Below are 144,179 nucleotides of genomic sequence, written 5' to 3'. Positions count from 1 at the left end.
TTCCATTTCTTCACCTTTGTTTTATGGTTGTAAACAACTGATTTGTATCAAATAATTGTCCGGTTTGTCTAACCTCTCTGCTCTTTTGTAATCTGTGAGTGATGATGGGTGCCACTACCACTTCATCTGTTGAAACATTGATGGTTCTATCCTCCACCATTTACCTGGGGGTTGAATTCACTGAATAAGCATGCTTAGGGTTCAGCTCTTAGGTCTCTGTTTTCTCCTCATTTGGACACAGACTAAAATATTCACATGAAGTGTGTTGTGTTTAATTTAGTTCTGTGTTGGAAACCTGTCCTCTAATTTCTCAAAAGAGTTTTTTCCCAGAGAAAGAGGCATTCATTTTTTTTCTCTCTCATTCTCAGAGCACTTTCAAATGTTATCGTAATTTTGGAGAGGGTTTATTGTTGCAAGATGCTCATGGGTTCTGTATGTTTCTCCACCACTCTGTTGCCTTTAATTCCTGATCTGAAAAAAAAAACCACAGGAGAAGTTATTTCATGATGTCTTCCCTTGAGTTTTCATTTAACCAGGGGAAACCAGAGAGGCTGCCTAACAAATGCCTAATTTGCATTGCTGATTTTGTTTTAGGTTCTTCCTTTTAGAGTGCCACACTGATTTCTTTAAAAGAAAGAGAACTCGCTTAAAAAAATTAGCAATGGCTAGTTTCCAGGGAAACAGTAGGCAACCTTCTAGGAAAGCCTGGATGAGAATGTCATGGGGTTTTCAAGAAAGGTGAGAAGGCAGGGCACCAGGGAGATTGAAAGGAAAGACACTCACACTCACCCCTCAGTTACCCTGAAGGCAATCTAAATGCAAAAAATTCCTACATCCCACCCATGAGAATTTCTCCAAATTTCTCTCTCTCCCTTGATCATTTTTGAACACAATTTATTTTCTCATTAATCAATGGAGAATAGTCAGAGGAGATTCATATTAAGGTGTGCTTTGGTTTCCCCTGCTGATCAAGTTGTTTTCATCGAATGACGACATGCATACATTCACCAGTTAAGGACATACCCAGTCTACAACAGGGATGTGAAGTCCATGCCCCACCAGATCTTGCTGGACTACAGCTACAATCACTTCAGACCACTGGTCATGCTGGCTGTATCTGATGGGAGATGGAGCCAGATCCTTCTGTAGCTGTTTGGCTCTCCTTTGAAACTTCTCCTGTAGTTGTTTGACTGTTGCATTAAACTTATTTGGAGGACTCAAAATGAGGAGGAGAAGACTGTTCCACTCTTGTAGAACATACTTTCCTCTAAGAAAAAAGTTCCTTCCCCCCCCACCCCATCCTAAAACCTGTTGGGAGAATTTTCTATCCTTCCAGAGAATATTTCCCTTGTAACTTCACAAGCCAGAAATGTTAGGAAGAATTTTGGAGTGGTCATTTCCACACATCCCTAGTTGCTTTTATTTCATTGGAAAGATTTCACCCATGTTGTCTTGCATTTCTCCCCCTGCCTCTTCATGTATTTCTTAGGGAGATAAACTATATCAGGAGCTGGTGTTTTGGGTTTTTTGGGTCTATAGTTTTATTATTCCTTTTAAAAATAAACATTTAATATCAAATTTATTCATGTAAGTTTGCAGTTTATTCCCATAATGGCCTTTAATTCTCATTTCCTCCTCTGAAGTGACATAATGCAAGATTGGGTGGATTTTTAATTTTAGTTTAGATGTTCTTCTATTAAAGCTTCATATGCTATTTTCCTCCTGAAGGTTTCTGAGGACCTGTATATCACCCTGAGAAGTCATTGATTCAACAGATTTGTTTTGCTTAATAGAGTTCCACTACATTATACTCTGTAATTCTGCAGGAAGAGTGGAATATTTACCGCTGGCTTGTTCTTTTTGCATGCTGCAATATATATTTCTTATGCCCAAGAAGTAACTTTTTGTGACAGGTTTATTCTTTTAAAAGATATTTGTTTAGGAAGTGAGAGGAATTACATAGTGATCGAGATCTGTTTGATGGATGTAAAAGAATCCTTTCAGGCTCCAGTGGAAAATGTACATTTGCAAGTTTTGACAGAGTTAAATGATTTGTGGCATGCAGAGGGACTTCAAAATGCACTTGATCGCAACATTCAGTTGGTTTCTAATGACACGGATGGGGCGACTGGGATTGCATCTCCTTCCGACTTGCCTCCATGAGTTCAAGTGTATGATTTGAACACAGGCTACAAATCAACACCCAGGCATGTGTAAAACCAAGGCTTCTGAAACATACCTGCAGGAACGTACATGTGTTCATATGGTCCTTAGAAATATATACCTGTGGCAGCCAGCAGAGGCATACTCCCTGCACCGTGGCTATAGGAGAGGAGGGTGGTAGCAAGACCAGCAGGAAATGCTGGTTAGGATTTGAACTAAAATGAGCGTTGGAATCATGAATATCTCAATAGCACTCACAGCTGGATGCTTGTAGCATGGCAGTGTCTTCTTACTCAGCAGACCAGGGAGACAAAGGAGCAGAGAGTGGTGACTTCTGCCTCAGTGAGTTATGGAAGTAAAGGAGACCACTTAGGATGGTGGTGCTCACTTCATTAAAGCCAGGAGAGTGGTGTCAACAAAAATCCCCAGGAAGGGCAGATTCTGACAGAGGACAACCCAGTGGGGAGGCAGATAAAGAGAGGGAATAATAATAATAATAATAATAATAATAATAATAATAATAAATTTTATTTATATCCCGCCCTCCCCAGCCAAAGCCGGGCTCAGGGCGGCTAACAAAAATAAAACAGTACAAAAGTACAGTACAAACAACACTCTAAAATCATTCATTATAAAATTGATTCAAATCAGGCCACTGGCAACCATTGTGCCAGAGCTCCACGAAGATTGCCGAGGGAGGGAGTCAGGCTGTGCCCTGGCCAAAGGCCTGGTGGAACAGCTCTGTCTTGCAGGCCCTGCGGAAAGATGTCAAGTCCCGCAGGGCCCTAGTCTCTAGTGACAGAGCGTTCCACCAGATCGGAGCCACAGCCGAAAAAGCCCTGGCTCTAGTTGAGGCCAGCCTAACTTCTCTGTGGCCTGGGACCTTCAAGATGTTTTTATTTGAAGACCGTAAGTTTCTCTGTGGGGCATACCAGGAGAGGCGGTCCCATAGGTACGAGGGTCCTAGGCCGTATAGGGCTTTAAAGGTTAAAACCAGCACCTTAAACCTGATCCTGTACTCCACCGGGAGCCAGTGCAGCTGGTATAGCACCAGGTGAATGTGGTCTCGCAGCGAAGACCCCGTAAGGAGTCTCGCTGCAGCATTCTGCACCCGCTGGAGTTTCTGGGTCAGTCTCAAGGGCAGCCCCACGTAGAGCGAGTTACAATAATCCAGTCTGGAGGTGACCGTCGCATGGATCACAGTGGCTAGGTCAGGGCGAGAGAGGTAAGGAGCCAACTGCTTAGCTTGGCGGAGATGAAAAAATGCTGCCTTTGTTATAGCTGCAATCTGCGCCTCCATGGAAAGGGAGGTGTCGAAGATTACACCCAAACTCTTAACGGATGGTGCTGGCGCTAATTGTACCCCCGCAAGAGATGGTAGTTGCCCCCCCGATCCCATATCGTCCCGTCCCAGCCACAGGACCTCTGTCTTCGAAGGATTTAGCTTCAACCGGCTCCCACGTAACCATCCAGCCACAGCTTCCAAACATCTGGTCAGTGTGTCTGGGGCCGAGTCAGGATGGCCATCCATCAACAGATAGAGTTGGGTGTCATCAGCATACTGATGGCAACCCAGCCCAAAACTCCGGACAAGCTGGGTGAGGGGGCGCATAAAGATGTTGAAAAGCATCGGGGAGAGTATCGCACCCTGAGGTACTCCACACACCAAGGAGTGGCGCGATGACAATTCCCCCCCAAACGCCACCCTCTGTCCCCGATGAGAGAAATGAGCGCAGCCATTGAGGGACTGTGCCCTGAATCCCCACGTCGGCAAGGCGGTGGTCCAGGAGTTCGTGATCAACCATGTCAAAAGCTGCTGACAGATCTAGAAGAATCAGCAGCCCCAACCCGCCTCGATCCAGCTGTCTACGAAGATCATCTGTTAGGGCAACCAGAGCCGTCTCAGTCCCATGACCCGCGCAGAAGCCGGACTGGAATGGATCCAGAGCTGATGTTTCATCCAGAAACCTACCAAGCTGTTCGGCAACCGCTCTCTCAATCACCTTACCCAGGAACGGAAGATTCGAAATAAAAAGAGGGCAAAAAGGAAGTGGAATTTACACTACAAATAAAATGCCTGTCCAAGAATTCCTGTCATGAGAAGGGTTCCCAAGCTCCTGTGGTAAAGAATCCAACAGCTTTACTCTGCTAGACCAGATGGACCAAGGGTCTGATCCAGCATCATTTCTTATGTTCTTAATTACCATCCCCCCCACACCATCAATGCTTTTTAAGAGTGCATTCCTGTCAAAGAATTATACCCAGTAAAGCTTTCCCCATCACTGCAACTCCGCATTGAGGGGAAAAACAGCTGCTGCTGCATCCCTCCTGTGAGGCAGATCTTCAACGTCTGAGTCCTGAGTCAGGAGGGGGGACACCTCTTGCTGTTTGAAATAAATCCACATGAAGGCAGCTCCACCAGATGATTTGGCAGAGTGAAAATACCTGAAACAACGGAGGGAGCAGCTTCCTCTGAACAGCTTACCTCAGGAGCTTGCCGCTAGGCAGTTCTGTTTGAGGCCGCTGCTAGGCTGCAATTTGCACAGGGCCACCCAAAGACATTTTGTTGCCTCAAGCAAAAGATGAGATGTTGACTGTCCCCCATTCCCTGTACAGAAGACCACTTGCCTGGCACAGGAACACAAAAAGAGTCAGACCATTGTCCAAGAGTTCAGTAGGTAAAGGTAAAGGACCCATGGATGGTTAAGTCTAGTCAAAGGCGACTATGGGGTTGCGGCACTCATCTCGCTTTCAGGCCGAGGAAACCCATGTTTGTCCACAGACAGCTTTCCAGGTCATGTGGCCACATGACTAAACCTCTTCTGGCACAACGGAACACCGTGACGGAAACCAGAGTGCACAGAAACGCCGTTTACCTTACCGCTGCAGCGATGCCTATTTATCTACTTGCACTGGCGTGCTTTCAAACTTCTAGGTTGGCAGGAGTTGGGACAGAGCAATGGGAGCTCACCCTGTCACAGGGATTCGAACCACTGACCTTCTGATCGGCAAGCCCGAGAGGCTCAGTGGAATTAGGGAATATTGGTATTGGCTCTCCAGGTTTTCAGATAGCGGTCATTCCTAGCACTACCTGGAGATGCTGTGACTGAAACTGGGGCTTTCTGCAGGCAAAGAAGATGTTCTCCCACTTGAGCTACTGTCCTTCCCTTGCTCTTCAGCAACGGAACATTACACAATCTCCCACTGCGCCTGAGGGCTGCAGACTAGCTTCAGAGCCTCCGGGCAGAAATAATGACCAGGAGCAAAGCCACAACTGAGGCACTGGCTGACAAGGCTGGGAATGAGCAAGAGCTCAAGGGGGAAAGCCAGGAAGCACTCTCACCCTAACACATGGTAGGGCCAGCACTTTTTCATATGACTGACATTTTGCATATGCATGGGTTTGGGATGGATATAAAATTTGGTTTAATCCATGAACCCACACTGACATTTGTTATATTAAGAGGTGATACTTCTTCTTCTTCTTCTTCTTCTTCTTCTTCTTCTTCTTATTATTATTATTATTATTATTATTATTATTATTATTATTATATTTATTATAAAAGCCAGTACATTTTAAAGTCCCAGCACACACTGTGAAATTTCTATACAGACTCTACCTCTTCATTTAACTGTATGATAGACTTATTTTCTTCACATAAATTGCCTTCTGGAGTCAAGGAAACCATGCAAGCTGTGAGCAGCGTCTGAGAATATTGATTCCTATCGATGTTGATAGGATGTGATGCTTCTCTTTCTAAGCAAGTCACCGGAGTATTAGAACTACTCTTAAGTAGGCTCTGTGAGATATCCCTGGTGATGTATAGAACTGCTGGAGAGGAAGAATATTAGAAAAACACCAAGATATGAAAAATAGAAGTTTCATTTCTGATCAGGCAGGTTTTTCGGGGGTAGAAACTGATATGTACAGCTGGTTGGCATCAAGGAGACAAATCCTATCCCCATCCCTAATTTCCATGTATCCAAGGGTCCAATTTACACAGAGCAGGGATGGGGGAAGCTATTGCCCTCCAGACATCGTGCTACAGCTTCCATCATTCCTGACCACCAGCCATGCTGGATATACATTATGTAGGATCCTGTGCAAACAACTCAGTAAAAGCTCGGGGTGCCGCCACCTCTGCCAAATACTGAATACCTGAACAGGCTTTTGATCGAGTAAAACAGGTGTAGTTTTGATAGAATTCTGCCGGTTTATAAATGCATCAGAAAAAGGTGGTAAAATGCTGAGGTGGTAGAGTGGACTGTGACCACTTCAGTCTGCTGGTGGGATGTGGCATTTTTTAATGCTTAAAGTAAAAGTAAAGGGACTTCTGACCCTTAGGTCCAGTCGTGACCGACTCTGGGGTTGCGGCACTCATCTCGCTTTATTGGCCAAGGGAGCTGGCGTACAGCTTCCGGGTCATGTGGCCAGCATGACTAAGCCACTTCTGGTGAAACCAGAGCAGCGTACGGGAATTCCGTTTACCTTCCCGCCAGAGTGGTACCTATTTATCTACTTGCACTTTGATGTGCTTTCGAACTGCTAGGTTGGCAGGAGCTGGGACCGAAAAATGGGAGCTCACCCCGTCGCGAGGATTCGAACCACCGACCTTCTGATCGGCAAGCTCTAGGCTCTGTGGTTTAACCCACAGCACCACCCAGGTCCCAGTAATTTTTAATGCTTACCTTGGGGTAAATCACCACCCTATATCACCCACAGTTTGAAGTTGTACAGGTCATTCTCCCATTACAGAATTATACTATCATGGTCCTACACATTCTGCTGCACATGAAAGTCAAGACTTAGTGTTTTTAGAGGACTGGGTGGTCATTCTGCAACCAATGGATTTCCTTAGTGCTGCTCTTCTCAGGTCGAGTTATTGGAAACCATTTTGAGAGCTGCTGCTCTCATTAGGGATTTTGTAGCCACATACCTTCCTGAGAAATGAAGCATGTGCTATACATTTAGGAATGAAATATTTGAATTTCTTTGAGTAAGGCTTGTAAATTGTGCCATAAACCCTGACAGGTATATAAGTACAATAATTCATATGGAGGTTTAGATTGTTGAAAAATGTCTGGCTGTGGTGATTCAGAGACGAAATACATAAAACAGATTAATACAGAGAATGTAAGCGAGCTCAAGTTATGTGGTTTGATCAAACTACAAACACATACATATAAGCTTTTTGGAAGCAATCAGGGCAGAGAATGCAATTTTGAGAATCAGATATCAGGGCATCGATGGAAAAAAACCCAAGTTTGATTATCTATGGGAAGCCTGCAAGCAGGTGCCTCTAGAAAGGCCAATAGTTGTGTGGTATAGTGTGTATTAGAAGATCCAGACATCTTTGGCTAACTTGGTTCATCTTCTGCTAAAACATGAAATTTAATCCCTATGTCATTATATCCTTAGAGCACATGTATGCTTATTTGTTGCATTATCAATAAAGAGGGAATATATGTCAAGAGTGGAGAGCCTCTCCAGATGTTGTTGGACACCATCTCCCATCAGCCCCAGTCAACATGACCAATGTTAAGGGGTTCCATTAAACCCTGCATGTAAGTGGCCCCCTTGGCCCTTTCTATCGGCCCATATGCGACCAGCATGGGTGACCAGCCTGGTGAATATTTAACATTCCTACCTTCATGGCTGTGATTTGTGGGTTGGCCACTTAATTTTATTCAGGTTTTATTGTGATTTTGAGCTGTGTTTTCATCAATTGTTTGATTTTGTGCTTTTAATGTATTATATATTTGGTTTTAGCCGCCCTGAGCCCAGCCTTGGCTGGGGAGGGCGGGATATAAATCAAATTTATTATTATTATTATTATTATTATTATTATTATTATTATTATTATTGGAGATATAGTTCAAGAAGCTTTGGAGGGTCATAGGTGTTCCATCCTTGACATATGCACTATTAGGGTTTGGAGTTAATATTAATTATTTTCTCATTATTTGCATGTTTGGCAACATGACATTTTGAAACATGCATTTCCTCTGCCATTTTTCTTTGTCCTTTCCTATTTATACATCAGTGCATCAGGATTCTCTAATAAATGCTGCCTTTCGCCATTTTAGAAGTCTTCACATACGATTTCAAACAATCAGGTTAAAATTGATTTTTAGCTATCCCCCCCCCCCCTTGAGATTTACCTACTTTCAAAATGTGCTATGGGTCTTTCAGTTTTGAGAGGAATAATTTAAAAGTTCTATTGTATGTAAATGTTAAAAATAAGTTTTGCCCTGATATCTGTTGATTCAGTGTTTGAGAGCTGTGCATTTATTTTTGCACAGCATTATGTGACCCTTAACAAGTGAGTCTGCAGTTCTAGAGGAAGAATCCCCCAACCATTTTCTTTGGGGTTTTGATATTTAAGTCTTCCAGTTCAAGGTTACTGGAGAGAAAGGTAAAATATTTGTCTATGCTCTTTTTGTACAGTCGGTTCAGCTTAAGAATTTCAGTTGCCAAGTCAAATCTTCAGTGATCTCTGCATGAAAAATTCTTGCCTAGAGGTGTCTATGAGCTGTGCTGAGTTTTTTTCCTGCTAAACATGCAGGTTTCATTTTTCATTTTTTAAAAAAAGAATGCAACTTGGGAATACAACATTAAGGCACCAAATATTCTGCTCTTTTCTGATTCACTGCCAGGGTTTGGTAGTTGACTCATTGTTGGAAAATATAACAAATCTTGTGGCGAGAGAGAGAGTTGTAATGGCTAAAATGCTGCCAGAGAAATGGCAACATTCATCTCCATAGAACAGAGATATGACAATTATTCCTTCTTTTCTTCCCAACTGCACATGGCTGCCTGTAAAAAAACAACAACAAAATGTCCTAGCTTTGATCAGCATCAAGCATTTGTGGCCTCAGCTGGGTGAAAGAATAATAGCTTTACATCAGCCCTAACAACCTAGAGACCTTCAAACTCCAATAGATAAAGGTTACCAGGATACATTGGTCAAACCATGATAAGTCCAAGAGACCCAGTCCTCTTTACAGTCCACTTTCTCTGCTGCTCTATATGCTCAGGGCAGCTTTGGGGGGTGATGGAAGCCCTGCCACAAATCATTGTTTCTGTCACCAGGTCAATTTTGGAAAGAGGAGAGTAGCAGGGAAGTTTCTCTTGGCCACAATATGCTTCTGAGAACATCTCTAGGAATACAACGGGTTTAGGCTCAGAACACACATGCATTTAAATTATTTAATCCTTCACATCCAACAAACGTAATCCAAGTTTGGATTTGATATCCTGCTTTATCACTACCCTAAGGAGTCTCAAAGTGGCCAACATTCTCCTTTCCCTTACTCCCCCACAACAAACAGTCTATGAGGTGAGTGAGGCTGAGAGACGAGAGAAGTGTGACTGGCCCAAGGTCACCCAGCAGCTTCATTTGGAGGAGCGGGGAATCGAACCCGGTTCACCAGATTACGAGTCTACTGCTCTTAACCACTACACTACACTGGCTCACTAAATTAAATACTTCTACCCAAACCCATCCCAAATTGGATGGTGGGACTTTGTAAATCACTAGCCTCAAGATCCACCAACACCAGCCACAACATTTGAACCAACTTTGCAGAGCGGCAGGCAGCAGATGCAAGCTGTGTGGGCAGTGAGAACTTCAGAAACAGGAATGTCATAGAAGATACATATAATTAGAATCTTTGCCAGGAATGCTAGAAAGGCACTGCTGGTCTGTGTAGATGAATGACGGGAAAACTGTATGACTCTCTAGATGTTGTCAACTGCCAATATCCGTGACCACTGGTCATGCTGCCTGAGGCTGATGGGATAGGGAGACCAACAACATCTGAGGGGGTTACAAATTCTTCATGCCAGAGACAATACTGAGCTAGATGGACCAATGGTCAAATTTGGTACAAGGCAGCCTCCCATTTTTCTAACAGAGCTGTTGTATGGCAGTAATCAATAAATTCCTGACGTGTTTTCCCTCATATATTCAAACTCACCTTCAGTTCTTCAAGAGGATTGTTTGTGACAGTTTCTTTTGCTCAAACTTCCATACACAAGTAGCAAATATCCTAAACTGAAGCCTATGAAGTATGACTATACCAACTAATGATATCATCATTCCTTTACTAAACATTGTCAGGTGCAAACAGAAAAGGTCCTTATATTCAAGAATCTTCTCCCTTGCAAGGCCGGGTCTTTTAAGGGGAAAAAAATCTCAATTGAGTGAAGAATGAGTTTACATTATTTGCTATACAACTTGTCTGTTGACTCTATTGAATGATAATTACTTCTTTAACTCCCCAGCTGTTTTCTAGTTAATAGCTGCATGTGAAATTCAGGTGGTTCTCAATATGTTTGCTTGGCTGACTCCACTCCACCTGGCTAATGAAAGAGCTCTTGTGTAGGAGAGATAACTCAGCTAGAATATGAAAAAATTGATCATTTCAATAGCAATTAGATTTGCCACAGAGACTCCTACGACACAAATTCACAGTACAGTACTTCTTAGGCTGAAACGCTTTCAAAGGGGAAATAGTGAGTAATTGTGAATTTATGCTCCATTAATGCAATCAGAAATATTGTACCAAACCACAATCTCAAATATTCTGTACCGGGAGAGGGTGAAGAAGGTACAACATCTACAAACACTGAATGTTGGAGCTGGTGAAATTGAGATTTTCATCTGTATACCCCCCCCCTCCATCTTATTTTGTTCTTAAAGTTCATTTTACATAGCACAAGATCACACTATTATACTGTATTCAGAGATGAAGGTTGAATCAACAGATCTAAAATAAATCCAAAACTTCTAAATAAGTCAACTTTCCCCCTTGTTCTTAGCAGGAGATTTTAATTGTTGTGCAATAGATGAGTTTACCAGGCATAGGCAAGCTCAGCCCTCCAGATGTATTTGGACTACAAATCCCATCATCCCTGACCACTGGTCCTGTTAGCTAGGGATGATGGGAATTGTAGTCCCAAAAAATCTGGAGGGACGGAGTTTGCCTATGCCTGATCTGGACACACACACACACACCCTTTGTGGCAAATTAGATGAGAAATATTATGCATAGTTTAGCCTTCGAGGTGGCAGTGTTGAAGCCAAATCTGTGATTGGCGCAAAAAAGAAGTGTGTATACTTTAAACTAGGATACAGAACGGGGAGGTATGAGGAAGTCGGGAAAAATAGGTTGAGAAAATAAGACTGGAAATTATACTTGTTGTTTTTTGTTTGTTTTTTGTTTTTTGTCTTTTAGTGTAATTGTTTTGTAATTGTATGTTTATAATGGAAAATTTAATAAATATTATATTTAAAAAAGAAGAAGTGTGTATACAAACAAACGCCAAACCCCAAATTAAGCACTCTCTGCTGTCCATTTTCGTGCAATTTTCTGAAGATTGCAAGAGGTTGCCAGGAGGCTATAGCATTTTCATCCCAAGTGCACAGCTTCCCAAGAGTTGAGTCTCAGCAGTTTGTGAAACATCCACACGTGAGTGTGTAAGACCAAGATTGTCCTTTCTACCTCTGCATATTTCCCAGTAATTTATTAGTATACAAGGGGCAAGGGACGGCTGCAGACTCAGATGGATTTTGAAACATATTTTAGCAGGAGAGGGGCAAAATGCAAAGCAGGATGTGCTGGTGGAAGATAGTAAAATAAATTGAAGTCACTGAGGTACAAAACCTCAGTGAAGTATTTAATTTCACACTATAAAAGGCTGTGCTTAAGTGTTACCACTAAGCTAAATTAGCTGAAATGTACAATCTGCCTTTTTTGTGCTGATGAAACATTTAGCTTTCCTCTGACACTCTCATCAGTCTACATATAGAAGAGCAACTTGCCTCATTGTTGATCATAATAAAAGACCAATGTTGCTCCTTTACGATGGAAAATCACTTCCTTTATATAAGGAGTGTTTGCAATTAGGGAATGGAAGGTGTTTTTTATATTATCAAAAGAGCCAAGTTTCAACAAGCTGCACAAATAAGGAATGGTATTTGATGGTGTTCATTCCGGTAACGGAAGATCTCTGTCAGAAAAACTAAGAGTGAAGTGACTTTGGGTGATTCTCTCTGCCCTCCAGGCACCATCTGCTCCAAGGTTGTGAGGAGCTCTCCAGAGCAGATTTTGGTGGGGATCATTGGGCAGAGGAAATGCTGAGAACTGTCTAGCCGGTGTGGTGTAGTGGTTAGGAGCAATGGACTCGTAATCTGGTGAACCGGGTTCGTGTCTCCGCTCCTCCACATGCAGCTGCTGGGTGACCTTGGGCCAGTCACACTTCTTTGAAGTCTCTCAGCCCCACTCACCTCACAGAGTGTTTGTTGTGGGGGAGGAAGGGAAAGGAGAATGTTAGCCGCTTTGAGACTCCTTCGGGTAGTGATAAAGCGGGATATCAAATCCAAACTCTTCTTCTTCTTCTTCTTCTACCTGTTCTGCTTTCTATCAGTGGAAGTAACAGCATTGGGCACACAACACATTTCTCATGGAAGTGGTAAACGCACATAGGATTTTAGGTTGCAGACTGGCATGGCTGCATGGTCCACCAGTGGCAATAACACCATTGGATATTTCCCATTTCTCACTGAAGTTATCAAGCTGTATACCAATGTAGGCTTTAAGGTACAGTGGTACCTTGGGTTACAGACGCTTCAGGTTACAGATGCTTCAGGTTACAGACTCCACTAGCCCAGAAATAGAACCTCAGGTTAAGAACTTTGCTTCAGGATGAGAACAGAAATCATGCGGCGGCAGCGGGAGGCCCCATTAGCTAAAGTGGTACCTCAGGTTAAGAACAGTTTCAGGTTAAGAACGGACCTCCAGAATGAATTAAGTTTGTAACCCGAGGTACCACTGTATACATTCAAGCTATTTCATTTCGCCAGGAACTACCCGTCTTCTCTGAGATCTGTAACTGATAAAACAATTCTTGCTTATTTTAGCGCTTGCGGAAATTTTGGAAGATACCATTTTAAAAAGTTTATTAGTGTATTTTCATGTGCGCCAGAACACACTCATTCCTTTTCTTTATACTCCCCATGACTAGATAGCACATGCTGAAGAATGTTTTTGAATTTCGGCTCTTCTATAGCAAGTACAACCAGATTCATTGTGATAGTAAACATTCTAATGTTATATGAGTGGGGTCTCTTTTGCAGCGCCATTTATCTCCTTCTAAATGTGTGTGTATGGAGAGATATTCAGATGCTTTCATGGGGTGGGTGCATATAAAGACATTTCTTTTTACCTTTTTAAATATGAGGTGGCCAAGGAATTTTCTCCATTTGTTTGTTTTGGTTTTTTTTTATTTTTGTCACACTGCATTACTATTCCTGGGACAGAATGCCTCTGGCAACTCTGCTAATTCAGATTACTGAGCAGGTTGTTGCAGCATTAATGAATAAGTATATCGTAGGCAGAAGGACAACTTCAGCCATGTGTAATATGTGTGGCAGCGAGGCTCTGATAGTGATTGTTAGTGTGAAAAACAGGAGTGTAGAATGCTGGCAGGTGTTCACGATATAGAAGAGTCTCTCCACATCAAATAGTAGATGTCAGGAAGAATTGTTCTAGCGTAGATTTCTCCCTGATATGCTATTCTTCCAAGCACAAGGATTTCACTGGTGTGCATAAAATAGTGTGCCTTGGACAGCAAAATTGGTTCAGCCTCTCTGTATCCTTGTTTAAAGGACTTAACTCACCTTCATTGGCAGATATTTCTCCATACTTGACATGTGCTTGCTTCTGAATATTGAAACCACCCCTTTAGACAGTATATTCCCCCTTCATCTGTTAAAGGTCCATAACAAATTCCAGTTTCATATAACTTTTAATAGATGCTGCTGCTGGTGTGTGTATTTTTAAAGGAGAAGTTTATAGTTGGGTATTCACATGGTCAGTCTTTAAATTTCATGGAGAAAAACAAAATAATGTTTTTCTACTATGAAAAGCAAGCAATGTTATCTTGAATTTTTTGGTTTAATTCAAAAATATACTTTGTATGGTCTTTCTTTAAAGATTAACACACACAGAGAGACAAAAGGTTGGCTCTTGCCACGACAAGATCTGCATTGTTAAGTAGTGCAGCTGATTTCGATGCTCTGTAAGTATTAGTTCCTATTTGGATCATAGAAATATAGCCACGTTTTCATTTTACGGGAAACTTTATTTGACACAGACATCCGCCAGATAAAAGGAAAATCGAGAGTGCACATTTTAAATCTGTTTAAAATGATATGTCTTTCAAGGAGATCTAGGGAAACTGTCCTGCAATAGAATTTTTATAAAGATATTTTCACCAAAGTGATATGGAAGGCAAGCGGGAGTGGAAATTAGCATTTAGATTGAGACATATTGAGGAACAGGGAATATAGCAATCCTGGAGCACTCTTCTTTGTCATTGTGTAGATGCAGAGACTTCCCTGATGAAGGTATGATGGCTGCCTCTTTAGACATAAGCAAGACAAAGTAAGCAAAGTGAAACATTTTATAGGGTGTGCATCTCTTAGCAGGTGTCGGCAAGCCTCTTGAAGCTCTCCTTTAAAGAGGTATAAAGCGGGAATTGAACTTAATGTCGGCTAGATATATCTTATGAATCCAGGAAAAACACAAACAGGGGAAAGACTAATAATCAGTGCCAAGGAAATAGGAAAATGGGGGCTAGAGAACAATTTTTGTTACTTCTTAAGAAGAATTAACACAGGATCTTGTAGCAACTTAAATACCTACGATGTTTTGGAAGATGATAATCAGGACCTACGATGTTTTCGTTGTATACATTTTCATAGGAGAGATTTTATTTTGGCAGATATATGAAATGATAGCTAGTGGCAGACTTTGGGCTCTGAAATTTCAGCGGCAACCTGTGTGACGCTAAAATTTGATTCTTCCCCGCGTCTTGTGCTTCGTTCTACAGCATTGTTGTGGCAACCCCTGCAATGCGGTGGCCCACTGCAACCACACTGGTCATGCTACCTTAAAACCACCTTTGTGATCGCCTCAGTTGTCAGAATGTTGACATGTAATAGTGTTGAGCAACATGTGGCCTTTCAGATGTTGTTGGACTCCAATTCCAATCAAGCCCCGGCCAGCACAGCCAAGAGTTGAGGATGGTGGGAGTTTCAGTCAAGCAACATTTGGATGGCCACAGGTTCCCTACTCTTGAAATGTAGGTTAATTGGATGAGTGGCAGCTGGGAACAGTGGAGTCTGAAGGAAATGAAATACAAAAGTTAGCAGTAAGTGTGAGACATTTGAAAACTTATTTCTGGAATTCAGGCATATTTAGTCTCCAATAGTTTTATATATGATTAGCACAATCCAAAGCTTCAACCCTCTTGCCACTGTATTGGCAAGAACTCTTTTCCTTCATAACAAGAAGGTGGCTAAGATACCTGACCTTTGCATAAATCAATGAGATAATGCTTTGTACAAAGAAACTGTCTCCCCAAGGTTACATTTTGTAAAGTTTCCTCCATGAACAAGGCAACCCCCCCATTTTTAATAAAGTTTTTGATATCACACAGGTTGCGTAGTGCATTTTTTTCAAAGGCAGAGGGTAATTTTAGCAACTGTAAGATATCTTTCTTTTCTTTTACTTTCAGAAGAGTAGTTCATAACTGAGGTTTCATGCACATTAGTTGAGAAGAGCTATCTACATTTGCTCTGAAACCATCCAGATACTTGTATGCAGGTGTTATACTCCTCTTGTTTGTCAATTTGTTGGCACGCATAATGAAATTATATCAGACTGCAGTGGAAATGTCCGTGTGCTCCTCCCGCTCCCCACCCTTTTTCAATATCCTGAACTTCTCTGTCAGTGCAATTTGCCATAATTTGGCTCAAGGCATGTTTTTCCAAAACCATCATTATTCTGTGTACCACCTGCTAAACTTGAGAAACTCAAGAGTCCTTTTTGACTGGATGCTGCCTTTTCTCCATGCCGACCTCTCCCCCAGATCACAACATGAAATGCCTCATTTTGAAAATGTTTTTTGTCTTTGTTTGATCTGGTGAGGCTCTGCTGTAGCCTGCCAGGAGCTCATGCTGTTTGTCAGCAAAAGAAAGGTTGCACTCTCATCTATAAGTAAATGAAATGGTTTTTAGGCAATGTACCCAGTATGTTAGTAAGAAAATATAGGTTTACTAGGGGCTGTGTCCACCCCCTCACTAAAGCCACCCCTCCCTTTACACCTCACCAAAACCACACTCTTACTTTTCCCCTTGTTGTTTAGTCATCTTAGTCGGGTTCGATTCTCCGTGACCCCATGAACCAGAGCATGCCTTGGAAACTATCACTTTCTTCTCAAAGCTTCTCCTCTTTTATGTCCATGGAGTTTTCTTGGCAAAATAATGGCGTGGATTGCCAGTTCCTTCTCCAGGTGGATCACATTTAGTCTAAACTCTCAGCTATGACCTGTCCATCTTGGATGGCCCTGCAAGGCATAACTCATAGCTTCTCTGAGTTATTCAAGCCCCTTTGCCATGACAAGGCAGTGATCCATGAAGGGGACTTCTCCCCTTAGACCTCACCAAACCTCTGCTTGCTTATGTGCTTGGGCCACGCACTCACTCACTGATGTCAACTACCTGCCTGCCTCTGTCTCCAGTTCTTTCCTCTTCACTCTCTGACATTGCTGTCACACTGTAGTTTATAGCGCCACATGCTGGTGGCCACGTGAACTGTGGTATGACGACATCCTTAGGAAAATATGTATTAGGAGATAATCTGATTTCAGTGCCACTACTATTTCTGATGTTGCTTTTGAATCATTTGCGTGGCGATACCCGCCCCCTCCCACAGATGAAATAAATAAAGACACAGGAGACCAGAATTAAGGTTAATGGGCGAAAATGGCCACAACTTTATTGATTACAGGTAAGAGCGGTATTGGCTTAGGCATTGGCCCCCTAATAGAATAACCGGTCTGACCGGGGAGGGTTAATCACCAGCAGGGGGAGCCCCCCAGATGTACATCCGTAGGCGCTCCCCGAGGGGTTACCGCTCGGGAGCGCGCTTTAGGCCCTAGCCTCCGTAGGTTTCGGACGAGGCGACGCCCCCCGGAGTCCTTTAACGAACTACCCTCCAAGCAATGGGGGAGGTGATGGCGACCCTCCCCCCCAACCTCATTTGCATAACCATACCCTGGCCAATGCCTAACCGCCAAAACCAGAAAGTTGTGACGTTTGCTACGAGGTAGGCGAAAAAAACCAAGTGGCTCCAAAATACAGCCAATTAGCCAAATGGAAAAACTCCTACCAGGCCCCTTGCAGCGACCAGCCGAAGCCCATAGCAAAGTCCAGAAGCCTGCCTAAAGGGTGGGTGGGTGGGAAACCGCTGGAGCTGCCGAGGAGGAAAAGGGGCGAGCCCAGGCTGCCCTGACCTTAAGTGCCCTCCCGGTAGACCCGCCCCCGGCACCAGCCATTGGCTGGCGGTGCCAGAAATGAATATGCATGAGCCTGCTGAATCTCGTGGGGCTGGAATAGCCCCGCGATGATGTGGGTGGGGGCACGCGCCCGCAACCCCCCCCTCCGTAGTTCGGGAGGGGCTTAATCAATCTTAAATCAAAAACCTGGGTTTAAGTAACAAGCCTTTAATTGAATGATTTCACCCGTGCTTCCTGTTTTGCCTTATGCAACTGCTAGGGGGTCTGCCTCTCTCTCTTTTAAATTTCTGTTATCTGTATCTGCTCATGTATAAATTACATGAGAACTCTCAGTGGGCCAACCTCAAAAGGAAGGCAGAAGCTAAAGAGCCGGTATGTCACAGTGTAAAAAAGGAAAATGTTCTTGGTGGCTTGTCCTTCCATTTTATTGTTTAATCAAGTCCCATATAAAATCACTACATAACTTATTAAGCCATAGCCTCACATGTTCACTCTCTGCCTTTTTTCCATTTTTCAACTCTTTAAATCTTTCATTTGATGTAGTGTATTCCATCTTTGTAGGTTACTTTCCAGACAAAGTGTTTTGCTACAAATAGTATTAGCAGTAGTACTAGTACAGAATACTTCAAATATTGTGAGTTGTGGATACACAATAATTATAAATATGCCCAAACCTTTTGAATTACATTTGGAAATCTCAAACTAAAATGCAACCTGCCTGAAATTCTTTCACAGTATTACTTTTTCATTCTGGATACAAGATGCTCTGCATATTTTATATAGGAGCTATGAAATGCCATTCTAGGAGCATTATTTGGGGAAAGGCACAATATAAATGTAAATTGAGGTTATTCTGACTTTTCAGAAGTCTGTTAGGCCTTCATTAAAAGGTCTACTGTGGTAATCCTTCATAAATTGCTTGATTTTCTTTCCCGAATCCTTAGTTTCATTGATCTGAATCTTTGTCCTCTGTGTGGTTTAGTTAATAATAACCCTTCTAAACTGAGTTTTCAAAGGCTCAGTTATATTAGAAGGGCATATATTTTGACAGTTGATAGAGAAGCGGGAAAGCAAATCAGTTCATTTCCAATTTGTTGTAAAGACTTAGGCTGATTCTTCAAAAAGTCTGGTTTAGAGTAGAACACAGAATACAGGGATATGACATATTCAGAAATGTTTACGCTTTGCCACTCTATCTCCAGCCTGATACCAGTGGTAAAATGATGCACGCTAAGGGGCTGTACCTGCACAGGAGAGTCATGTGCATGTATTCTGGGATCTCCAAGTAGGACTGGAAATGACTCTCATCTGAAATCCTGGACAGTTGCTGCCAGTTATTACAGTATAAGCAATACTGAGCTAGATGAACCATTGGCCTCAGTATAAGGTAGCTTTCTGTGCCATTCTACCACCGTGATGGTTACTATGTTTATTTTATTTCCATATATATATATATATATTCCACCATTCACCATATAGGTTCCAAAGTGGCTTTCCACACTAAAATATACAAACAGTAAAACATAAATTAAAACTCCTGAAATAAAAGTACCTGTCTAACTTTTTAGAGAAGGGAGTTCCATAGAGTTGGGCCCCCAACACTGAAAGCTCTGCTCCTTGTCAACTTGAGTTGTGCTTCTGGGCCATAAGGAGCCACGAATAGTTCTCCCTCAGTGACCTCAGCATGACCTGCACAGGGTAAAGCAGTCCTTAGGGTGTTCCAGACTTTCCAAGTGTCCCTATCTTTCAGGGACGGTCCTGGATTTACAGAATCCACCCTGGTTTCTGATTTGATCCTGGAATGCCCTGCTTTTCCTTAGGACGTCCCTATTGTCAATGAATGGTATGGAGTTATGGGACCCCTGAGTCAAGGAGATAAGTAGCCATACAACCTTTAGAAGACATCTGAAGGCAGCCTTGTATAGGGAAGCTTTTCAATGTATTGCTAGTTTTCTGTTCTCAGTCTAGCCTCAGCATTCTGCACTAGCTGAAGCTTCCAGCCAAGGACAGGCCCACATAGTACACATTATAATAATCTTGTCATCAGATTACCATTGCATGAAATACAGTGCTCAGGTTATCTCTGTCCACAAATGGTCATAACTGATGTACTTGCCAAAGCCAACAAAAGGCAGTTTTAGCCACAGAGGCCACCTGAGCCTCAAGGGACAATGATGGTTCAAGGAATATACCCAAGTTATCTGTTTCTTCAGGAACACCACAACTCCATTCAGGGCAGGCAACTGACCTATCTCTTGGGTCAGAGAACCACCCACCCACAAGGCCTCTGCTTTCCCATGGTTCAGTGGTGGACTGGCCCTCATCCAGTCCACAACTGCATCCAGGCACTAATCCTGGTCTTTTACAGTCTCTCCTGAATCAGATGTAATGGAGAACTAGAGTCGGCTATCATCAGTATACTAATGACATCTTGCCCCCAATCTGCTCCAAACAGCTTCATGGTGGGGCAAAATAGTTCCCTGCAAGACCCCATTACATAATTGTCATGGTCCCAAGAAACAGTCTCCCAGTGCTACTCTGTGGACATGACTCTACAAATAGGAAAAGAATCACTGTAAAACAGTGCCCCCAATACCCATTCCATAGAGCTGGTTCAGCAGGATACATTGGTCAATGGTCTCAAAAGCTGCCAATAAATCAAGGAAGAGATGTAGGAAGATGCAGCACTTCCCATGTCTATTACCCCAATAAAGGTTATCCATCAGGGTGACCAAGTCTCATTTAGTCTCAAAGCCATGTCTGAAAGCAGACTGAAATGGATCTAGATAATCCATCTCTTCCAGAAACATCTTTATTACCTTACCCCCAAATGGTGTGTTAGCAACTAATCGTTGTAGGCCAGACATGTTCAACTGGTTGACCGTGGTCGACAGTTAGATTCCCAAGTGATCCTGGTTGATCGTGTGATCCTTATTGATCATGCGATTAAAAAAACGCAGGAATGAATGTCTCCGCCCCCTCTTTCTGTTCCTCCATTGTGTCAAGTGGGTGGTCATTTGGTGTTTGTTGTTGTCGCTTGGGGATACGATGATTGGCTTTAGCACTGTGTGCGTTTGTTAGCTGTGGATTTTTCAGTGAGCGATGTATGGCATTTCCCCTTAAAAAATGCTCAATAACCCAGTTCTAGCCTCCCCTAAAAAGCTCAGCAACTCTGGTTAGTCCACCCCTTCCACACACTCACCCCACACATGCTCCTTCTACCTCTAATGAGAATGGGTAGATCACTGCCAGTTTTTTATAGTGGGAGTAGATTGCAGTCTCTCCAGAGTTGGACGTGCCTGTTGTAGGCCATTGGGTTCATGGTTGGCTTTTGGGGGAGTGGACACAGTACCACCTCTTCTAGGACAGAAGGCACCACCCCATCCCACAACGAAGGGTCTACCATACCCTGAACCCAACTAGTCACACCAACCCACTGGTTTTCACCAGACATGATGGGCAGGGATCAAGGAGGCTTATGGTCAGACACAAAGCCACAGGTATCCTGTCCACATCATCAGGCCGCATAAACTGAAAATGATCCCGCAAGACAGAGGGAGTGCTTCAATTTTCTTCACATTGCCACTGCCTGACACACAGCGTGAGTCTGTCCCAGAGAAGCAAACTTCTTATTTCTTGCACATAAATTCATAATGTATAAAGGAGAACTCTTTTCTTATGGAAAGAAAGTATATCCACAGACGAATGGAAAGAGTAGCTGCTGAAGAGAAGCAATGCATTTTGGCTACAGCTTGACGTCTTTTCAAAGCTGGAACAGTGAGCTTAAAACGATCCCAAGATTGAGTTGAAATTTCAAGCAGTTCCTGAGATATTGGCATTTAAGGAGACATCAGCATTTTTTGAAGAAAGGGAAATTGAGTTACAGATGGCATACTTTGAAATGCGCTAAGCTGGGAGAGATGGAGATTACTGAGGACCCATGCAAGCAAATTGAAAACTATAAAATCTTTAAAGAGCCTAAGATCCCCTTTCACTCTGGAGAGAATGTGTGAGATTACTCTGAATGTGTCACAGAGTTTTGTGTATAATTCACACTGCATACATGACCACTTACTTTCAAGTGGGATTCATTCTGCACCTGCAAAATAAAATGAATGCCAAGGAGCCAGTTGAAGAGGTGGTGAACCTTCTTTATGTGCATGAGCCCATAAGACACTCTTTGTGCAAGCTGAAGGATTTAATTGACCATTTAAATGTTTCTTGAAAAGGAAAGGAAAAAAAAACAGAAAAGGTTAGCATTTGGTCAAATGTAAATTATTGCTGTTCCTTTATGAAAACACTTTGGAGATTTGGGTTTGTTTATATGACTCAGGAAACAATATATAATAGATAGCAAAATAACCAATATTCATCTTCTTATATGTATTTGAAGATTGGACTTCTCTGATGCATTATCTGGTTATTTGCCCTTGAAAAGCACATGGACATTTTATACTTTATATCTATTTATTATTTTATTTTATTAGAAGATTTATGACGTGTACAAATGAAATTGGACCTAAAGCACAGCTAAAATCCATGGCCCAATTAAAAACAAATATACAGAATACCATCACCATTAAATAAAAATTGCTCCTTGGGCTGTGAGCAGTGTAAGTGTGGGGTTTGGTGCCGGCCACAAAATTCACCATCCTGAAAATAGAAGCAGGTCTACAGCCCTTATGACTCATCATATAGGCTTGAAGGTATGTGGGTGATATCTTCAATTATAAGCCGATATCTCTAGCAGAATTCTTTAGGCATATATCTTATGGGAACTATTCAAGTGATATATATCCTGGATAATGTAGCTACCTCTTGATCATTGTAAAGCTCTGACTTTTCTTTTCTTTGGTGGATAAATTGAATTGTAAGCCTCTTCCTACAGACAAAAGCCTTGAAAGTATAAACCTATTAGCTATGATGAAAAGAAAATGTACAGCTTGATTTCCAGGCTAACAACAGAGAACTAAAAAGCCTTCTTATTCTTTAAAAAGAATCCCTTCACCCAGTAATTTTCCTTAAACTATTTAGCACAACATATTTCCTCATATTACCAATATAAATATCTTCATATGCCAATGTTTTCATCTTCGAGTTAGGCCCAATATCATCCAAAATGTGCATCTGGATACATTGCACTCAAAACACAGGATGAAAATATCAAATCACCTCGATTTCAATGCATTCTTCTCTTTGACCGCACTAATAATACATATAGAATCATTTTGTTCAGCAATATGACAGAGTTGTTCAGGTTCCACCACAGAGCAATCCATCAGTGGAATGAGACACGATGCTGCATTGGTTGGTTTGTATTGGTCTGTTGTGGAACTTCATAAGCCAATAAGAGGAATCATTGGAGGATGTCTGCTGCCAAAAATTTCCACACCGTGTATGAGATTTCTCCAAAACACCTTCTTTCATGTCAAGACAGTCATTAGTGATCTCCTAGGGTTCCCACAGAGTTCTTCAGAGAAGTAAGAACTGGAAATGCATGGGTTTTTTTGGTAATACGAGTGCATTTGCAAGTATATACAGACCAAAGAGAAGGAATAAAGCAGACACTACTAATATTTAAGGTAGCATTACTTCATTCTTTTTAATGTATGGTTGGAGCACGCCAAGCAAAGTCTGCTGCCCTCTAGCAGAAGTTCACGAGATCAGGCCTTTTATGTGGTGGCCCCCCATTTGTGGAATGCTCTCTCCAAGGAGACTCACTTGACACCTTTGTTACATATCTTTAGGTGCCAGGGGGAAACATTCCTCTTTTCCAGGGGTTTGGCAAATTAAGCAATCTGTGGCCTTTTAAACAGTGTGTGTGTGGGGGGGGGTATTGTTTTATGATAACACTCTTGGCCACCTCACAAACACCAGGTTAGTTGGACCCCACATCCACCAAAATTCTAAATAAATTCTAAAGCAAATGAGGCAGCAAAATGGAAACCTCTTTCACAATGAAAGAAAACCTCTGAGTACAGTGGTACCTCGGGTTAAGTACTTAACTAGTTCTGGAGGTCTGTTCTTAACCTGAAACTGTTCTTAACCTGAAGCACCACTTTAGCTAATGGGGCCTCCCGCTGCCACTGCACAATTTCTGTTCTCATCCTGAAGCAAAGTTCTTAACCCAAGGTACTATTTCTGGGTTAGCGGCATCTGTAACCTGAAGAGTCTGTAACCTGAAGCGTATGTAACCCGAGGTACCACTGTACAGATTTTGACACAAACCTCTCCAAAGCCATGGGACAGTGGGAAAGGGGCTGCCATCTCACTCTGGGAAACAATTCATTATTTGTTCTTGCTTAATTACATGTCCTTGAATGGTGTGACTAAGGCCTCATTCACAGGCACAAGCTTCAGCGCGCTAAACTGAAAGCAGTGGACCTTACTTCTGAGTAAACATGCTAAAGTTTGTGATGAGCAACCTCTTCTTTTGTATCTAAAACAGATGAAGTTAATGTAGCGCTCAAAAGTGAACAAGGGGTTTTATTACTTTTATTGACTTTCTGGAAGGCGTTACTTTATTTCAAAGAAATAACATGATATCCACTTGATCAAACTACAGGGAAATTCTTCTTGGCTATTTTTAATTGCAATGATCATTATAGCAATCTTAACAGGACACCTTCTACCTGTAAATCAGAATTTGAAAGTCAGTTTTTTTACTTAAGGGCACTTCAGAAACCCTAAACCTGAGAAGCGTTCTGCGAAATTAACTTTTGTCTGCTTGCATTGACACAGCTTCTATAAACGGGCTGAAGCCCACAGAAGACAATTAAGGCAAATCCTTTTCTTCAGAATAATCATGCTTCAGTTGTTTTTCTGCCCTGTTGAAAGTGAGTGAGATGGAAGCAAATGGATGTAAATCTGAACTCCAGTTTTCTTGCATTGGACTGCTCTTTTATTCTCTGTCTTGGACTGGGGTTATCTCAATTTCAAGCATTAGCAATAACAGAAGGCAGTATGGGGTGGTGGTGCTCACTCGACCTCTAGTCATCTGCAACACTTCTGCATTCAAGGACAGAGGTGGGAGGGGCAATGTCATGGTTACATCAGTGTGGTGCAAACCCTCTACATGTGTGGAGATTTCCTGCTTATGTATAAAGCCTGAGTAGCACTCAGCTGAGCTGACTGAAAAACATTGCATTTGAAGTAATGAGACTATCGTCTCTGTGGTCTTATCTTTGTGATAGTTCATGCACTCAACTATGACTCCATGTTGCATTCATCAAGCACTGGAAATGTATGTGTGCATGGAGGATCAGCCTGTTTTTCTGGTCTGCATCAAGTTCTCCATATGTTCAGTCCTAAATCCATTCCATCCTGATTTTTCATTAATCTGCTTTTTCTTTTCACACAATAAAAATAAAAGTACCTCCCCCCAAATTGTGTATAAATATGTATTGTTGACCATATTGCTATAAAATATGCATATCTAGATTCATTTTATCCTGAAATATTTATTTATTCATTCACTTGACAAAATTTAGATACTATTAATCAACAAAAAACCCCTCTAAGCTGTACACATAAAGTGATATAAAATATTCATCAAAAAACTGATAAAATCAAATTTAAGCCATGCATTTCAAAATGCACATATCAGTGAACAACCACATCACAAAATTCAGAGTGGTGTAGGATAGCTGTGCGCTGACCTGCACTTGAGTTCAGGAGGTGCCGACTGGGTCAGTTCATATTGGAATTTGCAAAGAATGACTTTTTTCCAAGCATCCCTACTGTGAAGCAGCTCTGAGAAATCAGGAGATGTGCATTCATATGTGAACCAGTCACTAGAAGTGACACAAAGTCATACCAATATACCTTCAAAGTAAGATACAGCCTGTAAAAACAAAACAAAAAAAAGATCAGTCACTTGTACACCCGGGATTCATCCTTTCATCCCTGAAGCATATTGTACAAAATACCAAGGAGAAAAAACAAATGTCTGCTACATACAATATATCCACGTTTTTGGTATACATGAGTTTATCCTTGAATTACTTGCACATTTTACTTATATTTATCATGCGCAAAAGCAATCCATTTAAGACAATTTCTCCCTGATAATGTGGTCAATGTGGGTTGACTTATCAGCCATGCAACCCTGGCCACATGCTTCTTTCAATAAATACTGAACTTTGTGTGAATCAGGTTGGCAGTGCACCATTTTGATCATGCCCATCTGCCTGAATCAAGCCAATGTGAGTAGCACATGTAGTTTAGATGGGCTCCTTTAAGCTTGAGCATGTGTCTATTTGGGGTAAGGAGTGATGTGGCTCTCAGCTGCAGCTTCTAAGAACATGCACAGTCTGTGGTGGATCAGAATCTTGGGCTCTTAATTTTTCATCTCATACACATTGCTCAGTACACTATAAACCATCAGTATTCCTTTCATGCTATTGGTTGCACAATATGGTCCTGAGCACACTAAAGAAAACATTGTTTTCTAACTACCTCAGGGAAGATGTGACCTTTATGGTTATTTTACAAGTTTGGTTTATTGATGTTTCCTTTTGCACATTGAAAAGTTTACTCACTTGTTGCAAGTCATTTCTTCCTTTATTTTTAAATCTACTATTATTAAGCAAGATGATCTAGCTGAATTGTTAAATATTAACAACTGAACATTGGATCTAAAGTTTGTGCCTAAAATTCTCCATCCAATTTGTAGGTGAAGATGGAATGGAGGAACACTTTACTGGACATTCTACTGGGGAGATGAAATGCACCATTGGTTTGAGGATAGCAGTTGTAATTCCCAGAAACTGGGATACATATTGTCTACAACACTGGAGTTGGTAGATAGTCTTCATGACTAGCAGGCATTGAGGGTGTTAGCCTCCAAGAATGTGTCGAATCCATTTTTAAAGTCATCCACGTTGATGGCCATTGCTACATATTATTTGCTCTGTCTGAAGAAGTTTTTTCTTTTGTATGCTTTGAATCTTCCAACATTCAGCTTCACACGTGTTTGAAAAGCAGGCACCTCAAAACCTTTCTCAGGAGAAAATGGATAAACAGAGATCTGACCATCTGTGGACATTCTTTTCAATGCCATAGACCAGGCATAGGCAAACTTGGCCCTCCAGATGTTTTGGGACTACAACTCCCATCATCCCTAGCTAACAGAACCAGTGGCCAGGGGTGATGGGAGTTGTAGTCACAAAACATCTGGAGGGCCGAGTTTGCCTATGCCTGCTATAGACACCCTCTCTCTATGGTGGATATACTAAGCTAGGGGCGGTGGACAAGGATGCTGGGAGGAATGGGGGTACTGTCCCTGTGGATCTAGCACCACTCTCTTCACTGATCATTTCCATTTTGGTTCCCGTTTAAATGGCAGCAAGTTGCTTTGGTTTCTTTTAAAAAGTAATCACTTGCATTAAATGAGTAAGCTCTGCAATGTGCAAAAGGAAAACATCAATAAACTATACTTGTAAAGTAGCCATAAAGGTCACACTTTCCCTGGGGAACTTAGAAAACAATGTTTCCTTTAGTAAGCTCAAGAGAGCCATGTCTACGTGCCTGTGGTGTGTGCGGTTGCTAACCAATAAAGTGAAAGGAAATGCTGACGGTTTCAAGTTTGTGGTCCTGAGCATTGGCCCATAAAGTATAATGAAAAACCAAGGGAACATGAGCACAGAATTATTCAGTGAATCATAGATGACAAGTAAAACAACTAAATTGCTTTTATGAGGAGGGGGGAGGCTGGCAAAATATATCCCAATGTTTCTCCCCCCCCCCCAATTAAAGGAAATCACTTTGGGGGTTTTTGTCTTGTCTTTCTACGTGAATATGTGCATGTGTGAATGATCACAAAATAGAATGTTGCAGAATATGGCATTGTTATATTTTGTAGTACTGAGCAATAAGAATTACACTTCAGAGAAATGTCCGTGAACTTGTTTCAAAACACTTTGCATGGACCACAGAAGAAGAAAAACGTTGCAGGCCTATGTAGATGGGTACCACTGGACCTTTCTCTTGTCTCCCCAAATGCTAGGGGCAGTAGGGGCTGGTCTATTGGGGTAAATGGGGCTCTGCTCAACCAACCTTAGTCTGCCATCAGTTAGAACCCACCTTCCTTACATCTGCCTGCCATTGGCTCTGGCTCCACCTATTGCTGGTCTCCCTGCCTTCTGCCTTACTGGTTGGGCAAGCCAACTCCTGCAAGACCATGTTCCCGCTCTCTATCCAATCCATTTGCACCAGACCTGGGAGGGTGAGGCACAGACTGGCCCCAGGTAAAATGGCTGCTTCTGCTGCTCAGGATGCTTAGAGACTATCAAGGTGAGGTACAGTTTTGGGGTATTTGAAAAGGTTATGGAGGTGGGCATTTAAAGATGAACATACCTAATTTGCATGTCCTGAAATGATACACATACTGAAATGTAGACATCCTTTTATATTCTCACATATCTGAATTTTACAATACAGTAATCCGGCCATGTAATATGTACAAAAATGCATATACAGTGCATTTGGGTTACAAACTTAATTTGCTCCGGAGGTCCGTTCTTAACCCAAAACTGTTCTTAACCTAAGCCGCGCTTTCGCTAATGGGGCCTCCCACTGCCACAGAGCTGCCGCACGATTTCTGTTCTCATCCTGGGCAAGGTTTTCAAGCCAATGTACTACTTCCAGGTTAGCGGAGTTTGTAACCCGAAGCGTTTGTAACCCGAGGTACCACTGTATTAGGGTATGCATTAGAATACATATATTAGTGAAATTAATAGACACAAATGAATTATATTAGGGAAATATACAACAACAACAACAACAACTTATTATTTTTATGATGTTAGCCGCTGTGAGCCCAGCCTCGGCCGGGAAGGGTGGGATACAAATAAAATTTGTTGTTGTTGTTGTTGTTGTTGTTGTTGTTGTTGTTGTTGTTGTTGTTACTATTTGCACCCTGCTCATCTGACTGGGTTATGTATGCATTAGGCAAAATTGTATGCAAAAGTATGCATATGAGAATTTCACACTAAAATACTGATCAATCTACATAAAATGAAAACTGTTGTGGCAATGTGGAGAACTGAATTTAAGACTGAAAAATAAGAAACTGACAAAATCTGAAATTGACTGTTTCACCCATCCCTATGCAGAAGTATTGGTCAAGATATACTGTTGTCTTTTTATGAATAATCAGTGGGTTGTTCAAATTTATTGCACATTTACAAATATGAAATAAGTTGATTACCTTGTTGTTTATATGACTATTCAAATTCTGTTGTGCCTTACAATTCTTAGTGAGTTATCTTATGAAAACCCTTTGATGCTGTGAGCTGCTTTGTTAACAGTTTACCATGGAAAAGTACCATACAGCAATGATTATCATGTATTTATTTCTCACTTATTACATTTATGTCCTGCCCTTCATCCCAAAGAAGTCCAGAGGGGATAGTGATAATACCGATGTGGCAGTGAGTCCTAGCAACTGCTCCTAACACCCCACAGATACAATAGTCAATTGGGGTGGGTCCCACTCTGCAAGGGAAGGGAAGCTTGCAATGCAGAGATGGTAAAGCCAGCCTTCAAAGGAGAAGAAATTACTAACAGGAGGAGAAGGAGAACACAAGCTTAGCCTAGTCTGAGATCTGGGCCAGACAAAGAGCAGCAAAGAAGGTGAGCCCCCTTAACTCCTAAAAGGGATTGATATTATTTAATCCCATTTCATAGGTAGGAGGTGAAGGCCAGGAAACCCTGGGGTTAAGCAGTTGCCCCTCTCCAGGAAAACAAAATAGCAGTCACTTACTCATTCCCTACACTTATCCAAACAGTCCCGGCAGTAAATCACCTTTCACTGCTAGGGGAACTGTCATCTTGCTCCGCAAAAACTCAAGGATCAAATGGAATTTCAGCAGTGTCCTGTCTACAGACCAAATCAGCAAGAGAAGTAGCCTCAGCAAAGATGCACAGCAGGAATCCAAAGGAAGAGGCCAAGACAAACTGAACACCTGCAGGACCTTGGAGAGCTCCTAGGGCTCTGTTGGAACAGCTATACAGTTTCCTCAGTTTCCTCATTTTCCCAACCTTAAATCCAGTTCTTTGCATTTCCACATCATCAGCATTTTATACTAATTTTTCCTAACACACACACATTTATGGGTGCAGTTTTCCTTAATATATGTATTTTCCTCAATACAATGCATCGTGTAGCTTATGTTCACTACTTATATATGCATATTTAGGCACGTTTTACCCTAATATGTGCATTTTTGTACACATTACTTTGCTGGAGAACTGCATTGCAGAATTAGGAGAAGTGCAAATTCCAAAGCATGTCTCTCTTTTGGCTTGCATGTTTCATAAAGTGCAAATGAGGTAGGTTCACCTTTAATTGCAAACTTAATCAAAAATTATTCCCCCACCCACCCACCTAGTTCAGACTATAGGCATATATAAGGACAGTGCCAGATCCACACTCTAAACTGGGTCATCGCTACAAGCCTTGGATAAATAACTAATATTTAGCGTGTCCCCACTGTATGGAATATGCCACAGACTTCTTTCATGTACGAAAGCCTGTTTCTGCATATGCAGCAGCTTTGATTGTGATCATTACGCTAATGCCATGCACAACATGCTCAGAAATTATTTTAAACCTCTACACCTTTGAAATAGCTGACAGATTCTGATAGGAGCAAATATAAATGATTAAGTCTTCAAGGCATTTTCCTCAATTTGTCATATCAGCAAGTGTCTTAAAGCTCTTCACATTTTCCAGACCACTGAGCAGCAATAATCCGTTTATTCCAAGTAGGCATATTCCATATGAAACAATCAGTGGTAACAACTACTGATATAGGCTGGAAATGATTGCAAAGAGGAGAAAATGGGACCTGCTTAATTCTCAGATTGAAATAAATGGGACATTGAAGTATTTCTGGTTGGCTGGATCATGCACAAGAATTTTCACATGAATGCAAGACTTTTTTTTTAAAAAAGGCAGCCTTGCCCAACCTGGTGCATTCAAGTTGATTTTGATTATAATTCCCATCTTCTCCAATCAGCATGGGCTGCGGTTTGAAACATCTGGTGGGCACTAGGTTGGGGAAGACAATGTAGGGGTATAGCTATAGGGTGATATTCATCTAAATCATGTTTGGAGGAGACCCATTAAAATGAGTGGCAGGATTCAATTAAACTGTCTCATCATCACAAGCAATACGGATAACGCAACATGACTTCACCCCTTTCCTCCCTCTGCACATGCCCTGTGCCCTCCTAAGTTTGCTTCATTGCAGCACGTTTGTATTCATGTATTTATGAATACATAAATACAATCCTCCAGGTGACAGGAGGATTTTAGCTTGAGTGATAAATAATGATGTCAGAAAATGTGTTGACAGTAAGCGCAAAGTCATGCTGCTTCCCCAGAACTAATTTCACTCATAGCTATCTTCATGTATGCATGCCCAAAGCCTGTTGTATTTATGTATTCACACATAAAACAAAGCCCAACCATTACATACATTAATAATCCATACATTCAGCTTATTTCCCCCCCAAAAATCCTCAAGAACATTCATCTGCTGTTTTGACCAATGTCCAGATTTTTGCAAGTGATTGTTCCTAATACAATGCCCTTTGTACGTTATTTTCACTATCTTCATTTTTCTGCATAATTTCCATTAATATATGTATTTATGTAAACATTGATTGGGGAACAGCATCACAAAATTTGGATAATTGTGATTTCTGAAGGATAGCTGTTTGTTGGTTCACACATTGTTTGGGGAATTGTGAATGCAATAGATTCCATTTTAAATGCAAATGGAATTGAATTTTTCCTCCATCCTTAGACTCAACAAATTTGGATTTCAAACTGTCTCTCTCCAAGCTCTGTTTTCTATGGCCAGATTCTCAACTCCAGTGTTCTGCCATACTTTCTTGCCATATCTACTTCTGGCTTTTGTAAAACACAACCTATTTATTTCCTTCTCAGTTCCTTGAAGGTCCAAGTCTGCTGCTTGTTTTATTTTATTAATTGTATCTTCTATAAAAATGCAGAGCAGGAAAGGAGACAGTGAGCACTCTTGACAGACTCCATGACTAATTTTAGCTCTTGGATCAATGCAATTTGCTCTAATTGTACTTTCCTGGGTTTTTTATGTTGTGAGTTCATTATCTGATTACTGTGACTTCAGCTATCGCTTTGGATTTTCCTTGAAACAATGCTGGATCACAGTTTGGAACAGGGGAAAGTGCTAAACTTTGAGCATCGCCAGGGCCAGACGTACGTTTCGCAAGGCATCTTCCATTGCAAGGAGCCCCTTCTCAACCCCCAGAGCCTCTTGGCCCTGCTTCTTCTCCTTTCTGTTGCTTCCTGTTCAGTTGTCCTCTCTGGGCATGGAAGCATTGGCAAGAGTGAGAAAATGGAGCAGAACATCTCATTGCTGTCTGGTGTCCCTCTAGACCAGCTTTTCCTAACCTTGGATCTCCAAAACAAAAAAAAATCCTTCCAGTAGCACCTTAAAGACCAACTAAGTTAGTTCTTGGTATGAGCTTTCGTGTGCATGCACACTTCTTCAGGTATCTGACTATGGCAGACCAACACGGCTACCTATCTGTAACTTGGATCTCCAGTTGTTGTTGGACTACATCTCCCATCATCCACAGCCAGCAGGCACAGCAGTCAGGGATGATGTGAGCTGTAGTATAACAACATCTGGGCTATTAAATGGGCAGCAGTGGTACTGACAAAAAGCATGGGACCCCACTGAAGGCATCTTGTCCAAGCCCCACAAACCCTTAAACCAGTAGTGTATGTGACCTCTGGCACCAATTTGAGATTTCTCCAGGGAATCTAATGTTGGGATAGCAGAATGACAGTCCTGCAAGCAGTAGTCTGCCTCTTTCATTATTCTATGCCTTTATTTGCACATAAATTAAATTCCTCACCAGCTAGGGAAGAAGAGAGCACTGAACAGCACAAACTATATATTTCTCTATCTAATGTAAGGGGCTATTGTGTGCTGGTAACTTATTTTGATTTTGCCTTCTCAGAGGCCTGGCCTGGCAGTGCTTGTTTAGTCCACATTGTTTTGGCTTGCAGATAGATTTGTGCAGAAAGGTGCACAATGGAGAACATTTTACAATCTTCTACATTTAAGTTTACTAGCACCTGTATGACACTTTAAATGAAAAGCCCAGTACTTAATTGAACTTTGAATGAGGACACCCTGCTCTATGATGACATCTATGAAGCCAGGATCACTCAAGGAAATATAAATGTATTTATTTATAACATTTTAACAGTCTTACTCACTTCATGTATGTGAGTGTGTGAGTGAGTGATGAAATCCTGTGATTATGGACTGAGAATTATGAAGATCTGAAAAAGAAGAGTTGCAGCAAAATATGTGCACTTTGAAATTTTTTTCAAAGATTTTCTCTCCTTTCTGAATTGGTATCCACTGCTTTTATGCTTTTACACTCCTTACGGTACAACCTCATTCATGCAGAAAATCCTTTCAGGGCATGAATATATATGCTGAGCTCTGTTTTACAGAAACCACCATGCTAATTTAGGAAACCTGCATAAAACCGTGTGTGTGTATGTGTGGTTTCTGTCTGTTTTCCTAATTAAATTCAGCTGACCCTAGGAATAAAAAGTCCCAATTGTATGTAAACACAGGCTTTGGGCATGCATACATGAAGATAGCTATGAGTGAAATTAGTTCTGGGGAAGCAGCGTGACTTTGCGGTTACTGTCAACACATTTACTGACATCATTATTTATCGCTCAAGCTAAAATCCTCCTGTCACCAGGCAGCACTTTATGGAGCTGAGGAGTCATCGCAGCATCTGCAGGCCTGGCATGATGGTCAAGATGGAAGGTGGAGCAGGGGGCTAGATCGGGAGAAGCCCTGGTGCTGTCATGTGATGGCAAATTGGCTGACTTAGGATCTGATGGATCCCAAGATGTGTGGGAATGTTCAGGGTGGCAAGAGAGGATATATTGTTTATTAACATCCTTCCTAACTTGCACTAGCAAGTTCCTTATGTAGCAGAGTTACGTTCCCCTTCTCAAGCACAGCAGAAAGCTGGCTGCAGGCTTGTTAGAACCTCTTACTATTATGCAATTCAATCTGCCTCAGACTGAATTGTACGTTCCTGGTAAGTTCCCTTGAATCCCTCTTAAAAGAATAAAGACACCACCATCCTATTTATAGTCAACAAAATGTAAGTTTACTCATGTTTAGGCAGTACATGGTATCAATCCTGAAGGCAGGCTTAAAGACTTAAAGTTACAAATAGCAACATGTGGTTTTACCCCATATGGGGGATAATTCCTGGGCAAGCCAATAGAGCAGTCCTAGCTGGAAGCAGACGAAAGGAGAAAGGGGGGGAGGGAGTGCTGTGTGACTCATCCTTTTGTTACCTGGACAGGTAAGGTCATGCCCACCTCTGGTCACATGCAAAAGGAAGGATGCTCCAGGCCAGGAGGAACAGGAAGTTTCAACTGGCTGGACCAAACATTCCCTTGCATGTCCACTCTAGCACTGCAAGGAATGTTGTACTTGACTGCTACCCGTGGATCACATCCCACAAGCTGGATCAGCCATGTCCCTTCCTTGCTCCCAGAAAGCTCCATTTGGAAGGTGGATGCCTCTGGCAGGGGTTCCATTGATGACACCATCCTGCACATCCAGGACATAAGAATTTATGAAGAGCTGCTGGATCAGGTCAATTGACCATTCTGTTCTCACAAGAGCACTCTCCTCTCAGCACTCTCCCTTCCTGTGTCATCCAGCAATTGGAATTCAGAAGCATTTCTGCCTTAGACAATGGAGGCAGAACATAGCTATGATGGCTACTAGCCACTGATAACGTTTACCTCCATAAATTAGTCTAATCCCCTTTCAAAGCCATCCACCCTGATGGCCATCACTGTCTTCATTGGGAGCAAACTCCATAGTTTTGCTTTCTCTTGTCTGTCTGAATCCTCTAATCCATGGGTAGGCAAACTAACGCCTGGGGGCTGGATCCGGCCCAATCACCTTCTAAATCTGGTCTGTGGACGGTCCGGGAATCAGTGTGTTCTTGCATTAGGAGTGAGAAGGAGGAGAAGAAGAAGCAGCGGAGGAGGAGGAATTTGGATTTGATATCCCGCTTTATCACTACCCTAAGGCATCTCAAAGTGGCTAGCAATCTCCTTTCCCTTCTTCCCCCACAGCAAACACTCTGTGAGGTGAGTGGGGCTGAGAGACAAGCCCAAGGTCAGCCAGCAACTGCATGTGGAGGAGCGGGGATGCGAACCTGGTTCACCAGATTACGAGTCTATCGCTCTTAACCACTACACCATACTGGCTCTCAGGAATGTGTCCTTTTATTTAAAATGCATCTCTGGGTTATTTGTGGGGCACAGTAATTCGTTCACCCCCCCCAAAAAAAATAGTCCAGCCCCCTACAAAGTCTGAGGGACAGTGGACCAGCCCCCTGCTGAAAAAGTTTGCTGACCCCTGCTCTAACCTTCAGTGTGTGGAAGAGGGAGCTCTACACCAGCATTTTAAAACATGTTTATGTAATCCAAGAACTAAAGCAGAACATTTAGGAAGTGTGAAAGCCAGTGGGTAATGATGTTCTGATCTTCACATCAGTCTAGGAGCTATAGATCAGGTCAATTGGTATTAGCTATTACAGAGAAATCCTAAACCCTTTGCTGGGTTGGAATATTCAGTGCTCTCTCTTGGTCACTTTGTGTGTAGAGAGTCAGATGCACACAGCAGAAAAAAATGTACTTGGTGACCATATTTGAATATCTGAAGTAATACCTTATTTTCTATTGCATTCACATTTTAATTAATTTTGCAGAACTTGTATTTCAGAACAAAACAGGGACAAAATTACAGAGCCCAGTGATTTTCAAGCAAAAAAATGCCTCACCAGCTGGTATTCAATGTTCACCCCATCAAGAGTGTCGAAGCAGTTCTTCGGGACACTGTTTCTATCATCATCCTGGAACAAATACAGGTAGATAACAACCAGCATTATCTGGAAGGTCAGGAACAGATGAAGTAAAAGATTGAGGCTGTCAGTAGTATAGATTATGCTCCAGAAAAGAACACAGTTGTGTAAAATATTATATTGATTTAAGGACATTATTGTCAAAGTCTTGTAGGTGAGATGAGATCCATTTACATGCTAATGACAGCATGTTGTCTTTTGTATTCAGGAGTGTGTAAATCATAGCCTCTAGAGATCTCCCATCCAGCAAAGTAGATAGTTATCATTCTGCAATGTTGTCCCATTATTATTTTTATCTATGAAAAAATACCAGTTTTGTGCACTAGCATCAAGGGCAAGAGTGGCAACTTTGTCCAGTCCTCTCCTCCATGACAGAGCAGGTTACACTTGCAATTCATGGTTCCAGTCAATTAAACATTATCTGTGACTAGGCCCCATTAAAAACAATAGGATTTAATATTAGTTTCAAGTCCAATTGCTTTGAATGGGCAAAATAGACAAAATTTAGATAACTGGGATAATTACTCTCAGCAGAGAATTGAAAGTTAAATCTATCAATGGCTACTACTCATGGATTTCAGACAGGAAAGATGGGAAAGTGAGAGAAGCAAAAATCACTAGATAAACCAGATATTGAACCTGGAAACTTTTGCTTACAAAGCATGGAGTCTACAAGAAAGCAATGGTATTGGTGGCAAGGGAAAAACTAAGTATAAAAAAAGAATTCCTGGGTGCAAAAATTTGGTGATAGACCCCTAGCTGAGATTTAAAATCACAAAATATGCAGCAAAGCAAAATATACAAATATAGACTGTTAGACCTTTAAAACATGCCCTTCTGAGTTCCTTCTATACAGTGGTGCCTCGCAAGACGAAATTAATTCGTTCTGCGAGTTTTTTCATCTTGTGAATTTTTCGTCTTGCGAAGCACGAATTCCCTGGGTATTAACGGTTTTAAGAAAAAGGAAACAAACTTGCAAGACATTTTCGTCTTGCGAAGCAAGCCCATAGGGAAATTCGTCTTGCAAAGCAACTCAAAAAACGAAAAACTCTTTCGTCTTGCGAGTTTTTTGTCTTACGAGCATTCTTCTTGCGAGGTACCACTGTAGTTTCCCTCTTCCCCTAGCATAGAAAAAAGAACTTCCCCAGGGAGGTGGTTCCAAGGTTTTGGAGCACACACTGGAAAGGCCCTCTTTCATGTCCCTACCAAGCATGCCTGTGAGGGTGACAAGACCAAGAGAAGGGCCAAAGATCTCAGAATCTGGGCAGACTTGTCTGAGGAATAGTCTTTCATATAACTTGGACCTAAGTTGTATATATATATTCATTCATGCAACATTCAGCACCCCATTCATGAGTAGAATGGTCCTTAAGCATGTTGAAGGTTTCTTTTTTATCCAAACCTTTATGGGTATATGGCAAATGAAGGAGACCCCAAGTTGGTTTAGACGACTATAAATAATTGCATAATCCAAAACATCTAATCTAAGGAAGTGGGGAAAGAAGAAAAATCATCCATGTTTCTCATTAAAATAGAGACAAGTGGATCAGAAAGAGAAAACTTTGGTACCTTGAATTTGTGCAAAAAAAATTGAAAGGCAGCCTTCACAGATGGTAAGCTGTCATTCATACATGCAGTGCACTCTCCACCACCACCAAAAGAGTGGTGATTTCAGCAATCCCTAAGTCTTTCTCAGGAGATGCTGCTCTGTGAACTTTGATCATTTGAACATCTGAAGAGGAAAGTAAAGGATGATATCCCTGGAGCATGGAAAATTAAGAATGATTGAAACAAGTATTTTATTAAGATGATTTTTTTCCTCCCTTTGTCCTCTAAGATATTTATATATATATATATATATATATATATATATATATATATATATATATATATATAAAAACCATGGTGGCACCTCCGGATGCTGCACCCCCCTGCAATCCCTACACAGATCTGGCTGACACAGGCCACAAAACCACAGCTCGCCCCTATACACGAAGCCAAGCCAGAGCACAACTAAGTGCAGTACAGCCATCTTCTCAGAAAAACTCCTCACAAAGTTCAAGAGGTCAAGACACAAAGACTTTAGCAACTAATCCACACCTAATGACCCACCTAAGTGGTACTCAGGATATCACTCAAGAAATCACTCAAGATATCCCTCAAGTAATTAAGGAACAAAAGAAGAAAAGGCACACTAGCCTGGGAACTTCCTCTCTGCCCAGAACATTGGAGGCTATACACCACACCCCCTCAACAGTATTTATAGGAACTCAAACACTGAGATCCTGCTCTGTTCCAGTAACAAGAAGCCGAAAGCACCAGCCTGAAGATGACGAGTGAGACCTCGTCGAAACGTCGCCTAGACACCCCAACTTTTACACGGGAAGACACCCGAGGACACCAAAACCTGCATTCCTGTACCCGTGAAAATCTACGAAAGCATATATATATATATATATATATATATATATATATATATATATATATGTACAAATTTCTGTTTCAGAAAAGAATAACTTTATCAGGGCTGTATGTCAAATACATGCTTATGGTTTAGCAACTGCCACTTCATAATGTATTATCAAATGCCAACAGTGCCCTTCAGCTCTCTATATTGGACAAACAGGCCAAACCCTACACCAAAGGATAAATGGACATAAATCTGACACCAGGAATCACAAGACAGAGAAGCCAGTAGGAGAACGCTTCAGTCTCCCAGGGCCTTCAACACAGCTCTCAAAGCAGCTGTCTTATTACAAAAGAATTTCAGAAACAGACTTGAAAGAGAAGTTGCTGAATTACAACTTATCACTAAACTGAAAACTATGGAGAGACCTGGTCTTAATAGAGATATTGGATTCCAGTCTCATTACATATGCTAATCATCTACATACTATCCATTGCTTTTTTCTGTAGGACTAATTGCAGTCATTAACAGTCATCAACAGGTTCACCATACCCCTTGAGTCAATCACCCATCTCCTACTACCCTCCTGAGAAAAACCCCACTCTACCCTCCCACTATATATAAGGGCTTGGTGACTTCTTATATATACCTTTTCAGAGGGAGGGTAGATTCTTTTCCCATAAGTCAAGCAACAGAATGTAACAGTTAGCCCTATTACTGATCTGAATATTTTTCCAGAAATGAAGTGGAGCAAGACACGAGGAGGCTGCCCTAACAGAGAACTGATTTTACTGGATTCTCCAAGGCTGACACTGGAGTACAGAATGTCACCAGGACTGGGACATGTTAGGCTTCTTGGCACAAGTGAAAGAGGTAAAACCTAAGAGTATGAGTTAGGGCACACATTCATGCTCCTGTATATGTGGCATCAAGTGATCATCTGCATGGTCAACCAACATGGAATGTGTAGGTCACTCAAGCTCAATTCAGATAAAACTCTTTACAATGGTTGAAAGTCATCAATCATCAGAACATCAAGTGATGCATGAATCAGTTGTCAGACTATGACAGGGGCTCAGTTTAAAAGAAGGGAAATTGACAGGATGGGAGGGGAGAATCTTGAAAGTGCTAACCAACCAGAAGCCCAAACACTACCAGAAAAAAACCACTAAGAGCTGATACAGGATGATAAGACCATCAATCTCTTGCAGCACCTAGAACATTCTGTGCAGTCCTTGTAGTCTTTATCTAGTTATAGAGCCAATGGAGGGCCTGATCTAGAGCTGAAGAGGCTGTGTCTTCCTTTGGTGACCCAACCCAAGAAGCTCCATGTCTGCATGTGGGCCATATGATACATAATGAATGCTGCAGTCCTGCAGTACCCAATGGGTGAAAGGTGTAAATAGATATAATCTGGCAAGTTTTTTGTCATCTATCAACAGAGTTGTGGGTGTAATTATTGATTGTAGTGTGATGCAATTTCTTGCAATATCAAGGAATGGCAACAACACTGGGACAAAATGAATTGCTTGGATGAATATGTGGGTAAATTGTGCAAGGACTCTGGCCCCCAAAGTCTGGATGCTCACAGTCCCATCCCACAAACAGCAATATGCCCCTCATGTTGCAATCCCTCCAGAACATGGACAAGAAAGGTCTATTAATTTAGTGTGATGCCTCCCAGCAGCAGTGAGGATGGAGATCAGCCAGCAATGGAAAAACAGAAATATATCATGGTAATCGAGAATATGGAGCATTGGCTCATTGGAACAATGTATACAAGGAGCTTAGCTAATGAGGACTATTTCTTGACATTTACATTTCATTTCTGTTTTTGTTAAGAAGAGTGGGGAGAAAATGAGATTGCCACCGGCTTATAGTTAGAACTATGGGTAACTACCTTCTGCACGTCTGTCTTTGACTGCATTTGAATGTTAGACATTTGCTCTAGACTTTATATTGCTGTGCCAATCATCAAGAATCTTCTCTTTGGGATCTACATAGAATATGCTTTTTCATTTTTCAGTTGCTGACTGTAAAAGCAACTGGTAATGCAATTTCATTTCAGTGCCAAGGTAGACCACTCTCCTCAAAAGAGCCATCTGTTTCCAGTTTCCACTTCTTGCATCTGATATGCATCCTGTCACTGATTTGGAAAAAAACCACCCTTATTTTCTTGACACCAGTCTTGTTACATTTTCGCCCAAGGCCAGCTCAAGGGTTTTTTATAAACATGTACAAGATGGACCACATCCAAAGGTCTCCTTGCTACCTTTGGGGCTGGCCTTAACCAAACCAAATGCTCAGTAGAAATCTTTAGTAGATTTCTTACATCACTGAACCACTGCTGTTTTACTGGCACAGTTTTCAATCAGTGTAATAATTGAAAGCACAGGGAGAGGAGACCAAACACTGATGTTCTTTTACTAAGTTCTATAGAGTTTGTTGATTTTTTTATTTTAAATAAAGTGGGCTCATTTCAGTATTTTGTAGCACGCATTTTTGTCTCTTTTCCAAGTTCTTGTCATCTGCAAGGACACCGAAGGTGCCCATCAAAGGGCAGAAGCAGTACTTACTTAGCTGTAAGTTTTGGATCGATATGATCTAAATTATAATGCATTCTGCTATTGCAGTGCTGAAACAGTTGGAGGCATGCCAGCTTTAAATTTATTATACTTTTGCCATGTCCACTATAATCTTAACGATTGGAGGGCCTGGAAAGAAGCATGCCCACATGTTATGATTTGAGCACAAGCCAACATTCAAATGCATATAGGACTGGTTCTACACAGCTGCTGCTTCTGTATGCCATAACCCCCTTTCACATTCTCTTTGTTCAAATGTTATCAGAGAGAATGGGTGGCAGCTGGATCTCCTCCAGGTTTCAGGAGGCCTCTGGCAAAGGACCATCTTATGGGCCTCCTTCAGTATCCAATGGATGCCCCTAACTTTCAAAGGTACCCATTGACTAGCGCTGCCATATGTCCAGATTTTCCCAGATGTTACCAGGATTTCAAAGGCGAAATTGACATCTGGAGGGAATTTCTGAAATGTGGTGCTTTGTCCTGGATCTCAGGCAAGTCAATTGAAAAATTGCGCTCTTTGGGTGTTTTAAAAAAACTCAACAACTTTGGAGCTTTTCTAAAAAAATGCTCCCCAACAAAAGTGTCCCAAAACGTAGCAATCTTAGGCACAAGAAGCTGGTGTAAAGCAACTTGATGTAAGTTAAGCCAGTGTGAAGTTACAGCAGATTCAATCCCCATTCATCAGTAAGGCTGTTGCTGTCCTGTCCAAGCCTAGCAGAGGAAACATAAGCCTTGGAGGCTTATGTTCTATGCCGGATTGCCAGGTCGGGTGACCAAACTTAATAATAATAATAATAATAATAATAATAATAATAATAATAATAATTTATTTACACCCCACCCATCTGGCTGGGCTTCCCCAGCCACTCTGGGCGGCTTCCAAAAACAATATTAAAATACTGTACTACATCAAACATTAAAAGCCTCCCTAAACAGGGCTGCCTTCAGATGTCTTCTAAAAGTCCGGTAGTTGTTGTTCTCTTTGACATCTGGTGGGAGGGCATTCCACTGGGAGGGCGCCACTACCGAGAAGGCCCTCTGCCTGGTTCCCCTGTAACTTGGCTTCTCGCAGTGAGGGAACCACCAGAAGGCCCTCCTTCAGATATACTGGACCGAGGCCATTTAGGGCTTTAAAGGTCAGCACCAACACTTTGAATTGTGCTCAGAAACGTAGCCTTGTCTTGCCCCAGCCATGCCCCCATCTCTACTCAGCCAGCTTTGCCTTCCCCAAAGGGGGAAGACTTATAAAGGTTTCTACACCTTCCTCCTCCTGTGGTGACCCATGGGAAAGTTTTCTTCCATGGGCCTATGCAGGGATCATGAGGTGTGCAGAACTCTGTCACCGTTTGCTTCTCATTGGCCCATGCACCACCAGGCAAATGCGTCAAAGGGCTTAATTTGGCCCAGAATGAGGCTTGTCAGTTAAGCAACTATTACAATAGCAGCAGCTGCACAATCGCTTTCCCATCCAGTTCACAGCATCCCTGTTTCATTAATAACCTTTGTGTTATTAATCTATCCTTTGTCCCCTAAACTGCTCTGCAAATCCATCTAGTGATGGAAGAACTAGATTATACATTCAGATTTCTTGGTTGGCTGTAACTTACTAGTAAACCCACAGGTCCCTTGTTGACTATGTATCTAAAGAAATCTCTTGTGTATTGTTTATGCCCCAAAGTGTGTGAAATATCATATACTGTGTGGGAAATTCATCACAGCTTCTGGTATAAAAGTTTCTAATAGCTTTCTAATGCAAATGTTGTGTTTCTGACGCAAACGACCAAACACCCTGAATTCATCTAGGGCACATAGGAATTTCCAGGGTGTAACTAATAATAAAATTGAATATTATGTAACCCCAAATGCATATGTTATATGTAATAAAAAGCAAATTAGGAATGAACAGCGTTCTGTTTGGGTAAAATAAGTATTAATCAAACGCCTGTTCCGAAGTTCCCTTGTTTCATTTGTCAGTACACGAAATCTCTCACATCTATAAAAGCTCAAGGTTTCTGTTTTGCTTTTGGCTACTGTAACATTTATCTGCAACCAAAGTAAAAATCAGTTCACACTGTAGAAAGGTGTTTGTTGTGTATGCACAAATGTTAGAAGCTGCAAACAACACAAAGGGTGAAGTAGAAAAGAAGAAGAAGAAGAAGAAGAAGAAGAAGAAGAAGAAGAAGAAGAAGAAGAAGAAGAAGAAGAAGAAGAGTAGTAGTAGTAGTAGTAGTAGTAGTAGTAGTTTGGATTTGATATCCCGCCTTTCACTCCCTTTAAGGAGTCTCAAAGCGGCTAACATTCTCCTTTCCCTTCCTCCCCCACAACAAACACTCTGTGAGGTGAGTGGGGCTGAGAGACTTCAAAGAAGTGTGACTGGCCCAAGGTCACCTAGCAGCTGCATGTGGAGGAGCGGAGACGCGAACCCAGTTCACCAGATTACGAGTCTACCGCTCTTAACCACTACACCACACTGGCTCTCAAAGTGTGTTGATAAGCATGTAATAATCTTATGTGTAGGAACCACAGTCAAGCAGAATATTTCTCATGCAGAAGATTTCCATGTGTTCACAAACACACTTTTCTAACTTTTATGGAAAGGGCCCAAATTCAAATTTTGGTGACTGGGACAGAAACCCCAAATCCCCCCTCCCCCGAGTGTGAAACAATCTTTATTTCTGTTTCTGATGTGCAGGCTTGGAGGGCCTTTGCTTATGTAGCCAAACAGTGCCAGGAACACACATGAGGGAGGTATTAGCATGGAAAACTGGATAGGAGAGAGTGGAATAGTGTAGCTGAAATCCGGAACTGCAGAACTCTGCACTGCACCATTTTGTTGCAGTTCCCCGTTGTCTTTCATAAAAGGCAGTGTGGTCCAGCGCTTAGAGTGTCATGCTAGGCCCTGGGAAATCAAGCTACAAACACCCACCCAGGCATGAGCCTGACTGGGTGACCTTGGGCCTGTCACTATCTCTTAGCTTAATGTGCCTCAATGCGAGGATAAAATATGGGCGGGGATGTGTGTGCACCAACTTGAGCTCATTGGAAGAACGATAGGATAGACGTTTGCCAACAATGAGATGCACTTGCTCCTCGGGACTACGAGGGAATCTTGCCTGTGGCAGGACTATTTATAACAACACTGCCTCCTGCCTCCAGCATGTGTTTCCTAGCACAGACCTTTGCTATTAGAGGAAGAAAGGAACCAACAGCATAATCCCGGCCCCCACCAAACATCTTGCTGCAAAACCTGCCTATCCGAATACTTCCAAGCCAAAGCACGCTATCCATCTCTGTGAATTGTTCCCAGTCCCTGAGGTTTATCCAGTGAATTATGCAGGCTCCCTTCGTGTAGAACTTTATTAATAGCTTTCTGACAATTCAAATAAATTACATCATGTGAACTGTCATTATCACTCTTATCCATAACCTCCTCAAAATGTCAAGGAGGTTAGCCAGGTATGCTCTTCCTCCAAGTTAAATGGTTTCAAATTACATTATCACCACTCCATCCCATATCGCCCTTCACTGTGGGCTTAATTATTTTACATGTCATAAGACTAGAACTGGCTAGTCCAGGTATTGTTTTAAGTTATATCATTAAGACTAGGCAGGTTCCTTTGTAAATCCATTTTTTAAAAACCCCATAAGTTTCTTTCCTTTACTTGTAAGCCACTTAGAAGCCGCTTCAGCCATTAAGCCGCATGTGCATTTAGTAATAGTAATGCTAACAATAGTTTCTTTAAAGCCTCTTTCTATAACAACAAAAATGGCTCCCGTTTATGCAGAAAGATAAATCAAATTTGCTATCGCAAGATGTAGTGATGTGCAGTATCTGAGACAGCTTAAAAAGATTGAACAAAATTCATGGTTGATAAGTTTATCGATGACTATGGCCATTGCTTTGTTGTAATGTACAATGTGCTGTCACTAGATTTTTGCCTATGGTAGCCATTTTGTGCTGGCATCCATTGCAGTTTTATCAAGTTGATCAGTGACATGTCAGTTTTTACCAACAAGCACTGGCTCTATGAAACCTCCATCTTCAGGGACAGTATTCTGGCTTTAATACCTGCATGTGACCTTCCTAGAGTCATGTGACTAGCCACTTGAGAAGTGTGTTGCCAGGCTACACGGGTCTGATTCAGTATAGTTGTCCCTATCCATATTGAAAATGCATAGGGTCTCTTTCTTTTCATCCGCACAAAGGCTCGCAATGCCACAATGAATGTGTTTTTAAGGTGCCGCAAGTCTATTTCTGCAACAGATTTAACTCACCTATATTCTTCTAGATATAGGTATTTCAAGCTCAGAACAGTAGAACTCATTTCATGTTGTTTACACTGAACAGATAAGAGTGGTTGAATAGGATGTAAATAGAATTCCATCTGCAAACTGAAAGGATTTACATTTGGAAGCAGTTCAGAAAAATTGCACAAACAATTGCTCCATGTTCAGTATAGTTGAGTATCTGCAAAGCCTATAGACTTTTCTCTTTAGATTGTGGTTGAGCAATCAAATGTGAATGCTATCAGCAGCCAGGCATACTTCCTTTCTCAATCCAGCATAAGTGGTGTTGAATCAAAGCAAAACACTGCATTTAGGAACATGCAAGGCAATTTAAAGAAAGGTTTGGATGCCCTGACCACAAACTCATGTAGAAGTTGTTATAACATATTTTGTGTGGAGTCTGAATTGCTCCCCCCACATGTGCAGCCATTTTTTGATGGATGAGACCAAAAAAGGATTCTTGGCCTCACGTCTGACACAGTTGGATGGCTGTTTCTCCTTAGATCTTAGCAAATATTAGCATATTTAAACCCTGCAGAATCTGTACTGTGAATATTTCTCTAGCTTTGATCCCAGAGCAGTTTGAATGTGCACAGGGATTCTATGTCACTACATCCACTTAGTCACTACTTTTTAGATGTGCAACTGTCATGTGTGCAAAATGGCATAGATTTGATTTTTTTCTGCAGGCAAATTTGATTCCTCCTCAAATTAATTTCTGTTCTACACACACAAGAAATACCTTTAAACTTATTGAAACTTGGCTTCTCTCCTAATTACTTCATATTTCCCAAATCAGATAATCTAGAGATATGTGGAGGACCATTTCCCATCACCTCAAGACATTGTATTACCCCTTAAAATTATTTGTGATTTCTTTCCTATATATATTTAAAAAACAACAATGGTTTTTTCAAGATAGCAAAGGTGAAAATCAACAATTTCAATAGGTCTATGCTGAGTAAAACACAGCTGACTACCACCCACATAACTGAATGCCCAGACCTAGGAAGGAGAATTCCTGCAAATACTTTGGAAGTGGAACAGTGTAGTTATTGCTAACAGAATGCTTATTTCTTTTAAGAGCTCACATCCAACTCTCCCTCCCCCCCCCCCATAATCACTTTACAAAAGCTAATAAAGGCTGGATTAAGCTACAGCTTTGAAGAACTCATCTCAAAAGGAACCCTGAAACACTGTCTAAAAGCAATAATATCAGTATTAGAAGCTGAAAAATTATGCCAAAAGATCTAGGTCAGTGCTTTATATATATATTCAAAACAATAGTACTGATGCCAAAAATATCCAGTGTCCGAAAGAAGCCTCAGATAGTCTGAGGGTCTTTCGGTCTCCAAGTTTTATGTAAATGTTCATCCTTCTATGTGAGCTTTGATTCACAAGGACTGCTGTCTTAGCAGTTTGCAGTGAGGATTCAGTACTAGATAAAACCTGTATGAATCAGCAAAGGTATTTCCCTTTGTCTGTATAAGAGATGTGTACCAGTCACAAGATTTGACTTGTGTCTGTGGGCTTTGAGAGGGAGCTCTTTGTGTTTTGGAGCTGCTTTGTTTCTTTCCAGTTTGTCTCATTATTCGGGACCAAATTAGGTAGGTTTAATGTAAATCTCCCTCCTTCACATACAAACCCTTCACTGTAAAAGGAAATCAAAAAATGGTGACATTTTTCTCCTTTTCACAGAAGTGAATGAAATTTGAAGGCATTTGAGTATCTCCAGAGTTGAATAAGCTCTTCAAACTATAGGCCGATGCTTCCACACATTCTTATTCTGATTTATTTTCTGCCAGACAGTTTACAATGTGTATTTGTAGCTGTCTCCATGTGAGGGCATGAAAATTGCTAAATTTCAGGATGATAGCTGTAGTAGTTCTTTGGCAACAACAGACATTACCATTCTGAGGCAGGGTAGATATAATTGGATTCACAGGGAGCATTTAAGCTATAGATATCTGGGAAAGACTGGGATGTGGAACATGCCATTCTGCTAGCAAGGACCCAATACCTCAAGAGTCGTGGGGTGGGGCTTCTTCTCCCCACTACAGATATTTTGGAGGTATTTTTCCTCCTCCTCAATTGACTTGCACAGGAGACAGGGTAGTAGTGGGAGAAAAACAGCAAAGAACGCCATGAAAAACAAACTCAAATTTTAAACCTTTCTCCAAATCAATGTGACTGGAGAGGCCACTTGGAAAATAATTCACTTTCATTTGCACAGCACAAAATGAGAAGCTTTTTACCTTTAAAGATGGTACAGAACATGCTAAATAAATAAATAAATAAATAATAAAAATATTGGGGCGGGGCATAAGAAGGGAAGAGCCAAAAAACAACAGTCCAGTTTGATTTCAGCAACCTATCTAGCCATGGAATGCTGATCATCTCTTGGTGGGAAGAATCAGAAATGAGCAGGGGACTAAAATGGCTCAAATCCTGAACAGAAGCATTCTGTGCTGCAACATTTTGTTGCAGCCCCAAATGGTCCCATACAAATATTGAAGTCCATATATACCAGGAGGGCAATTAGATAAAGTAGAGGATTTTGAAGTTAAGTAGCCCTGCATTTTGTGGCCCTGCTTGAAGCACAGCACAGTTGTCAGGATAAGATCAACACTTTAAACTGAACTGTTTAAATCCTCCTTGTGTTGCATTCTAGGTTTCTGAACACCATATGAAAAAGAGGGACAGCATGGCAGTGATGGCAATGTATATGCTTTAGGCCAATATATGTTAATGAATAATTGACCTGCCATAATATGCAATTACAGCAAAACTCCACGCACCATTGTATAATGGCTCTTCCATTAAAACGTCTCTGTCTTTTCTGAATGATGCATTGCATTGCTTCAGACACCACTTGTCTTAGAATCTTTGCGAACTGTTCTGCTGATGATACCAATTTGTGTCATGAATTCTTTGTGGGTTGGGGTTATCATTAATGCATGGCCAACCAGTGATGACCCAGGAAGGCCTTGGAATCCAATTCAGCACATGACAAACGAGCACTTTGCCTACCAGGTTTCCTAGATGCCTTCATTGTGTATAGTGCTATACAAAATGCTTCATTGTGCAATAGTGAAGATCAACAAATTATTTCTGTCAGAAAACTTCTAAAGGAAAAACTAAAAGTGCTATCTTAGACATGTTGGCTCAGAAGTAATATCCACAGAGTTCATTGAGGCTTCCTTCAAGAAAAGTGTATATAACATCGCACCCCAAGTCATCTGCTTCCCACAAGTATAACACATTAATACATGCTAATGGAGGAGTGTGCAACCTCCAACCTGTGAGCAGAATGAGGCCCTCAAAGCATTTCTGTCTGGTTCTTAGGACTCTGCCCAGGTCACGTCTCTCAGTGAACAGCTGTGGGATCTTTTTGAGTGATTTTATCTGGCTAGAATGTGTCCTTGTGGTGTGGTAATGCATCTTCGATTCCTAGATGAAGGACAGAGAGGTGTGGAGGGGGAGTACAGAAAGCCTTGACATTTGGGTGGGTGGACTATTGTCTAATCATGCAGGGGTCAGCAAACTTTTTCAGCAGGGGGCCGGTCCACTGTGAGAGAATGAGAAGGGTGCTGTGAGGGAATGCCCCCCCAAAGCACATCTTCAGGGCTCTGTGATCTTGCATGGGTCATGTGACAAACATGGGAGCATGGAGATGAAGATGTGCTTCCCAGTTTTGGGACTTAACATGTTGGAAGGTATGCTAATGTAAGAAGGTGAAAATTGCATTTCTGGTTGCAAAATGTGAAGAACTGGATTTAGGATTGGAAAAATGAGAAACTAATATAATTAAAATTGATAGATCCTTCCACCCTTATTTGAGATGTACAAGAATGAGAGATGGGATGGGGAAAAGGAGGGAGAAAAGAAGAGAGTAAGGCAATGGATAGAAACACTAAAACAGAGATACCAACTGAAATAAGAGAAACTCCATTTCGGAATTTAGGAGTTTATTTTCATCCCTTCTACAGCACACTTAACATTGCTTATTTTTCCTTTAAAAATAGCACACAAAAAGAACAATGACCAGAAGCTAATCCATTCATTTTAAAATACCCTCAAGAAATATATTTTCCGCAGCTTTACATTTGCCTCTTTTTCTTTTTGCTAAGGGAAGCAATTTCTAAAAGAAGGAGAAATGCTTAGCAGGAGAACAAGAGTGCCTTGAAAAGCTTATACAGAGATAAGTATTTATTATGTCTGTGGCAAGATGATGCATCATTTTGGACCAGTGTCTAATTTCATAAAGAATAAAAATGCATAGACTGATACTAATCCCAAGACTGATGGCAGGTATTTGGACATTCGACCATGTAAGCAAAACTCATGGTATAAAGAAAATAACATGAGAAGATGGTTGTATGTAAGTATGGTTGGATGGATGTGTAGAGCTGCCTTCTACTGGAGGCATTCTGTTAACCTTGGTGAAGGTCGCCCACCCCCGGCCAGTGTGGTGTAGTGGTTAAGAGTGGTAGACTTGTAATCTGGTGAACCGGGTTCACGTCCCCGCTGCTCCACATGTAGCTGCTGGGTGACCTTGGGCTAGTCACACTTCTCTGAAGTCTCTCAGCCTCACTCACCTCACAGAGTGTTTGTTGTGGGGAAGGAAAGGAAAGGAAAGGTGATTGTTAGCCGCTTTGAGACTCCTTAGGGTAGTGATAAAGCGGGATGTCAAATTCAAACTCTTCTTCTTCTTAGTCATTCTCGCAAGCAGGGAGCTCAAAATTAATTTTGGAAATTCTGACAGTGAGAAGTGGAGCTGGACCTACCAATAGGCAAAGTGGTGAGACTATTTGAAAGTCATCATCATTATTTGTAGGAAGTTTCCAATAATAATTATCATTGGAAACGTCCTCCAAATAAGGGGCTTGATTAAAAGGAAGTTAAAAGGCAATGTCAAGAGAGTCAACTAATTCCAAAAGGCTTGTAAGTTGGTGGAATAAAAAATATTGGAAGCTCAACAGCTGTGTGTACCACAGATCAGAAAAAAATACCATAAGGGTCAAGAGGATGCCAGCATGGTTAATCAGCATGGTTAATGAGTCAAAAATGGCAAGCTAAATTGGGGCCTGAGCTTTGAGTTGCGTTGTGACATCTCTTGGTTTTCCGTGGTCGTGTGTGACTGGCCAGGGTGATTTGGGGCTGTGAGGTGGGGGAGGGGGGTTGGTGGCAAATTTCCCAAAGTTCTCCCCCTCCTCTGCATGGTTACATGCTCTGGCTGCATCTACACAGCTAGAAGAAAACTCTGAAAATGCTCTGAAAACAACCGTTGTAAAGCTCACAATGGAAAATTTCATAGAGTTCCCATTTCAGCTCTATAGCACCATCTGCTGTCGCAATGAGTCCTCAATCAAAGTTTCAAATCTCCTGCGGGCTGTGTGTGTGGAGATGTTCCTTCCCCAGTCCTTAAGAAGATACAGCAGCTGTCTCTTAGCAGAGAAATTATACAAATGGTAGCTGACAAGGGTTTTTTTCTCGGGTGCCGTCTGAGCTTTTACCTTTCCACAAGGATTCAGCATGGAATTCAAAATGGATGGCTAGAGTTCATCCTTCCCATTGTGAGCAAAACAGACAGTTAATCCTATCAGGAGAAAAGAGGTTCTTGTTTTTAATGGTCTTCAGAGGGATTTGGTGTCTGACATCTCGGCAGAGCTTTGCTTTGTAATGGCTGTCTTAGTTCATTGCAAAGTTGGACGTTTGCAAGACTGTGACAAATTAGCTCAGTGTACACAGAACTTTGATCATTTTCTGTACAGTACAGCAGGAAAGACCAGAATAGGGTCATTCTAAGTTCTTCTGATCCAAGAAGGAGAACAAAACACACTGGGGGTGTTTTTTAGTGGCAGGATCGCTTTTGTCAGTTCAGAAATGCATCTCACTTATTTCTTCATTGCTCTCAACCATAGCTGCCATGGGAGGTCAACTAAGTCACACCAGAGAGCATCTTTTATCATATGATGATATGATATTTCTGCAAATTGCGCAATTTATGGTTGCTTGTGAAAATGGTCATGTGGTGTACATACAGTCCCCGACAGTGGAAGCAGAGTATAACCCTAGGGCTAGTAACCATGGATAGGCCTATACTCCATGATTTTCCATGCTCCTCTTTTAAAGTCATCCAAGTTTGTGGCTGTCACTCTATCTTGTGGGAGAAAAACTGGGGATTTGTGTGGTCAGGTTTGCACTTTTTGAACGCAAAGTCCTGGATGTTTCATTCACATTCGGTTGAATCATAGCTGCCAAATTTAAAGAATCCCTCATCTGAATTCAGGCTATTCTAACTTGATATGATACTACAGTGGTACCTCTGGTTACGAACTTAATTCATTCCAGAGGTCCGTTCTTAACCTGAAACCGTTCTTAACTTGAGGTACCACTTTAGCTAATGAGGCCTCCTGCTGTCGCTGCGCCGCCAACACACAATTTCTGTTCTCATCCTGAGGTAAAGTTCTTAACCCAAGGTACTACTAACCCAAAGTGTTTGTAACCCAAGGTGTTTCTAACCCAAGGTACCACTGTATAAGCATCTGTGAGAATACGAGACAAAATCCCAGTTTCCCCACCCTAATCAGCAGGTTTCCATGATAAATCTGCCCACTTACTTCAATTTTAGCCAGTTTCCAATAAATGTTTTCACCTCTGATTGTTTCACAAATGGGTCCCCATGGTTCTGCTGCACTGCATGAGTTGCATAGCTGTAAAGCTAACAAAACATTTTTCTTGTGGGTACAGTTTTTACTTACTGCATTTGACATGGGTTAATATGAAAGGATTACCATCAGAGATGCTACGGAATAAAACACAACTCTACTCGCCACCCTCCATGGTGGGCTATGTTGTGCTGCCAGTGTGACAGACAGGAGGAAGGCAACAAGAGCTGCAGGATCAGTATTGCTGCATCATGAACTGGCTGTACCAGCAATAGGTGACGGGGTGGTGCCCAGGTCTGTAACTCACCTCCTCTAGACTGTTCTATGGGCATACATAAATTTCAAGCGAAGCCACAGTGCAGCCTCAGTGGTTGCAGTGACTTCCCTTCCTCCTGACTTTGTTAGAAACATCCTTGCAGTGGGCAATGGACAGCTGCTGGTTCACAGGGATGGATAATTTTTTTAAACCATGATAACTGTCAAACACGTGGTAAGGTTTTTGCCTTCCTCAAAGCGGCATGCATAATTCTGCTGGAATTGTTCCTGTGTCAAGTTCTATCGCAGCTTCAGGAGTTGGCAGGGAATGGATTTGGGCAAAATCCATAGAGGCCTGAGGCAAGGATGCCCCAAGGCCTTGGCTCCATCTCAAGGGACTAAGGCCGGTAGCATTATACCCAGGTTGTGAGTGGGGGCTCACCAGAATGGCCTGGGCCAAAGTGGGTCCCTTCCAGACACTCAGCTCCTCCTTTCTGGTCCCCAGCTGGGGGGTAGGAAAATAGGTTTGCCTACCCTAAATGAATGACAACCCTTATCTACCCTTCAATAAAACAGTGTAAGAATGCAAACAATTGGGTGCAAAAATGATAACATATTACACTGCTGATGGTTCAGCACGAAAGATTTGGAATCGTATGAAGATGATAGTTAGAAGAGAAAGCTTGTCAGAGTCCTGAACACCACTGAATTTATGCATTCTCAATTTCAAAATGGAAACATCAGGGAACATTCTCTTCTGCTAATTTAATAATCTGGAGGCTAGGTTTAGCTTGAGAGCAGCAGAAGAGAGGCTTGGGAGGGGGGAAACACACTGATAAATAATGCTAGTAAGCTTGTCCATTGCTCTAAGAAGGTCATGTTACTCTTGATATGCACAAATCAAGTTACTCATCTCAGATTTAAATTGAAGATGGAAATAATCAGATATGTTCTCTTTTGTGTCCACTGGTAGACTTGTAATGCCATTGGAATGACAATACAAGGGTGACAGAAATACATATTCCGTTTAGATTAGGTCATTATTTTATCTAAGTATTCACAGCACAGGTCATATGAAATGAGATTTTACAGGGTCAAGGGGACTGAGAGTAAAATCAATAAAATTACAGGAGACTGGGAGATTAGTGGGCAAAATTGCATTGCTAAGAACTGTGATCAAAGTTTCTGACAAAAAGGAAGTGTGGGAATAGTACATAAAATGATTGCTTGGGGAGCGTAATGGCAGGCTGTGCAAATTCCTTCATCCAAATGTCATTTTTAACATAGTGTAATAAAGGCAGCAATCCTATGGCAAGATGCACCAGGATGAGCTGCTTAGGATGCAGCAGAACTCTGGCTCAGACAACTGATTCCCAGCTCAGCCAGCACTGAGTCCCCAACCCTGGCTCAGCCCCCCAAAATATGCTCATCCTGGCTCAGCTTGGGCTCAGCCTACCAAACTGAAGCTGGCTGAGCTGAGGTTGAAGGAACAGGTTACCCAAACCTGACTGTGCAGCTCAATGCTCATTGAGCATGAACAGATATTCCTGTTCCTGTACTCTTATCTTGGGGGAAGAAGGTCACCCACTATAGGAGTACTCCTGGCGCCGTCCCCAGGCGCAGGGGTTGACAGGCCTGTCTTGCAAGGTCTGTGCATCAGCGTGGTCAGGATATTTACAACCTATAAGATAAGCCCCAGATCTGCCATCCCGTCTCCACTCGGAACTGACAAAGCCATCCATTAAGCCTTCATGGACTGATAAAGGAGAAGGCTTTGTTTATACAGCTGTTTTGTGTTATACAGCTCAAGCTAATGCATTTTAGCTAATGGTTCCTTGAAGAAGGAATTTGGGAATTTTTGGGGCCTGGTTCAGGTGGCTGCACAGTTAGGTTTGGGTAACCTGTTCCTTCATTGTTAGTACCAAAAAGGGGGGTTCTGGGGTGTGGCAGAGGTGGGAGAAGAGGGTGTGGGGTTATGCTGAATCCTTAACCCATTCAGCTCAGTCATGCAACCTTACAATCTGACATAGAACCCTATTTTAAAGGCTTGTTATCTCTTTGCCAGGTTTACGCAGCCTGGACAGGTTTTCAATCTGGTTTAACTGTATGCTGGCTTAACATACAAGAGCATCCTTTATACCAGCTTTCCGTGCATATGATTGCTAACTTGGTGGCACCACTAAAATATAATTCAGTCCCTTAAATGTGTTGTCCAGGGAATCCAGCTGATGGGTAGGGTTGGGGGAGAGGCAGACTCTGGTGGCTGCTAGAGACTCACGAAAACAAATGAGATGGGTGGAATTAAATTCGAAGGAACACTTGTATGCTTTCTGTCCTACCTTGCTCATAACGTGTGAGAGAATAGCTGACATCCTGTCTCCAACAAAAGTAGAAAGAGCTGCAGCAATAATTTTGCAGAATTGAAAGAAAAGGTCTCTTTATCAGTTTCCTGGAGAGAAACTTTGACTCCAAACAGAACATTGATGCTCATTTTTTGGATAAATTTATGACTTGGGAACAACAGTGATAAGACTTGTTTTCCTCCCAAAGTAGAATCTTGCTCTTTCACTTCAACCTTATCTCCGTAAGATGCACTGGCGGTGGGTGGGAGCGTTATCAAAGGGTTGTAAGCAAGCCCTTCCCTTTCCACATAGGAGTCAGTAAGAAGAAGAAGAAGAAGAAGAGTTTGGATTTGATATCCCGCCTTTCACTCCCTTTAAGGAGTCTCAAAGCGGCTAACATTCTCCTTTCCCTTCCTCCCCCACAGCAAACACTCTGTGAGGTGAGTGGGGCTGAGAGACTTCAAAGAAGTATGACTAGCCCAAGGTCACCCAGCAGCTGCATGTGGAGGAGTGGAGACGCAAACCCGGTTCCCCAGATACGAGACTACCGCTCTTAACCACTACACCACACTGGCTCTAAATATCTAAAAATTCTAAATATCTTTAAACTATAGATTTTGCCCAAGCAAATTGGCACATGTGCCCCATCTTCCTTCACATCACCCTCAAGGTTCATCTCTACACCTTGCTGGATGGGAACAGGTAAGAGATCTCTGTTGCTTGGTGGGTATAAGATACTGGGGGAATTCCACTTTCTATATCTCTCCATTCAGAGAACTGTCCTTATAATTTTGGTTTCAATAATACTGTTCAGTTCATCAATCAATTAGATCTCATATGATTAATTGACTTAAATGATTAGACTCAACGGGTCACCTCCCTCGGCATTAAATGCATTATGTGAAGACACAACTTTATCTACATTTCTATCCGCATCTCGCCAAAAGTTGTGAATTAATAATTGGTTTAAATTTCTGTTTTCAAATATTTTGCAAATATGCATTTTCTTTGGTGGGGGAGACATTATTACTCATAAAAGCTTATATACAATGAAATGTGAAACTCATTTATATATGTCATCCATAAATTTAATGATTTTCTTTGCATTTTCAAGCAATTCAATAGATGCCTTAAGGTTACCTTGTCCTTCTGGGAGGCTCAGAATTTCCTCTAACTTATAATTGCTCGTGATAATAAAATATAACAGCTGAAATATGGAGCAAGATCCTAATCTGAAATATCAAAAAGTGATGCAATATTGTTCCTAAAAAGGGGTGGATGATTATGGGTATTGGTAAGAGGGTATATTAAATATATTTAGTCCACTATGAATCCACATGTGTGGGTTAGTGAACAAAAGAAAAATGACTGGTGCCTGTTTTTGAAAACCATGGCTTGCACATAAAGAGCCCCAGTAGCAGAGTTTAAATCCCATTGTTAGGCAGATTTAGTGAAGCACAGGAATAGGCCTTTAAACCTTCTTTTAACATTTTCCAGCTACTTGAGGCAACTGGCCCCCTTTTCCTCTGATGCAGAGAAACAGGCTACACGCTGAAGTACATTTAAAATATACTTTCCTTACATTGCCCTTAACAGCAACAACAAAAAATGCAAGTAAATGCTCTTAGTTGAAAAATATAGCAAAGGCAGAGAGATCTGTTGAGGCATGTCTAACCCTGTCATTTGCAGCATGAAGGGAGAGGAAGAGGGAGTGGGAGAGGGAGGGAGGTAGGGTGGGAGGGAGGGAGAGAGAGAGAGAGAGAGAGAGAGAGAGAGAGAGAGAGAGAGAGAGAGAGGGGAACAGTGGCCATGCCACTGAGGCAGTGAACAAAATCAAGAAGACAAGACTATCAAGGGAAAAGTTATTTTGAAAGTAATATGCTGTAACTGAACTGCCCTGAGACCTTATGATGAAGGGTGGTTTATAAGTCAAAGAAAGAAAGAAAGAAAATGAGGTGAATTATGTTCAAAATTTTATGAAATTGTCACTAAAGATAATACTACAGTTGCAGAGAAGGTAAATTTTATACCAAGTATCCTATTGGCTTTATTAACTAGAAGTTTCGGCCCAAGTGATAGGCAAGCTCAAACCAAGGGTGCACTGAGGTGAGATGAAAGAAAACTGTATGGTACCTGGAGGCTTTGCTCCACAGGTCAAAGAACAGCTCCAGGGTAGAGGTAATACTAAGGTAAGGCCATGCATGAGAGTTCTACCGTCACTGTCTATGACAGGCATAGGCAAACTCGGCCCTCCAGATGTTTTGGGACTACAACTCCCATCATCTCTAGCTAACAGGACCAGTGGTCAGGGATGATGGGAGTTGTTAATCCAGAATGCGGCAGCTAGACTGGTGACTGGGAGCGGCCGCCGAGACCATATAACACCGGTCTTGAAAGACCTACATTGGCTCCCAGTATGTTTCCGAGCACAATTCTTCTGGCGGTTCCCTCATTGCGAGAAGCAAAGCTACAGGGAACCAGGCGGAGGGCCTTCTCGGCAGTGGCGCCCACCCTGTGGAACGCCCTTCCAGCAGATGTCAAAGCGATAAACAACTACCTGACATTCAGAAGACATCTTAAGGCAGCCCTGTTCAGGGAAGTTTTTAACGTGTGATATTTTACTGTATTTTTGGTTTTTATGGAAGCCGCCCAGAGTGGCTGGGGAGGCCCAGCCAGATGGGCGGGGTATAAATAATAAATTATTATTGTTGTTGCTGTTGTTGTCTCAAAACATCTGGAGGGTTGAGTTTGCCTATGCCTCGTCTATGAGCAACTGGGAATCACACGTGAGCAGACTGCTGTTGCACTCATATCCAGTGGCTGGGAAAACCCAGCCAGATGGGCAAGGTATAAATAATACCCGACAGACATTTGCTGGACTAGATGGGCCATTGGCCTGATCTAGAATGCCCACCTTCTTATGTACTTAAATCATTAAACCATAATTCTTCAACCTTGGCTCTCCAGACATTACTGGGATTCAACTCCCATCCCAGAGCCATGCTAGATGGAGGTGATGGAGGTTATTGAGCAACAACATTTGGTGACCTAAATATGGGGAAGCATAAGTTAAATTCCTAGTGTCACAGCAATTTCTGCTGTTGCCCCTGAACCTTGGGCTTCCCATTCCCCTACCCTATGTGAAGCAGCAGTCATCAGACTCTACCACACTTTACGTGTTTGAATCCTCTGGTTTTCCATTTTTATCCACTTATATATACTTTTCTCTGTTTTTCTCTGTTACTGTGTAATTGGTTTTAGGAATTGCTTGTTTATTTTAGATTGTATGCCACTTAGATTTTTTTAAAAAAATATATTAAGTGGTTTATAAATGCTTTTAAATACTTAAAATATACCTGCCCTATATGCACTGACTATTACAACACCCACAGGTGTACAGGGTATCTGAGCTTAGTATCTCATCATCTCATCAAATTCAACCCAAATAGAATTCCCCCCCCTCTCTCTCCCCCCACACACTATCAGGGTCTGGAAGACTATCACCTTTATCTCTGTACTGGTTTTGCAACCAATATTGATACACAAAGCATAGTGTTACATGTACAATAAAACAACATCATAGCTTGCAGACCAAACTTTGCACCAGAAAGTAGCTGTAGAAATGTGTGTCCCCCCACACCTTGTTTGTGCATGATAAAAAGCAAAGGTTTCTTGTCTACTTCTCTTGGACACAAAGATAATCAAACAGTCCCAATTCTTCTTTGAGAATGCTTTTTCTACAGTAAGCAGGAATCAGCTGCACCTCCAGGGATAGCAGCCGTGATTTATATTTATGAAAGAGCAAAGAACCAAAAAGGAAGGAAGGAAGACAAGAAAAAGTAATCCAAATACAGAGGAATCCCACATTGGGAAGCCTATAACTATTCAGGGGTGTATAATGTACACAGCTTGCATCCAGTAACAGATGCCACTGCACTTACAATTACACCATTGCGCCAATTTATTGGATTTCACAATACATACAAAATATAAGATTACCCGCAGTTCTGCAACCACTGAGCACAACGGAAAGAGTTATGTTCGAGGCAGAAACCCTAACAATCCGGATTTCCTTCCTGAAGGCCCTTTAAATCAAGTCCTTCCTATCAACATCCATCATGGGCTCTAATTTGTTTATTTATTTCATATATATTTCTTTGCTGTGGGAAGAGACAAATGAGCTCAAGTAATGACTCCCTTACACGGAGGAGCCTCTTTGCAGAGGGAGGGAGGAGGGAAAGCTCTTCAGCTGCTCTCTTTATTGATCAGCGGCTAGAAACCTAATGTATTTAATGTATGCCTTGGAGAAATCATGTGTCTGGGAAGCAAAAGAATGAGGCTCAGCATCTGCTTAAAGTCTTTAAGAAATGCTTCAAGTGAAGCGGCGAGATGCTTTGGAGGAGAAGGGGGAACAGAGGTATGCTTGCTCATCCACAAAGGGGGGAAAATTGAAGTAGCCTTGAGAAATGATGCAAAAAGTGCCTGGTCCTTCTAGCAATTTTAACAATGTGATGAATGTAGCCCCTAAGCCTGGTCTAGCTGGTGTAGCGCTCCCATCAGCCCCAGCCAGCATGGCAAATGATCAAGAATGATGGGAGATGTAGGACAACAATATCTGGAGGACACAAGGTTGGCTAGCCTTGCCCTAAACACAGGACCAAGCAGGAAAAAAACCTCACAGAGTGCAAAGGATAGCCTTATCAGAGTCAAGCTGGGCTGAAATGCTCCCCTATTTTCTGTAGGAGCAACAGGGGTTAGGGGACATTCTGAGACTTTCAGGGCAGGCAGATTTTTTTATAATTTTCAGGGGGACTGGTTTTTCTTTTCAATATAAAGATTATAGGAAACTGCCTATAGGAAGTCCATCGAGTCCTTCCATGTTGCAGTTATTAATATTGTGCAGCTTAAAGCAATTGATGCATTGAAAATGGCTCCTTTTAGAATAAAAATTGTCCCGATCCATAAATATTATTCAAGGCTTTAATAACTAGAATTTCTTCAAAAATACAGGTACAAACAATCAAGATACTCCCAGAAATTTGTATAAAGCTTATGCTTATCCAAGCATAGGTTCTTCTTAAATATATTTCACATAATTATGATCAGAGTAAAAATCAAATTTCTGTCCCTTCCATCTCTTGTGTGCATCCAGCCTAAGGCTATGCAGCTCTAGGAAGAGCTTCCTTATCACATCCTTTGTTGTCTCTGTGGTGTCCAAAGAAAGATTAACAGGCAACTTCCTTCATGATGGCAAATTTGCAATTGAATACCTTAATCACATAGCCTAAGGTTAAACACTAAGTAGACTCACTGAAATTAATAGACCTTACACCTGGCTTGAGAGCAGTACATGTGAAAAGGATCTAGGAGTCTTGGTTGACCACAAACTTGACATGAGCCAACAGTGTGACGCGGTAGCTAAAAAAGCCAATGCAATTCTGGGCTGCAGCAATAGGAGTATAGCATCTAGATCAAGGGAAGTAATAGTGCCACTGTATTCTGCTCTGGTCAGACCTCACTTGGAGTACTGTGTCCCGTTCTGGGCACCGCAGTTCAAGAAGGACACTGACGTGTCCAGAGGAGGGCAACCAAAATGGTCAAAGGCCTGGAAACGATGCCTTATGAGGAACGGCTAAGGGAGCTGGGTATGTTTAGCCTGGAGAAGAGGAGGTTAAGGGGTGATATGATAGGCATGTTCAAATATATAAAAGGATGTCACATAGAGGAGGGAGAAAGGTTGTTTTCTGCTGCTCCAGAGAAGAGGACACAGAGCAATGGTTCCAAACTACAAGAAAGAAGATTCCACCTAAACATTAGGAAGAACTTCCTGACAGTAAGAGCTGTTCGACAGTGGAATTTGCTGCCAAGGAGTGTGGTGGAGTCTCCTTCTTTGGAGGTCTTTATGCAGAGGCTTGACAACCATATGTCAGGAGTGCTCTGATGGTGTTTCCTGCTTGGCAGGGGGTTGAACTCGATGGCCCTTGTGGTCTCTTCCAGCTCTATGATTCTATGATTCTATGATCAAGTTCATTCATTTCAATTGTTCCACTCTAAGTAAAACCACCCAGTATTTTAGAAGTTCTTAACTGTATTTAGAATACCTTTTTAAAAGAATGTATATTATTGATGTGCTTGCTGTGATGGGCTCCTTTGGGAGGAAGGGCGGAATGTCAACAACAATAACAGTACTAATAAACTGAGTTCAACATGTTATGTACAAAGCAGCCATTTTCATTTAAAATTCTTCTTTTGAATATTTTTGGAAATCTGGTTACATAATGAGCATCATTTGAATCATCATTTTTCTGCTTTGTGTAAAGAACTGTTGTACGTTTTATCACAGAGGAACACTCAGACCCCTCATCCTGAGAACATGGCTTTTTCCACATGAGAAATTATGGGTACAATATTTTTAAGAGAACACAATCTAGAGATCTGTCAAAGCCTCTTGAGATATGCTGCATTTTGTGGCACTGAACATTTTTTTGACTTCCTGAAGGATTCCTACAGAAGTTTTACCTCAGCAGAAAGACTTGCCTCAAATTACCTTTAGGCAAAATATTGTTTCAACACTTGCAAAAGAAAACAAATCACATTTTTTGGAATGTCTGTTGTATGAAGTTATGTTAAAGAGCTGTGGGAAGTTTTATTCAAGGGCTCCCTAAACATCTAGAACATACAAATGGCCTGATGAACCAGACCGATGGACCATCTAATCTGGCATGATGTTCTCACAGTGACCAACAAGATGTTTCAATGAAGCCCATGAGCAGGACCTGAGCTCAACAGCACACTACTCAAGATTCTCAGCTACTGGTTTTCAGAGGCATACTTCTTACAATGTTGGAGGTAGGGCAGGCATATTCTAGATATTACTGGATGACCACCATCTCTGACCATTCGCCATGTTGGCTGGGGCTGATGGGAAGTGGAGCCAATGATAGGTTCCACAGTCTTGACCTAGGGTCACCTATAACTGCATCAATGCTGAAACAACAACAACACCACCCACTTTGTGGAATCGTGGGGGGCCACACTGGGCAAGTGCCACAGCAATTTTAGAGGCTATGGTGCTAGAAACAGCCACCTGAATTACGCTGCCGTGCCCAGCATCCCATTCATTACATGAGATAAAACCAGGCAGGGAAGAGGTGAGACAGGGCAGGACTAGAAATGTCTCAGTGGACACTGCTGTCAACAGCTCTGGCCAGCACACAACCATTTTCCTACGTGCATCAGGCTATCCATTAAATAAATGGGACAGCAGGCAAAGCTTTGTGAAGGTCAGTATGACTATGTTCATGGTGCTATATTTATTTGTGTGTGGTACAAGCAGCAGGAGCACACTGATCTTGACCAAAGATAATAAGCTATTGATTAGTGTAGGCACAAAAAGCCTAACAGAAAAAAGAAGGAAAAACTTCATTCCAGAGAATTAAAATGAAAAGGCTTTCTTTAAAGATAGTTGTCCTTTCCTGTTGTTCAATTTAAGGCATTTTTGCTTCTTGTTGTTGTTCTTTTAACTCCTGGTGACATTTAGATGGATGTAAGATCAAAACTAATTTTAAAAAGTGGGCACGTTACCTGCTCATTTATCCAAAACAATGTGTGTGTTAGCACTTTTGTAACTCAAGGGTCAAAATATAGTTTTGCTCTGTTTTTCAGTCCACTATGTGCATGGAATAATAAATTATAACAAATTCCTTCTTGGTCCCTGTGCGTAATGCTTATGCACTTCACACCCCCATTTTTCTTGGGTGTCTGTTATTAGAGAGCCTCATACATCACTGCAAGTGAATCCTGATTCATTTGGAGTAGTGGTGGGGAAAGTTTCCAACCCTGGGGGCCATATTGTTATCTCCCTACCTTTTGTGGTCAAGGCTTGATAGGTGGGCAGAGCTACCCGTCTGTCAATCACCTGATGTCACAATGATATCAGATAACCTTTTTTAGTGTGCCTGTGGGGTCTTCAGAAATTCCTCCCAAAACATTGTTTGGCTCAGTACTTTAAACAGGTTTTCAGAAGACTTGATAAATCAAAATTTTGGGTAGAATATTCTGATAAATCAAAATTTTAGAGAAACAATGTTGTTTCTCTATGTTATCTTGGTGGGCACCTCATTGGCTTCTGTTTGGCTACTGTAGAAAGAAAATGGACTAGATGGATCTGTGGTCCAAACCAGCAGGGATCTTCTTATGTTCTTAATTCTGCTCAAAGGGGAATTTGACTGATTTGAGGCACCGCACACCACAAAACCATTAACCACAAACCGCATTTACCAGAATCTGGCAAATTAGATTGCAGGTCCAAAAAGCATTGACCTGTAGGACTGTAGGACAATGGAAGCATGTCATGTCGAACACAAAAAACCTACAAAATCCAGAAAAATCTCCTGTCTGGGAAGTTTGTCAGTGAAATGGGTGGATATGGAATTCATAGCAAATTTCAGAATAGTGGGGCGGGGGGCTTTATTTAAGGGTTATAAAATACGCCTATAACATTGATTTTCATGGATCTGCTTTGAGTATTGACTAACATTGAATATCACGCCATGCCTCCTGGACCTTTTTTCTGAATGGAAATACTGGGTATCTCCATTCATTTCTACTTTAGAAGTCATGGGAAATGTGGCTGAATTAGCCACTGGACTCATTCCCATGAGTTCAGGTAAAAGGATAATCAGCATTGTTTTCTAAAAATGCAAATACTAAGGTGCTTTATTGAGCTTAGGGTAGCTTGGATGTTGTGGGCATAAACATGTACATTGTAAGAGGAAAATGCTGAGTATCACTCAGCAACAAGACTATGTTTGGATTCCAGCACTGGTTTAAGGGGATGAATTGGTCACTTAAACTGATTCTAGGAGACTTACATTGCATTCTATAAGCCTTTGTCTGAGCACAGTAATTCAGCAGCCCATGTAGTGTTTAAAGTCTTGGACTAAGGCACAAGAGAGCAATCTGATCCAGCAAAGCAGTTATGGGGGTTTATTTCAGGGAAATTTGCTTCCAGTGTGCTTAGGATTGTATCCATATAGCAAGAACTTTAAAACTTCTTTTCTGTTCAGAAAACTGGAACATCTGTTTCACCCATGATGGTTTTGGTTGGGTTGAGCATATCTCCACTTTAGCAATTTCCCCTCTGTAGAAGCAAGGCTGACTTCGAAGCATTTGGAAAGATTATATTCTGTTTTTATGATTTCAGGCTTTTTTATTTCTGCTGTCCTCGATAGAAGATGAACAAATATTACAGTGGCAGATGGACTACATCTGTGTATGCTTGGCATTGGGGAACAAAGTCTGCATTCCCCCCTCAAGTGAACTTTTTTTTGCCCTCTGTTGGAAATTGGGTGGGTTGACTCTTTGTCCCCAAATAAAAAGCTGATGGTTGCTCATGAAGCAGAATTGTAAAACTGTAGCTTTTACAGTTGTCTTTCAGCTTCTGTTGTAGATATAAATTTAGCTGAGTGAAATATAATGGATGATCCATTTGAATAAGTTCTACAACAGAAGATTTTTAGATTTGCATTTTAAATACTTGCTGTCTTGCTCACTAATTGTGTCGTGAGCATGTGTAATAAAAGATAGTGTGGTAGGGTGGAGATGCTTACTTGAGCAGGGGGGGAAAGCCTGAAATCGTAAAAACCTGACCTCTGAGTAGGTAAGTCACTACTGGAAGCAAGGTTAGTACCATCCAAACACACTGACAGGAGTGCTGGATTGACTCTACTGCTGCATTATCACCCCCACCAACCTCACCACTGCCCCACTCCTTCCCCTCTGGGTTAGCAGCAGCATTTTTTAAAGAAGCAAAACCAAACTACATGGCCCTGGAGCAACATTACATTATTATGCAGCATCAAACTGAGTGTCATTGAATTTAATCTAATTTTTACTTACTGTTTTTGTATTCTGGCTTTCTGCCCCATGGTGCTGAAGGCAGCTAATGACAATAATACAAACATAATAAAATATAAGATTACAATAAAAGTAGAAACATAAGACAGACAAACATCAAAAACAACAGTCAGCTAAAACCAATCACAACATATTTTGAAGTGTACATCTGTTGTTTCCCTGGTTCTTTATTCTAAATAATGGCAGCAACAACAACAACAACCATTGCTATACCATTTAATTCCCAAAACAGGCATTTAAGTGGTCTGCAGGTATTAAAACCAATAAAACAATCATTAAAATTGTATGCCAAATAATTCCACCAAGTCCTTTTTTAGCCTTACTCTCCATTTTGCAGAGGAAGTAAATTAGATATCATATAAAAACTTGGTTCTGTTCCTTTTGGTAGTGGCTGTAGCCCAGCACTGGAATTTTACGCTGAATGATATGAAGCCTGGATTCCTGTGTTGCAAGAAAAAACTGACCCAACAAAGGAGACTTGGAAGGCAATCCCTGGGCAAGACCTGCTGGGACAAGCAGCTTAGGATGCAGCAGATCTCTGACTCAGCTCAGCCGGGCTCAACCATGTTTCAGCCAGAGATACACTGACATAACTTGTTCACGCCAGCTCAGCCAAAGCTGGCTGAGCCAGGACCAGTGTAAGTCCCCCAAAACAAGGCATGGTGGAGGTGGGACCAGAGATGAGGGACTTTGGCTGCATCCTAAGCCTGTACAGCTGTATAGCCTGTTCTTGATGCAAAGTGCAATTTCAGCAACATTTCGGCTGAATCTGAATTCCAATGGGCTTTGAAATGCAAGCACTCATCCATCACACCTCAGTGCACAAAAGGTCCTGAATTCTGAACCCTTCAGTCCACACTTGGTTCTCTAGCCTCTCTTGAACTGCAGTAACAGCATCTTGTGCAGAAATGGTGAGATAACATAATCCTTCCATTTGAACTTGTTACCCTCTTCAATGCAGCAAGTCAAGCGGGCAATATGTGAGACAGGAAGCACGTTTGAACTTGACCTCACGATGCAAGTTCTGCAGGCTTCTGCCAAACTGTGCTTCAAACGTCATTGTAAGAAAGCCTTTTTTTAAAAAAAAAACCAAAACCAAAAAACCTCATTCATGTTGATATAGTGAAAGACTATTGCTAAAAACTGTGGAACGCATATATCTGGGAAGGATGTTTATGTGTTACATGATGTGCAATCACACACTGATGAGCCTTTGCAGCTTAGAGTTGTGCATGTCTAAAGCTCTGTTCAAGCTTTCGGCTGAATGTGTAAGGGCAGAATGTGTGAGGATATGGGACTTTATGCTCCTGAGTCACCTGTTCTAAGCTTCCTGCATTAAGCAGAAAGGTAAAAGATAAAGGTAAATGTAAAGGACCCTTGGATGGTTAAATCCAGTCGAAGGCGACTATGGGGTTGAAGCACTCATCTCGCTTTCAGGCCGAGGGAGCCAGCATTTGTCTGCAGACAGCTTTCCGGGTCATGTGGCCAGCATGACTAAACCGCTTCTGGCACAACGTAACACCGTGATGGAAGCCAAAGTGCACAGAAATGCTGTTTACCTTCCTGCCGCAGTGGTACCTATTTATCTTCTTGCACTGGCGTGCTTTTGAACTGCTAGGTTGGCAGGAGCTGGTACAGAGCAACAGGAGCTTACTCCGTCCCGTCACAGGGCTTCGAACCGCTGACTTTCTGATCAGCAAGCCCCAAAGGCTCAGTGGACATAGGGAAATTCAGGCCCAGGAGCCATATGCAGCCTTCCAGGCCTCTCTTGCTGGCCCTCAGAACACTTCCAAGAGTTCACATCCCTCAGTGGCCCCTCTTTGCCCCTTGAGTGCTTTATGCCTGGCTGAAATGTATCCTTGAATTCTTAACAACATCTCTTTCTTACCTAGATAGAAGACAGAGAGGTGTGTGGAAGGGTATGTAGAAGCTAACCTGTTGTACAAAGGTACAAATGTACATTTGTTGTTTTGTCCACTTGTGCTTCTGACCACCATTGGCAGCTGAACCTCAGAAGTTTGGCCAGCAATGAATGAAGCCCTCAGGCTGAAAATGTTTCCCTACCCTTGAGCTACACAATGACCTTATTCAGGGCAATGTCAATGAGCAAAGCATACCTTTTCAGGAGGAGTTGGGAAAGTGTTATTCAGCACTGCAGAAAATGTTCACAGAATGACTGAGTAATTTCAGCATCAGCTTTCGTGATTATACACGTACCTGATTAACTTAACTAAGTGCAGCCGAATGTTCACTGTGAATTGCAGACTACATTTATTTCCAAATGTCTCGGATGATAGATGTTTAAAGTTACAGCAATCACGTTAAACACAGCCATTGTTTTTCTTTTAACACTAGCTGCGAAAGAACACATATTGTTCTTTTTGCAGTTATTATACCATCTCCAGGGAGTTTTGTCACACATTGCAACCAAATAAACAAAAAAGTGCACATTACTTAAGCAGCCACAAAAACTTTCTTCAATCCATTATACCAATTGTTTAACCAATGCATGGCCCATCTAGGCAGGTGCCTGTAAGCATTAATTCAGTAAGTATTCTTCAGAAGTTTATTCTTCTCCATTAGCTGTCAGCTGCTGGAGTCAGGAGTAGGTCAGCAATAAAGGACAGTGGTGTCAATGAAATTAACTCTTTATTCAAAGAAACCAAAACAGTGCAGGCCTAGTGATCCCAGCAACTCTTGCCCCACCAGAGGTCTCTGCCTTCCCACCATTTCCTTCCCCAGCAGCCTAAGACTTTGATGTCTTGTCTCTCTTTGCTCCTCCCATTTCATTTATCTCTGTGTTTGGGGAGAGCAGGGGGAAGGGGAGCTGGCCACAGCAGGAGAGGGAGATCCCCTGGATTCTTCAGCAGCCTGCCTACACTCTTGCCTCCTCACCCACCTCCACTCCTGCCTCTGAGTTTAGACAGCTCTCTGCCACACCCTCTTCCTGCTCACGAATCCCTGTTGCCTCTTCAGCTTCCAACACCTCCTCCTCCCAGTCTGCTCCCTCTTCTCCCTCTGATCACAAACATCATCCCTCCACCAATCTCCTGGCTCTGAGCCAGGTTCCCTTGGGGGTTCCCCAGCTGCTGCCTCCTACCACTCCTCTGCATCCAGCCAGTCCATGGCATTAGCCGTGTGTGTGTGTGTGTTTAAATTTAAGTGCCAAGCCAACTCTGTCCTTATTACAGTTGCAGGAAACCTTAATATAATTCAGAAGACATTGTAAATGTCTGGGTCTAATTAATTTCATAAATGTGTGTACATCTGCATGTACACACACACACTTTGAAGAAGTAGCAAATTGGTTCCTAAACCTTATTAAGCTGAGTAAATCAGATCCCCATCTGTGATAGAAAGCATATTGAATAATACAGATTAAATGTAAACCATATTGAGCTGCAGAAAAGATGCCATATAGCAGATTTACAGTCTACAATGTGCGCAGAGAGCCTGTTAATATAGATCACTGCTGTCACACATCACAGTTTGCTTGTCTTCCCACACCTCGTCCCCTTTCAACAAGAGCATAAAGAGCACACCACACCATTTTTTTGATTCATTTGGCAAACTCTGCTCCCCACAGGTCCTAATTTCATGTGGCGAGGATTAAGGATGAGAATGAGAACTCTCTCACAGACATTTTGCCATAGCAATCCATCTAATAGCTGTGATCAATTTTAAGTCTTCACGTAAAGGGAACTTACAGCAAACAAAAGGCTGCAGGTTTATGGGGATAGACTGGAGTTTCCCACAGGGAAATATGTTTGCGTGACAGTTAGGAATTCAGACTGGAATAGGTCGCTGACTGGATGCCTGGAGGATGCAATTTAGTTAGCCAGGGTGGGATTTAGCCTGTGTGTAACCATCCACCCCTAGCCAAATGGCAGGCATTCAAGGAAAGGAGTCATATCATTCAAGGTCTGGCACAAAAATGCCAGAGTAGGCCAGTTAATTTTCCATGTGTTATATAAAGACATCCAGGGTTCCTTGCTGGTCTGACCAATGAGACCTTATTGCCTCACTCACCCATTACTGCATGGATGAGGATCCTATGAATTTACTGAGAATGTTGTTAGCATGTTCTGATTAGTTCTAATGTGCAACTGAAAGTAAACAAACAAGAAAGGAGATTCTGACTAAACATCAGGAAGAACGTTCTGGCAGTAAAAGCTGTTTGACAGCGCAACAGACTCCCTCGAAAGGTGGTAGGCTCTCCTCCACTGGAGGTTTTTAAGCAGAGGTCAGATGGCCATCTGTCATGGATGCTTTAGTTCAGATTCCTGCATCAAAGGGGGTTGGACTAGATGACCCTTGGGCCCCTTCCGACCCTACAAATCTATGCTTCTATCAAAATATATCATTGTTTCTGGAATGCAAGTAAATCACATAACCTTAACATCTGTAGGATCGATGGACACTAATATTTAACTCTTACTGGAGCAATGAACATGGAGAAAATGACTTCCCTTCCTTTCATATATACTAATGCTGTTGAGGTCATATTTATGTACACCCACAAGTGGTGTTGAAATCATTTCACAGGAAATTGGTTCCCAATGTTTCCAGTCCTCACTTAAAATTGACTTCATGACAATGGCAGGTGGGCAGTGTGATTCGGTTTCATGATGACAGGGGTGCTAAGAATGTTCATCATTGTGAGTAATGTCAGTATAAGCAACACAAGTGATATTCAGTACCAGTTCTTATTTGTTCATGGCTTCATTTCCACCAAATTACAAAAGAGGAGTGATTTGTGGTATGGGAATAGGACAGCAAAGCTGAGGGACCCTGTTCACCACCCTTTCTGTTGCCCCAGCCCTACCTTGTTCCTGTCACTTACTCATTGCCATGGGCTCTTGAGTTTGGTAGGATATGATGGCATCATCTTATCAAGCACCCCAGCAAACAGAACATTGCTTTATGGTGTTCATGTCTTTTATATAGGAAAGGGCAGAGAGGTAGTTCATGCCAACAGATCCACTACTGATTGGCAATGTAAACTGAAGTCTCTCGGGAGTTGTCCCTGCTGCCCAGCCAAGTCCACTGATTGAGCAATTGTTACACTGGAACAACTCTAGATTGTGGTATGTTGAAGCAATCACAGACCATGAAAGCAGAAATCTTGTAACAGGTTCATAAACTACAATGGGGTGTCTTAGAGAGGCCACATGTAGATCTGTGTGTTCTCACATTAACATCAAAACCTCAGTGCTGATGTCAACTGGCGGGCATCACGAATGGTAGGAGAGGCAGCTGGCAGCAGCTGGTGCCCAGAGAACTCCAAACTTGCAACGGGAGCAGGTTTAGAAAGCTCTGAGCCAAAACCCACAGCAGCACAAGCAGTCCTAATTTATGTGTTCCAGATTCAATAAACCTATGAGTATCAGGCATGATAGCAAACTGTGCAGGCTATTCACTGTGCTATAAATAAAAGGGGCATGCTGTCGCCGTTCAGTGAGTGACAAATAGTATCCAAAAATCTCCAGTTCGGAAAATGATATGCCATCTGCTTGTCATTCATTTCTAAAGGCTTTTCTCCCTTCTCCCCCCACACTGGGAGGGGAAGAGATCTGATATAAATGATTATGGCCCCGTGAGCGGAAAAATACAGAGTTTATCCTTTTTAGACAGACAGGTGACAAGCTTCCATCTTTGATCTTAACCAATGCATACAGATTTCAAATTCTAAATAAATGCACTCTTCTCTTTTCGGTTGCTGATAGCTGTCAACGGTCAAAAGACAAGCCATCTTTTGAGGAGTCTTTCAGGCTCATCAGCGCCATCGTGCTAACCAAGATGATTGCTGATGATCAGGCACTTTGGGGTTCTGACGGCATGGTGGTGACTGATTAAAAGGCAGGCTAAGGGACAGGGAGCTTAACTGCTAAACATAGGAGTGCCTGTGCCCTTTCCGTTCAGATTCCTTTCTTGAATAATCCATCCTTAAGTCTGTTTTGTTCCAAAACACAGGAGGTATGAATATTGCATCAAACTGTTCAACCGTTTAGAGCAGGCATTGGGAACCTCAGATATATCTGGACCTCAAAACTCCAGATCACACCTCAGGTCACACCTATCTTTGCACCTGGGTGTTGTTGTTTTTCCCAGGGTGAGGACTGAACTGGGTCCTTGAACTCTTGTTTGTCTGGATGAAGATTAAGGGTGTGTGTAAATATGAGTAGAAACTAGCCCACTGTACAAAGGTAAACTTTACATCCACTCACACAGGTGATTCATATACCACTTCATATTTGGGTGAAATCTAAGCTGTTTACTGCAAATGAAAGTCAAATGCAAGAAAAAAATACTGTAAATAATAAAAAACACTAAATACATTCTGTAGTTTAGAGCAGCACAGTTAAGAATTAGATATCCTCTTAAAGAGCAATATAAATGCAACCAACTAACATATGCAGACCATAATAATTACCAGCGTATCGTAAATACAGACATGCAGCATAGACAGTCAGCCATACCCAACAAATATACAAGCATGCATACATAGAGGTAGCAGCAGTACTCTGACCTTTGCTGCTATCCTATGCCATATTGACATCCTAAAAGTAAACATATAGGGAGGGTGACTGAAGGACTAAGGCTAATCTCTTACCAGAAGTTGGTCCTATGAAAAGGACCAATGTATATGCAATTAATTCACAATAATCAGTCCAATACCGTATCATATTGACATGTTGTGGTCCTTTACACCACCCACTGTCCCACACATTTTCAAGCTCAGTTCTGCAATCATGTGGGATAAAAAAAGTTTCCCTTAATTTTTTTAAATATAAGAAAGGCTCTGTGACAGTATGTTTACTCTTCAGATAGTAGTTTTCAGAAATCTGTGTTGTTTCCATGAAAATAGCAAAGCATTAGTAAATGATGTCATTTTTGGGGGGGTGGGGATACTTTCAAGGAGATCAAGGCAGAAATGAAACTTTGGAAAATTGTGATTCCCCCAGATTTATACACAAGGATATTGTTGCCTCCAGGTGCAGCACATTTATTAGAAAAGTTGAACTGCATTTTGTGCTGACAGTGAAAACATTTGCTTATGAGTTTTGGGACGTAGAGAGAGGAGGAGGATGTTGTATCCAAACAAATTGATTAATGTTTTATCCAGAAAGTAAATGAGATGATGGAGGAATGTAAATGGCAGATGGCATTGTAATAATAATAATAATAATAATAATAATAATAATAATAATAATAATAATTTTATTATTTATTCCCCTACCCATCTGGCTGGGTGGGGGAATTCACTTTGGGCGGCTCCCAGCAGAATAGTAAAAAACACGATAAAACATCAAACATTAAAAACTTCCCTAAGAAGGACTGCCTTCAGATGTTTCCTAAATGTTATATAATTACTCATCTCCTTAACATTTGATGGGAGAGCATTCCACAGGGTGGATGCCACTACCAAGAAGGCTCTCTGCCTGGTTCCCTGTAGCTTCACTTCTCTCAATTAGAAGGCCCTCAGAGCTGGACTTCAGTGTCAGGGCTGAAAGATGCGAGTGGAGACACTCCTTCAGGTATACTGGGCAGAGGCCATTTAGGGCTTTAAAGGTCAGCACCAACACTTTGAATTGTGCTCGGAAACGCTCTGGGAGCCAATGAAGATCCTTTATGACTGGTGTCTCTGAGGTGAAGGACAGCACCTCAGTAATTAGGAAGGATGGAGAGATCAGTCTACTCCTGGTTCATGTAGGCTTTGCATGAGTTTGTTCATAAATCATTTGAGTTGATCAAAAGTGAACCCTCCTTAAAAGAGACCCACTGAAATCAATGGGAATGACTAACTTAGAACCATTATTTTCAACATGTCTAACCTGGACATAACTTAGTTCAATATAATCCGTTCTGCCCCATTCCCTTATTAAAAAAGAACACCATGTGAACATTGGTATTTAAATATTGGCATTTCAATGCATGTATTTGAACATAGATTCTCTCATTTCAAAATGTATTATATCCTTTTTTTAAAACCAAAACCTTTCTGGTGTATTTTGGTACATTTTTGAGCTGTGAGCTTTTCACAAAGTTCAGAAAAGTGCCAAATCGGAAGACTAATTTCATTCTGATTTGCACATTAGTTCAGGAGGTGTGGAACAAGTCAGCTCCCATCAGAATTTGCAAGGAACAAATTATTCAAGCATCCCTATTAGAGAGACTCAATAATTTCTATGTCCCCATCAAACTCTAGTCACTTCATACAGGGTATTTCCATTAGGCACTACAGAAATATTCATATTCCTAAATTATCCACATTTTGTCCAGTTCCTTCCCCCAACCCGGACTGCACTTCTATCCAAATGTCCAGTTTGGAACACTGCAAATTTTGTATCTGAATGTAAGGGAATCCTTCTATCAATGAGCACATAGCACAGGAGCTCATCCAAAAATCAAAAATCGGATTGTACTCCTAGGGACATGTTGTGTTACCAAGTAATAAAGAAACCAGAAGAAAGAAATCCTTCTGAGCTCGTAGAATAGTTGGATGTATTTAGATAAAAAGAGGAATCACATGTGTATACAACTTGATTTCAAAGATGGGATGATCCACTAGGGTTGTTAATCAGCTTCTTGTGGCAAACCAATGATGTTTAACCCTGTGAAGATCAGATGAGCTCATGTATTTTAATGTGTTTTCAGAAGAAAATGGTGTCTTGTGCTTCCTGCTGTGCACTACAAATTCAAAATAGCATGGATCTAGCAATGTACACCTGCTTTTGGAAAAGTATTCACTTTGTACTGATGGAAAGAGTTCATTTTAAAACCTCAGTGCTGGGTGCAGCTCCTGTAAATCGCTAACAATTTTCCTTAAAATGTCGTTACTGTGCTTGAAAGAAACAGAGAGTTGGAGTGGCATTGTGGCTAAGAGACTCATTTACAAATCAAGACGTCTGTGGGTTAAGCCTTGCTTCTGCAACAAATCCAAGAGCAGTTCTTAGACAACCCACTCACTCTCAGCTTCAGCCCACCATCTGCAACGTGGGGATAATAATACTCCCTTGCTTTGCAGGATTGTTCTATGTATATAGATTTACAAGAGCTGTGCATTTGCAATGCGTTCTGCCTGAATTGTGAGGTGAAGGGTGCTTTGGGTGAGCTGTTCATATACCTGAGTCAAATTGCACCATTAATCAGGTGTCTCGAGTCATACCAGGGACTCCCTGAAATGGCAAGTTGCTCTGTGCAAAAGCCCCACTGAATTTTGTCATCTGAAGCAAAATGGCAATTGCCTTTTTTTAACAGCAAAACAGAGCTGACTAGGCAAACACCCTGAGCAAAACTGGGGAGGAATAGGAGAGATGGAGAAATAGAGGCTCTTTTGTTTCGGTGGACAGGTCGAGCATTTGGTTACAACAAATTATGTTCCCAGGGCACTCCAATCACAGTGTTTCCTGGGACGGATCTTTGCAAGCTTCCAACAGAGCTCACTTCCCCCCTCCCTTGGTTCACATGACTCCTTTGTTTGTTTTTATTCTAACCCCTTTCTCGTTTTCAATAAGTAACACCTACTTTAACTGTTTATCATTCTGTTTATTTTTTCTCAGGTTTGTGCAAACAGCTCCGAGGGTCTGCTTGTCCATTAAGGAAACTCCCAGTTGTGTTCATTGCCAACCTATTATTATCCTGGGAGCAGCACAGAAAGACGAAGCACAATGGCACACCTCCGTCAGCACAACTGGATGCCTCCATCTGCCCCAGCTGCAATGAAGCATGTCTCTCCTGTATTGGTCTCTAAAGCCACAACAGGTGCTCCAATGGTTTGACTACATCCCTAAAGGTGCACTCTTCCATTGTTTCACAGGACAGATGGATGCTGACAACAAGAACTTTCTTTGCCCACTTATCCAGGGGCACATTCTCCAGACCATTGTCCACAAAGCACTAGGGGAGGTTAACCCATCCCCAGTGGCGGAGCTTCATGCTCCGGCACTGGGGGGCGAGGAGAGCAGGCGGGGCATGGCTGGCACGCGTCCCGGGGGTGTGGTGACCACCCGCAGGGGCGTGGTGTGCATCCTGGGGCCGTGACATGTCGATGTTGGTTTCTGCTTCCCTCACTGAGCAGCAGAAGTGCTTGTCACGAGACAGGTTGTTTACATTCCACAGAGTCTGTACTGTTGGAGGTTTTCCCACGGGAACGGGAGACTGGATATGACGTACACTGGTTTCCTGTTTTTCACTGTTCTTTGCAGTTTCAGTTTGTGATTCTCTCCGTGCCTTAGAGGAGAGATGACGCTTTCTCTGCTCTGGCAGAGGGAAGATGTTTTTCTGTAACTTACCAGCTTTGAACTGTAAATAAAGTAGTATAGAGCATGTTGGCTCATACTTCTCATCATTCCGCTGTGCACTGGACACTGCTTATCAACAACATTTGGTTTCGGGCCCAGAAAAATGCAGTGTTTTGAGATTGGTCTCCAGAAGTCGGGCTCCTGGCATAGGAACAAAGGAGCAAGAAACGAAGTGCCAGCAAAGCATCGGAACAGCAGGCAGAGGCACGGATCGCAAGGTATCTGCTCTGCGCGTCAAGATGATTGATGAAGGTATGTGCTACTGCTCCGGGCAGCCTGCCAGCTTCTAATTAATGGCTTTATGGCTGGACTTTGAACTTTTAAAGCCGTTTTCCACGGCACAAGCGTAGTGGCTTGGATGGCTGGGAAAGTGAAAGTAACAGTACAAATGCTGCAGTTTCAAGCAGCTGCAGACATGACGCAGCAAGAATTAAAGGGCAACAAAGAGAAAGCACTTGGGGACTTTCGCTATTGAACTTGCCTTTTGGAATGCAGTTTTGAAGCAGCTGCAGATAAGCAAAGCAAATAAAGAGAACAGCAGCACAGGCTCATAAGCAGAGGCTGTTTTGAAATTGCCTTTGGATTAAAGCAGTCTGATTTAAAGCAGCATAGATGACGCAGGAGGCAATTGCCAAAGTCATGATGGCTAGCTGCAGAAGGCTGGATGAAGCAAGTGGGGAATTTGATACCACTGATCAGCCAAATGCTCAACTCACAGTAGCTTGTGATACTGCCATGATTCAGACTGAAGCAGATCGGCGGGGTGCTGGCTGCATGGGAAATGGGGAGACTTCACAGACGTCATCCCATAGTGCAGTGGAACCACCAGATGGCGCCAAAGCTTTGAAGGCAGTGAAATGCTACTCGTGTGGACGTCTAGGCCATATGAAGAGGGAATGCAAATATCCCAGGGCCAAGACAGAGCAGCGCAGTGGAAGCTCATCGCGTGGAAAAGGCCAGAGCAAAGGCAAAGGTCCGGTGTCCAGGACAACGCAGCACAAGGCAATGGTCTCACGCTACGCTCCAAAGGTTACAGAGGTTGCAGAGGTTGCAGAGGTCCAGAAGACGTCTAGATCTTTCTTCGTTGTTGATTCAGCTGCAACGCATCACATGTGCAACGATAAGCGACTGTTCGTGTCTTTTACACCGCAGGAAGGTGCGATTCACCAGGCGGATGACCACACCATTCCCAGTAAAGGCTACGGAACTGTTGTTCTTCACAGTTTGGACTTATCGATACAGGACGTGCTTTATGTGCCGGACGCGAAACATAATCTGCTTAGCGTTGGACAGCTGATGGAGCGGAAAATAGACGTTTCCTTTAAGAACAATAGATGCATCATCACCAAGAAAAATGATTATCAATTGTATGCTGAATTTGTTGATCGTTTGTTTCTTTTGTATTATGATGATGTTGTGCAGGATGACACTTGTTGCATTGCAGGTTCTAACAAAAGTTTGCATGCAGATTGTATTCATGCTTTTCACAGGAAATTTGGTCATTTGCATTTTGAGGCAGTATCTAAAATGCCTGCCTTGGTTGAAGGTATGACTATTAAACCCTGCAGGTACCACATGAAGTGCAAGGCATGCGCAGCAAACAAGGTGAAAATGGCTGCGAAAGGTAAGGTGTCTAGTAGGCAAGCTACAGAACCATACCAAATTATTCATGCTGATTTGGTTGGACCACTAGCGCCCTCTTTGGGTGGGAATAGGTACTTCATGGTTCTTGTTGATGCATTTTCCAGGTATATTTTTGTGTACAATCTCAAGCAGAAATCAGAGGCTTTTCCTAGGTTCAAGGAATTCTGTGCTTGGTTGGGAAATGTGCATGGTAAGAAGATTAAGATTCTTTTCACCGACCGGGGGGGAGAGTTCACTTCTCAGCAGTTTGAAGCTTTTCTGGCTGAGAAAGGAATTCAACATGATTTGTCTAGTCCTCGCTCGCCATGGCAGAATGGGCTTGCGGAACGAGCAAATCAAACATTGCTTCAAGGGTTAAAAACCTTGCTGCATGATGCAAATCTTCCAGAGAGTTATTGGGCCGAAGCTCTCTCATGTTTCACTTACAGTTATAATCGCAGGTTATCTTCAGCGATTGGTTGTACCCCCTATGAGAAGATGTTTGGCAAGAAGCCATACATCAAACACATGAAAATTTTTGGTTCGGACATGTGGGTTCACTCACCACAAAACTCCAAGTTAGACAAGCGTGGATTGCATGGTATCTTTCTAGGTTATCAGAAAGGGTCTTACAGAATAATGATGACTGAGTCTAAGGAGATTAAGCTCACAAGAAGTGTTGAGTACAATGCCAAGTGGGGGGAGAATGTGGGAATTTTCCAATGTTATCCTGATGACAGTGATGAAACTGAGGATAGTCAAAAGCAACCGCAACAACCCACACCCACTGATGAAGGTTCTGATTCTGAGTCTGAAACTGAATCAGATGATTCAGAGGATTTCAAGAGTGCGAAAGCCTCTATGCGACCCTCTGAAAGCTCTGATCAAGAATTGGAGGAACCATTGTTCACAATAGGTCGCTTTTCTCCTAAGAAGGAAGAGGAGAGTGTTGAAGACCTAAGGCTAATTCGTAGGTCACAGAGAGCCACAAAAGGCAGACCTCCAAAGAGATTTGCTGATGAGTTTGCTAAGATAGCAGTAACAGCTGTTAAAAGCTCCAAGAAGGTTTTTGAACCTTCAAGTTTCCAAGAAATCCAGGATTTGGATTCAAAGGAAGCTGAGCCATGGTTAAATGCCATGAAGGCTGAGCTTGATTCCTTGGAAAGGAACAAAACATGGGAACTTGTTCCAGTAGTTCCAGGAATGAAATTGCTTGGAAGCAAATGGGTCTTCAAAGCGAAGACTGATCAAAATGGCAAGATAGTCAGACACAAAGCCAGGTTGGTAGCCAGAGGATTTGCTCAGGTACCAGGTGAAGACTATCACGAGACCTACTCACCCACAGTGAGGTATGAGAGCATTAGGCTTATGCTCAAGCTAGCTGCAGAAGAAAATCTACACATTAGTCACCATGATGTGAATACAGCTTTTCTGTACGGATCTCTAGGTGAATCACTTTATATGCTTCCACCTGATGGCGTACAGGTAAAACAGGGATTTGTTTGTGCTCTGAAAAAATCCCTTTATGGTCTCAAACAAAGTGCACGGTGTTGGCACACAAAACTCACTGAAGTATTGTTTTCTCTAGGTTTTAAGCAAGGGAAATCTGATCCATGTGTATTTGTCAAAGAGGAGGGGCAAAAGAAACTGTATTGTTTGTTTTATGTTGATGATCTTTTATTCTTTTGGAAAGATGTCACAATGTACAATAACGCCCTAGCTCAACTGAAAGAGCACTTTGACATGAAAGATCTTGGTGAGGTAAACAACTACCTATCTCTGGAAATAGAGAGAGATCAAGATGGTAACATTCTAGTACACCAGTCACGGAAAATTGCTGATGTGTTAAGCAAGCTAAACCTGATGGATGCTAACCCTGTAGACACACCGATGATAACAGGTTATCAGGTAGATGACACTGAAGAAGCATTTTCTGACACTACACTGTACAGAAGTGTGCTAGGCAAGCTAAACTTCATTGCCAGATGTTCAAGACCAGACATTGCTGTTAGCTGTAATTTGCTAAGCAGACAAGTCAACAATCCTACTGTTAAGGATTGGAAAGCTCTGAAACGCATAGCGCGGTATTTGAAAGGCACTATGCATTACAGACTGAGATTTAACAATCAGAAGTCTGGTGGTCTTGAGATATTTGCAGATGCAAGTTTTGGAAGTGACACTACAGACAGGAAAAGTACGTCTGGAGTTTGCTATAAGTACAATCAGGGTCTATTTGATTGGTCGTGCAAGAAGCAAACAACAGTTAGCTTAAGTACTTGTGAAGCTGAACTGAATGCACTGTCTTATTCACTTAAAGATTGTGAATGGTTGTTACAATTGTGCAAAGACATGAAAATTCCTGTCAAATGTCCAATCCAGGTTTACCAGGACAACAAAGCATGTTTGGCTTTGCTGAATTCTGAAGGTTGTAAGCAAAGCACGAAGCACTTGCAATTGAAGTTGCAACATGCTAGGGAACGTATTCAGAAGGGACTCGTAACGGTGTCCTATATGCCAGGTAATGAAATTCCTGCTGATGTATTGTCCAAGATTGTATCAAGGGATCAACACTGTACCTATGTGCAGAAGTTGGGTTTGTACTGATATTGTACGAACACGCTGCTCAGTGATGTTCACAGAAAGGGGGAGGATGTTGGTTTCTGCTTCCCTCACTGAGCAGCAGAAGTGCTTGTCACGAGACAGGTTGTTTACATTCCACAGAGTCTGTACTGTTGGAGGTTTTCCCACGGGAACGGGAGACTGGATATGACGTACACTGGTTTCCTGTTTTTCACTGTTCTTTGCAGTTTCAGTTTGTGATTCTCTCCGTGCCTTAGAGGAGAGATGACGCTTTCTCTGCTCTGGCAGAGGGAAGATGTTTTTCTGTAACTTACCAGCTTTGAACTGTAAATAAAGTAGTATAGAGCATGTTGGCTCATACTTCTCATCATTCCGCTGTGCACTGGACACTGCTTATCAACAACAGTCACCTGCGGGGGCGTGGAGCCCAGCACAGGCAGGGGGCAGCCGCGATGGCACCCCACCAGTATTGCGCTGCCGGGAGCGCTGCCAGTGCCCATCCCCAAATGGTTAGCTACTGTAACTCAAAGAAAACAGCATCTTTAGCTGATAAAATGATGGGGCAATTTCATTCTTTTTACATTTAGCGACTCAGGTAAAGGATGAATAGGCAAAAATGGAATTCATTTATCCGGGTCATGTGTGCATTTAAAGTAAGGGACTGGGTGCTTGAGACATACCCTGCTTACTCCCATTTCTCCTAATTTTATTGGATTGTTGGTTTGTGTTTCAACATTCTTGTGATTGAAATTTGCTTGTGTGCTGCCATGAAATCCCATTTGGGATGAAGGGCATTTTATACATCAATAATTGGTTTCTGGGCAAATTTATTAAATTTGTAAGATTTAAAAGAAGCGGAGGCTTAGCCTTGGGCCTTTCATCTCAGTTGAGTTGCAACTCCTGCCATCATCATTACCTGTATCCATTGAACAGAACATAGACTTCAGGTCAATTGGTTTTCTAAAATACATAAAGTCAACCTTTGGCGGACTATTGCATCTAGTTTTAGGTTGGGCTTTTGCGGTGCAAAACAAAAGTCCTCATCTCTGTCTGTGACTAGATGCCAATACATATTGAAAACCACCTGTTTACACCTTAAATGCGCAGTCGACTCTAGAGAGAGAATACTACTACAAAGGATGTGGTCATTTCAATATATCTGAGATGGGGAGGAAGGCATAATAAAAGATAGATTCATAAATTATGCATTTTTTGACATTTGGATACATCACAGACACTATCAATGTGCTTTTCTTCGATATTGCAGAGCACAGCTTTCAAAACTGGCTGGGTTTATTTGACAAAGTTTATATATTTCTTAACGCAGACTACCCTAGCCAATCTCATGAAAAGCTCCAAATTAGCTAACTTTCCCAAAATGTACTTGATCTAATTCAACTTTTATTCAGCAGCCTTTGGATTAGAAATATCCATGTTATTATGGCATTACAGCTGAACCTGCCTGCTAATATTTCATTGAAACTAGAACTCCCACAGTGCCTTTGATTTTTAGGAGTTTGGCAGTGGTTCACAAAGTGAAAAGGTTAAAACAACCTTTATTAAGCAAGCAAACAAACTGGAGGTTTTCTGAGCTAGAGTTGGGAGGCTGGTTGATTTGCATGTAAAATACTAGCAACTATTTGACCACACTTATGTAGTTGGTGTGTTTAAACACATAAAAACCTCACTTAGAAGCAGGCACCTACACTATGACCTGCAGTACTATAACCACAACTGCCTTGAATGATTTTTTTTAATAAAAAAAATCTATCAACTGATATATATATATGTGTTATCTGTTCAGTTTCATTGTAAAAGAAATTTATTTTGGCAATCACTGGCATTCAATGTTTAGGTCTAGAAGAACTGTTCAATTTCTCAAATGTTGTTCACATATGTTTGCATAAATACTAATTGTGACAATAGTACAAAATTACTAATGCAATAGCATACCCTCCAAGTGTCTCTAGGGTCAGTCCTGGATTTACAGAAGCCATCCCAGTTTCTGATTTGATCCCAGAATGTCCCAATTTGCCTCAGGATTTCCCTATTTTCATTGGAGAAATGTTGGAGGCTATGGAGTTATCCAACCCCGAGCCGTCTGCAGGCAATCCTGTATAGGAAAGGTTTTTTTTTTAATGTCTAATGTTTTGTTATGCTTTTACTGCCCAGAATGCTGGGGCAACCCAATAAGATGTGTAGGGTATAAATAGTAAAATTATCATTATGGAATGGGATGTCCCTATTGTCATCGAAGAAATGTTGGAGGGTATGCAATAGTCTGCAATTGGACTAGTGACTATAACAGTTAACTAAATTGGATTTGTGTGTGTGTGGCCTTTTTGTGTGTGACAGTAGCAACTGGTACATATTTTTTGTGCCAATGGCAGCCATTTTGTCATTTTTCAATATGTGCCTGCCAGCACTTCACTGTTTAATCCAGAACGCACCACATGCACCCTTGACTGCTATTTGACAGTGTTGTCTCATATGCCATATTTGAATCAAGATAATCTGGCCACTCTAGTCCCTGCATTGGTAAACCTGAGAATAGATTACCCGGCCAGGGTCAGCAAACTTTTTCAGCAGAGGGCCGGTCCACTGTCCCTCAGTCCTTGTGGGGAGCAGGCTATATATATATATATTTGGGGGGAATGAACAAATTCCTATGCCCCACAAATAACCCAGAGATGAATTTTAAATAAAAGGACACATTCTACTCATGTAAAAACATGCTGATTCACAGACCATCTGTGGGCCGGATTTAGAAGGCGATTGGGCTGGATCCGACCCCTGGGCCTTACAGTAGTTTGCCTACCCATGGATTACTGCAATGAGCTGTATGTGGGGCTGTCCTGGTCATGAAGTTCCAGGTAGTGTATCTAATGTGTTGACTAGATTGCTGATGGGGGCAGATAGCCAACATCATATTTAACATTGCACTACCAGGGTTGAGGGAGAAATTCAATTCAGTTTTCATTTAAAGGCAGGCCTAACTAATGCCATGCTTTCCAAAACAATACATGGACCAAAAGCCTGCCATTTGCATTTCTCCGAATTTTGCAGTATCGTTCTCCAGCTCAAGTTTGCATGAAAATACATTATAGTCTGCAAATGTACAAAAATGTGTATATTAGGGGAAATTGCATAAAATGTATACATATTAGAAGAAATTCACATTTACCGTACTTTTCCGTGTATAAGACTAGGGTTTTTTTAACTAAAAAAAAATGTTGAAAGGGGGGGGGTAGACTTATACATGGGGGCAATCTCCCCACATTTTCTTAATTTTGAGTCTTATACACGTGGGTGTGTTATACGCAGAAAAATACGGTATATGCTGGTGAATTTTCATGAGAACTTTTTTTAAAAAATGCAAACTGATAAGGACATGTCTAGATCTGAACTTTTTGGGGGAAAGGCAGATTTGCCCATCGTTAAGCACTAGTTCCTAAGATTTCAAATGCTTATTAAAGCATCCAGAAAATATGGGGAATTATAGACAGCACAATCCCAGAATCCTCTGAGCATTTGCAGCAGCACCCAGGGAGACTACATTTCGTATTGCTCCCCAAGTCCCTGGACTCTCCAACACTTATCAAGTCATAATTATACCCAGAGAAAATGTAGAGCCTTCAAGTTTGCCAACTTTACTGTTTTATGAGAACAGAGTGAAACAATGCTTTATAGCTTTATAGATTGCCTAGTCCATAGTCTACACATGCTGCTCCAAACTTCCTTTAATGTATGACAACACAAGAGAATGGAAAGAAGGCTGCTGTTATTGTCACCCATTCACAATAAGTGCAATATATTAGCTTAAACCTGTTGTTAGAAACTTATCGGAAATCCTTTGTGTGATGAAGCACAGTGGCCACAAAAAGTGTCCTTAGACTTTGCCATCATTTTTCCTCCTGTGACTCCAGAACATGTTTGATCTTCAATTTAGGTCCCTATTTTTCTTTCCAATGGAGATTTAATGACTACCGCATGCCGGTTAACAACCTTTATGTATTGTGTTCCTTGCAATGTCACTTGTGCTGTTAAATTCCCGATGATGGCTTGAATAGCAAGCAATAACCTTGGGTGGAAAACCTGTATTCCGTTACACACAAAATGGTGAATATGTAAGGAAAACAGAATAACAACTGGGCTGCCTGGAGTGTTTTGTTTTTTCCAGAACGAGAAAAACAACAATCCATAATTAGGGAGAAGGTCAGGTTCGGACTGGGACAAAAAAAACTTCTCTGAAACTTTCAGTTTGGGGGTAGAGTTCTACTTACCTTAAGTCTTAAATGAGGGGACGATATTTATCTCATCTCGTTTTCGTTTTAGGTACAAAATATTAAAGCAATAGAGAGGATCTTCAGCATGCAGCAAAAAATTATGTAAGGAAGGAGCCAGATATAGCTTTGCAAAGCTGGTGTTTCAGAGCTTAGAGCTGCCACAGAGAATGGTCGCTCCTGGGCAACCTCTTTCCAAACTTCTGAGGGTGGTGGGACTACCAAGAAGGTCCCCTCTACTGCTCTTAACATCTGAGATGGTCTGTAGGGAAGGAAGCAGTCTTTCAGATATTTCGGGCCTTAGTTATTAATAGCCCTTCCATAGTTATCTTAGGTTGATAAAATTAGCAAAATTTCTTGGCCATTTTCCAGATGCAAGCAGCCTACAAAGCATGCACAATCCCAATGTATGTTTGCTGTTATATCAGAAAACCTTATTATTATTATAAAATCATACAGTGCACGAAATCACGGAAACCATTTGAGCAAAACAAAAATCAATTAAAGAAGTACACCATCACTTCTGAAGTGTGGTTTATTTTTTGCTCAAGGACACAGATAAAAGGATTTGTAAACACATTTAAAAAATAAGATAAAATATCCCTTTGAATGGAAGCTCCAAAATGATGGTTCTGAATTTTCTACCCTCAACCCCATCTTGCCACCCTATAATCCTAACTTTAATCGCATCTATTGTGTGCTTTCCACTTCTTTCAGTCGTGGGAGTGATGAGGCATTTTGTCCTGCTTGTGATCATGAAGATTAATAACATTAAGAAAGCTGGCTGTTAATATTTGCACTCATTTAATTATTTTTCTAGAATTGTAGAAATCCCATTATAATTAGGAAAGGGCATGAGGGAATATACACCAGGGAATAATCTGCCGCTGACAACAAAATGAGTTCAGTGACCCAATTAGGTCATTTCCATTGCTAATTCCACTGATTCTGAACATTATGGGGGAAATTTCTTCAGCGACAATCTATTAAAAACAAGATCACCCACACAGGGTGAGTATGGCCTAATATTGATTAATTTTCTCTTGCAGAAAGTCGAAGTTGTGGCATCATATCATAAAACAATTAAACACAGTGGCAGCAAACGCCTTTCTTACTGTTTCATGTCAACTGAACCAAGAAAAAAAAGTTGCAATAAAATTAGAGATGTGTTCAATTATCCATAGGAGATTCCAGGACATTATTAGCCTATTCACCCTAACACTTATCTTCAATTGCACACAGCAGCAAGAGAAAGGATTTAGGTTACATTTTAGTAATCCTAAATCTTGTGCGTAGTGGGTTTTATCAAAAACTGGAGCACTTGTTACTATAATTTAGCTACAAAAATATACGGCGTTTTTTAACCTGACTTCAATGCAGGAAAGCAGCTTTTAAGCCGTATGAGGAAGTTTGGGTTGTCAGATGAGATTTCCAGCCTCGGTTGTGAGTTTCACTGATTTTGGGTGGATTTGTCAAATATTAACGTTGCTTAAGTCCCCAACACCGCCCCTTTTTTCTTTTTCTTTTTACTTTACAAAAATAGCATCTTAGGCTGCAGCCTTAATCACGACTGCTCAGAAGGTACTTCTTATGCAATTCCTTGGTGCTTACTTACAGGCAAACGGAGTTAGAATTGTAGCCTAATGCATATATAAGAATTTCACACTGGTGAGAGACCGTGTGGTTTAATGGTTAATGTGTTAGGAGACCAGGCCTCCTAAGGTAACTGCCACCCAAACACTGGGATAGTTCAGTCGCTAGAGTAAGGACTCAGCTACATTATAAAAAAAACCCAAACAAACAGTGCTTTGAATGTGTTATAAAGATGCAACACCAGATGGCAATGGAGAGCAAAAAATATATACAGTGGTACCTCGCAAGACGAAATTAATCCGTTCCATGAGGCTCTTCGTATAGCGGTTTTTTCGTCTTGCGAAGCAAGCCCATTGACAGCTTAGCAGATTAGCGCTATTAGCGGTTTAGCGGCTTCTGCCATCAGCTGTTAAGCAGCTTATCAGCGGATCAGCTGATAAGTGGCTTAGCGGCTTAGGAAAAGGGGGGGAAAGGGAAAAAACCCGAAGGAACTTTTTCGTCTTGCGAAGCAAGCCCATAGGGAAATTCGTTTTGTGAAGCGCCTCCAAAATGGAAAACCCTTTCATCTAGCGGGTTTTCCGTCTTGCAAGGCGTTTGTCTTGCGGGGCACCACTGTATTTGCGGTTTTACATAGCGCTTTCCCCCCTTTTGTTATAACAATTTAATTTATGACTTTATAGCACCCCCCCCCCGGTATGTAGATTCATCCCAAGGGACTCTTAATCTCAGGATCATTGGAGGTTTTTAAACAAAGGTTAGACTGCCATCTGTCAGGGATTCTGTAGCTATGATTACTGCATTGCAGGGGGTTACAACAGAAAAACAGGGGTCAGCAAACTTTCTCAGCAGGGGGGGGGGCGGTCCACTGTCCTCATAACTTGTGGGGGGCTAGACTATATTTTTTTTGGGGGGGGGATAATGAACGAATTCCTATGCCCCACAAATAACCCAGAGATGCATTTTAAATAAAAGGACACATTCTACTCATGTAAAAACATGCTGATTCCCGGACCATCCGTGGGCCGGATTTAGAAGGTGATTGGGCCGGATTTAGAAGGTGATTGGGCCGGATCCAGCCCCCAGGCCTTAGTTTGCCTACCCATGCATTACTGCAATGAGCTGTATGTGGGGCTGTCCTGGTCATGAGGTTCCAGGTAGTGTATCTAATGTAGTGACTAGATTGCTGATGGGGGCAGATAGCCAACATCATATTTAACATTGCACTACCAGGGTTGAGGGAGAAATTCAATTCAGCTTTCATTTAAAGGCATGCCTACCTAATGTGTGATTTCCAAAGCAATACATGGACCAAAAGCTTGCCATTTGCATTTCTCCGAATTTTGCAGTATCGTTCTCCAGCTCAAGTTTGCATGAAAACACATTACAGTCTGCAAATGTACAAAAATGTGTATATTAGGGGGAAATGCATAAAATATATATATTAGAAGAAATTCACATTTACCGTACTTTTCCGTGTATAAGACTATGTGTTTTTTTTACTAAAAAAAATGTTGAAAGGGGGGGGGAGACTTATACATGGGGGCAATCTCCCCGGGCCTTAGTTTGCCTACCCATGTACCGGTAATAGATGGATTCCTACTCAAAAATTATATGACTCAGTATATGAACAAGACAGGATATTGCTGTTTTACATGTTTCCCTTCGCACTCATCCTTTGTTGTGAGTCTTTTCAGAGATCTGAATAAGGACCTCTGTTTTTGAAAATATATAAAAGCAGAGTAAAATTCCACAAAGGGTTCCACTTTTACATGGAAAGGAAGTGCTGTACTGCTAAGCTGAATCCACTCCCCAAACCCGTAACATGGAGGCAGCACTTTATGAAAACCTAATGCAGAGCCCAGCACTTAAACCAAGCACCCTGGAGCCTCTTTTCCATTTCTGTATGACGGGTCTTCTCAATTTCCTCATTTCAATGTAAATTTTGTGTGAAGCATCACTTTGTAAAACCAGGTGAAAGATCTGGTGGTTTGTTGTTTTCTTGTCACGGGGATGGTTGCAGTCTATTACTTCCCGTTCTGAAGCAAAATAACATGTTTTCTTAGGAAACTGTGCTTTCAGATTTGCCGGCTGCTCAAAAAGCATGTCAGTTCTGATACAACTCCAGGAATGCATACATGGTTTGGGGGGAAAATTTATTCCATTGTAAACAGAATGCTAAAGACAAAAATCTATGAACCTTGAGACAGTCAGTTATGCACCTGCAGCTAGGGAAGCTGGCTTCAAATGTTAAAGCTGGGCTAAAATCTCCCAACCCAGTTTCATGGGTGAAAATCTTCTTCTGTGAAAATGGGGCCAGGGCAGTAATTTTCTAGTAATTTCCTGGAATTTTTTGGGTTCCATTAGTTGCTTATCTGTACTTTGCATGTACTTTACATGTACTTATGTAATCTCATGTAATCACTATTGCCACATTAAACTGCCATAGCTCCCTCCCCAATTCTTGAGAACTGTTAAGGGTGTTGAGAGTTGATAAAAGACCTCTACTCTCCTCACAGAGCTGAATTTTCAAGAGTGGTTTCCTGGGAACTCTGGGAATTGTAGGTGTATGGTGGGGGGAATTGAAGGGGTCTCCTAACAATTCTCAGCACCCTTACCTCAATGCACTTTCCAGCATTCTGTGGCAGAAGCCATAACTTTTGCCTCATAGTGCTTGAAATGTGTCACACAGGTGGGGCTTCCAATCTAGTCTATCAATTGCACATGGGATTAGACTGATTGCACCTATCAGTACGCATAGGATTATCCTAGGGATGGAGGTGAATTTCATTTCATTTCAGATTTTTAAAAGGAAACTGACCTAATGTGCACCTCCCAAATTAATACACAGATTGTCGTGTGATTATTCTTCAGGTTTCACATGCCTCTGAATTTTGTAATCCACTTCCCATCCGAAAAAGCTTTTGGAAATGCATTTAAAATTCATTTGAAGGTAAAAATGCATGTAGAACGTGCACATTATAATACATATTTTAATGCACATTTTAATATGAATTTGTAAGTTCTTGCATTGTTGTTTGGTTTGTTTGTTTGGTTTTTAAAAAAATAATATGTAGAAATGAATGGCAGAGGCTTTTTTTATTATGTTTTTATATATAACGGAAACCACCCAGAGTAGCTGGGTCAACCCAGTTAGATAGGTAGATAATAATAATAATAATAATAATAATAATAATAATAATAATAATATTGACCTTGGGAATGGTGTAGCATTTCATAATTGAATTTCCTGAAACCTATTTCCATAAAGAAGAATTGAAGAGTTCCAGTGAAAATGAGCAAATTATATATTCAAAAAGTATGCCTGGAAATGATGCCACTGTATTCCTAGTTCTACTTTCTCTCCTCTCCACAGCGTTCTAACAGTCTCCTCCCTAATTATTGCTGAAGAGAGGTTACAGTAAGGATCTCTCAATTAATAGAAAACCCAGAGAATGAGTGGACTGGCTGCCAAGCAAGGCCATGTCTTCCAGAGCCTGCATTCTTTAATTGGCACCACCTTTGATTTGAGCCATGTATTATCACCTCACTCCTGTCTTTCAAGCTTGCCAGAGTTTGCTAATTTAATGCCGTCATGCTGAAGTTAATTAGGATTTGATGGCATCTCAGTTGGGTAACATTGCCTGAATTCGGGGAAATCAGAAATGACATCTTACGTTGACCATAAAGTGAAATTCAGAGTTGGCGCTATCCCCAGTCTCAGCTGACAAAGGAAATGATCCAAAAAGAGGTTTGGTACCTATGCAAACCTATTTATTCAGAAATAAGCTTCACTGAAGTCAGGGACATATAGCAGTAACAGGAGGGCACAGCGGAGCATTGCAGTCTTGGGACACAACCTGCACCACTGCTAGGCCTTTATTAGGCCACCTAACAGAATGCTACAATTCAAAATTAAGAATTAAAAACAAACCACAGAGCCTAGGGCTTGCCGATCGGAAGGTCGGCGGTTCAAATCCCTGCGACGGGGTGAGCTCCTGCTGCTCGGTCCCTGCTCCTGTCAACCTAGCAGTTTGAAAGCACGTCAAAGTGCAAGTAGATAAATGGGTACTACTCCGGCGGGAAGGTAAACAGTGTTTCTGTGCGCTGCTCTGGTTCGCCAGAAGTGGCTTAGTCATGCTGGCCACATGACCCAGAAGCTGTACGCCAGCTCCCTCGGCAGTAAAGCGAGATGAGCGCCGCAACCCCAGAGTTGTCCGCGACTGGACCTAATGGTCAGGGGTCCCTTTACCTTTACGGTAACAGGCATAGGGCATAGTTGTCAACTTTCCCCTTTTCTTGCGAGGAATCCTATTCGGAATAAGGGAATTTCCCTTTAAAAAGGGGAAACATTGACAACTATGGCATAGGGTGAGTCATATATGTATGTATATCACACACACATACATTACCCCAGCTTTCTATGCACATATATTTCTCAAGGTGCTTAATAATTGAAATCACAACAATAAAATAAAACATCTAAAAACATTAGGTAAGGTAAAAAAGTTAAAGGGCCCCTGGACAGTGAAGTCCAGTCAAAGGTGACCATGGGGTTGCGGCGCTCATCTCACTTTTCATGCTGAGGGAGCCAGCATTTGTGCACAGACAGCTTTCCAGGTCATGTGACCAGCAGGACAAAATCACTTCCGGCACAGTGGAACACTGTGACAGAAGCCAGAGCGCACAGAAACGACGTTTACCCTTCCGCTGCAGTGGTACCTACAGTATTTATCTACTTGCACTGGCATGCTTTTGAACTGCTAGGTTGGCAGAAGCTGGGACGGAGCAACAGGAGCTCATTCTGTCATGGGGATTCAAACAGCCGACTTTCTGATCAGCAAAGCCCAAGTGGCTCAGTGGTTCAGACCACAGTGCCACCCGCATCCCCCCCTAAAATAAATAAATAACAGAGTTATGGCAGATCAAGAAAGAATCTTCAACAACTTCTTTCTAGCCAGGCAAATGAAAACCCTGCCAATTTTTTTAAAAAATAAATTTACTGGTATATTAACCTATAGTTAAGAGATGCAGAACTGAGTCATTTAATGTTGTATCATCACAGACAGAGGGGCAGCCAATAGTGTATATTTACTTTGAACAAAGATTGGGCAACAAATAGGGAAAAAAAATGAACTGTAGGAAAGAGATTAGATGATATAATTGGTTGTCCTCCATCCCTAACTTTTTCGCTCCATCCTAATTCAGAGTGCTATGTGATAGTAGTGATCTATTCCAAAGAAAAATAGACTTGAAACAGATTAATGAAGGTTCGAGACACATTAATGAAAAGCTGTATTGCTGATGTATAGTCTAGTTACTGATTTATCTCATCAGCTGAAGATCTTTGAGTCTTTCCGACATCTGGTAGACGATTGTCATGGTATCAATAAATGAAATAAATTCTGTCAAGTGAAACTTTTTGGACGAAAATATAGCCCGAGTTAAATGTACACTTTTCAATAGAAGCTTTGCAAAATGAGCAGGAAATATTACAAATATAATGAAAATGATGTATAGATGGTATTTGACACCATCTAATCTGGCCAAAATGTACAGGACAAGTGACAGACTATGTTGGAAATGTAAGGAACATGAGGAGTTTTTCTACCATATGTGGTGGACTTGCACCAAAGTTAAAGCTTATTGGGACATGATATACAATGAACTAAAAAAAATGCTTAAAAATACATTTCTGAAAAAATCAGAGGCCTTCTTATTAGGTATTATTGGGGATGAAATCCCCCAAAAGGACGACAATTTATTCCTTTACATCACAACGGCAGCAAGAATACTCTTAGCCCAGAAATGGAAGCAACAAGAAACACCAACATTAAGTGAATGGCAGAGTAAGATGATGGAATATGCAGAACTGGCAAGATTGTCCAGGAAGATCCGAGACCAGCGAGACCAACTGTTTGAAAGAGACTGGAGTAAATTTATAATATATTTAAAAGATCATTCTAAAAATCTGGCAACGCTAACAGGATTGATTTAAAAGTTTTTGCAAATAGAATTTGTAACTTATTTACAATTGCATAGTATGTGGATTTAAGTAAGATAAAGTAAATAAGAGAAAATAGAAATGCGAAGAAGATAGGAAATGTAATTAGAAAGCTATCTAGGCGGAAGGGAGGAAGGAGCGGACTCGAGAGAGGAGGATAAGAAATGTTGATGTTCTTTGTCTTGAAATGGAAAACTAATAAATATTATTGAAGGGGGGGAGAGCAGGAAATATTACTAGGTTTTATCCAATGTAGTGCTTTGGAGATCGTTCCATCGGTGAAAGCATTTCTGCTTGCCTGATGGAAAGATTCATTTTTCTTTCCCCACAACTGGCGGTTCTCATGACCTCCCAGAGCACATTGGGGATGGTGCAGGAAGCACACAATGGGAGAAGAGGGGGTGAATCCTGTTGCACTAGCAGGAATCATGGTGTTGGCTTCCACTACTGCAATGATTTAGTTGAATATGGCCTAAGTATTCTGGTTGTGCATATACTGTACAGACTAGAACTTTCATAGAGTCCAACCCCCTGCAATGCAGAAATATCAGCTAATGCATCCATGACAGATGGCCAGCTGTGGCGTTTGCCCTCCTAGGTGGGTCATAAGGAAAGGGTTAAATGGATGTGAAGTGATTGGCCAGTGGGAACCCAAGGGGAAGAGTTATAGTTAGAGTTGGAGTTGTTTGGAGGTCAGTTGGGAGTTGGAGAAGGAAGAGGGAGGATAAGTCTGTGGGTTGGTTGAGTTTTGATGTGAGAGAGTGAGAGAAACTGATAGGAGGAGTGAGGAGATTTCACCCCTCCCATATCCAAGAATCTCCTGATGATCTCTGCTGACTCTCCAGAGAGGAGGAGCAGTGTTCTGCTCTCTACTTATTCTACTCCAGCAAAGAGTCAGTCAGTCAGTGTGTCGGAGAGAGAGAGACTGAGTGTTACAGATTGTGTGTAGAGATAAGGTTGCTGCTAAGAGTAGCTGCAGACACTCAGTGTAGTGTAGCATTCTTTATGCTTAGAGAACCCATTAAGCTCTGTATATAGTTGTATAGTAGTTGTAGATAGAATAAAGAAGATATTCTACAGAGCTGCTCTCCAAGTCATTTATATACTCTGCTAGACTCTGCTGTACTCTGCTGTGCGATGACTGTCTTCTTGTGGAAGTGAATCCGGTGCTCACAACTCTAAGCTGTGAGTCCTTGATGCTGACAAGGAGTCAGATAGACAGTTGGGATAATCAGTTAGCAGTTATTCGGAAAGGTATAGGCCGGTATAGAAACTAAGATTAAGAAACTGACAAGAAAAATTATCTGAAACTATAAACTTGTTATGGCTTATAAAAGAAACTTGCTTATTTGATTTAATGTTAACAACTGTCTGGACTCTGTGTGCACCTGAGAGAAACAGTTGGGTTGGTGGCAGCGGGAAAGCAATCACAGTGGTTGCACAGGGATCAATAGACCGTCAAACGTCCGGGGGCCCTGTGTGATCACCACACCAACCAGCCTCCACTTTAAAAACCCTCCAAGGAAGGAGAATCCACAACCTCCCGAGGGAGACTTCTTCCACTTGCACTGTTGCACGCACTTTGAGAATTCATGCAGAAATAATTTGTGAGGGGAATGGCTTTGGGGAAAAGGATCATATCTCAGGGGTAGAGCACATGTGCATGCAGAAGGTCCCAGATTAATCCCCGTTGTCTACAGGTAGGGTTGGAAGACCATGGAACCCTGGACAACCTGAGCTAGATTGGCCAATTGTCTGATTCACCTTTATTCCTATGTGTGGGGATTTACAAATGATTGCATATTTATGTTCCAAGCATGAGGCACAGAAGCCACGTTACACTATAATTTTGTTGGCACAGGGATCCGCATACCGTACTCTAACATCTGATTGATATCACTAGCTTTGTCTGCACCCCTGTAACAAAGCCAAGCAAAAAGGATGGTGAACTTGCAGCCCTTTGGATACTGTCAGACTACAACTCCCATCATCCTTTGCCATTCTAGCCATACTAGTTGGAGCTGATGGAACTCTCATCCTTTTTTACATGGACAGAGCAACTGTATCAGTTTCCAAAATAGCACCATTATATAAGACTTTCTCTCGCATTCATTTTATACTACTTTGTTATTTTAAGGATTTGTGGGAGCTGAGAGATAGGATGGCCTTTACCGAAGCCTAGTTGAATCTGATTCCTTCAGTTATTTTAGTAGGAAGGTTCAGAAATATGCCAGACTCTGAATGTGCCTGTCCTTGTGCTTCAAACCAGGATGAAGATCTTGTACACACTATTATATATTTTCCTTTATAAATGCATCAAGAGAGCAATATCTGGTATGGATTTTAGGGAGAGGACTGAAAATGAGTCTGCAGTTTATATGCTGTGTTGTTGTTTTTTGTATCTTTATCTTAGATCTTGTGATTTATGTCAAAAATATTTGCATTTGTTTTATGCTTTTATTCATTTTGTTTTTTTACATTATTTTATTCTGTTCTGCATAAATTAATCTTAGTTCACCCTACTTCATTTTATTAGAAAATATTGTTTTAACATGTGTTGAAAGAGGAAGAATATTCCTTTTTAAAGTGGCATACTGTGATCTGCCATGGAAATATACCATTTTATGTTTGCTTATGTTACAATTTATTTGGGTCAAAATTGTCTTCTACTGATGTTACTTGGTGTTACTTTCATTCTATTATTTTGTGATAGTCTAGTGACTATCACAAAACAGCTATATAAGGTGGCCCCACCCAAGCTTCTACCCTTCTTGGGTTTTTTGCAACATCCCTTCTCAAACTCTTACAGCAGTATGCTTGGCACTTGAATTTTGGGTGCACCTCAATAGATCTTTAGTGCACCTTTCTTCCTACTTTACACTATTCTTAATTTGATTGCATGCCAAGGCCCCAGGCCCCACAGTTCCGTTATATAATAAACACACGGATACAAAAATTTTAGGCTAATGGGATAAAATAGGCCACAACTTTATTGGGTAGAGATGTGAATGGTTTGGCTTAGGCCAGGCATGTCCAAAGTCCATTTTGGGAGCCTAATCCGGCCTGCCGGTTGGTTTAATCCGGCCCCTGTGGCAGTTTATTTCCTAGGGAAAAATCCTAAAAAAAAACAAACCCCAACAGCCCAACAACTTTGGTCGGCCCTTTGGTCAGCCCTCACGGTCCTTCACTTCATCAAATCTGGCCCCCTTTGAAAAAAGTTGGGACACCACTGGTTTAGGCATTGGGTGAAACCAGACTATATCCCAACTCCTGCCCATCTGCAGGGAGTCTCACTAAGGGTAAACCAGCAGTAGGGGGAACCCTATGACATACGCCAAATCGGGGCACCCCAGGGTTCCCTATGGAGTTATGGCATGGCCCTAGCCCACACCCAAGCTACGGACATCAATCCACAGCCCTGGATTCCTTTAACAGGATACCCTTATTGAGGAGGAGCAGGTGGAGGCTAAAATCTGCCCTCCCATAAACAAAGGCTTACCCAATGCCTAACATTACAAAGTTGTGGCGATTGCTACAAGGTAGACAAAAACCAAATGGCTGGTGCCAATTTGTTAAGTGGAAAAATTCCTACACAGCCCCATCTTTTTTTTTAATGTATTCTTTTTTTAAAAAAAAAATCCTTCATTGAAGTTCATAGATATCATAAAGTATCTTAAATCCACACATACAAAGAAAAAAATAACCTTACATAAATTTACCGTTAAATATTAAATTACTCTTTCCACATATTTTCTAACTAAACTAAGATAAAGTAAATAAAATAAAATAAAATAGACTTCCCATCATTTCCCAATGTAATTAACGTTTGTAATTTTGAATGTACTTATAATTATTACCTTCCTCTTAATATATTTTCCAATGCATTCTTACAACATGTCGTACCATTTTTCCTTATTTCTTAATATTTATTTTACACAAGGGTCATTCGAACGCTGCCATAGATGTTATATCAGTTACATTGTTACCCAGCCCCATCAATATTGCGGCCGACATATGTCCATACCAAGGTCGCTGTCACAGCAATGCATAAAAAGAGGGTGGGGGTTGGCTGGGAGATCCGGCAAGGATCCCCACCCCCCTACTTGCCATATAGAGGGTTTTGATTTGGCTGTTTAATTTTATTGGCATTCAGGGTAGGCAAGAAAGCTGAATTGAGCATTGGTAGGCACACGAAGGCGTGTTTGGGTGGAGAGCCACTTCCTAGTGTCATCTAACTTCAGGAGCTACTTGCTGTGGTGGTCTTATAGCCTAACTGGTGTCACCTGCTGAATGGTGAAGCATGGGGGTGGCTGGCACTGGTCATGTCAAGCACAACCTTTCCTGCCCTGGCCTGGCCACAGTGATCCATGCGACAGTCACCACCAGGCTTGACTACTGTAATTCGCTCTTTGTGGGGCTGCCCTTGAAGCTGTCCCAGAAACTCCAGTGGGTGCAGAATGCTGCAGCGAGGCTCCTCACGGGGTCTCTGCCATGGGAGCATATTCACCCAGTGCTTTTCCAGCTGCACTGGCTCCCGGTGGAGTACAGGGTCAGATTTAAGGTGCTGGTTTTGACCTTTAAAGCCCTTCACAGCCTAGTACCCTCTTACCTACGGGACCGCCTCTCCCGGTATGCCCCACGGAGTACCTTAAGGTCCATAAATAGCAACACCCTAGAGGTCCCGGGCCCTAAGGAAGTTAGATTAGCCTCAACCAGAGCCAGGGCCTTTTCAACACTGGCCTGGTGGAACGCTCTGTCTCATGAGACCAGGGCCCTGCGGGATCTGATTTCTTTCCGCAGGGCCTGTAAGACAGAGTTGTTCCATCTGGCCTTTGGCTTAGAATCAGTTTGATGCCCTCCCACTCTTTCTTTTTCCTTTCTCCTCCTGTGAAGCGGCTGCAGCTTAATGTTATAATGCTGTATTTTAATCTTGTTTTTTAAATTGTATTTTAATCAACATGTTTTTATTATTCGTTGTCAGCTGCTGAGCCCGGTCTTGGCTGGGGAGGTCGGGGTATAAATTATTATTATTATTATTATTATTATTATTATTATTATTATTATTATTATTATCATTATTATTATCATTATTATTAATTATTTCCAAAATTTTGCCTCCCATCATGGCAGCTTGGGTGATAGAATCTGATCTGGGCTTGGTTTTGCCTTTTTCTGCTGTCAGGAGATAATTCCTCATTGCCTGTGCAGGTTACACCTGCCCATACTTGTTTTATCTAATTGGCATGTTTTATAAAGATAATATAATAATAATTTATTATTTATACCCCACCCAGCTGGCTGGGTTTCCCCAGCCACTCTGGGCAGCTTCCAACAGAATATTAAAATACAATAATCTATTAAATATTAAAAGCTTCCCTAAACAGGGCTGCCTTCATATAATCTCCACCCAACTCTTGTTGAGTCTTCACTTTGGCTGTGGGACAAATAAAGGAATTTATTGATTCCACTGAAATTCCCCAGATAGTTTATGTGAAGGTGAACTGCAACAATTTTAGATGATGGCAGCTTCCTAAAAGATATCTGTGTCCTGTCCTAATTGCAAAAAATCTGTCCGAAAGCTGTGCTTTAAGATTGGTCTCTTACCTCATTTCAGGACATGCCTGAATTAGCAAATGTGATTCCAGTTCAAAATCACTGCTCTCCACTCTTGAGCAATATGCAGTCCATTAATAACACAAATGTCAGACTTCTTGGGTCTGCCACATACTATCCTCGCATCCCACTCCCAAGCAAGAATTTAATAAGCAATTAATTGCTGAAATGATGCATAGCTATCTGCAAGAACCAATTCTAGAAACTGCAAGGACTTCAATTCTATTAGAAAATAAAATGGAGTTTGTGTGCTATTTTTGAATGTGTGAGAGAGCACAGAAGTCAAGGGAATCTAGTGGGTGATGTTATTATTGTAGGGTTTCAAATAAGAGAAATGACCAAAGTTAACTTTTGCTAACAAACTTTAGGATTTATGAATGAACCCATAGGCACAAGTCTTTCTGAAGATGGCTTCCAGCAATCTTCAAGAAAAGACGGCTTTGTGAGACTGGTGTTGGATTTTTTTAGCACATTTATGCAAAAGTAACTCTGAGTTCAGTAGGACTCATTCTCTAGTAATTGTGTCTGTTTGGGATAAATTCTAATTGAACTCAGGGGGACATGTGTCTGAGTAGTCTCAGTCATACATTCAATCTGCTAGGGTTATTGCCTCATATAAGTTATCCTGAGATTTTGTTGTTGGCATTCATCTGTGGAAGAGTGCGCCTTCAGGGCTGTTGCGTGTCGAGGTCCCCAGGTCCACCCCAATAACTCACACATCACAAAGAATTTTTGTTTAAGGTTTTTGGCATAATTTTGGCCACAACTTTATTAAAATACAAATTTGTGAGTGGTTGCTTGGGCATTGGTTGCGACTATCTGCCCCCACCATGGGGGACAGACTGACATTCCGCACGATGCGAAAGTCAGAATGGGGGAATACACTTGGGGGTTACGCGGAGCAGGGAACCTGCCCTCACCCCAAATGCAACCAGGAGCTCATTGCTATGGCCCGAGCCCCCTTGACAGAGTGGACAAGCAATAGTTAGCCCCCGATTCCTTTAACGGAATCCCTTGCAGCAGCAGCATTAGAGGGGCAGGCACAGCCAATCCATGCCCCTCAACCAACCAAACCATAAACCAATGCCTAACCGCAACCGTACAAGTTGTGACGATTTGCTACGCAGTAGGCAAAAACCAAATGGCCCCAGCCAATCAGCCAGATGGACAAAATTCCTACCAGGCCCCCGCTCCAAAGCAGACGACCCCATGACAGGCATAGCAAGGTCAAAGCGAACAACCCTATTCTAGGAAGGGAGGGACGGGCAATCCGCTGCATGGGCGAAAAGAGGAAGCCCTAGCCTCGTGCAAGGAGTTTTAGCATTTCTGGCTCTCAATCAATAAATGGCAACATTAATTTCTTCCCAAAAACAAGGGAAGCCCCAATCGCATCAGTGGCCAACGATCAGTTAGCCCGCCCCCAACTTTGGAGTGTCCTGGCGGCCTCCACTGCAACACGTGCTCTCCATGAAGGAGAACACGCTATGTCAAACTGTTGGAGAGTTGCAGTACTTGCTGTGGCTATAGAGAGATAATACTATATGTTCACACAAATTGAGAAATCCTTTGTATTTCAGCCACACAGCTACTGACTATCTGAGAACTTTGTTAGATATGGGCCAAAAGTCCAAAACTTTGGCATTGCCAAAAAGGAATTGGGGGGGATGCGTATTCAGGAGGCATTGTCCTCACTATGAATTGGATTCATTGGCTCTCAGTTCCATTGACATATGACCAAATTTGATTGGCAGTGTAGCAAAATGACATTATCCTGTTCACTTCAAGATATCTGATTGGTTGAGATTGTTCGTGGGATTATTCCAGCAATAAGATCATTTGATAATACTTTTTTTTTTAAAAAAAAAGCATTGGCTTGAAGAACAGCAACAGCAACTGGTAAAGGATACAATGGTAGTGATCAGAAACTACAAAGCTGAACACTTATGCAAGTTGCTTACAGAAAACCTGCTTATTCAGCATTCAGCTTGATTCCTTTGCAGAAACCACTTTGGTTATTTATTGAACATTCATTCTGAATTGTTTGTGGGGAGATTATAGAATGTTACAGCAAACAATTGTTATTTCACACTTCAAAGTGCATTTTCCAGTGCATTTTCCCAACACTTTCTAGATCACAGAAAGCATGTTCTTTGGGGGAAAGCAGGTTTGTTGTGCAAGAGTGTTCTATCAGTCTTAGTTGTACAACCTGAATTTGGTGGTGTGTGATTTAACTTCACCTGGAAATAGCAGCAGATTGGAAGCACGCTCACTGTAGAGCAGGAGTCAGCAAACTTTTTCAGCAGGGGGCTGGTCCACTGTCCCTCAGACCTTGTGGGGGGCCGGACTATATTTTGAAGCGGGAGGGGAAATGATGCAAGAGCACTGGTGGCTGCTCAGGGGCTGGCGGTGGCGATGGAGGGACGGTGTGCGGTGTGCAAAAGGGCTCCAGAGAGGGCTGCTTTAAATGGCGGCCACTCAAGTGCTGCTGCTGGCACTAACAAAGCCCAGCCCCCTTCCTCCTCTAGGCAGGGCAGGGAGAAGCCAGGAAGAGAGACGGAGGAGGCTGCGGCGGTGGCACTGTGTAAGGAGGGAGAGGGAAATAACAAGTGCACCAGCGATCCACGTGGTGGTTCCCAGACCGTCCATGGGTCGGATCCAGAAGGCAATTGGGCCTGATCTGGCCCGCGGCCCTTAGTTTGCCTACCCATGCTCTAGAGTTTTGTTTGGAAATATTTATCAGGTCAATTCCTACTGAGAGCACTGGTTTCAACAAGAAGAATGAATCTGAAGGGCATTCCACCCTAGACATTATGGGTTGGGAACCTCCAAACATCCAGCACAACAGATCTGCTATTGTTTATGCTAGTAATTCCCAAACTACAGTGTCATAAGAAGACTGCCAATATGGTTCAAGAAACAATTTAAGGATTATTAAGGATTAAGTATTTATGACTTTGCCCTCTTTTCTCCAATGTTATTTCGTAAGAACCCTGTAAGTTGGCAAGGCTGAGAGGTAATGATTGGCCCACGGCCTAGTCAGCTTCATGGCAGTGGAGATTTCAACCTGGGACTCTCTAACCACTACAGGCGTACCTTGGAGATATTGCGGGTTCAGTTCCAGACCACCACAAGAAAGCTAATATCACAATAAAGCATGCATTAAAAAGCAACAACACAACTCTAAAGTTTGTTGTTGTTGTTTTTTACTATAGTCTGTTAAGCCAGCCCCACTCCCCACCTGATTTAAAGGGCAGGGAGGGGGAACTCACCTCCAGCTCCAGACCAAGCAGCTCCACTCCTGTGGCCAGAAGAGGGGGAACTTTATCCCCACTCCAAACCACAAATTAATAGAAGACAGCAATGCCATTGGAGAGCAATACACCTCAGGCCACCTTCATAAGTGCGCAAAGAGGGTCCTGTGATTATTTCAAATGCAGCCGTGAGCACAAAGTAGCCACCTACAAATTCATTTTGAAATATACAGGCATAACTTGTTTTATTGTGCTTTGCTTTACAGTGGTACCTCGGGTTAAGAACTTAATTCATTCTGGAGGTCCGTTCCTAAACTGAAACTGTTCTTAACCTGAGGTACCACTTTAGCTAACGGGGCCTCCCACTGCTGCCACACCGCCGCCATGCAATTTCTGTTCTCATCCTGAAGCAAAGTTCTTAACCTGAGGTACTATTTCTGGGTTAGCAGAGTCTGTTACCTGAAGCATCTGCAACCTGAAGCATCTGTAACCTGAGGTACCACTGTATTGCTCTTCACATGGCTTTGCAAGCTGCAGGCAACCTAGCTGTTTCCTTTACTGGAGGTTTTTAAGCAGAGGTTGGATGGCCATCTACCATTAATGCTTCAGTTGAGATTCTTGCATTGTTGGGGGTTGGACTTGATTATCATCAGGGTCCCTTCCATGAGTCTATGATTCTATGACACTTGTATGGAAAAGTTTTGAGTCTATGTGTGCTGGTAAGGAACACCATCCTACTTCAGAATAAATTACATGGCAATTGTGGGAACCAGTATTTAAAAAAACACACCAGGCTATTGATTTCCGTGAAATATGAGGTACTGCTGTTTTTTAGTTGGTGTAGGGATGGGAGAATATGGTGGAGATAAATCAATTTCCTTGATTTAGCTAGATCATTCAGTTATCATACAACAGTAAAACTAAGTTAGCCAAAAGTTATATAATCTATGAAGGAAATTCCCAAGGTTAATATTTTTTCCACACACAAAAAAATGATAATTAAAACCACTAAAGGAGTTTCTCCCCTCCCCCAGGAGCAGCCTAAAAATGTAAAGTATAATCAGTCAAATATTATATATATATATGCACACATACCTCTGCTAAAGGGGAAGCTCTTAGCACAAAGCTGCGCTGTATTGATTTCCTTTTAAACAAGAAAAGGGAAGTGCCATGGGCTTAAAACTGAATACTCCAGCACAATTCTGCTTCACTGTTCAATACATGGAAATAAAGAAAGATATTAGAAGTTCTATTTCCATCTTCTGAGGCTGGATGGAAAATTTACTGATCAACAGGGAGGAAAATGAAATAAAAGTAGAACCAGATAACTTACAGTGAAAAGCAGTACACCATATTACAAGTTGCAAAATAAACTGAGTTGCTAGTTCACAATACTTGCCCTTCATTCAGGAGTTACAACCTATCTGCATATTACAGTTGAATGGAATTAACAAAATCCACAGATTGGGTGGCATCCAGAATTTATGTGCGCAGAACTTTGGTAAGGGGATGAGGGTGAAAATTTTGCTGAAATTTGCACCCTATGAAGCCCACATTTCTGAATTCTGTAATTTGGTTCTCCAACCAAGAAATGTGTACAACAAATACTTCAGCTAGGGCAAATTTTGTATAAAATGCATGCTAGTGAAAAGATTATATAGAAATGCATTGTGTATATTGGGCAAAAATGAATGCTAACATGTATATTTAGGATAAATTAGCCCTAAAATGTTGGTGAATTTTCATAAGGATTTTCAAAAAAATGCAAAATGCTGTGGAACTGTAGAGAACTAAAGTTAAAATGGGAAAATATGACAGAATTGCCCATCCATAGCCTGCCGTGAACAATCTCGCCTGATGAGAAGACTCCACCCCTTTGAACTGTATTTATTCATTGTATGTTAACTTCCATTGTGCTCCACACTTATGTATTATGTTTTAGATTGTTTCTTTGCAATACTGAATTTATTCATTGTTGCCTTTGTCCTATTTGTTTTGAATTTTTTTCTTTTTATTTAATAGTAAGTATATGTTTGTTTTAAGCTGCTTTGCTCATTGTGACAAATCAGCATATAATAATAGTACTGAAAGTAGTCAGGAACATGCTACCCAAAAGATCCTGGATAACATGCTGGGCAATCTGAGAGGGCGTACCAAATGTGAAAATTACCCTCTAGCATCACAATAAAAGATTATGGGCTAACTGCACGCTTTCTTTATTTTTGATTGGTTAAATGTGTGCTTCCCCCATTTAAAGGGCCGGTCTCACCAGGTACTGATGGAGCCTTTGTCATTTCCTTCTAAATAGACCCTTAAGAAACACCCAGAGCTACTGCAGTTCTCCTTACTACTCTGAACGCTTGCTTAAGGACCTATTATTCTGCCTGCTGGTTGCCACATCTCTTTGAAAACTATTGTATTAACTTGGTCATTTCACTGCTCTTTTTCTGCCAGAAAAGTTCTCAAAATGACACTCCATTACATACCCTCCAACATGTTTCCAATGAAAATATGGACGTCCCATTCCATAATGATAACTTTACTATTTATACCCCACACATCTTACTGGGTTGCCCCAGCCAGTCACTTTGTGCAGCTACCAACATATATTAAAACATAATAAAACATTAAAAAAACACACTTCCCTATACAGGATTGTCTTCAGACAGCTCAGGGGTCAGATAACTCCATACTGTCCAACATTTATCAAGTGAAAATAGGGACATCCTAAGGAAAAGTGGGACAGTCCAGGATCAAATCAGAAACCGAGACAGCTTCTCTAAATCAGGGAGGTCGCTGGAAAATAGGGACACTTGGAGGGTCTACCATTATGACTGCTTCTCATTTTGTTAAATTGTGGTTCCAGTTACAAGCAGTTTAATTAATGAGCATCATCAGTCCATGCAGATTTACAGTTTACACATTCTGAATTGGCTGACAACAATGGGCAGGGCTAAATTGGATTTTATTGCAATGTCTCCTTAGTTGTTATTGGATTAGCATGATATAAATGTTCTGTAACCAATATGAGACAAAAGACTAGAAGAACTGGGCTAACTCTTCACAAGTTGATTGCAAACAACTTCTTCTTTCTGAATCTTTTTAGAGACTTCATAGGAGAAGTTTGGGTTTTTCCTGAGCATTTTTTGAAATTTCAGAATGACCTGGCCCTTCCAGTTGTTTCCCTGCCAGCTCCCTCACCCCTGTTGTGGTGTGTAGAACAGTTCTGTAAAATAGTGTTGCTGTCCGTTTTAAAGAGTTATTTCTGGTTGTTGGGTCTACAGTAGGGTTGCCACCTATGATCGGGGGGGAAAATGGAACAGGTGGGGAGAAATTTCTTTACCTGGTGTAGAAATGACCAAAGCAATCAATTACAATGGCACGCAGGGTTTATGGTGGTTTATTCCATGGTCTGAAGCTCAACATAAAAAAACAAAAAACGAAGATCATGGCCACTGGGCCCATCAACTCCTGGCAAATAGAAGGGGAAGAAATGGAGGCAGTGAGAGATTTCACTTTCTTGGGCTCCATGATCACTGCAGATGGTGACAGCAGTCACAAAATTAAAAGACACCTGCTCCTTGGGATAAAGGCAATGGGAAACCTAGACAGCATCTTAAAAAGCAGAGACATCACCTTGCCAACAAAGGTCTGCATAGTTAAAGCCATGGTTTTCCAAGTAGTGATGTATGGAAGTGAGAGCTGGACCATAAAGAAGGCCGATCGCCGAAGAATTGATGCTTTTGAATTATGGTGCTGGAGGAGACTCTTGAGAGCCCCATGGACTGCAAGAAGATCAAACCTTTCCATTCTGAAGGAAATTAGCCCTGAGTGCTCACTGGAAGGACAGATCGTGAAGCTGAGGCTCCAATACTTTGGCCACCTCATGAGAAGAGAAGACTCCCTGGAAAAGACCCAGATGTTGGGAAAGATTGAGGGCACAAGGAGAAGGGGATGACAGAGGACGAGGTGGTTGGACAGTGTTCTCAAAGCTACCAGCATGAGTCTGACCAAACTGCGGGAGGCAGTGGAAGACAGGAGTGCCTGGCCTGCTCTGGTCCATGGGGTCACGAAGAATCGGACACGACTAAACAACAACATTTCATGGCTGCACAGCAACTCTCTTTGTACCCCCAGCTCTCTGCCAGAGCAAAATCAAGTCAATACAGACTGAGAGCAAAACTTTTCAGGGAAGTCATACAGATACTAGCTCCATAGTAATGTTCAGCTAATCAGATTCACTGAAGGGCAAATTTCAGAAAGAAAGCCAAAGAAAGCAATGCAAATGAATAAGCGAACACTTTTAAAGAACTTGCAAATGAAGAAGAAGAAGAAAGTTGCTTTTACACTGCTGAAAATATTCCTGGAGACTGAGTATTGTCACCTTCCCCATAATATCCATGCCAATGCCAAATGGATATTATTATGATCTTGAAACTAAGACCAAAAAAGAAAAGTGTTGAACTGTCACAAGCTTCTCTGCACTGTGCTGTAACAAAATTGATCTGCCAGCTGCTCTTGTCTTGCCTTTTAATCTGTCTGGGAAGTAGACTTGTTTGATAGCTTATCAAGCACCAAGTGGTTAGCATTTGAAAGCATTTGAGAAAGAACCTGATAAGGAAAACAGCACCTTTCCAATAGTGTCAATTAGGGAATGACATTTAGGGGTGAAAGATGCATTAAAATTTGATCTGTGCTTCAGTTAGCTATATAGTGACTGGTTCTTCTTTGTAGTCTGTCTCAGCTGTAGTCCACAATTTCCCCAAGTTTCTTTTTTGAATTAAGTTTGATTAGGAAACATCAAAAACCCAGTCCTGGCTTAGGTTATATTATGCTATGAAAACATAGCACGTTGTCTCCTTATTGTTCTGTGCTTCAGGAACATTATGATATTTTTGACCACTGGCTGGGTAGATGATCTAATTAGTGCAAATACTGCTGCTAGGCCAAATGCCCAAACAAGAGGCTAATAAATAATATATTTATTGCATATGAAGCTTACCAAAGAATTCTTTTTTAAAAGGAAGAAATAAAGAAAACCACCACTTGGTTTGGGTGCTCTAGAAGGATTATGAAACACTGAAGAGCATAAGAATTTTACAAATTCGATTCACACTGGGTTTTTTAAAAAAAGAATATGTTGCCCCCACCAAGGGGATTAAGTTGCAGGTCCAAAAGGAAGACCATCATTGAAGTATGCCTGCAGAATGTCACTATTTGCCTTGTATCTGTGGTCTCCCCCCCAAAAAAAAAAACCACACACACACACACACAACTGTTTTTGAGTCGCTCAATTCTCTCTCTGCTTCTGGGATTTGGGTTTCTGAGACACTGTATAACATGAAAGTCTGCACACTTTCTTAAAGGGAATCTAAAAATAACTGTAGGGTTTCTCCTCCCTTTTGGCAGAAGCAGATGAAATTTTCAGGCAAAGGATCCCCTAGAGAGTTGATTAAGTCAATCAAATTGAACCCTAATCACACAAGATTTCCACAAGACTGCAACAATGTTCAGATGAACACGCTTGCCTCCCGTCTGATTTTGAAAGAAGGCCATAATGGGGGTGTGGGCTCTATGTAAAAAAAACCCAAAAACTCTCAGGCCCCTCCACCTATTTTAGAATGATAGAATCAGGCTATTTTGCCTACTTGGGCTATTCCCTCATGCCAGTCCTATTGGGATGAATGTCCCTTTTTAATGTAACCCTTCCCATTTTCAGATAAAGCATGAATTCCCAAGGAAATGCAACCCTTACAAGTGATTTCTTGTTGAACACTACTGATCTAAGCACTATCCTAAAATCGAAAGTTATGTAAGTATGTCTTGCATTTTAACAGTTTACAGGCTTCTAACATGCTCATTAAAATAAGGTCATTGCTTGAGTTTGAAAGTCAATTAACTCAGAAGGTGGAATGAAAAGTTCATGTTAATCCACTAATGTGCATCTCAGTGGCAATTAATTCAGATCTTTGTAGTGGTTCCAAGAAAGTAATTTACTCTTCTATAGGAAGCGTCTACAGATCCCCCCCCCCCATACCGGGGCATTCCATTATAATGAATAAATAATTGCTGCACATTCATTTTACAAAATTAGTATGTAAGCTTAGAATAACTCGGATCGATTTGTATCAATATTGATATTGTACCAAGCCAAGTAATGCATAAGGATCAGGTCTCTTCTTTCTTTTTCCCTATTAGATTTTGATTAAGACGCTCCGATATTTCACCTACATTTACTGGTTTTGTAAGAAAGCAGACATTATAAAGTAACCATCAGGCTTATGATTGCCAATAGTACAAAGGAACTCAAGGCATTCAACTTACTATTATGTATATTCTGATGAATTTTTGCTTTCCCATGCATGAAAACCCCATTACTTTCCAGGCGTTGCAAGTCACCTAAGAGCTCATAAATGTATATGCCTTCAGGCTGAACATGGACCATTTATTACAAGAGTGCATGGACCCCAAAGCTCACCTAGTGTATTAAAACAAAACAACAAAACACAACTGCTGGTAAACTATTTGCACATTCTGCTTCAGTCAGTTCCCATTCACTATAATGGAGAACCTGAAAATTGCTATGATTTCCCTTTGAGGCCAAAGTGAATGAAATTTACAGGAACATAATCCTTTCTAAAGTGGGGTAAGTCTGCAAGAGTATTTTGAATAATTCAGTATTTTGAATGGAGGAGACACCTACATTTTACACTGGCAAAAAGGGTGGTGTAAGTCAAACTCTATTTTGAAACTTTATACTATAAACATATTACAGTGTGCATGTGTGTATTTAGATAGAACTAGATACGATGGCTAGGTTGCATGTAGGGGCAAACTACTGCCAGCATATAACACCCTACTTGCAGGATTTTCACTGGCTGCTAATTTACTACCAGGCCAAGATCAAGGAGTACAAAGATATGTCCATATACATCAGGAGTACAAATATATGTCCATATACATCTTGGGACTAGGTTACTTATACCTTATACACCTAGTAGATCACTTTTTTAAAAAATTAATTTTTATTCATTTTTCAAACACATAATAAAAAAGAAACAAAACACAAGACAAAAACATACAAAACATTTAAACATGTATAATTTCATAATCCTATTTTCATGTACCTTCTTTCCTCCGACTTCCCCATACCTCCCTTTCGCTGCATCCTTATTTTACAATTCTTTAGTCAATTTGTCTATTAGTTCCCTTTCATTGAGTTTCCTTAAATTTGTTAGTTACAGCTGTAATTCTCTGCTTCTTACCCCTTGACATCTTAACATTCCTCAATTTTACAACAATTTTTAAGATATATTTTAAATTTCTTCCAATCCTCTTCCACTGTCTCTTTCCCCTGGTCGCGGATTCTGCCAGTCATCTCTGCCAGTCCCATAAAGTCCATCACCTTTGTCTGCCATTCTTCCAGAGTAGGTAATTCTTGCATCTTCCAATACTTTGCCAGAAGAATTCTTGCTGCTGTGGTGGCGTACATAAAAAAGGTCCTATCCTTCTTTGGCACCAATTGGCCGACCATGCCCAGGAGAAAAGCCTCAGGTTTCTTAGGAAAGGTCCACTTAAGGACCTTCTTAATTTCATTATAGATCATTTCCCAATAGGCTTTAATCTTCGGGCAGGTCCACCAAAGATGATAAAAGGTACCTTCAGTCTCATTACATTTCCAGCATTTATTATTGGGCAAATGATAAATTTTTGCAAGCTTGACTGGGGTCATGTACCACCTATAGATCATTTTCATTATGTTTTCTTTTAAGGCATTACATGCCGTGAATTTAACACCAGTGGTCCATAACTGTTCCCAGTCAGCAAACATAATGTCATGACCGATATCTTGTGCCCATTTAATCATAGCTGATTTCACCGTTTCATCCTGTGTATTCCATTTCAACAGCAAGTTATACATTTTTGACAATTTTTTTGTATTGGGTTCTAACAATTCTGTTTCTAATTTTGACCTCTCCTTCTGAAATCCTACTTTCCTGTCCTACACCTAGTAGATCACTGCAGCCTACAGAGTTTCTCCTGCAAGTTCCAAAGATCTAAGAAGCTGTAGTAACCCAGAGCAGAGCTTTCAGTGTGGCTGCCCTTTTTCTGTGGAACAGCTTTCCTATTGAGATACAACAGGTGCCCCCTACCAGCACTTTCCAGAAATGATTGAAGACACTTTTTTTTTCTAGGAAGCCTAGTCTCATTTTAAATGTATTTGTTGTATTTGTGGTCAGGGTAACAACAACAACAATAATATTGCTTACATCATCTTATGTGCAAATTGCTTTGAGACAGTGGTTTAGATCAGGGGTCGCCAACTCCCAAGAGTCTACTCACAGAGTTAAAAACTGGCAGTGATCTACCCCCATTTTGGTGGTGCAGGGCAAAGATGTTGAGCTTTCTTAGGGACCAAAGTTGTTGACCTTCTTTGGAGGGAGCCAGTGATCTATCAGTGATCCACCACAGACAGCCAGTGATTTCTAAATCATATAACACACACACACACTCCAAATGTTGTTGGACTACTACTCCCATCAGCACCAGCCAGTGTCCTGGGCCAGGAGTCTGCTTCCTCTGCTGAACAGCAGCCTGAAGGGAGAGAAGGCAAAGTGACTCCACCTGCAGCTGGTCAGCCTTCAAGGACAGGAGGCGAAAGCACCAATGAGAACCATCTGGCTTCAGCCATCTTAAATTGGGCTTTTGGCAGCAGTCAGATGCTGGAAACAATCCTGTGGTTCCCGATTCTCCCTTGCGGCTTCCTGATCTCCGTCTGGACCCTTGGTTTTCTAACCACTTAGATTCTGTGAGTCCTGGATTGTCTGACTATGTGGATTGCTGTTTGTTCAGAATGGACTGGACCTTGCATGTGGATTCAGCTTTGTGGCAAGCATTTCTCAGAGATTCTTGTCTGTTTGGCTTCACATTCCACCCAACTCTGCACTCTGTTGCTCGGCAATGGGACTTGGGACAGGATTACAACAGTCAGCATGGGCAGTGGTGAGAAATGATGTGAATTGGAGTCCAACAAAGTCTGAAGGACACCACATCGGCTACTCCTGATTATATTCAGTGCTGACTTGAGCTAACAGAAGTACTTCCACTTCCCCAAGAGAAGGCACCTGATTTATGTTGATCTCTCCTCTGCAATACAGAACCATGCCACCCACTTCTCTTGAAGTTGGAAGAGTCTCTGGAATACTCTGGAATAGAGCATAGAGGGGAGATTGGTGAAAATGGGGGTGCTTCTTCTTACGCCAGTGGAAGAATTTCCATGAATGCAAAACCACCATTGGATCCGACCTCTAATTTCTAGAACTGCATATCAAAAAATCCCAATTTTTTTAACATGCATAATTCTTAGCTTACGGCATATGACCCTTTGCTGAATCAGCTCGGGCAGTTCTATAGAGTCTTAAGTCCACAAGCCAAAAAATAAATAAAAATGGAATAAAAGCCATTCATTATGGCTCACTGCCAACGAACTGGAATCTTGGCTCCTTATGAACCTCACAGGATTATAATACTAATTGACTCTGTATCTTTTAAAAAAGAAAGCAGTAATTTCCATTCATTTTTAATTGCTATCCAGACTAAGTTTCCATTCAGTTGTTGCTGAGTTTTAGGTTTAAGTAACAAGGAACACTAATTTCTACTTTGGTCTGGAGGCAGGATAGGGCACCTATTTAAATCAGGAGGTTGAATGCCAAGGTGTCTCTGATTCCCTGGCTAATTACTGATGTTCAATTAACGTGTGCATACAATACAGCAGAATCTTCTTCCAAGCCTTGGGGACCTTTGGTTCACTAATTAGCAAAATAATAGAAACTGGAAAAGGCCCCTTTGACCCCTTAATCAGTGGAGATACCTTTGGGGGGCAGGGGACTGTGAAGATGTTCATGAATGGAGATTTGAAAGACCTTTCAGACTTATATCTGATGACTTCCAGTACTCTGAGGTTTACTGTACATCAATATGGCATACTATGCTCCGCTCCGCTCAGTTGCTGGTTTGGCCTGTAACATGAATGAGGAAGCTGCGGCCCTCCAGATATGGTTTGGCTCCAACTTCCATCAACCTCAGTCATTCCTGATCATCCATGAGAATGAAAAACCAAGGGAGGAGAGTCACTCTTTAAGAAACGCTCATCTGTGTCACTGGCAACACCGACCTCTTGTTGGGAATTCCATTCCACCCTTTGCTGCAGACATGGGATTGTTGCATGTCACATGTCTGTTTACATTCCAGCACAGATTGCTGGCGTGAACGGAACTTCCACTCTGTATTGCTTTTGTTTTTAGTCTCCAAGAAGATGGCAAGGAGAGATGCCATCTTTTCTTTGTCCTGATTTATGTATAATAAATGCGTAGCCTTAGTATTGTATCTACAGCCTCAAGCCTCTTCTGTTGCACAGTTTACACTGCTAAGTAATGCGTGCTCAAGCCTGCAAGCTTGAGTCGCTGATAAACGTTGGAGGAACAGAGGTCAAAGGATCTCCGCAGCGGCAAATCTGAGGCAGGGAGATGCTCCAGCTGGGCCCAAGCCAGCTGGCTTTTTGACCCCCGATTCTGACACCTCTTAGGCAAGGCTTAAGTCCAGTGTGACCTCCTTTCACTTGTGTTTGTGTAGGGGACAAACCCACTTCAATGGCAAGCTGGAAATTCACCCTATATGTAAATGCAATTGACAAAGTGCATGTTGCTTGTCTTGGTGAATACCCCCATCAACAACCAGTGATCTCAAGTGTATCAGAAATCCAAGAGAATGTCAGTTACATGAGGTATCTCATCCCATCCCATTGGTACTGCATCCCCAACAAGGTATCTAGATCACAAAGCAAGTTTGGACATATGGAAGTACAGATGGCCTCTTCTAAGAATGGCTCAGGGAATAGACTATCACCACTGAGCAATTTCCAAATATGGTCAGCATTTTATTGATTGATTGATTGATTGTGACACAAAAATAGGCTTGCAGCATGCTGAATTTTTCTCAGTCGGTCTTAATGTGAGGCTATGCAGTGCCACACACAGTTCAATCATTGGCACATCTCCTTACAAATAAAGCCTATTGAGTTCACTGAAACTTGCTCCTAGGGAACCATGTAACCAGAGTAAGATAACAGCCTTGACATTGCCATGTCCTCCTTGCTTATTAGCTGGTTTTGCCAGCCAGTCTGGTCTGTGAATTGACAGCTGGCAGTATCAGATGAAGTGAACAAAGCAGAATAATTCATAAACATGGATGGTGTTTTACTACAGTCCTAGGGTTAGATCCAGGCGTTAATAGCCTGGGGAATTTCCTATTTATAGTATAGTGCTTTAAGGAAAGCAATGGATGAATCCATCAGTTTTAGTTTCTCACAGTTTCAGGTGGTTCCAGTCTTAAGCTCAGTTGGCCACGTTTCAATTTGCAAGGGTTAACCCTACGCACCCACCCAAAATGAAGCAGCATTTTTACTGCATTCGTGTGGGCTTGCTCCCATCAGAAAAGAGGTGGGGATGCCTTCACCCAACACACGACCCTGTTTGTTTCCCCACCTCTGCAAGCTCCCTGGCATAGGAGCCAAGTCCCAGGAGCCAAGGTCCCTTTGCCCCCCCCATAAAATAGTTGAGGGGGCTGCCCCTCCCACAAGTTGATGGACATTGCAATTCAGATGGTGTGTACACCACATCTTGTAATTGACTGTGTAGGGTGGGACTTACCTGCCCCCCTGTTTTATTCAATTTGGCAACCCTGCTCTCTGGAATTCCTACTCATGTGCGCTCTGCACATGCATGATGGCTGTTAAGATATATGTTTACATTACTGCTTAATATGCATCCACTTTCCAAGTTGGACTGAAGTTGGTGGGAGTGCATCAAATAGTGGTATTTCTATGCCCCCTGATGGGTCTTCATTTCATATACTTCTGATTCAGATCTACCAAACACTTTGTCTCCCTCATGTTGCAAACAATGGTTGCCTTGTAAAACTCGATATAATTTATGCTTTGCAATTCAATGCGAGAAATTGTTCTGGTCTCTGTTTCTTTGGACGTTATCTTTGATGTGTTTTCTGTTTTCTTCATAATAAATTTGAAAATGCAAAAGAAAAAAGAAGCAGCAGTATTTATTACGACACTGTAGGATCAACGTGGATTGTGGCTAACGTTGTGTGAATATTAGTAGGAACATATTGGATGTGGAGTAAGCAGCAATATGAACATATTTTGAATTCTGCTTTTCTCCTCTTCTTTTGTGTGGTAAGCCAGACTGTAATTATTATTGAATGGCAGGAACAAATTAACGCAGGAGACTGAAGCAAAGTGTTCTGACATAATTATGTTTTCATATTTTCACACCTTTCAAGGTGTTCATGAAAGGACACCATTCTATCTTAAGGCTGATGGAAAACAAGCAACAAAGCAACAGCAAAGCTTTATATATACTTTTCACAGATGACATGTTTAAAATCAAAATGTCAATAATATGCTGTGGCAACTGATGCGACAGAATTTCTTTCCTGATTAAGCAGAAATAACCGTGCCAAAGTCACCTTCAATATTCCTCCTTTCCTATGATCCAATTTTGCTGTGGTCTTGTTTGTAAAGAACTGTGGCTCAGTGGGAGAGCATCCGTCTTGCATGCAGAAGGTCTCAGGTTCTATCCCCAGCATCTCCAGGTAGGTCTGGGAATGTATACATGCTTGAAACCCTAGAGCATTGTTTCCCAAGCCTGGGTCTCCAGCTGTTTTTGGACTCCTGTCATCCCTGAACATTGGTCTTGCTAGCTAGGGCTGATAGGAGTTCCAGTTCAAAAACAGCTGGAGACCCAGGTTTGGGAAGGAATGCCCTAGAGAGCTGCTACCAGTCAGTGTCAATAGTACTGAATTACCTGGACTAATGGTCTAAAGCAGTTTATTATGATTAGCAAAGATGACTACCGTAATTGCTAGTCCAACATGGCAATTACTTCCCAATATATTGGGATCCTTTGGGAAGAAGGGTGAGGTGTCAATTTAATAAGAAACACACAAATATTTGGTAGCAATGTTTAAGCTGGGTGAGGTTCATGGTATAAAAGAGTGGTTTATATATATATATTTCACTTATAAAGAGAGAGAGAGAGAGAGAGACACACAGCGCTTTGGTTTTAATGTGGAAATTAAAATTTTAAATGCTGAATGTGTAGTTGCAAGTTTCAATAATATCAATAAAAATTACTTTAGCCAGTTTATGGTTTGTTTTGGGTTTCTATCATGGTGATCAGCTATCAAAGAGCAGTACTCATTGCTATGTATTGCATTGACATAAAACCGTGTTAAATATTTACAGAGGTGGAGTTTTTAAAACAGCAAAAATGAGGACTTGCAGGGAATATAGCGCAAATAATTGGCTTGGGAAGGTGGGAGCTGGGTAGGCGGGTCATCAACCTTTTGATTTTGCTCAGTATGGGATTAAATTTTTAAAACCACATAATTAATAAAGCTACCATTCTTTTACATTTATTATTCAAAAATCTTCTGGGTTTTAATAGTACCCTTATGTACCGTGCCTAACATATAAGTCTTTTAAGAGCTTTACTGTTCAGTGCAGAAACCATCAAATGTATGCCATAATATCTATAGAGGATAAGCATCTCTGGGCTAACCTCAGGCCTCTGTGACATTAATGGCCTGTTTCAAACAGTTGCTGTGCTAGCAAATAGGAGTTTAGTTTGGGAGTGGGGTGCACCCAATGTTGCATTAGCACAACGTTGGTAAGCCTGACATCACAAAGACACTGCAGGGATATGGTTATTATTAACACATCAAATGAAAAGCCTGTCTATCATGCTAATCAGTTCAGTCTAATGGTCCCGATTTAGCTGTAGTCAGGAAACAACTGGTGACCCTTAGCTGCACAGAAAGCTGCATCTAGCTAGTTCGAAAGGGCTTGGATAAGCATTGCAATTTGGTTAGGCATATACACCCAGAACCAAATCTTCATACCAACTCCCCTATGAAGAAAGGCTGGAGTGTTTGGGACTTGTTGGTTTATGCAGCACATAGTTAAACTATGGAATTTGCTCCCTCAGTGATAGGCACCAACCTAGTCCCTTTGTGCAGTGGCGTAGCGTGGGGGGTGCAGGGGGTGCTGGCCACACCGGGCGCAACATCTGGGGGTTAGGGTTAGGGGGCGCAAATCCACGGGTTAGGGGGTGCAAATTACTTGCCTTGCCCCGGGTGCTGACAACCCACGCTATGCCACTGCCTTTGTGGCTTAGGGTCCTCGTATTTACAGGACCGCCTCTCCTGGTATGCCCCGGAGATAATCTCACTTCCTTAGGACCTGGGACCTCTAAACTATAATCATAGTTTAGAGGTCCCAGGTCCTAAGGAAGTGAGATTATCCTCCAACAGGGCCAGGGCCTTCTTAGTGATGGCTCCGACCTGGTGGAATGCTCTGTCCCATGAGACCAGGGATTTAACTTCCTTATGCAAGGCCTGTAAGACAGAGCTATTCTGCCTGGCCTTCAATTTGAACTTAGCCTGATCTTTTATTCCCCTTCCTTCCCTTCCCTCCCCCTCCCCTTTTTATGAAGATTACCCGCTCTGGGATCCCACAGCTAATTCTCCCCTGGTCTCCTCACTGGCTCAAATAGGACTAATTTAGCCAGCTAGTCCTGGTGATCATCTAATGTTTATTGGATGGATTTCCCCCCTCAAATTGATTTTTGAATTCTGAATTTATTGTTATTCATGTTTTATACTGTATTTTATGCTGTTTTTTGTTGCATCAATTAAGTGTTTTAAATTTGCTGTTAGCCACCCTGAGCCCTGTTTTCTGAATTGGGAAGGGCGGGGTATAAAGAAAAAAATATTATTATTATTATTAGTCTAAATACCTGACCAATATTCATGCTGGCTGGAGTTGATGAGTTGAGCGTCCCTGTGTGCCTCTGCTCCATACATTCTTCCATTGGACTTTTTGCCCATTCAGTGACCTGTTCCGGCCCTCTGTCTCTTGTGCTGTCTATCTGGCATGTCCCTGGAACGCCATTACATGGAATGAAATGTTATTTTTTTACTCTCACACTTTCAGTATGGAAGCGCAGGACTGTCAGCCTAAAACGATCCTTTGAGATGAGTTAAATGGTGATTGCATTGCACTTTTGAAAAAAAAGGGGGTGGCAGTGGAAATGACTGGCACCGCAATAACGGCACCACGGTGAAGTATTCTACTCGCCGGAGCAAATGTTGTTTTCCTCCCTCCTGCCTTTCAGACAAGTGTGAGGGTGACAGTCTCGTTCAGCTGTTTGACTAGACCCTGACCAATGTTGTTATATGCTGAGAAATGTACACCACTCCAGAGTGAAAATTCTTCATGCTTTCCAGATCAATTTGATGGATGGAGGCAAACTGATAGCCTTTGCTGTCTATCGGTTGCTGTTCATGTGTCAGTGAACATTTGAATATTGTTCCCAAAAGAAAATTGTTTCTTAAAAAACCCCACAAAAAAGAAGCTCAGAATTGTGGCTTGCTCCCAACTACAACGTGGAACTGCGGATTAGACTTCCCTCCTCTGCCTCATCCTATCCATATTTAGTTAGTGTAATACACGGTTTTGTATTATCATTATCATCTCAGATATGATGGTGTCTTGCATGAGCGCAAAAGCCACTTCCTTTTATATGCTTTCACAAAGCAGCTATTCCTCCACAGTGCAACCCCACACCATTCCACAGGGTATGGGGAACTTTTTTTTGGAGGGGGGTGCAGGGTTTGAGAGAGGCAATATGACAAAGAGGAGGGCAGAGGCGTTCTACTCATGTGTAAACATGCAAGCAGGGGTAACAAGAGCAGTGATCTCCTCTTATCATCATCCCTCCCCTCCTCATCAATAGGTCTTAAGTGACGAGCATCCTCTGGTCATCAAGACTTCACCCACCCCAATTTGGAGGCTGATTGGACATAGGGAGCAGAATTTGGCCGAAATATGAGAAGCCACTGTGGTGATCACACAGGGTCCCCGGACGTTTCTCTGTCTATTGATCTCTGTGCCACCACCCTACCTGGTACAATACTGAGTCCAGTCAGGGTTAAACTGGAACATAAACTTTTGTTTATGAAACCACATGCTTGTTAAGTTGCATTAAATAAATGGTATCGGTCAATTACAATCATGGGGTGTCTATCCAGACCTATAACTTCCGCTACCTGCTCTCACTCACTAAACTACCTCTCAGATATTTACTTGTCTTCCTAGCCCTTAACTATTCCTGACTCAGCTTATTTTGTTACACTATCTAAACCTACTCACAAACTCTATCCCAATTCACTCCCACTCCAACCAACCACCCAACTGCCATTGAACTCCTCCCTTTGTTCCTCCCAGAGCTGGTTTTATAGTCCCTCTGACTCCCCCCCCCCCGGGTCCTGATTGGGTAACCTATTTCACCTCCAGGGCTCTCATATGTTGTCACAGTTCTGACATTTCACTGCTCTCTCAACCTGTTTTAATTGCTGTGTTGTCTTAATGAGATTTCTTTTATTGCATGTTTTATTATGGATGTTTACATTTTGGGGAAGTATTGGTGTGTAGTCAGCTTGCACTAGACACTGGTCTGTCTGCATGAGAAAGAGTAGATGGAGAGAGGAGCCTCCAAGTTTCTCAAAGTCTCTTTTTCTGAACTAACCTGTGTTGACCTTCATCCTTGCCTTGGGGGAAGGAGACACCTTTTGTACCTCTCTTCCCCAGATGCAAGAGCAAGCATGGCTGAAGGCATTGCCACCTTACTTAGGTAGATCTAGGATCTTTGCCATCAAGCATATATTTCCTGTAATAAACATAGCTTTCTTGTTTTCCTTAATTCAGTATGATATTACCCTATGTAAAAGTGAGCTCCTCTAAGGAGGATACTGTGTTAAGTTCAGCTTCTGTAAAGCAATTTAACTTCAAACATCAACAACATTTTAATGAGATCATCTTATTATATTTTTAAAGATGGCGTTCATTTTAATATTTTTGTAAGTGGTTTTTATATTTTTCAAACTGTTTATAACCCTATTTTGGCATTAAGTGAATTAATAATAATAATAATAATAATAATAATAATAATAATACACCCATCCCTTCTTTCCCTACTCACATTTAGGTTATAAGCACCAGCAGGACACCCACATATGACTATAAGGAGTCTCTCATCATTTCACTCCAGAGCTAAATACAATTTCATTTTTCATTTCTTGGTAGCAATAAAAGAGATGTCTGCACCTCTTCCATCGTATTTCCAAAGGGGGAACAGCAGCATCCCATTATTTCGATTTCTCTTCTTCAGATTGCAGTGCGGCAGCACCTATTTACAATAAACAAGAGCCACTTCTATCACTGGTATTGTTTTTCCTTTCCCATCTGAACCTGGGTCAGCAAGAGTCCAAAGGTTCCTGAACAAATCTATCCTCCTTACCAGGCTCAGTCAACAATTGGTTTGCTGTAATGAGGAAAGAGTGGCTAAGGATATTCATCTGTTTCCATGATTACTGATCTCTCCAAGCAAGCTAACAATAATATCACCCTTTGGAGCATAATAGCATAGATCAGAATATACTCAAGGCGTCGTTCTCTTATATTGTTTCTGTAATTGAAGTATTGAGCTGGAAGCTTCAGTAAGCACACCATTGTAAAAGTATTTAGAACAAATGTTCTGGGGAACAGTTATTGCACATTCAAATAACTCTTTGTTGTAGGGGACAATTCCTTCCCCCTGCTCTCCTCCCCCCGCTTGGAAAAAAACATGTCGCAGGCTTCAAATCTGTGCTACTACTTTATTTTATAACCTTGAAGCTGTAGGATGTCAGTGAAGCTCTCTCTGTCTGATCAGACGGTATATTTACACTCGCTTCGAACCAAGCTGTAAAGGGAAGTAAAGCAGGAACACTCAAAAGAGGGTATAAAGCAACTGTCAAAGCCTATAATGAAAGAGCGAAAGTGGAAACTTCTGCACACATTGCGATGAGCTGAAACAGTCCAGTGGACTTAATACACTGGCAAGGCGGAGGAAATATAAAAGATGGGGGTGAGGAGAACAGATTTGAAGCTTTCATTCCTGAGCCCTTGAGGACAGGGATATATTTCTTTACTTAAGAATCTTGATGGCAATCCAGTCAATGATCCAGCAAGATTGTCAAACAAATACATCAGGGACAACTTGCTATTTTATTTATCTGTTTTTTAAAAAAAAAATCTGTATCACCAACATTAAGAAATTATGAATGAACATAAAATTTCATTTATAAATCAGTATGAAACACATAATAAATCATTAGATCCACCCAGAGGACAATCCTGTGGCAAGGGCCCCTTGGAAGGAGTAGCTTAGGATGCAATTTATCTCCAACTATGATTTCTGGTTCAACTGGGCTCATCCCAGTTCATTTGACACCCCTCCCCACCACTGCCTTCTCACTGTATCTGGTGTCAGTGTCATTTTTTTCCCCAGCTGGGGGTGGGAAGGATATTTTTGACATCAGGATGTTAATATTTTATGAAACTGTTTACATACACTGACAAACTATACTCAGAATATTTTTTAAAAGTCATCTCATCTTTTCCCTCCTACTTTTCTTTTCAGCAAGTTCAGAAGTTACATCAAAAGAGATCCCAAACTTTTTCCAGATTGAAACTCCCTTGAATCCATGAGTTAGTCTTTGGGCTGGGCCCTGAATTTTCATCCCCATGTTCTGCAGCTGATAACAGCTCTGCTCAACTGCATAAATTTATTTCATTGTGTGTTAGTCCCCATGTTTGATTTCCTTTTAATGACATGGTACACTGGGCAGAGTTTTATGTTAAAATGAGTCGAGTATATAAATAAAGCATGTGCTGGAAGGATTGGCCAAAGAGATCTTCCCCGATGACATGAAAACCACATGGGAAGACATGGAGTCAGCCAAGAGATCACCACATGACTGTGAGAATTGAGATGAAGGTCAAAGAGGAAATGAATGGCTATTTAGTACCGAACAAATGAAGTATAACATATACTTGATCGGAAGCCTTTTTCTTTTAAAGGACTAAAGAATCCAGATGTCAGAGCACCTGAGATCTCCTTGCCAATGGATGTGCAGCTTTCCATTTTCCCATGTCAACTGGCAAAACATTACAGGAGGAAAAAAATGCTGCAGGGCAAGAATACACTGCCCTGGGTCTCAAACTCAAAATGGCAGTATGGGTCCCTACTATTCAGTTACAGTTGTTGCATGATCCATTGTGTCACCAGCAAACTGGGCTGGAGTGAACTTTTGCAGTGAATTTGGAAGTTAATAGTCAGGCAAAGCACCTTAGGACGCTAAGGAAAGCCACAATGTTCCAGTAACTAGTGAGCTTCCACAGGTGCGGGATCTGTATATATTTAATTCAAGAAACGTAAGAACATTAGAAGATGAGAATGGACATGACATTGATTCCAACCGGTTCCTTCAGATGGAAGATGAATGATGGCCTGTTTAGAGATCAGGAGATTACCAAGAAGGCCCAAAAAGCTCTAAAGGATTATTTTGAGATCAATATGAACACCACAGTGGAAAAAAGAACTATCTGGGACGCAAGTAAGGCCGTGATGAGGGGGTTCCTGATACAACAGAACACGGTAAAGAAAAGGAAACAAAACGAAAGGAAAGATAAAATTTTGGAAAAAATTAAGGAGTTGGAGAAGAAGTTAAGATTTAATCCGAAGTCTCAGCCGATTCTGAGAGAAATCAAACTTTACCAAGCACAATACTCCAAACTGATAAATCAGGAAATAGAATGGAAAATCAAACTAATGAAACAAAAAACTTTTGAGTCGGCTAATAAATGTGGAAAACTGCTAGCTTGGCAGTTGAAGAGGAGACAAAAGTTAAATACAGTGACAAATTTAGAGATTGAAGGAAGATGTATCCAGAACCCCGGAGAGATTAGAAAGTGTTTCCAGAGATATTTCAAAAAATTATACACTCAGGGGCCACAAGATGAAGCAGCGATTAAACAATTTTTAAAGACAAATGGACTGGCAAAGTTGTCAGAAGAAAATAGATCAATTCTGAATGGCAAAATAACACGACAAGAGATTGAGCAGGCCATCCAAAACATGAAACAGGGCAAATCACCAGGACCAGACGGGCTGACCTCCAAGTACTATAAGACATTGAAAGACTATTTGATACAACCACTGATGGAGGTCAGCAATGAAATTTTAGAGGGGAAGAAGGCGCCAGAATCGTGGAAAGAAGCTTTCATCACATTGATACCAAAATCGGAAACTGAAAAGACACAGCTTAAGAACTACCGTCCCATCTCCCTTTTAAATGTGGATTACAAAATATTTGCAGACGTTTTGGCAAGTAGATTCAAGAGGGTTTTAAACAAAGTAATTCATAAAGACCAGGCAGGCTTTCTCCCAGGTAGACATATGTCTGCTAATACAAGGAACATTATAGATATATTGGAGCTTTTACAAACAGACATAAATACTAAAGCTGTTTTAATTTTTATAGATGCGGAGAAGGCCTTTGACAACATATCCTGGAAGTTTATGAAAGGGAATTTAAAAGAAATGGGAGTGGGCCGGGGGTTTGAGAATGGGATTGATGCAATATATTCAGAACAAAAGGCTAAACTGATAGTTAACAATGTGGTTACAGAAGAGTTTAAAATTGAAAAAGGAACACGACAAGGCTGTCCGATTTCCCCGTTATTATTTATTTCGGTCCTGGAGGTGCTCTTGAACACGATTAGAGGGGACAGGTTGGTGGAAGGGATACAGGTCGGAGCGAAACAATATAAACTTAAAGCGTTTGCAGATGACTTAGTTCTGACATTACAGGAGCCAGAATCTAGTACGAAAAGAGTACTACAACTAATCCAAGATTTTGGTCGGGTGGCGGGATTTAAACTAAATAAGCAAAAAACTAAGGTGTTGGGAAAAAACTTGACAGATATTGAGTCGGAACGGTTTCAGAGAGAGACAGAGTTAACTGTGGTTAAGAAAGTTAAATACCTAGGGGTAAACATAACAGCAAAGAATCTGAGTCTGTTCAAAGATAATTATGAAAAATGTTGGTCTGAAATTAAGAGAGACTTGGATAGCTGGTCAAAATTGAAACTCTCATTGTTAGGTCGAATAGCTGCTATTAAGATGAATGTATTGCCAAAAATGTTGTTTTTGTTTCAGACATTGCAGATTGTAGATAAAACGGAGTGCTTCCGGAAGTGGCAGAAAGATATCTCCAAATTTGTCTGGCAGGGCAAAAAGCCCAGAATTAAGTTTAAGATATTAACGGACGCAAAAGAAAGAGGGGGCTTTGCCCTGCCAGACTTAAAGTTGTACTATGAAGCCGCAGCTTTCTGCTGGCTAAAAGACTGGCTACTTCTGGAAGACACGGACGTGCTGGATTTGGAAGGTTTTAACAATGCATTTGGATGGCATGCATATTTATGGTACGATAAGGTTAAGATTAACAAGGTCTTTAAGAACCATATTGTCAGAAAAGCAATATTTAATGTCTGGACAAGATACAAAGACTTATTAGAGAACAAAACACCGAGGTGGCTGTCACCTTTGGAGGCTAAGGCCCGAAAAGGACCCAATATGGAGGCCAATTGGCCAAAATATTGGGAAATACTAGAAAGGGATGGAGACAATTGGAAACTGCAGAGTTTAGAGAAAATGAAAGATAAAGTGCGAGACTGGTTACACTATGCTCAGATTAAAGAAGTGTTTAAGATTGATAAAAAGTTAGGATTCCAGGTGGAGAAATCGAAACTGGAAACAGAACTGTTAGAACCTAAGACCAAGGTACTTTCAAAAATGTATAACTTGCTGCTGAAATGGAACACACAAGACGAATTGGTTAAATCGGCTATGATAAAGTGGGCCCAGGATATTGGGCACAACATTATGTTTGAGGACTGGGAAAGGTTATGGACCACCGGGCTGAACTTCACAGCATGTAATGCTCTGAAGGAAAATGTAATGAAAATGATATATAGATGGTACATGACCCCAGTGAAATTGGCTAAAATACACCATTCGTCTGATAACAAATGTTGGAAATGTAAGGAAAATGAAGGAACATTCTTTCACCTCTGGTGGACCTGCCCTAAAGTGAAGGCCTTCTGGGAAATGATATATAATGAGTTAAAAAAGGTATTTAAGTATACCTTCACCAAGAAACCAGAGGCCTTCCTTCTGGGCATGGTCGGCCAGAACGTGTTAAAGAAGGACAGAACATTTTTTATGTATGCTACAACGGCGGCAAGGATACTTATTGCTAAGAGCTGGAAAACTCAAGATCTACCCACACTGGAAGAATGGCAGATGCAGCTGATGGACTATATGCAACTAGCTGAGATGACTGGCAGAATCCGTGACCTGGGAGAGGAGAGGGTTGAAGAAGACTGGAAGAAATTTAAGATTTATTTACAAAAGTACTGTAATTTGGTTGAATCCTAACAAGGAAGCCAGAGCAGAAATAACTGTCTACCATTAAATTATAATTTTTTATTTGAGTTTAATCTAAATACTGCACTTAAGATCATAAACAAGATGATAATTTGCTTGGAAAAATTCGTTTTTAATGATGAAGTGGAAGCGGGAGACGTGAGGGAGTCCACAATAGAATGAAAGGATGTTATGAAACCTATTCTGTTTGTTAAATATGTATCTGTAAAAAATCTTAATAAAAACTTTTATAAAAAAAAAAGAACATTAGAAGAGTTCTGCTGGATCTGAGCAAAGGCCCGTCCAATCAGAGAACAGCATCTTGTTCTCACAACGGCACACCAGATGCCTAAGGGAAGCTCATACAGAAGAAGAAGAAGAAGAAGAAGAAGAAGAAGAAGAAGAAGAAGAAGAGGAGGAGGAGTTTGGATTTGATATCCCGCCTTTCACTCCCTTTAAGGAGTCTCAAAGCAGATAACATTCTCCTTTCCCTTCCTCCCCCACAACAAACACTCTGTGAGGTGAGTGGGGCTGAGAGACTTCAAAGAAGTGTGACTAGCCCAAGGTCACCCAGCAGCTGCAAGTGGAGGAGCGGAGACGCGAACCAGGTTCCCCAGATTACGAGACTACCGCTCTTAATCACTACACCACACTACTAAACAAGACCTGAGGGCAACAGCAGTCTCCCCTCCTGCAGTTACCTGCAACTGGAATTCAGAGGCATAATGGCTCTGACAGGGTAGGCAGAACTTAGCCGGCATGGCTAGTAGCCACTGAGAATGAAAACTCAGCAGCTTTTTAATGTGAATTTATCCTAGTATACCCATTTTTCTTTTGCAATGTTGCCTGACATACACATTTTTTTGCAAACCAAATTTCCCCTGTGTATCTTATCTTCACTAATAGGTGCATTTATTATGCACACTTTATCCCGGTATATGCATTTTTGTATACATTACTTATCTGGAGAACTGCACTGCAAAATTTAGAAAAGTGTGCATTCCAAAGAATGGCTGAGTTTCAGTTCATGTATCCTTTTGGGAAATGCAAACAGAACCAAATTTCTCCCCGCCATTTCACCTACACCATTTCTGTATTAAAAATCATCATCTGGAATCAGCCCTAATTGGAAATAGACTTCGCTGCATGTATTGTAAGCAGGTTTCAGTCGTATACCCCATGTCCGCTGTCCCCACCTGAGTTTAGCTCTTGCGGAGCAAGGTGTAATTCTACCAATGTCCTGGTTACTCAGGAAGGTTTTATGAGCTACTGCTGCACACTTTTGCAGCTGACAAATCAGAAATGAACAAGCTGTTATGAAAAAATAATATCTTAAATCTTGGTGGAGTACATTACAATGTGAAGAAAAAAGAATGCAGATTAACCACTTTGAAAAGCATCTGACAGTGACCATTTCATTTGAGCCCCCCTATTTGCCAGGGATGTTTTACAGATGCAATTTTACTTGATGCACATATATATATTTTTTTAAAAAAAGATATTTAGCAAATGCTGCTCGCCAGTAAAGAGATACGTTTTCACTCCATAAACCTCCAGGATGACAAATCTGCAATAAGCCTGGATGCTATCACCTGCCTTGGGAAGCAGCAGAGAAACACACATTTTTAAACACTTGAGATTCTGACAGTATAAATCAGCCCCATAAAGAAAATACTGACAGCTCTTCGGCTGAATGCACTGGCCATGCATCCCTAGTAATGAGACAGACTGCTATCTCCTCCATGCGCTAAATAACTAAACAACCCTAATGCAAACCTGATTTCATATGACTGCAGCACTGTTTATGTAGCAGACGGAGAAATAAACTTAATGGCATGCAAACATTTGGGGGGGGTTAGATCAGCTGACTGAGGAGGCACATCACAAATGCTAACGACATGTAACTGTCAATTTGCACGACTATATGTGCCTGTGTATATTTAGATTGATTGATAAATCTCTATTGATAGATCCCTTCAGGCCTCCCTACCTGGTCCTTGGAACACTTCCCTAGTCACACACATGTTGAAGTAATAGTAGCAAAATCGCAGCTAAGAAGTTCAAATCATATATATGACTGACACCCTTCTTTGGAAATTAAGCCAATGTCCAATGTCCAAAAACTTTACTTGCAGAAACTTATAGATGAATTAGAACATAAAATGCTTATCCTGATATTATAATGAATGATATTATAATGATATTACAATGAAATTATTTTAGAATGTTGTATTATTTTACTGTTGTTAGCCGCTCTGAGCCCGGCTTCGGCCCGGCTTTCCAGAGCTCAGCACTTTCAGCCTTCTGTATCTCAATTAGGCCATGCCTTGCAGCTCCTATGAGCAGTGGCGTAGCATGGGGGGTGCAGGGGGGGCCGGCCGCACCGGGCGCAACATTTGGGGGTTAGGGTTAGGAGGCGCAAATCCACGGGTTAGGGGGTGCAAATTACTTGCCTTGCCCCGGGTGCTGACAACCCACGCTACGCCACTGCCTATGAGAGAGTCCTACTCTCACCTCCTGCAGCTTGGCTCACTTTCTTTCAAAGCACAGAAGAAACATTCCAACACTCGATTCAAATAGCAGTGTTCACAGTGGATTTCAAAACACAGTCATCTTGCTTTACATAAAATGGAGTCTCTTCCTCACCGGATAACTCCCATGTGACCAACATTAGCCAAGTCATACGAGAACTACTAGAGAACTCTCTAGAATTCAGTTACCAACCAATCAGATTTAAGCACATAGTAATGCACACAAGCATTTACAATTTCAGCGAATTAAATTGCTATACTTAACAACGCACACCTGAGGCACACCTGTATTGCTTTACAGTCTCCTTGCATGCTTTTTTTTGCTAGCTGGACTGTGTCCTTGAAGTCTAGAATTGCTTCTTGCTTGCCTAGATGGAGGAAAGAGAAGAGCATGTATATAGAAAGTAGTGTACAAACATTTCTTGTTCTGCCCACTTTGGTCTCTGGAAATGCCCAACACTGGAATGTGACCCCTGAAAGGAAGTGTGGCTCTTGGGCTGAAAAAGTTTCCCCATCCCTGAGACGGATAAAGAAAGACTTGTTCAATCTAAGGGAAATGTCAGGTTCAGTGAAGTAGTTCTTCCCAACACCTGCCCTGTCTTGACATGAATAATCAACAGAAGAAGAGCCTTCTGGATCTTGCAAGCCAATGGTCCATTTAGTCCAGCATCTTGTTCTCACAATGGCCAACCAGTTGCTTGTGGGAAGCATGCAAGCTGGGCATGAAGATAACAGGACTCTGCCCACCTGCAATTCCCAGAAACTGACATTGTCAATGTTGTGATTTTTATATCATCTGGGCTAGGAGGAAGGAGGAAACACGAGAAAAATTAGCTGCTTCAAAAGATAGGTAAAAAGGTATGATAAAGGACCCCTGGACGGTTACCTTCCTGCCGCAGTGGTACCTGTTTATCTACTTGCACTGGCATGCTTTCGAACTGCTAGGTTGGCAAGAACTGGGACAGAGCAATGGGAGCTCACCCCGTCATGGGGATTCGAACAGCTGACCTTCTGATCAGCAAGCCCAAGAGGCTCAGTGGTTAAGACTGAGTGGTCAAATCGGTATAACCTGTTGTCCACCAGAGCTTTCCAAATAATATCATCTCTTTGCTGTGAATGACTTGAACTTCATTCCTTAATAGCTCTGGAACAAATTACTGTATTGGCCCGAATATAAGCCACACCTGAATATAAGCCACACCTTCAAAATTCGGGGGTGGGGGATAAAAAAGACAATACCCGAATATAAGCCGCTCCCTTAAAATTCCGCAGGCACTCACACCCATTCTGTTTTACTGCATGTCTGTTTCAGCAGTGATATCTTAAAAGCCAATTCTTGTAAGTTTGTGAATTTAAGCCACACCACTTTTCACAGTCAGAATTTGGGGGAAAAAGTGAAGCTTATACTTAGGCCAATACGGTATACTGCACTGTATAAAGTACTTTCTTTTGTTATAAGAATTTAAGGTCTCAAATATATAAATTAAGTGTACAAGGCAAACACATACATAAATACGTAAACCACATGTCTGAAACAGTACAGGAAGACAGTCCTGAAACCATTTTGACTCTCCCAAACTGACCAAATGTTTCTCTGCAAGGAGAGAGGAAACCTCCCCATTGTCTCCGTGCTCACAAATCCTGCCTTCAGGGCACATTTAAGGTGTGAATAGGGTGAGCGCGTGACCTGTGACCTGGATTCAGGAATTAAGTAGTTATAACAACCTCAGCACCTAGGACTTGCCGATCGTCAGGTCGGCGGTTCGAATCCCCGCGGCGGGGTGCGCTCCCGTCGCTCGGTCCCAGCGCCTGCCAACCTAGCAGTTCAAAAGCACCTCCGGGTGCAAGTAGATAAATAGTGACCACTTACCAGCGGGAAGGTAAATGGTGTTCCGTGTGCTGCGCTGGCTCACCAGATGCAGCTTGTCACGCTGGCCACGTGACCCGGAAGTGTCTGCGGACAGCGCTGGCTCCCGGCCTATAGAGTGAGATGAGCGCACAACCCTAGAGCCTGTCAAGATTGGCCCGTACGGGCAGGGGTACCTTTACCTTACCTTAATAACCAAAGAGTGGTCAAAACCCAGATAATGCAATCGGGTAACTTGCCAGACAGGAGATAAACAACACACTCAGGATTCTGTTTTAGACCGCCCCCTGTGATGTATGATGTATTGGGGGAAGTAGTCCTGGGCTACTACATCCCTGCTGTGATGTATGTATGATTCTTCCGGGGGTGGTCTGGAGTTTGAGGGTGGGCAATTCCAAAAGTCTATATAAGGGCTTTGTTCTGGGTCCTCCTCCTCTCTCCTGCATGTGGGGGGAGCACCCTGTTGCAACCGTTCAATAAAGATCAGGCTTACTAACTGCTTTGCTTCTCAATATTCTCTGGTTGGCCTCTGTTATTTTCTCCGACCGATGGAGAACCTACAAAGGACTCCGTAAGGGCTCTTGTGTCCCCCATAAGGGAGTAAGGGCAGATTTTGTTTACAACACTTTTATTTGCCCTGAGTCTTCCAATCTTTAGCTTTATTGGAAGCCTATGAATTCTCGTGCTGCGAAGGAGGAAGAAAACTTTTCTTTATTTACTTTCTCCATGCCATGGATAGTTCTATAAACTCCTATCATGACACACCTCTTACTCGCCCGTTCTCTAACTAAAAAGTCCCAATGCTGCACACTTTCTTCATTTCTTACCCCATTGCCCTGATCACTTCAGCTGCCCTTTTCTGACTTTGCAATATCCATTTTGAGGTGAGGCAGCAAGCAGTGTACACAGGGTTCCAATTACACGGTAGAAGCTATCTCTCGCACATTTGCAAGAGTTTCTGCAAAAGTGTTCATGCAGCACAACTGTTGCATATGCAGGTACACATTATTATCTCCCGAAGTACTGTTTCTGGGGGACAGGAGGCGGGCAGGTGTGGAGGATTCCCTGGTCCTGAATGGGGTTACTGTGCCCCTGAAGGACCAGGTGTGCAGCCTGGGAGTCATTTTGGACTCACAGCTGTCCATGGAGGCACAGGTCAAATTTGTGTCCAGGACAGCTGTTTACCAGCTCCATCTGGTACATAGGCTGAGACCCTATCTGCCTGTGGACTGTCTTGCCAGAGTGGTGCATGCTCTGGTTATCTCCCGCTTGGACTACTGCAATACGCTCTACGCGGGGCTACCTTTGAAGGTGACCTGGAAACTGCAATTAATCCAGAATGTGGCAGCTAGACTGGTGACTGGGAGTGGCCGCTGGGACCGCATAACACCGGTCCTGAGAGATCTGAATTGGCTCCTAGTACATTTCCGAACACAATTCAAAGTGTTGCTGCTGACCTTTAAAGCCCTAAATGGCCTCGGTCCTGTATACTTGAAGGAGCGTCTCCACCTCATCGTTCAGCCTGGATACTAAGATCCAGCACCGAGGGCCTTCTGGCGGTTTCCTCATTGCAAGAAGTGAGATTACAGGGAACCAGACAGACGGCCTTCTTGGTAGTGGCGTCTGCCCTGTGGAACGCCCTCCCTTCAGATGTGAAGGAAATAAGCAGCTATCTTATCTTTAAAAGACATCTTAAGGCAGCCTGGTTTAGGGAAGTTTTTAATATTTAATGCTGTACAGTATTTTTTTAACGCTCGATTGGAAGCCGCTCAGAGTGGCTGGGGAAACTCAGCCAGATGGGCGGGGTATAAATAATAAATTCTTCTTCTTCTTCTTCTTCTTCTTCTTCTTCTTCTTCTTCTTCTTCTTCTTCTTCTTCTTCTTCTTCTTCTTCTTCACCCATTGTGTGTAAATGTGCAAACACCCACAATCCCTCGTGCAATCAGGGAGAGTAGTGTCGACATTACAGAGAGCAATGCCGGCATTAATCACAACTGTGTTTGAATCTGTGTGTCTTTTAAGGGTAATTGGTTTAATTCACACAGATATGGAAAATGCCTGTGTATTAATGAAGGTTTAAAGTGGAAAATGGCCAAATGGGTATTGCTAACATTGGGGTTTTCCGTGGTAATTTTCTGAGCTCCTTAATGGGTTGTTAATTAGCTAACTGTTGTTTTCTCTAGCAGCTAACACGTGAGTGAGTAAACTTAGATCAGGTGATTAAGGTATTGAATTACAAATTGCTATTTCGAAGGGAGATGCCTTCGGCTCTTTGTTCCCAGGCTATAGTGGAGTAAAGATGTAAATGAAGTTCTCCAGGAAAACAGCCTAAGGCAGAATGCAGACTGTGGGGAGGGACAGAGCTCTGCTTCTAAGTATGTTTGGATTATTTCATATTTTCTAAGATGCTGAGCTTATGTTGGATATATCATTTACTGTTTTTTGTTATGTCTTAAAAGAAAGTTCTGCAAGGAAGAAAAAAAGAATTAAACTTAAGGTCCTTGACAATGCTTCCTTTCCAAAAGGAGTCGGTTTTCACGCATCGAGGTGGAATCTAGACATATAAAAACCGCTCTGAAAATGCTTTCTTTTAAAGCATTTTAAGAAATGCATTGAATTTTCCATAAAGCTCACCATTGCCATCTAGTGTCACCTTGTATATTGCACTTAAAACACACTTAAAACATTTTATTTGCAGCTGTATAGCTGAGTCCCGAGTCACTTCAAACTGTACAATATTAATATCTGCAATAATGTCAACCTTCTACACTGCAGAATGAGATGTACATACCAATATGCATTCCATTGTCCATTGCCATCCACAGTCGGGCAAAATTATTTCCACGTAAATTGCACATGGCTAGAGGCGGATTGGGGCACAAGTATTTTTCCTCCCATTAAACGCCTTCCTCTTTCACTTGTCATGCTTTATCTAGTTTGATCTTATCACACCTTAATATTATTCATGGTAACCTTGCCAGACTGAGTTTGTAAAAACTTTTTTGCTATTGATCTCTACTGGTTCCATCACATCTTCCACAGCAGATTGCGTCCTGACGATATATTGAGCGAATGCTGATTAGAGAGACCTGTTTACTGTAAGACAGGTGGAGAATGGTAATGAGCCTCTCTGAAGAAATGCTTCACTGCCCTTCTGAAGGATCAAGGCGGCATGATCAGCTGAGGTTAAATACAGGTAAATAGACAGATAAATTTGTTTATGCATAAATAATTTAAGTGGGAATTATAATAATATAATTTTGGATGCAATTTTTTGCATTCTTATCATACCAAGATGCTCCAGCATAAGTAATAATAATAATAATAATAATAATAATTTATTATTTATACCCCGCCCATCTGGCTGAGTTTCCCCAGCCACTCTGGGCGGCTCCCAAGTAGGCAGAGGAAACAAAAATACTTTGCAGTCATCCTCTCCAGATATTGCTGGAACACCAGATATTGCTGTGACTCTCCAGATATTGCTGGAACACCAAAAAACCCCCATCTTTACTGACCACTATGCATGCTGGCTGGGGTTGATTGGAGCTGTAGTCCAGCAAAGTTATAGTTCTCCCTGGTGTAGTCAAACACATTCACCGGACCAACCAATGCAATCAAAATGTGTTTTTGATTGTATTGGCTGGTCTGGAAAATGTGTGGATGTGCTTGAACCACAATTGTGGGAGAGCTACAGCCAAAGGACTTGTTTAATGTATTGACTGTTTACTTGTAGATACCATTTACAATGGCTTCAGAGAACATAGGAACTGCAGGAGAATAAGAGCAACCTGTTGTTATTCGGCTGAGGGTGAGTTAATCCTGTCTGCATTCACTGCCCAGTGCAGATGCTGAGTGGTGACTAAAAACAGCCTTGTTATCACCAGGATGTGCTGTTTGGCAGCAGAGGCTGGGAGAAGGATGGGGCTGCATGGGGCAAGCTCTGCCCCTGGAGAGTGGCTAGCACTGCCCTGCATGGCAGAAACCCAATGATGACCTACCTCTCTTTCAAATCAGAACCAGTGAAGGTGGTGAAGGTCCTGTGTGAGTGTCTGGAGGCGGTTGGAGGATGGATGGTGGCTAACAGATTGAGGATGAATCTTGACAAGACAGATGTACTGTTTTGGGGGGACAGGAGGCGGGCAGGTGTGGAGGACTCCCTGGTCCTGAATGGGGTAACTGTGCCCCTGAAGGACCAGGTGCGCAGCCTGGGAGTCATTCTGGACTCACAGCTGTCCATGGAGGCGCAGGTCAATTCTGTGTCCAGGGCAGCTGTTTATCAGCTCCATCTGGTACGTAGGCTGAGACCCTACCTGCCCGCAGACTGTCTCACCAGAGCGGTGCATGCTCTAGTTATCTCTCGCTTGGACTACTGCAATGCGCTCTATGTGGGGCTACCTTTGAACGTGACCCGGAAACTACAACTAATCCAGAATGCGGCAGCTAGACTGGTGACTGAGAGTGGCCACTGAGACCATATAACACCGCTCTTGAAAGACCTACACTGGCTCCCAGTACGTTTCCGAGCACAATTCAAAGTGTTGGTGCTGACCTTTAAATCCCTAAACGGCCTCGGTCCAGTATACCTGAAGGAGCATCTCCACCTCCATCTTTCTGCCTGGACACCTAGGTCCAGCGCTGAGGGCCTTCTGGCGGTTCCCTCACTGCGAGAAGCCAAGTTACAGGGAACCAGGCAGAGGGCCTTCTTGGTAGTGGCACCTGCCCTGTGGAATGCCCTCCCACCAGATGTCAGAGAGAAAAATAACTACCAAACATTTAGAAGACATCTGAAGGCAGCCCTGTTTAGGGAAGCTTTTAATGTTTAATAGGTTATTGTTTTGTTGGAAGCTGCCCGGAGTGGCTGGGGAAACCCAGCCAGATGGGCGGGGTATAAATAATAAATGATGATGATGATGATGATGATGATGATGATGGTTACCAGTGTTTTAGCAACTCCCAGGTTTGCACTCAGCATCTCTGGCCTGCCCTGGACCATTACCTCCATTGCCAAGCAATGTATTAATGCAACGTTGGAGAACCTGCAGCTCTCCAGACATTGCTGGACTACATGGCCAGGCTGGCTAGGGTTGATGGGAGGTAAGAGTCCAACGACAACAACTAGAGGGCAACAGGCTTCCCAGTTCTGCCTGCAGTGGCAGGTCCCTTCTCCCGGAGGCACTTGGCAATGCCAGCAGAAGTGTGTTTGGCACCCTCCTCACATGCCACATATGTGCGATAAGATGGCAGGGAAGCAGATACGAGAGGCCAGGGGAGTTGTGCCTCTGCTCCTGCCTCTAATATAGATTCCATAATGAGACACTGGAGAGTGCTATGAATCAAACTGTAGAATCTGCTTGCATTTCCAGATTTGCTTTGCTCGGTTTTAAAACAGAAGGGAAAAAATTGGCCCAAGTGCACAAGCAGCATCACCAGAATGCTCTCCATCTTTCTTTCCAGGATGCGAACTGCACAGGCCAAACGCAGCAAATTATTCTCCAAGCAAATTAGCCTTACATAACATTACTGCAGAACGCTTCCAACACTATTTCATAGTTCACTTGCTTGAGTGTCCATTCCCGTGGAGTCCACTGACCTTTGCCCTCTGGCATTTTGTTACCATGCAGTTCTGTATAGGCAAGCAACCTTCTGAAACACTGCCATCATGTGGCACAACATTGCTACAGCAATGTTGATGAGGCAAAGTCTTCAGAGATGGGCTGTGACGTGATGAGTCATACTCTTCGTGCTTCCTCTTGGCAACTGTGAAGGAACAAGATGATCTGATGTGCCAAACCAGTTGGGAAACCTGAAGTCATGAAGTTCAATTATGCATGAATTATGGATTTCTTTTATTTATCTATTTTTTTCCATTCAATTATTATTATTTTTCTTTTCGGACCACCTTTTTCAGTACGTAGACTCTTGAAGAGGTTTACAAGATTATAATAAATGAATAAATATGAAAATTTAAAACGAAGCATACCAACGATTTAAATATATAAAATAAATAAATAAAAGGCCTATTTGTCCCAGTGGCAAAGCCAATCAGGACAACGACAACAACAAAATACATTCAGTTGTCTCCAGGAAGCACAGCTAGTGGGTGTTTGTCATTTGTCAACAGAAATGCTATTGCACACAAATGAGTAGAACTTATTATAATGTCCTGAGCTTCCTGACATTGTATACGTACATTCAGCAAACTTGCTGTTCTGAGGCTGTGGAACACTTTATTCCCATCATATAAAGTCTTTAAAACTTTCTGCTCTCAGGGAACAGATAGTTGATTTGTTTGCCAAGAAAGTCAGCTGCAGAACTCCAGTGCAATGCAAAGGCTTCTGAGTGTGTTCTAGGCCACATAGCCCATTTCAAGTAATGAACTGCCCAGGCCTCTTGGAATATCATCATTGTTCCATTTGACTCTTCCCTGTGGTATATTACATCACAGGAGAAGACAGTGATGGGCAGACTGTCCTTCAGAGAACCTTGTCTGCTACTATTCATCTTTTTAGTGTGGAACCCCATAGCATAATTGTTCATTGACATACGTTATAGCATCTAGATCAAGGGAAGTAATAGTGCCATTGTTTTCTGCTCTGGTCAGACCTCACCTGGAGTACTGTGTCCAGTTCTGGGCACCACAGTTGAAGAAGGACACTGACAAACTGGAACGTGTCCAGAGGAGGGCAACCAAAATGGTCAAAGGCCTGGAAACGATGCCCTATGAGGAACAGCTAAGGGAGCTGGGCATGTTTAGCCTGGAGAAGAGGAGGTTAAGGGGTGATATGATAGCCATGTTCAAATATATAAAAGGATGTCACATAGAGGAGGGAGAAAGGTTGTTTTCTGCTGCTCCAGAGAAGCGGACACGGAGCAATGGATCCAAACTACAAGAAAGAAGATTCCACCTAAACATTAGGAAGAACTTCCTGACAGTAAGAGCTGTTCGACAGTGGAATTTGCTGCCAAGGAGTGTGGTGGAGTCTCCTTCTTTGGAGGTCTTTAAGCAGAGGCTTGACAACCATATGTCAGGAGTGCTCTGATGGTGTTTCCTGCTTGGCAGGGGGTTGGACTCGATGGCCCTTGTGGTCTCTTCCAACTCTATGATTCTATGATTCTATGAAAACAGAGCTATAACAACAACAAACTTATATGCCACCTGGGTTGCCCCGGCCACTCTGGGTGTCTTCCAACAATTCATAAAACCACAGTAAAACATCAAATATTAAAAACTTCCCTATACGGGGCTGCCTTCAGATGTCTTCTAAAAGTCAGTTGTTTATTTCCTTGACATTTGATGGGAGGGCGTTCCACAGGGTGGGTGTGACTACTGAGAAGGTCCTCTGGCTGGTTCTCTGTAATGTCACTTCTCGCAGTGAGAGAACCGCTAGAAGGTCCTCAGAACTGGATCTCAGTGTCTGGGCTGAAGAAGCAGGGTGGTGTCACTCCTTCAGGAATACAGGGCTGAATTGCCAGTTATTCTGAAGCCCAGAAAGTTACTCTGAGAACCCTTCATCCTCATGTAGGTGGCTAGAGGTTCTGCAGGGCTGCAAAATAGGAAAGACTAGCTATGCAAAAATTCCATGGCTTGAAAATGCATTCCAGGAAAAATAGCAACAGAGGGAAAGCAAAGTCTATACAAATTTATTCCCAAGCTCATGTTGTTTGGAAGTGGCAGATCCCGGGCTCAAAATGTGTATTTGGTAAGCACTGCCTTGCCACCGCTAACTTTAACCAACCCTCCAGGAGCCTGCTGCATAAGACTTTTGGGAACCGAAACGTTTAGTACCTTTCATTTTCTCTCCTCCTCTCTCTTTGTTGAAATCAGCACTTAGGTATCTAAAGAGAGAAAACAAAGGATTTGGGATTCCATGGGAATACTGCCAACCTGGAGCTGAGCCTACACTACATTATAATGTTGGGTGCCAGCAGATCCATTTGCTGCTGTTTGCAAACACCACTATGCTAATGCAAAATCAGACTTAGACTAAGAACTTAATTAAGGGGGAAAGATGGTGTGCTGGCTGGTGGTAGCAAAGGGAACAATTGGGCTTTACACCTTCTGTGATGGCAGCACCAGGGATGTGTTTCTTGTCATGAGCACCGTAAGTGAAGTTGGAGGCGTGAGATTCCTACATTGTAGGGCGTTTGACTAGGTATTCTTGGGGATCCTTCCTACTCTACAATTCTATGACTTTCAGGAAATATGGTTTGCTGGCTATAATAGCATCCAGATGTTTGGGTAAATGTGCTTTTTTAAAAAAACAAAGTACTCATAGACAAAGAGCACCATTTTTATTTCTTTGTTTTACTAGGACTCAGCTACATTAGTAAAAACAACAACAGCGTTTTGAATACGTTATAAACATGCAACACCAGATGGCACTAGAGAGCAAAAACTATTTCTTTATTATTTTCCATAGTGTTTTTCCCCCCTTTTGATATAATGATTTAATTTCTGACTTATTTTTAGTGCTTTCCCTCATGTGTGTAGATCCATCCCTAGTGGGTTTAGTGATCTTGCCGTATGGTTATGTATGTTCTCCTCTCATAATTCCTGTGTTTAAAACTTCATTTCAAAATATAATTCCCTGAGGAATTAAAATTAAAATTGACATTGTCCTCTGGGATTTTGTGACTCCCATTACATGCTTTAGCCAGTTCTCAATGGAAATCGACACAATGCCAAAACATCATTCTTAGTTTCTCACTAGTTATGGAAAAGAGAGAAAGAACATCATTCCAAAATGTTTTTACTTTCCAGGCAGTCTCCTTAGCTTAAGCCAAATCAATTGTTGGTGGTTGTTCTTCTGATATTTTTTTTTTTACCCTAAATGCAGACCAATTTGTTCTGCTGAGATTGCAAAAGTCCAATTTCAGTGAAGATTTTTTCCCCCTTCCCCCATAAGCTAAGTTATAAACTGTGGAAAATAGGGATTTATAATAGAAAATTCTGACAGTCCCATAGGTATGGAGCTGTGAATGCTGGTGCTGCTTTAATATAGTCTGGACCCATTACTTTCAGACAGCTCATTCTTTTGCAGTAATACATTATTAGAGCAGCTTTCGTAAATGATATATCACTACAAGTGGGGTATTGTCCAGAAGTAAATTCTGAGTACTGGAGAGGGATCAATGCTTTCTCAGCATCAAACAAGAACAGTGGCATTAAATCATTTTCTCCATCACCATAACAGATGCAGAAATCAGAATTTGCTATAGAATATAAGAATCTGGCGCTGAAGGGTGATTTTGACCATATTGACGTCAATGGCAAAGCATTACAAGAGCTACTGCTGCTTGCATGAGAACTGCAGACGCAGTTAAGTACATTGAAGTTCCATTAATTCTTATGTAAGACGTATAAGCATATGTTCAACCAAATTAAAATATTGCTCATGAAGTACTAAAAAATTAGAATAAATGTCCCCTGGTCCTTTTGGGGACATTAGCTCAATCAGTTAGGCTCAACTAGCCAATGCTAGCGGGTGGAGTGTTTGTGTTTTATATCAGAAGAGGGAAGCTTCAGACATCAACCATTAAATGTATGGTTAAGAAATCACACAAAATCCTTCTGGTCAAATCATGTGGTCAGACTCATCCCTCAAAACCAAATGCCCAAATGATTGCTTGGATGTGTAAGGGCCTCTTACCAAACCCCAGTGCTTAAGTTAACTGGCAGATAAAAGACTTCTTCATGCAGTGCCTAGTTAAACTTTGGAACTCTCTCCCACAAGAGACAGGGATAGCCATTAACTTAGATGGCTTTAAGAGAAAACTAGACAAATAAGGCTATCAGTGGCTATTACGCTGTGCTGCCACAGTCAGAGGCAGTAATGTTTCTGAATACCCGTTGTTATAAACCATATGTTTGGAGAGTGCTCCAGTTTTTGGGTCCTGTTTGCTGGATTCCCACAGGCATCTGGTTGGCCACCACGAGAACACGATGCTGTACCAAATGGGCACTGTGGTCTAAACCACTGAGCCTCTCGGGCTTGCCAATTGGAAGTTTGGAGGTTCAAATCCCCGTGACGGAGTGAGCTCCCGTTGCTCTGTCCCAGTTCCTGCCAACCTAGCAGCTCAGAAGCACACCAGTGCAAGTAGATCAATAGGTACCACTGCAGCAGGAAGATAAACAGTGTTTCCGTGTGCTCTGGTTTCCGTCACGGTGTCCCGTTGCGCCAGAAGCGGTTTACTCATACTGGCCATATGACCCAGAAAGCTGCCTGTGGACAAACGCCGGCTCCCTCAGCCTGAAAGCAAGATGAGCGCCACAACCCCATGGTCGCCTTTGACTGGACGTAACCAGCCAGGGATCCTTTACCTTTACCTTTTTACCAGAAGGGCCATTGCCTTGATTCAGCAGTTCTTCTTAGGTTCTTATTGCAGCAATGGCCACAGTTCAGAAGCAGTGCATATGAGTTGCATACAGAAGATTACAAGTTAAATCCCAATCATCTCCAGGTTTGTTTGCTTTAAGTTGGGAAGTAACCATGGGAAAAACTATTTTAAGAGAACCACTGCCAGCAACAGTGAAGAAGAAGTGCATATTTTGAAGAATGGCTGTGTTTCAGTTTGCATAGAAAGAAGTATGAATTAGGTGTCTTTACCTTTAAATAGGGAATGAACTGAAATTTATCTCCCATCCCGCTCCTATCATGTATCAGGCTATATTGCTCCCTTAGCTCCATGGCTAGCAATCTGAAAACCTCCAATACTTTCTTACCTTCACATTTCCTGTCAGCAGCACACAGTTTGGTTCACCTGTAGGCCTCATCCAGGGATGGCAGCTTCATCCACTTCCACAATACACCACAGACTTCTTACATTTCCCTTAAGTCCTCTTTGAGCATTTGGGAGAAACTTGCATGGGTTTAAAGAGAGGAGGGAGAGATCAGGTCCTCCCTTAAGGAGGGCACGTGTTGTGGTGAGACCTGGACAACCAACATCCTGTGTTTTGGGTGGGTATGTTTGGACAGCCACAACACCCGATTGGTAGGTCCCTCAAAGCTGGATGCAATCTGGCCAATGGGACTCAGTCTAAACGGTTCGAGGGACCTATGCATGTGACCCAGAGCTTCCTCTTTCGGCACATGCATTTGGAACACCCACCCACCTTTCCCTACTTTTAGGGGTTTGTGCTTGACCTTGCTATGCCGTCGTGTGTCGTCTGTCGTTGGGACAGGGGCACAGCAGGAATTTTCCCCACTTGGCTGATTGGCTGTTGCCATTTGGGTTTCACCTGCCATGTAGCAAATTGTCACAACTTGTAAGGTTGAGAATAGGCTCTGGTTCAGGTGATAGGGATGGGAGAACGCTCTCGCCATCCCTATGTGAAGGGTATTCCGTTAAAGGAATCCAGGGACTCGATGGTTTGGTCAACCCCTGAGAAGGGGTTGTGCCCGTGCCTGAGTCCAGGGGGACATTTGGGTGGCAGAGTTAGCCCGTTCCTGGCTTTCCGCTTATCCCGGTGTTCACCCTTGGCTGACCTATGCTGGAACCCTGGGTCAGCGCTACCTGCATGGCAGGGAGCTAGTCGAACCAGAGCCTATGCAACCAGTCACATTCTGTAATCAATAAAGTTGTGGCTTAAATTCTACCAAAAACCGAAACCAAAAATTTGAGTCTTGTGTGAATTTATTTAGGGGGGAGATTTCTGGCTCTGAACACGCAAAGAGTGCAAGTTTCTCCATCACAGGGAAAATTATACATGTGTTCAGCTGGGCACACTTAGAATATCCAACCAGTTATAGTCTCTCAAGTATTAGATATGTCCAGACTGCACCCTTATGCTCCAATTAGATCGAATGTTTGCGAAATAATTGCTCATGGGATCCTTATTTTATTTTTACTCTGCTGGTGATTTAAGAAAGAAGATGGAGATGAAGATACAGGCTCCAGCAGCATTTGTTTCATGGTCCCCGGTTACTCAAGCACATTAACAGCAAAATGAGAAACGAAAGTAAAGGAGACAAACCAGGAAATCAAAACGAGGTAACAAAACAAAACAAAAAAAGGAAAAGGAAAAGGAAAAAGCCACAAATAAAAATCTTTGAACCTACACAAAGACATTGTGTCTCACACATCCAGAAAGTGCCTCGGAAATAAATATCTGTGGCCTTTATCCCAAAGGATGTCCCTGATCTATTTTGACATATATGGGAAGACAGAACAATTCAATATGGGAGGACAAAACAATTCAAAGAGCTGTATCCTCTTTCCAAAGGGCCAGGTACGCTGACCTGGCAAGAGTAATAACATATTGATCTTATTTGCTGTTGAGGGTCAGAGTTCCACAGAGAACTGCAGGTTTATTACTAGTGTGCTTCCTTTTTTTTTTAATTCTGAGAATCCCTCTCTAATTCCCGTTGCAAAATGTTGCAGTTTAAAGCTGACCGAAGGAAAGGAGCAAAATGACACACACACCTCACAAACACTTCACCTTGCCTACAATTTGCAATATATTCCCCAGTTTTGAGACTCTTAAAAAAAGAAAGAAAAAACAGCAAGGGCTTTGTGATCTATGTCCATGGAATACTTTAACACATGGGATCAACTTTTGAGGCAACCAAGTAACTGTCATAGAATTCTACTCAATATTGATCCAGAGCAGAACTCCAATATATAGTTGTTGTTGTTTAGTCGTTTTAGCAAAGTAAAAACTTAAACACATTGCAGGATTCCAAAAAAATAGACCAGAGGCAATTAATATTTCACCCAGCAGAGCTTTACTGCTATTGAAGGCAAATGAGCATAATGGTCACAAATCCAATACATTCAGGCTTTGCACTGTCCATAAGAAATCTAATTGCAGTAGACGTAACTTAAACTTACAATAACTTATAAGTCTAAACTTTAACACTATATACAGAACACCACACCAGAAGGAAAAGATAGAAAGAGAAAGTGAAACCTTTCTGGCCTTACTTTTAGAGTCAGCATGACTTGGACTGAAGAGATAACAGAACCAGTTTAAGCCAACTGTACTCAGCTTCTCTGAAGGAATAACCCAAACATCGTGAACCTTCTGCTTGCTTCTTTCACACACAGAAGCTTCTGGAACCCTCTTGAATTAAGTTGAATAGGATCAGATCAATACTTTCTGTTCTAAGAAATGCAAACTGACAGTAACATGGCACATAGTATGATGAGCAGCAAAGAATGGAGAGCAAGCGTAAGAAGCAGTTCAGGGCTATGGGCCAAAGTATAGATTAGTGGGCACCTGTTATATCTCAACAGGGAAGCTGAGCAGGGGCAACTGAAGGAATGAGTTTCTGTGCAGTCAGTCTGAAACAGGACCCAAAATCCATATTTTTCCTCCTCGAAGGGAGCATTTCTAAAATGCATTAACTTGAGCTCTTGAGTCAATGTATAAACAGAAAGCCAGCTGTATAAACAAGTGCTCAAAGCAAGTTGTATAAACAAGCCAGCTGTATAAACAAGTGCTCTCCTTTATCAGTCCGTGATGGCAATGGATGGCCTTGCCAGTTCCTGCTCCACGTCTGGGTCTTATCTTACATCCTGACCACAAAAACACATACAGACCTTGTCAAGTCTGACAAGAGACCTGGGAACGGTGCCAGGAGTGTTCTCAGAGTTGGTGACCTCCTGCCCCAAGATAAGAGTATAGGAACAGGAGCAACCTTTTATGTTCAAGAGTACCAGAACAAGAATATCTATTTATGGTCATGGATGTCAACTTGCGTGTATGAGCTGACGTGGTTGGATTCCTGGGGAAGGGGGGAGAGGGTGCCTGGAGGATATATATACTGCATGAAATTTCTCATTTCTTTAGACTTGCTGTGAACTGACCACGCAAGTGCCTTCTGCTATCCGGAGAGCAGAATAAACTCTTTCTCTGAATCAACCTCGGTGTCATTTGACTCCTTCCTCCCTATACTGGGAGCAACGCTCACCCTACTATCGGTATAGTCTAATAAGGCTACACAACCACACTGAAAGCCCTGCTCTGAGGGCCTGTGGAGGTGGGCTTCTGGTATTTTTTAGGACATTAAGGAGAAACTCTTCTACAGAAAGCATCAATGATACAGTAGGCTCTTAAGCAACATGGTCCTGAGCTGAATAGGACCCTACACGATAGCACTGAAGCCTTTGGTAGCAGATTGGCAGTCAATGCAAACCTTGGTGTTATATTCTCCGAGTAGTTTGCTTCACCCCCAAAGCAGCCTAGTTGCTGTGTTCTGTACTAGCTGCAGCCTCCAGACCATCCTCAAGGGAAGCGTGACATGGAGTGCAGTGCGGTAATCCATCCCTGAGGTTACTGATGCTTGGGAAACAAGGATAGGTGACAAAACAGCACCATGATAAGTAGTTTCTCAAGGAACGTATAATGGGATAGAATGATAAGTAGCAGCCCAACATTGTGGGAAGTAGCTTAGTGGGCAGCTCTTAAAAGGAAGCATAAGAACACAATCCAAGTCTTGCTAGCCAAAGGCCCATCTAGTCCACCATTGTGTTCCGACAGTGGCCAAGTCTGTGGGAAACCTGCAGGCAGCACCTGAGTGCAACAGCCATCTGTGGAGGGTAGAACATAACCATCATGGCTAGTAAAGGTAAAGGACTCCTGGACGGTTAAGTCCAGTCAAAGGTGACTGTGGGGTTGCGGCACTCATCTTGCTTTTCAGGCAGAGGAAGCCAGTGTTTGTCCACAGTCAGCTTTCTGGGTCATGCAGCCAGCAGGACTAAACCGCTTCTTGCACCATGGGACACCATGACGGAAACCAGAGTGCACAGAAATGCTGTTTAGCTTCCCGCCACAGCGTTACCTAATTATCTACTTGCACCAGTGTGCTTTCAAACTCCTAGGCAGGCAGGAGCTGGGACAGAGCAACAGGAGCTGTTGTAGGGATTCGAACCACCAACCTTCCGATTGGCAAGCCCAAGAGGCTCGGTGGTTTAGATTACAACGCCACGCGCACCCTCTCCATGGCTTTACATAGCTAGTAGCTATTGATCATCTTATCCTCCATGAATTTGTCAAATGAGCAATGATCAAACACCTCAAACATCATGATTAACAGCATAAGCCAGCACTCTGAATGCAAGAGTAGCTTATGCTAAGTTGACAACACATATAATTTTCCATTGTGAAAATTATATCTGCTTTTGTGGAATTTCCCGTAAAATCATAGGCATGGTTTCTTAGAGCCCAATGCTGGATCGGCAACTTGAGAACGAAGTGTATTGGCTCCAGCAGCTAGTTTCAGCTGGGAGAGCAGTCTTCTTTTAGAAATACTTTCAAAACAATTTCATCATTATTAGTATAATCACTGCACAAGTGGGAAATTCTTTTTGAGAACGCCTAGTGCAGCTCTGGGAGACGGCAGTAGCAATGCTGCTCTGAAATTGATATTATCCGTCACTATTTTAGTCATTACGGCTCTGCAATATATCGCTGGACTACATATAGTTGCCACTGAAGTACGAAATAATAATGATGATAATAAAATAGAAGTCACTAAGCTTTACAGGACAGCAGATTCATATAACGTTGTCTGCCTTCTCCATGGGTGCAATCCAGATCCATTAAGATTAATGGCAGCGGCTGCATTGGCTGCAGTGGATTCAGTTCTGAGAGAGCAGCAGTTCATTAGGGTGCCTGATCGACTGAATTGCAAAAGCTGTGAAGGTCTGTAGGACGAGGCTGGAAGGCAGGCAGGCAGGCAGACACAGTACGTTGCATGTTAACAGTCAACAGGATTTTTGTTTTGGGGGAGAGTGATTCAGCTGATAAGCATTTTTTTAAATGCAGGCACATTAGCTAGTAAAGCAGCAGACACACAGAGAGAGCTAATCATTTCCCCTCTTTTCTACAGATGGCATCACAAGACAACATATAACCGAGACTGATCTGGAAAGACACTTCAAAACAAAACATTGTGGTTGGGGGGATCTTGTGTAGAGCAGAACACGAGGGAAATAGCCTTATTCTGCTGTTGCTCCTGGCAAGTGGAATTCAGAAGCATGTTGCCCTTCACCCTGGAGGCAGCATATAACTGTTGGTTTCTGCTTCCTTCTCTGTGCAGCGAAGTGCTTGTCACGAGACAGGTTGTTTACATTCCACAGAGTCTGTACTGTTGGGTTTCTCACGGGAAAGGAGACTGGATATGACGTACACTGGTTTCCTGTTTTTCACTGTTCTTTGCAGTTTCAGTTTGTGATTCTCTCCGTGCCTTAGAGGAGAGATGACGCTTTCTCTGCTCCGGCAGAGGGAAAATGTTTTTCTGTAACTTACCAGCTTTGAACTGTAAATAAAGTAGTATAGAGCATGTTGGCATATACTTCTCATCATTCCGCTGTGCACTGGACACTGCTTATCCCCAACATTTGGTTCCGGGCCCAGAAAAATGCAGTGTTTTGAGGATGGACTTCAGAAGTCGGGCTCCTGGCAAAGGAACAAAGGAGCAAGAAACGAAGTGCCGGCAGAGCATTGGAACAGCGGCAGAGAGACGGAACGCAAGGTATCTGCTCTGCGCGTCAAAATGATTGATGAAGGTATGTGCTACTGCTCCGGGAAGCCTGCCAGCTTCTAATTAATGGCTTTAAGGCTGGACTTTGAACTTTTAAAGCCGTTTTCCACGGCACAAGCGTAGTGGTTTGGATGGCTGGGAAAGTGAAAGTAACTTTTAGAAGTGCTGTTGTTTCAAAGCAGCTGCAGACATGACGCAGCTAGAATTAAAGGGCAACATAGAGAAAGCACTTGGGGACTTTCGCTTTTGAACTTGCTCCTGGAATGCAGTTTGAAGCAGCTGCAGATAAACAAAGCAGTTGAGCAAAAGAGCAGCACAGGCAAGCAGAGGCTGTTTTGATTTTGCTTTTGGATTGAAGCAGCTGTACACAGACGCAGCCAGTATAAAGCAGCTTGATTTAAAGCAGCAGTGATGGCTAGCTGCAGAAGGCTGGATGAAGCAAGTGGGGAATTTGATACCACTGATCAGCCAAATGCTCAACTCACAGTAGCTTGTGATACTGCCATGATTCAGAATGAAGCAGATCGGCGGGGTGATAGCTGCATGGGAAAGGGGGAGTCTTCACAGACGTCATCCCATAGTGCAGTGGAACCACCAGATGGCGCCAAAGCTTTGAAGGCAGTGAAATGCTACTCGTGTGGACGTCTAGGCCATGTGAAGAGGGAATGCAAATATCCCAGGGCCAAGACAGAGCAGCGCAGTGGAAGCTCATCGCGTGGAAAAGGCCAGAGCAAAGGCAAAGGTCCGGTGTCCAGGACAACGCAGCACAAGGCAATGGTCTCACGCTTCGCTCCAAAGGTTGCAGAGGTTGCGGAGGTTGCAGAGGTCCAGAAGACGTCTAGATCTTTCTTCGTTGTTGATTCAGCTGCAATGCATCACATGTGCAACGACAAGCGACTGTTCGTGTCTTTTACACCGCAGGAAGGTGCAATTCACCAGGCGGATGACCACACAATTCCCAGTAAAGGCTACGGAACTGTTGTTCTTCACAGTTTGGACTTATCGATACAGGATGTTCTTTATGTGCCGGATGCGAAACATAATCTGCTCAGCGTTGGACAGCTGATTGAGAAGAAGATTGACGTTTCCTTTAAAAACAATAGATGCATCATCACTAAGAAAAATGATTATCAATTGTATGCTGAATTTGTTGGTCGTTTGTTTCTTTTGTATTATGATGATGTTGTGCAGGATGACACTTGTTGCATTGCAGGTTCTAACAAAAGTTTGCATGCAGAATGTATTCACGATTTTCATCGAAAATTTGGTCATTTGCATTTTGAGGCAGTATCTAAAATGCCTGCCTTGGTTGAAGGTATGACTATTAAACCCTGCAGGTACCACATGAAGTGCAAGGCATGCGCAGCAAACAAAGTGAAAATGGCTGCAAAAGGTAAGGTGTCTAGTAGGCAAGCTACAGAACCATACCAAATTATTCATGCTGATTTGGTTGGACCACTAGCGCCCTCTTTGGGTGGGAATAGGTACTTCATGGTTCTCATTGATGCATTTTCCAGATATATTTATGTGTACAATCTCAAGCAGAAATCAGAGGCTTTTCCTAGGTTCAAGGAATTCTGTGCTTGGTTGGGAAATGTGCATGGTAAGAAGATAAAGATTC

General features: G+C 42.0%; 2 long non-coding RNA genes across 4 annotated transcripts; one reads left to right on the top strand and one right to left on the bottom strand.

The window, feature by feature from the left end:
- Positions 1-24,972: 24,972 nt before the first annotated feature.
- Positions 24,973-82,844, bottom strand: LOC309370046. Its single transcript, XR_014168385.1, has 5 exons — positions 82,768-82,844; positions 70,656-70,721; positions 63,960-64,002; positions 35,432-35,503; positions 24,973-25,373 (listed from the first exon to the last, which is right to left on the bottom strand). It is a non-coding gene; the product is annotated as an uncharacterized lncRNA (long non-coding RNA).
- Positions 82,845-87,090: 4,246 nt separating this feature from the next.
- On the top strand, positions 87,091-105,691 carry LOC309370048. 3 transcript variants are annotated; one of them, XR_014168387.1, is made up of 4 exons: positions 87,100-87,137; positions 87,232-87,310; positions 104,945-105,037; positions 105,611-105,691. It is a non-coding gene; the product is annotated as an uncharacterized lncRNA (long non-coding RNA). The 3 variants fall into 3 exon arrangements; XR_014168388.1 differs by adding an exon at positions 87,734-87,778 and having other exon boundaries at positions 87,111-87,310; XR_014168389.1 differs by lacking the exons at positions 104,945-105,037; positions 105,611-105,691 and adding an exon at positions 87,734-87,896 and having other exon boundaries at positions 87,091-87,137.
- Positions 105,692-144,179: the final 38,488 nt, after the last annotated feature.

Source organism: Podarcis melisellensis, assembly GCF_964234715.1.
Source record: "Podarcis melisellensis genome assembly, chromosome: 5".
Classification (NCBI taxonomy): domain Eukaryota; kingdom Metazoa; phylum Chordata; class Lepidosauria; order Squamata; family Lacertidae; genus Podarcis; species Podarcis melisellensis.
The sequence above is the reverse complement of the archived record's forward strand: the minus strand, read 5'-3'. Positions and strand labels throughout refer to the sequence as shown.